The sequence below is a fragment of the Loxodonta africana genome, chromosome 4, assembly GCF_030014295.1.
Source record: "Loxodonta africana isolate mLoxAfr1 chromosome 4, mLoxAfr1.hap2, whole genome shotgun sequence".
Lineage (NCBI taxonomy): Eukaryota > Metazoa > Chordata > Mammalia > Proboscidea > Elephantidae > Loxodonta > Loxodonta africana.
The window spans coordinates 183,578,090-183,722,268 of NC_087345.1; the positions used below are offsets into that span (position 1 = coordinate 183,578,090).

At 39.3% G+C, this 144,179-nt stretch overlaps 2 long non-coding RNA genes across 2 annotated transcripts; one reads left to right on the forward strand and one right to left on the reverse strand.

Moving 5' to 3' along the window:
• The first annotated feature begins 55,148 nt into the window (after positions 1-55,148).
• LOC135231281 (uncharacterized) lies at positions 55,149-76,771 on the forward strand. The gene is made up of 3 exons (XR_010321973.1): positions 55,149-63,633; positions 70,910-72,063; positions 74,033-76,771. It is a non-coding gene; the product is annotated as an uncharacterized LOC135231281 (long non-coding RNA).
• On the reverse strand, positions 72,033-120,817 carry LOC135231282 (uncharacterized). The gene is made up of 3 exons (XR_010321974.1): positions 120,693-120,817; positions 98,736-98,802; positions 72,033-72,308 (listed from the first exon to the last, which is right to left on the reverse strand). It is a non-coding gene; the product is annotated as an uncharacterized LOC135231282 (long non-coding RNA).
• Between the last annotated feature and the right edge of the window lie 23,362 nt (positions 120,818-144,179).

Sequence of the window (144,179 nt, forward strand, 5' to 3'; positions counted from 1 at the left end):
TGAGCAGATTCAACCGAACGATTGGCAAATCAGCTTTCCTGCTTTAGCCACACAGAGTTAAATGAAGTAAGAAGCTTCCAGCCCCAACTATTGCTAGTTTTTTTCAGGGCCACCCTTCTGCGGTGAAGGGAGTGAATCTCAAGCCAGGATCTCATGTTCAGATTCCTGCTTCACCAGTTTTTACATCATCTTTTTGTGCTGCAGTTTCCTTATCCAGGGTATGAAATCTATCTCATAGAATTACTGAATATATTAACATGAGTTAATATATTTATGGTAGTGTCTGGCATATAGTAATTGCTGTATTTGTGTTGGCTGTCCATCCTCCAAGTAATGAAAAAACTCATCATATCAAAATTATTCATGTTGTTTTAAAAATTAAATTTAAGTCACATAAATTTGTATAACACATATGCTTTATTTTTAATGGTAAAACATTTTGAGACTAAGGGTATTTTCCTTGTAATATGTGAGTGGTTTCAATCTTCCTTATTAGCTTAATAGTGCTCTTTAGTGGTTTCTTAAATATTTCTTCCACACCAGTTCTTTTGGGAATTTTCTTTAGACCCCTAGCTCAAAGGAGAGAGAGCCACACCCATAATTTTAGAACCCCAAAGTTATCCATTCTCTTGGTTTAAGCTGGGCAAATGCCAACTCTGTGATGACATTCTTTTCTAGAATGACGGCTTTTATCCACTCAAATCAGAGTCATTCCTGCATTTTACCCTATATGCTTTAAAAATGATTTCTTCCATACATACTCATCACCGGTCCTCTACTCTGATTACTAGGTTGCTCAGAGAAGAGAGAGGCCAGATAATGTCCATTAGATGGAGGGTAATGATGGCATTACTCTAATAAGAACACACTGGGCTTCCAGTGTATTTAAATTGCTTAAAGTGCATTACTACAGTGTTGTCAGCATTTACCCTAATGGACTGAGAGAGGTAAAGTAGTGCAAATACGGACATTTTTCTAACTATACTTTGCCGTTTAACATATCCATTCATTCTACATGGATGTGGATCCTTAAAATGGCCTGACCATTTGAAATACAAACAAAATAAGATCAGTCTAGGAGAGAGAAAATGTAAACAATAACTGGTGACAGGATATGATAAGGGCTATAATAGAAGTGGAGGGCACGGCAGAATTCTTGCCTTTATGAAGGAAACCAGAATCTGATTCCTGGCTGATGCATGACACGTGTAGCCACCATTTTCTGTCAGCGGAGGATTTTGTGTTTTATTATGATGCTTAACAGATTGTAGGAGAGCTTACAGACTAAGACGTACCAAGAAAGGCCTGGAGATCTACTTCTGAAAAATCAGCCAGAGAAAACTCTATGGATCACAACTGTCCGATTCCCTTGTGCATGGGGTTGCCATGAGTTGGGTGACTTCATGGCAGCTAACAATAACACAATAGACATACTTACTGGTGCTATAGATTGGCAGAGCTGAAAGTAACTACCTCTGCTTGAAGCGAAGGCATCCTTAAGGAGCTTGAAGGAAGAGACTGAGGCTGGGGGGTGGGAAGGATGGTAGATGAAGCAGTCCAGGTTGAGAGCTGATCAGGATAGAGGGTTGGAGGTCTGAAAGAACCATGTTATTAGGAACACGCTGTTTTATTGATAGGGCTGAAACCTGAGTGCAGACATACAGAAGACTGCTGGAAGACAAGGCTACAAAGGTAGGCTGAGGTGGTCATTGAGAGCCATTGAAAAATGCCTGGCTTTTTCTTGAAAATGATGAGGAACCTTTGCAGGGTAAAAAACAAAGAAATACATAACCAGATTTATATTTTAGAAGAAAATCATGCCAGCAACAATAGCAGTCTAGTGAGTGTTAAAGAGACTCCAATAGCTCATTGCTAAACTGAGACGAGAAATAATGGGTCTGGGAACCTAGGCAGTGACATAATAATAGCTATACATTTTGAGCATTTATAAGAGGCCATACACCACGCTAAGTGCTTTACGTAAATTGCTTCATTTTAATCTTCATAATAACCTTATGAATAAAAGCTATTACGTAACTCCTATTTTACAGATGAAGAAACTGACAGCCAGCAAGGCTAGGTAATTTGGACAAGGTCACTCCTACAGCAAATAGAATCTTTTTTTTTTTTTCATCTTCCCCCACTCCTCCCTAATTAGTCTGACAACAAAGCCAAAGCTTCTGAATAAACCTCTGCAGTGTTAGCCTTCGAAGATGAGGAGGAAAAGGGATGGGAGGGGGAGAAGAGACGACTCAGGTTGTTTCAGGAAAGCCTGGATATTTGACAATGTCAAATGTATTAGGCTTGCCAAGAAAGTTAAGGAAAAAGATCACGTTTATTCAAACAAAAACACTAATTTCAGTCTGCCAAATGTACACAATATGATTACGTTCAGTTAATTATGATGGACCATAAATTTGATTCTTAACTTCTTTTGACTAGAGCAAAGAGGAAATAAGTTTAGTTACAAGAGTTTACAAGGTTAAAAAACAAACCATTCGTTCAGTAGAATCACTAACTTTTCCCGGTATTAAGATCTATGAGGAATGGCTCCAATAAGCTTCCGAAAAGCATATACAAAAGATGTTTAGTGTACCCTAAAAAACCCTTATGGTGGATACAAGAGGAATTTCATGAAGCCACGTCAGTTTTTCGTTTTTTCTTTTATATCATGTTGTTGCTAGGTGCCCTTGAATTGGTTCCGACTCATAGCGATCCCATGTACAATAGAATGAAGCACTGCGTGGCGCTGTGCCATCCTTGCAATATTTGAACCCACTGTTGCAGCCATTTGCCAATCCATCTTGTCAAGGGTCTTCCTGTTTTTCTCTGACTCCCTACCAAGCACAATGTCCTTCTCCAGGGAATGGTCTCTCCTGTTAACATGTCCTAAGTATGCTAGATGAAGCTTCACCGTCCTCGCTCCCAAGGAGCACTCTGGCTGCAGTTCTTCCAAGACAAATTTGTTCATTCTTCTGGCAGTCCATGGTGTATTCAATATTCTTTGCCAACACTGTAATTCAAAGGCATCAAATTTTCTTCAGTCTTCCGTATTCATCAGTCCAGCTTTCCCATGCATATGAGGCGATTGAAAACACCATGGCTTGGGTCAGATACACCTTAGTCCTCAAAGTGACATCTTTGTTTTTTAACACTTCAAAGAGTCTTTTGCAGCAGATTTGCCCAACACAATGCATCGTTTGATTTCTTGGCTGCTGCTTCCATGGGTATTGATTGTGGATCCAAGTAAAATGAATCTTTGGCAATTTCAATATTTTCTGTTTATCTTGATGTTGCTTATTGGTTCAGTTGTGAGGGTTATTGTTTCTTTATGTTTTCTATACTAAAGGCAGTGTAATCTTTGATCTTTACCAGTAAGTGCTTCACACCCCCTTTGCTTTCAGCAAGTGAGGTTGTGTCACCTGTATATCACAGGTTGTTAACGAGTCTTCCACCAATCTTGATGCCACATTCTTCTTATATAGTCCAGCTTCTCGGATTATTTGCTCAGCATACAGATTGAATAAATATGGTGAAAGGACACGATGGTGACGCACACCTTCCTTATTTCAAAACACGCAGCATCACTATATTCTGTACGAATGGTTGCCTCTTGGTCTATGTATAGGTTCCGCAAAAGCAAAATTAAGAGTTCTGGAATTCCCATTCTTTGTAATGTTACCCATAATTTGTTATGATCCACACAGTCAAATGCCTTTGCATAGTCACTAAAACATAGGTAAACCTCTTCCTGGTATTCTCTGCTTTCAGACAAGATCCATATGACACTGGCAATGATATCTCTCCATATCCTGTTCCGAAGCCACCTTGAATTTTTGGTAGCTCCTGGTCAATGTACTGCTCCAGCCATTTTTGAATGATCTTCAGCAAAATCTTACTTATGTCTGACACATTCTGCTGGATCACCTTTCTTTGGAATGGGCATAAACATAGATCTCTTGCCAGTTGGTTGGCCAAGAAGATGTCTTCCAATTTTCTTGGCATCCATTTGTTCAGATATCTCAATTGGTACCCTGTCAATTCCTGGAGCCTTGTTTTTTGCCAATGCCTTCAGTGCAGTTTGGACTTATTCCTTCAGCACCATCAGTTCTTGATCGTATGCTACTTCCTAAAATGGTTGAGATTTGACCAATTCTTTTTGGTACAGTGACTCTGTATTTCTTCCTTTCTTTTGATGCTTCCTGGGCCATTCAAAATTTTCCCCACAGAAACCTTCAAAATTGCAACTCAAGGAGGCAGGGCCAAGACTGTGAAGTAGTCAGATGCTTCCAGTGGTCCCTCTTACAACAAATACCTGAAAAAACAAGTGAATTGATTATATACGTGACAAGCTACGAACTCTGAACAACAAAGGCAAAGTGAAGAAATGGGACTGAGTGGCAGGGGGAGGGAAGGAAGGTTCAGAAGCAGCAAGGATTTGTTGGACCTGACTTGGTGGGAACTGGCGCCCTGCAGCTCCTATCCCTTGGTGTGACCACTGCGGGGCTGGCGGTAGCATTCGGGACATGTTTTCCACAGCAAAAGTCTACTCATGCCTCTGGAATCGGCAAAGAACAGCAGTCTTGGCAAAAGATAAGTACATGTGTCTAATTTACTGCATGGATCAAAAAGCATCCCTTTCAAAAGAACTCATTCCCATTTATCTGATCCCTCCTCCCTCTGCCCCAGCCCCTGATCCAGCTTCAGTGGCAGATGATTTCCCTGGGCCTGAGATCAGTCCTGCTGCATGTCCTGAGCCATTCTCCAGGCCTTGAAGAAGGAACAAATTAATAAATGGGGAAAAAATAATCTGCCAGCTCCCATAAGCTGGAAACTCAGGGCAGAAGCAGCTCCTGTCTAGGCACAAACAGTCTACAGACTTTGAATGCCTTTCACCCCTGCATGGACCTGTGTGGGCCCATTTCAGAATCTTAAGCCCTTGTTGGCAGAGTACAATGGTGTATGTGCCTGCAGACTGACTTCAGCTGTTTCAGCTGTGTGGTAGAGAGGTGGGTTTTTGATGCTTGACCCTGCCGTGCCTATTAAGCAGGGTCATCACCTACCGACATTGGGGCCTGAAGACTGGTGGCTCCACCCATGCCACCTAGCCACCCATGACAGGGGTCCAAGGATAAGTGGTGCCTCTCAGTCCTAAGAACCAAAAGCACTGGGTAACCACAGGACACCTGCAGAGCCCACCTAACTGTGTGCTCTAGGGAATAGGGACACTCCTTCTTCACAGACACTCAGGGATGGTTGTGAACCCCCTGCCTTGCTCAGAGTGTGATCTGCTGCAGCCAGAGGCCTATGCCTACACCAATCACCTCTGCTCCTTTCAGACTGTAGGTGAGAGCCTGTACCACTCACTTGGTGACCAACTGCCTGGACATCTAAGCTGAATTTATACAAGAAAAGTGAATGTTCCCCTAGGCTCCTATACCTGGTAACAGCTCTAGCCTTCTGGTGGCAGGATGTTAGAGCTTCAAAGGCACCAATAATCAAGCTAGCTCACTCAAGCAGCCTATTTCAGCATATTGAAATAAAACAAAGCAAAAAGCTAGAACATGGTAAGCAAACATAAATTAATACAATAACTTACGGATGGCTCGGAGACAGCAGTCAGTACCAAATCACATAAAGAAGCAGGCCGTGGTTGGTTCAACAAGCTACCAAAACAAAGAATCAAGGAATCTTCTGAACAAAGAGATATTCCTGGAATTACCAGAGGTAGAATATGAAAGATTAATATACAGAACTCTTCAAGAGATCAGGAAGGCGATCAGGCAAAATGCAGAACAAGCCAAGGAGCACACAGATAAAGCAGTCGAGGGAATTAAAAAGGTTATTCAAGACCACAATGACAAATTTAGTAGGCTGCAAGAATCCACAGAGAGACAGCAATCAAAAGTTCAGAAGATTAACAGTAAAATCTCAGAATTAGACAACTCAATAGAAAGTCAGAGGAGCAGAATTGAGGAAATGAAAGTCAGAATTAGGGAGATTGAAGATAAAACACTTGGCACAAATATATTCAAAGAAAAGTCAGATAAGATAATTTTTAAAAAGGGAGAAACCATAAGAATCATGTGGGACACTATCAAGAGAAATAACCTACGAGTGATTGGACTACCAGAACAGGTAGTCAGAACAGAAAACAGAGAGAATTGTTGAAGATTTGTTGGCAGAAAACTTCCCTGATATCATGAAAGACGAGACGATATCGGTCCAAGATGCTCATTGAACCCCACAAGGTATACCCCAAGAGAAAGTCACCAAGACAAATTATAACCAAACTTACCAAAACTAACAGTAAAGAGAGAATGTTAAGAGCAGGTAGAGATAAACAAAAAGTCACCTACAAAGTAGAGTCAATAAGAATAAGCTCAGACTACTCAGCCGAAACAATGCAAGCAAGAAGGCAATGGGATGACATATAAAAAGCCTCAAAGGAAAAAAATTTTCAACCAAGAATCATATGTGCAAGAAAACTGTCTCTCAAATATGAAGGTGAAATTAGGACATTTCCAAATAAACAGAAGTTTAGGGAATTTGCAAGAACCAAACAAAAACTACAAAAAATACTAAACGGAATCCTTTGGTTAGAAAATCAAAAACATCAGATAACAACCCAGACTAGAACACACCACAGAGCAACCACATATCAAACCAAATGGGGAAATCACAAAAATAAATCCAGATAAAAAAATGCTCAAAACAAGGGAACAGCAATGTCCTTACGTAAAAGATGAGAACATTGAATCAAAAAAGAAGGACTAAAAAATGTATTCACAGGTCTTTTATATGGAGAGGAAGTCAAAGTGATATAAAGAGATAAAAGTTTGGTTAAATCTTAGAAAAATAGGGGTAAATATTAAGGTAACCACAAAGGAGACTAACAATCCTACACATCAAAATAAAATGGAAGAAAAACATAAAGACTCAGGAAAAACAAAATCAACAACAATGAAAAAGAGGTAAAGGCAATATATAGAGAAAAACTACTCAGCACAAAAAACTAAGTGGAAAAAAGAAACTGTCAACAGAACACACAAAAAGACAGCAAAACGACAGCACTAAACTCGTAACTATCCATAATTACAGTGAATGTAAATGGACTAAATGCACCAATAAAGAGTAAAAGAATGGATTAAAAAAAAAAAAAAAACACGATGCTTCTATATGCTGCCTACAAGAGACACACCTTAGATGTAACGACACAAACAAACTAAAACTCAAAGAATGGAAAAGAATATATCAGGCAAACAACAATAATAAAAAAAGCAGGAGTGACAATACTAATTCCTGACAAAATAGACTTTAAATTTAAATCCACCACAAAGGATAAGGAAGAACACTATATAATGATTAAAAGGACAAGGTACGAAGAGGACATAACTATATTAAATATTTATGCACCCAGTGACAAGGCTTTAAGACACATAAAACAAACTCTAATAGCATTGAAAAGTGAGACAGACAGGTCCACAGTAATAGTAGGAGACTCCACTTTTGGCGAAGGACAGAACATCCAGAAAAAAGCTCAATAAAGACACAGAAGATCTAAATGCCAAAAACAACCAACTTGACCTCGTAGACATGTATAGAACACTCTACCCACAGCAGCCAAGTATTCTTTCTTTTCCAATGCACATGGAACATTCTCTAGAATAGACCACATATTGGGTCATAAAGCAAGACAACAAAATCCAACACATTGAAATATTACAAAGCATCTTCTCTGACCATCAGACCATAAAAGTAGAAATCAATAACAGAAAAAGCAGGGAAAAGAAATCAAACATACGGAAATTGAACAACACCTTGCTTAAAAATTACTGGGTTATAGAAGACATTAAGGACAGACTAAAGAAATTTATAGAATCCAATGTGGTTAAAAACACTTCCAATCAGAAACTTTGGTACACAGCTAAAGCAGTGCTCAGCAGTCAGTTTTAAAAAATAAAGGCACACATCCAAAAAGAAGAAAGGGCCAAAATTGAAGAATTATCCCTACAACTTGAACAAGCAGAAACAGAGCAGCAAAAGAAGCCCTTGGGGACCAGAAGAAAGCAAATAATAAAAATTAGAGCAGAATTAAATGAAACAGAAAACAGAAAAACAATTGAAAGAGTTAAGAAGACCAAAATCTGGTTCTTTGAAAAGATCAAAAAAAATCAATAAACCATTGGCCAAAGCGAGAAAAGAAAAACAGGAGGGGAAGAAAATAACTCACATAAGAAATGAGATGGGCGATATCACAACAGACCCAAGTGAAATTAAAAGAATCGTGTCAGATTACTATGAAAAATTGCATTCTAACGAATTTGAAAACCTAGAAGAAATGGACAAATTTCTAAAAACACACTACCTACCTAAACTAACACAGAGGCAGAATAAATAAATAAACCCATAACAAAAGAAGAGATTGAAAAGGTAATTAAAAAACTCCCAACAAAAAAAAAAAAAGCCCTGCCCCTGACAGCTTTGCTAGAGAATTCTACCAGACTTTCAGAGAAGAGTTAACACCACTACTACTAACGGGATTTCAGAGCATAGAAAAGGATGAAATACTCCCAAAGTCATTCTATGAAGCTAGCATATCCCTGATACCAAAACCAGGTAAAGACACCACAAAAAAAGAAATTACAGACCTATATCCCTCATGAACTTAGATACAAAAATCCTCAAAAAATTGCAGCCAATAGAATTCAACAACACATCAAAAAAACAATTCACCATGACCAACTGGGATTCATACCAGGTATGCAGGGATGGTTCAACATTAGAAAAACAATCAATGTAATCCATTACATAAATAAAACAAAAGACAAGGACCACATGATCTTATCAAGTGATGCAGAAAAGACATTTGACAAAGCCCAACACCCATTCATGATAAAAACTATCAACCAACTAGGAATAGAAGGGAAATTCCTCAACATAATAAAGGGCATTTATACAAATCCAACAGCCAACATCATCCTAAATGGAGACAGTCTGAAAGCATTCCCCTTGAGAACAGGAACCAAATTATCACCCCTCTTATTCAACATTGTGCTGAAGGTCCTAGCCAGAGTAGTTAGAAAAAGAAATAAAAGGTTTCCAAATTGGTAAGGAAGAAGTAAAAGTATCTTTATTTGCAGATGACTTGATCTTATACACAGAAAACCCTAAAGAATCCTCAAGAAAACTACTGAAACTAACAGTTTAGCATAGCATCAGGATACAAGATAAACATACAAAAATCAGTTGGATTCCTCTACACCAACAAAGAGAACGTCAAAGAGGAAATTACCAAATCAATACCCTTACAACAGCTCCCAAGAAGATAAATACCTAGGAATAAATCTAACCAGAGACATAAAAGACCTATACAAATAAAACTACAAGACACTACTCCAAGAAACCAAAAAAGGCTTAAATAAGTGGAAAAACATACCTTGCTCATGGATAGGAAGACTCAATATTGTAAAAATGTATATCCTACCCAAAGCTATCTATAGATACAATGCAATCCCGATTCAAAATCCAATGACATTTTTTAAGGAGATGGAGAAAAAAATCTCCAACTTCATATGGAAGGGAAAGAGGCCCTGGACAAATAAAACATTACTGAAAAAGAACAAAGTGGGAGGCCTCACCATACCTGATTTTAGAACTTATTATACTGCCACAGTAGTCAAAACAGGCTGGTACTGGTGCAGGAACAGATACATAGACCAGTGGAACAGAACTGAGAATCTAGACATAAATACATCTACATATGAGCAGCTGATATTTGACAAAGACCCAAAGCCTGTTAAATGGGGAAAAGACAGTCTCTTTAACAAATGGTGTTGGCATAATTGGATGTCTACCTGCAAAAAAAAGGAACAGAAACAAGACCTATACCTCACACCATGCACAAAAACAAACTCAAAATGGATCAAAGTCCTAAGTATAAAATCTAAAATGATAAAGATCATGGAAGAAAAAATAGGGACAACTCCAGGAGCCCTAATACATGGCATAAACAGTATACAAAACATTAATGACAACACATAAATACCAGAAGAGAAGCTAGATAACTGGGAGTTCCTAAAAATCAAACACACTTCACCAAAAGAGTAAAAAGATTACCTACAGACTCGGAAAAAGTTTTTGGCTAAGACAAATCTGATCAGCATCTGATCTCTAAAATCTACGTAATACCGCAAAAACTCAGAAACAAAAAAAGACAACCCAATTAAAAAAAGGGCAAAGGATATGAATAGGCAGTTCACCAAAGAAGACATTCAGGCAGCTAACAGATACATGAAGAAATGCTCACGGTCATTAGCCATTAGAGAAATGCAAATTAAAACTACAACAAGATACCATCTCACCCCAACAAGGCTGCGTTAACCAAAAAGACACAAAATAATAAATGTTGGAGAGGTTGTGGTGGAAAAGTAAAATGGTACAACCACTTTGGAAACTGATTTGGCACTTTCTTAAAAAGCTAGAAATAGGACTACCATAAAAAAAAAAAAATTTTTTTTTGTTGTTTAACCATACCATCCAGCAATCCCACTCCTTGGAATATATCCTAGAGAAAGAAGAGCCTTTACAGGAACAGATATATGCACCTTCATATTCATTGCAGCACTATTTACAATAGCAAAAAGATGGAAGCAACCAAGGTGCCCATTAATGGATGGATAAATAAATTACGGTATGTTTACATTATGAAATACCATGTAATGATTAAGAACAGCAATGAATCTGTGAAACATCTCATAATATGGAGGAACCTGGAAGGCATGCTGAAACTAGTCAGTTTCAAGAGAACAAATATTGTTTGAGACCACTGTTATAAGAACTCAAGAAATAGTTTAAACTCAGAAGAAAATATTCTTTAATGGTTACAAGAGGGGAAGGGAGTGAGGGAGAAGGGTATTCACTAATTAGATAGTAGACAAGAACTATTTTAGGTGATAGAAAAGACAGCACGTAATACAGGCGGGGTCAGCACAGCTGGACTAAATGAAAAGATAAGAAATTTCCTCAATACAACAGAATGCTTTGGCAGCCAGAGTAGCAGGGAGGGGGGTCTGGGGACCACGGCTTCAGGGGACATCTAGGTCAATTGGCATAACAAAATGTGTTAAGAAAACGTTCTGCAACCCACTTTGGGGGTGGCGTCGGGTCTTAAAAGTTAGCAAGCAGCCACCTAAGATGCATCAATTGGTCTCAACCCACCTGGAGCAAAGGAGAATGAAGAACACCAAAGACACAAGGCAAATATGAGTCCAAGAGACAGAAAGGCCACATAAACCAGAGACTACTACATCAGCTTGAGACCAGAGTGAGTTGACAGTGACTGACTACAATCCATGACTGCCCTGACCGGGAACACAACAGAGAATTCCTGGTGGAGCAGAACAGTGGGATGCAGACCTCAAATTCTCTAGAAAAGCCAGACTTAATGGTCTGACTGAGACTAGAGGGACCCCGGAGGTCATGGTCCCTGGACCTTCTGTTAGCCCAAGACTGGAAACATTCCCAAAGTCAACTCTTTAGACAGGGATTGGACTGGACTATAAGACAGAAAATGATACTGGTGAGGAGTGAGCTTCTTGACTCAAGTAGACACATGAGACTATGTGAGCAGCTCCTGTCTAGAGGTGAAATGAGAAGCTAGGGAAGTACACGAGCTGGTTGAATGGACACAGGAAATACAGTGTGGAGAGGAAGAGTGTCCTGTCTCATTAGGGTGAGACTAGCTAGGCAGTCCTACTCTGTCCTATAGGGTCGCTATGAGTCGGAATCAACATGACGGCACTGGGTTTTTTTTTAGCTAAGAGTACATTTGCAAGGTGTGTGTAGGTTTTTGTATGAGAGGCTGACTTGATTTGTAAACTTACTTAAAGCACAATAAATAAAAAATTAAAAAAAAAATTGCAACTCAAGTTTTGATTTTTTCCTTCAGTTCTTTCAGCCTGAAAAATGCCAAGTATGCCCTTCTCTGTTCGTTTTCTAACTCCAGGTCTTTGCACATTTCATTATAATGCTTGTCCTTTGGAGCCGCCCTTTCAAATTGTCTGCTCAGCCCTTTTACTTCATAATTTCTTCTGTTCACTTTAGCTACTCTATGTTCAAGAGCAAGTTCCAGAGTCTCTTCAGACAGCTGCAAACATCCATTAATAATCTGAATGTGTAATGTACAAAGTGTAAATCTAGGAAAATTGGACATCGTCAAAAATGAAATGGAAGGCAAAAGATGAATATCCTAAGCATTCCTATAAGATAGAATAGAATTGCCCTACAGGGTTTTCAAGGATTCGAACTGCCAACCTTTTGGTTAGCAGCCAAGCTCTTAACCACTCTGCCACCAGGGCTCCATCCTAAGCATTAGTGAGCTGAAATGGACTGGTATTGGCCATTTTGAATCAGACAAACATATGGTCTACTATGGCTGGAATGGCAAATTGAAGACTAGCATCACATTCCTCATCAAAAAGAACATTTCAAGATCTATCCTGAAGTACGGTGTTGTCAGTGATAGGATGATATCTATACACCTACAAGGAAGACCATTTAATATGACTATTATTCATGTTTACACACCAACCACTAAAGCCAAAGAGAAAGAAATTGAAGACTTTTGCCAACTTCTGCAGTCTGAAATTGATCAAACATGCAATCAAGATGCATTGATAATCCCTGGTTATTTGAATGTGAAAATTTGAAACGAAGGATTAGTAGTTGGGAAATATGGTATTGGTGATAGAAATGACAAAGGAGATCGCGTGATAGAATTTTGGAAGATCAACAACTTATTCATTGCAAATACATTTTTTCAACAGCACGAATTGTGACTATACACGTGGACCTCACTGGATGGAAAACACAGGAATCCATTCGAATACGTCTGTGGGAAGAGATGATGGAAAACTCAGTATCATCAGTCAGAACAAGGCCGGGGCCAACTGCAGAACAGACCGTCCATTGCTCATATGCGAGTTTAAGCTGGAGCTGATGAAAATTGAAACAACTCCATGAAAACCAAAATACGACCTTGAGTATATACAATCTGAATTTGTAGAACATGTCAACAATAGATTTGATACACTGAACACTAATTGTCAAAGACCAGTTGTGGGATGACGTTAAGGACATCTTGTCTTGTTAAAAAGACAAGAAAGAAAGAAAAGAACAAAACGGATGTCAGAATATATTAAATAGATAAAAAAAATTTGTTTTATATATGATACGTGAAAGGCATAAAGATACTAATGAAGTATCTCACTACTCATCATAAAAATTAGAACATAATAACTTTGAGGCTTCCTGTTTGTCTTGTCTAGATAGTATGCCCCTTTATACTTGACAAAAATTTGTGCTTATTGTTCACTTGCTTGTCTTTATTTCCATCTTACCTGAATCCCTAAACAATATACAATAAAACTTTCAAAAGCCGGAAACTGTGTAAGGCAGAAATCTGTCCGAGAAGGAAAACTGAAGTATTTTCCACTAATGGAAAGTGATAGAAAATTGGTACTCTGCCTTCTGTCGAAGACAGAAAACTTGAGAGACCCAGAAAAACAAGGCATTCTGACTGAGTTCAGCTCTCACAGGTTTCATTGTATTACTTACTTTGCACGCTTTGGAACTTCATATAAATGAAATTATTCTCTTTGTATTCTTCTGTAAATTGCTTTATTTGTCCAATATTATGTTGTCCATCTTCACCCATGCTACTGTGTATCACAGTTCATGCATTTTCACAGTTGTATACTATTTTGATGTATTAATATACTGTGTTTTATTTACTCATTTTCCTGCTACTGAACAATAGACTATTTATTACACTACAAATCAATGTATAAAAAGGCATAAAAAGCATAATCTAGTAACAATTCAAAATACTATTGCCAGAGTATATAGCTTTCTGATAGTTTTTATCAAGAATATAATTTAGAATATCTAAAGAAACCAAATGATTTCATATTCTTCTGGAATGGACACAATAACCATAGTAATGGGCTCAAACATACTGAAGGTCATGAAGATGGCGCGAGTCCAGGAAATGTTTCATTCTGTCTACGTAAGGTCTCCATGAGTCAAAGCTGAGTCTACGGCAACTAACAGCAACAACATGCCTTTTAATAACAATCAGCAAAGAATTGGCAATTATATTCTCTGGCAATAATCAGTATGCACAAGTTTCCTTGTCCTCAAAAAAACTCATATACTTTTATTTTAAGCAAAATGAAGGGCAAGATTGATATTTTCATATAAAAAGTTAAGAAACAGATGAACACATACACCTAAAGAAAACGTCATTTTTAAATGGGGAAGAAAGAAAAAGTAATTGCAGACCAGGCCACTTCTGGGCTCATTCCAGAGAGGGGGAACAGAACAAAACAAAACAGGGTGGTTGTGGCCCAAACAGTCACCCTACCTGCAATATTTTTCTTGTAGAAAATATTCAAAGTAAGTATTTCTAAATGCTTCCTACTTTTGTAAAAAAAGACAAGATCCTCTTAAGGCATCTAGAAAATGTTTAACTGTAAGCAATACGTCTCCCTTGTTGGGCCCTCCAAGATGAACCAGATGCAACATGCTTATTTTGCAAGCTAAATGTGGTGACCTGTTAAAAAACATTGTTAAAGAAAAGTATTGGAGGTTATTTGCCAAAAATGGTTTTGGTAAGTAAATCATATTAAGACATTCTTTTCATTATCCCTAGACAACAAAGTTTGACTTTCTATTGAGGCCATTCCTAATTTGAGACTAACTCACAAGGAAATGGAGAACGGCTGAGAAAATAAATGCTAAAAAACCAAAGTAAGTAAGAGAAACCCTTGTTGTGAATTGTAATAACCAGACTAATGTTGTGGAGGGTGCAGCGTAGGAAATGGGTTAGAAGAGAAAAAAAAGGAGGGTAGGGTGGAGGAACTGTCTATGAGAAAAAATGGCAGAGAAAAGTGCTTAGTTTTAGAAGAGAGGATGACATATAGAAGAAATAGTTAATTAAAAAAAAACAAAAACAAAAACGCTTGACTAGGAGAAACAGCTAAACATTGGTAACGTAGATAGATAAGTTATAGTAGAAAGGTCCTCGAAAGTGATAGAGAAAACTGAACTTAACGAACAGCATGAAGCCCATGGAAATGTTTGAGAGGAGGAGTGGCATAAGGAGATGGAGTTTTAGAAAAATCTAATTCAAGATTTACAGGGCGAATCTAAATGGAGAGACAGGGAAATATGTCTAAATATGAGATGGGGAAATAAGCTAAAAATCAATAGCAATAATTCATGCACAGGGGCAAAACAGGGAAAAAATAGTTCGTTATAAAGTTTCAAAGGTATTTCTTAAACTCAAGCAAAAATTCTCTTACTAAACATATTGATAAAATAAGGAACACTTAGCTTTTAATTTTAATGAAGGTGTTACTAATTTATCCAGTGACTTCTTGGATTTGTGTGGTAGTTTCAGAACAAAATTATGTTTATTTTATTATACTCTTTACAACAAAGTTTGGAATGGCCAAGAATTAATCATAAACTTTACCAAGATTAGGCTTTGAAAATTCTCAACAGGTTATCTAGTTCATGTCTCATGTGTCCAACTCTTCTATGTTTTCAACGAACTTTCCTTTTTATCACCCTCTCTGAAAAATATTTCATGATATAATTATTTCCACATCCAGATACTTTTTGTTATAAACCTTTTTTAAAATATTTCTTATTCCCTTTTTATGGCCATATTGTCACATTAATTATTTTACCTAGCTAACTTCAGTTAGTTTCAAATCCACCAGGCGCTACTTGGAAACTCTATGGGGCAGTTCTACTCTGTCCTATACGATCACTATGAGTTGGAATTCGACTGCACTGGGCGCTGGTAACTTCAGTTATGTTTTCTTATTCCCATCATCAGCATTAGAATCACGGTCATCATTGCCATCGCCATCACCACCATTTATCAAAGGCCTTCTGTGGTCTAGTGTCGTGGATTGAATTGTGTCCCAAGAAAATATGCGTATCAATTTGGCTAGGCCATGGTTCCCTTTATTGAGTGATTGTCCACCATTTTGTCATCTGATGTGATTTTCCTGTGTGTTGTAAACCCTACCTCTATGATGCTAATGAGATGAGATTAGTGGCAGTTATGTTAACGAGGCAGGACTCAATCTACAAGATTAGATTGTGCCTTCAACCAATCTCTTTTGAGATATAAAAGAGAGAAGCCAGCAGAGAGACATGGGGACCTCATACCACCGAGAAAGCAGTACCAGGAACATTCCAATAAAACTTTATTTATGGATGCTGAAATTTGAATTTTATACAACTTTCATGTGTCATATCATTTTATTCTTATTTTGATTTTATTATAACCATTTAAAAATGTAAAAACCATTTTTAGATTACAGGTCACTTGGACCCAGGGGTCTTGCACAGAGAAGCTCCTAGACCAAGGGAAGATTGATGACAAGGAACTTCCTCCAGAGCCGACAGCTGTTTCCCTGAATTCAGACTTCTGGCCTATTAGTCTGTGAGAGAAGAAACTTTAGTTTGTTGAAGCCATCCACTAGTGGTATTTCTGTTATAGCAGCACTAGATAACTAAGACAACTAGGTACCTTACTAAAAGATTTACGTAAGTTATTACTGATCGAGATAATAATTTTGAAAGTTGAAAAATTTTACCCCATCTTACCGGTAAGAAAATAGAGGACCAAAGAGTTGAAGTAACTTCTTCAAAGTCACACAGATGCTAAATAACAGCATGAGATCCCACCCGAGGTCTAACTAACTCTATAATTCTGGACCCTTTCTACTGTAATACTCGGCTTAGAAATCAGCATCACAAAGTTTATTTCATCCTATAGTCATTAAAGAAGCCCTGGTTGCTCAACTGTTAAGCACTCGGCTATTCACCAAATGTTGGCGGTTAGAACCCACTAGCGGCTCTTTGGGAGGAAAACCTGGGGATCTGCTCCCATCAAGATTACAGCCAAGAAAATCCTATGGGGCAGTCCTACTCTGTCACATGGTGTCATTATGAGTCAGAATCTGCTCAATGACACCTACCATCAACAACGTAGTCATTAACTCTTCTCAGTAAATGTTCTATATTATCTTATTATTTAATACCTATATTGTTAGGAATCATTGTTTATAACAGTGTGGGACCATGACAATATTTAATTTTAATGTATCTATTTGTTGATTCAGATCACCAATTTTCTGGTCAATTCCCAAACCATTGGTTAACATATTGAACCCTATCTGGTGATCTCCATTACTGTCTAGAAAAGTTGTATCTATAATCAATGAAGTGGTCTGAGCAATGGACCTTGACTTTTGAGGGTAAGTTAAAATAATCAGTTTTCACTGAGTAAAGTCATGGTATTTTCTGAAACCCTGGTGGCTTAGTGGTTAAGAGCTACAGCTGCTAACCAAAAGGCTGGCAGCTCAAATCTACCAGGTGCTCTTTGGAAACCCTATGGGGCAGTTCTACTCTGTCCTGTAGGGTTGCTATGAGTCAGAATTGACTCAATGGCAGTGTTTTTTTTTTTTTTTTGTCCTTAATCTTTTAGCACAGTGAGGCTGAATTTGAGTCTTGTAGGACGTGAACTGACTGTTTTGCTGCTCTACCATAAATGTGAGAAAATGCCAAACGGTACTATTGTTATTCATGTGTCTCTCTCACCAACTATACCAGATGTCAGCCAACTTTATCTGTAAATTGCCAGATTGTAAATATTTTGGCTTTGCAGGCCAAACTGTCCATCTTACAACTATTCAACTGTGCCATTATAGCATGAAAGTTGCCATAGATAATATGTAAATGAATGGGAGTGGCTACTTTGCAATAAAATTTTATTTATGGACACTGAAATTTGAATTTCATGAAATTTCATGTGTCATAATATTATTCTTATTTTGATTCTATTATAACTATTTAAAAATATAAAAACCATTCTTGGATAACAGGTCATATCAAAATAGGCCTTGGGCAGAAATTGGTGCATGGGCTGTAGCTTAGTGACACTGGAATTCCCTGAAGACAAGGACTGGGTTTTGGTGATGATTTTGTCCATGATGCTTAGTGTATCTGGAACATAATAGTAATAAATAACTGCTAATTGAAAGTGCCAATAAGTTGCATAGCTGTTGTGGAAAATACTATTGATTTTTGAAAAAAAAATATATACGAGCACACTATTTTTCTATAAAATATGTTCTATTGGTACCTGAATTTAGGCTTGAACTCTTTAATCATGGTTCTCAAATTCATAATTGATCCTCTGTTAACTGATTCTTCAGTTTAAAATTACCCTCTGCTCCCAATAACTATTGCCACAATCTGAAACTCTGGTCTCTGCAGCAGCTGAATTGACCAAGAGGAGATTTGGAATTTTGAGTCATTGTTACAGCCAATGAGACACTAATTCATGAGATGGATTCTGGGACAATCTGATTTAATGGAAAAACAAGTGAAAATATGAGATCAATTGTGCTGTTATCGCACTTAAAACCAAGGTGCACTAATATGCAAAGGAGAACCACAATTAAGAACTTTTCTCAACCACTTGACCCATTTAATGGAGATTATGGTGGGATTACTGACAAAAAGCTATAGTCCATGGGTGATATCTGGAAAGAATTCATTCTGGGCCAGGATTGCACTGGATATTGATATTGCGCTACTGATATTCTAGTGCAACTTTAATTTTACTCTTACGATAGTTAAAATATACCCAACTACTATATATAAATTATTGTTGTTGTTGTTAGGTGCCATTTAGTTGGTCCTGACTCATAGAGACCCTGTGTACAATATAGAGACCCTGTGTACAATACGAAGAAACACTGCCCAGTCCTTTGCATCCTCAAAATCATTGCTATGTTGAAGCCCATTGTTGAAGCCACTATGTCAACCTATCTTGGTGAAAGTCTTCTTTTTCATTGACTCTCTACTTTACAAGCATGATATCGTTCTTCAGGGACTGGTCCCTCCTGATAACTTGTCCAAAGGAAATGAGACGAAGCCTCACCATCCTCATTTCTAAGAAGCATTCTGGCTATACTTCTTCCAAGACAGATTTGTTCATTCTTCCGGCAGTCCATGCTATATTCAATATTCTTCACAAATACCATAATTCAAATGCATCAATGCTTCTTCGGTCTTCCTTATTCATTGTCCAACTTTCACATGCATATGAGGCAATTGAAAATACCATGGCTTGGATCAGACACACTTTAGTCCTCAAAGTGATATCTTTGCTTTTTAACACTTTGAAGAGGTCTTTTGCAGCAAATTTGCTCAATGCAATACATCGTTTGATTTCTTGACTGCTGCTTCCATGGGCATTGATTGTGGACCCGAGTAAAATGAAATCCTTGACAACTTCAAATTTTCTCTGTTTATCGTGATGTTGTTTATTTGTCCATTTTCAAGGATTTTTGTTGTCTTTATAATTGAAGTGTAACCCTTACTGAAGGCTGTGTAGTCTTTGATCTTCATCAGTGTTTCAAGTCCTCTTCACTTTCAGCAAGCAAGGTTGCATCATCTGCTCATTGCAGGTTGTTAATGAGTCTTCCTACAAACCTGTTGCCACATTCGTCTTCATATAGTCCAGCTTCTCAGATTATTTGCTCAACATAAAGGCTGAATAAGTGTGGTGAAAAGATACAACCCTAACACACATCTTTCCTGATTTTCAACCATGTGATATCTCCTCATTCAGTTCCAGTGACTACCTCTTGGTCTATGTACAGGTTCCTCATGAACACGGTTGTTTTGGAATTTTCATTCTTCACAATGTTATCCGTAATTTGTTATGATCCACACAATCAAATGCCTTTGCATAGTCAATAAAGCACAGGTAAACATCTTCCTGGTATTCTCTGTTTTCAGCCAAGATCCATCTGACATTAGCAATGATATTCCTCGTTCCACATCCTCTTCTGAATTTGGCCTGAATTTTTTGCAGTTTTCTGTCAGTGTGCTCCTCCAATCATTTTTGAATTATCGTCAGCAAAATTTTACTAGCATGTGATATTAATGATATGGCTTGATAATTTCTACATTCTTTTCGATCACCTTTCTTTGGAATGGGCACAAATATGGATCTCTTCTAGTCAGTTGGCCAAGTAGCTGTCTTCCAAATTTCTTGGCATATGTCTTAGTCATCTAGTGCTGCTGTAGCAGAAATACCACAAGCGGATGGCTTTGACAAAGAGAAATTTTATTTTGTCACGGTCTAGTAGGCTAGAAGTCCAAATTCAGGGCACCAGCTCCAGGGGAAGTCTTTCTGTCTCTGTCATCTCTGGAGGTCCTTGTCATCAATCTTCCCCAGGATTAGGAGCTCCTCCATGAAGGAATCCCAGGTCCAAAGGACACATTTTGCTCCCAGTGCTGCTTTCTTGGTGGTGTGAGGTCTCCAACTCTCTGCTTGCTTCCTTTTCCTTTTATCTCTTGTAAAATAAAAGATGCTACAGGCCACACCCCAGCAAAACTTCATTTATGTTGGATCAGGGATGTGACCTTAGTAAGGGTGTTACAATCCTACCCTAATCCTCTTTAACATAAAATTACAATCGCAAAATGGAGGACAACCACACAATACTGGGAATCATGGCCCAGTCAAACTGATACACATATTTTGGGGGAGACATAATTCAATCCATGACAGCATAGATGAGTGAGAACTTCCGGCCTGCATCCACTTGTCTGTCACTTTATCATACTGGGGTGGCTTTCATGTTGCTGTGATGCTGGAAGCTATGCCACAGGTATTTCAAATACCAACAGGCTCACCTATGGCGAACAGATTTCAGCAGAGCTTCTAGACTAAGACCGGCTAGGAAGAAGGACCTACTTCCAAAAAAATTGGCCAGTGAAAACCTTATGAATAACCGTGGAACGTTGTTTGATGTAGTTCTGGAAGATGAGCTACTCAGGTTGAAAGGCATTCAAATTTCAACTGGGGAAGAGCTCCCTCCTCAAAATAGAGTCGACCTTAGTTATATAGATGGAGTAAAGCTATAGGGATCTTCGTTTTTCTCATGTGGCACAACTCCAAATGAGAAGAAACAGTGGCAAACGTGTAAATTATTACCCCAAAATACTTATTGATGAAGGCCACGTGTAAAGCATTTTAGTATGTGTTGAGAATAGGGAGATGAATAGGCCAGAAATGAATGATACCAGCTTCCTATAAAAAAACCCTTGCCATAGCGTCGATTCCAACTCATAGCAACTCTATAAGACAGAGTAGAGCTGCCCTATAGGGTTTCCAAGGAGCAGCTGGTAGATTCGAACTGCCAGTCTTTTGATTTGCAGCCAAATGCTTAACCACCGTGCCACCAGGGCCCCTACTTGCTTCCAGAAAGTTTATAATCTAAAAACTGCACATATATATACACACACACCTACAAGTGTTATCTATATATACAAGTATAATCATATGTATATACAATTATATACATCTATAATTGTAATCATAAAATACTAAATTATTTTAAAGTTTTGAAAGATCATTTAAGATTGAGATTATTTATTCCTTGGTATGTGTGTGTATTATTTTAGGTAATAAGTACACAAACATACACTTACTGTCTTGTGTGTATATATATGTATATTTATGATTATGCATATAAATTTTGAGCTTTTTTTTTTTATAGTTCTTAAAGCTGTACAGCTAATTGGCCAGAAACTATACTTCGGTGGTTCTCAAACTTCAGTGTGCATAAAAATTTTCTGGAAGGTTTGTTAAAGTGCACACAGAGATATCCTTGACTGAGCCTTGGGAAGGGGCCCAGAAATTTGTTTTTTTAACAAGCTCCTCAGAAGATTTTGTTGAAGAAGCTATACAACTGGGCATTTCATTTTAACTTTTGTTTGCAAATGCTGTTTCATTAGATGACTTTGGATACAGAACTGTCTGTGGATATTTTCAGCCAAAATTGTCACTGGATGGAACCTGTAAAACGTCCAATGACAAAGGAAAATATTTTTCATGACATTCTAAATATTTCTGTTTTCTTATTGTTTTTTGGATTGTGTTTTTTATTTTTATGATTTTCTTAATTGGAATGATTCAGTACATTAGGCAGATATATTGTTTGCAATAGTATAATAACAGTTTTGCTCAGAATTTTAACATAATTCATTGTATAATCAGTCCCTTGGGGCTTACATAGCTTTAGACATTTTTTCTTCTTTATCTTTCCTTTCTTAAGACATATCTGGGTTAATGAAACACTCATTAGGATAATCAACGCTCTAATTTTTCCATTTGTTCAATTATTGAGCTAGTCATGGATATTGACTCATTGGGATATTCTAGATTTATTTTAGATATGCCAAATACCCAAATACTGTGCTTTCTGGTTTACAAAATGTTAGATTATCAGATTTTATTGCATGTGGAAATTAGCAGAAACTTCTGAAATAAAAATATATTTGAGATGATGTCTCGAACACTGTGTGTGATCCTTAAGCATGTTTTACTGTCTCTCAACCTGCCCTTGCAAATATTTTAGTAGAGATCTGGGTTAGCCTTATAAACAGAGATGAATTACCCAATAAGCAAAGCACGCACCGGCTTTCTTGTGTTAAGTAAACACAAGTAAGCCCATGCATGCATTGCTTACTGGTTAATCTGCCCCTGCTTATAAATATTAGTAATCTGAAAATTTTTAAGTAAATTTTTACCATTTTTGAAATTTTTCTTACCTACAAGCTGCCTAATTTATTTATTTTTGGTTGTTGGTTTGGTGCTATAGACCTCAGCTAATTTGAATGGCTTTTGAATAACACTACAGCCAGTATTCATCTTTTTTAGTTCATTTTCACATAAAATAATGTTTATGGGATAAATTTCTTTCTCTACCCATCTACATTTTCATATCATAGGAAGATTTTTAACTTGTCTTGGTTGAAATAAATATGGTCAAATCTTGAAAGAATTGGGTATATTATTTTTGTAAACCTACGTAGATATCTATATGATGTCTAAAATACTGATTTTCCATGGGATTTGAATGCATTCTTAAGCATGTGAAATCAGAGGCTTCAATTAGTTATTTTATCAGAGTATAACTTGAGTATTAAGGGTATATATGTATATGTAGGGAAATCAGAACTTCCATCTACTTTATAACAGTATGTAATTATGTTCCACATTTTGCAATAATTTTCATTTTTTCCTTTAATGTTTTACCAATGTAGTTGGCATTTTGTATTTCTGCAAAGTCCTTTTATCTTTCGGTGTCCTCTGCTTTATATTTATCATCCTCCCATAGATTTACGTCTTAGATTAAATGTGCTGTGCAAAAAGACTACAACTTTCTTTTTTCTTTTAAGGGCTAGTTCCTCATATAACTGAGAGTCTTCAGTAAGAGACATATTGCAATTATGGAATATTATATTGCTTTAAGACACGAGATGCTATTAAAATTCTTCAGCATGTGATGATATCCTAACCAGATTTAGTCATTGTATATGACCAAATGCCAAATTACCAAATACGTTTTTTTTTTTTTAATTTAGGAATGGGGCACAGTAAGTGTATTATTTCCAAAATATGCTAATAATTTTAAGAGGCAGTCATATGCCTGTTCATATAAATGTTGTGTCTGTTTTGTAGATGTCATGAGACTTTGACCAATACACCTCATGTTCTGTGTTTATTAATATCAATATTTTAAATCCTGCTGGAGAACTATGATTTCATAAACAGTGAGACAAAGAGAAGTATACTTTCTGTGATTTAGCTCTTTGTAACTCCTGAGCGAGCCATAACTTCTGATCATCTCTTCCTGGATATGAAGTTGCACACGTATATACTAGGCAAATACTAGGCAGCAGGCATTAAATGTTGAAGACATTAGGCGTTCTTTACTTTGGTTATTATTTCAGCGTAGGCTCCAGTTTACATAACACACACAGTTCTTAGTTTTAAGGGATCCTGCCTCAAAAGACAAGCACCCTACAGTCTTGTATCCATGGTAACAGCTCTGCCTCTCCTTTTTTCCCTTTTATTAGATAAATAGAAAATACCGTGAGGTCGTGTATTTTATTTTGTTCATCATTCAACCCGGAACACTAAGAATAAATTGTGGCACAGAACAGGCACACAAGAAGCAGTTATTGAGAACTACCTGAATGGGTAATTCTTCTGGAACTGTGTTCTGGGGAACACAGCTTAAATTATATCAATCGTTCCTCATGGTTAGCACAGTGCCTTACTCAAAGAAACATTTCACTATAGTTTTATTAAATGCATAAATGTAAGAACATGTATCAAAGAAAAGCAGGGCTTCACACCTGTTTGTTCTGGTTCGAGCCCCTGGTGAGAATTTGCATTTCTAACAAATTCTCTGCTGAGAACTTGCACTTCCACCTCAGGTGTACTGAATCAGAATCTACATTTTGACAAGATCCCTGGGTGATTTTTATGTATGACTTCCTGGGAACTTGTTAGAAATTCAAATTCTCAGCAAGGTTCAAACCAGAATGAACCAGTGTGAAACCCTGAAGAGAAGGCTGCTGTTGGAGTGGTCTTGGTTGCTGTTGCTAGCTGCCATTGGGTTGGCTCTGACTCATAGCAACCCCATGCACAACTGAACAAAAACACTGCCTGGCCCTGTTCCATTCCCATGACAGATTTCAGATCAGACTCTTCTGACCTATTGTGATCCATAGGGATTTGACTGGCTAATTTTTAGATGTAGATCTCCAGGCCTTTCTTCCTACTCCTTCTTAGACTGTAAGCTCCACTGAAACCTGTTGACTATGATAACAACAGGCAAACCTCCACTGACAGACTATGCTAGGGAAAGCTATGGTTTTAGTTCGGGGCAACAAAGCCAGGAAAATGATGTTGCTAATGATGGTCATCCAGCTGGCTACTAGGAGTTCTATGTTCTCCATGAGAATACTGGTTGTGAGTTTATCCCACTGGTGGAAGGGTGCATGTGATTTAAATTGTAGTTTTGTGAGACATTTCATATATATATTAAATTACTCATCTGAGAAAAATCATTTGTTGGATTGTTGATCATATTTTGATTCAAAAAATACATTTGTTAATATTCAAATGGCAGAAGAAGGTGGCTGATTTATGTTCGAATTTCTGGGGCTATGGGAGGACCCTCTTGCTTCTATTTATAGTGATCATTTATTTATTTTTCACTTGAGCCAAAGAGTTATTTCTTCTTCTATTTAAAATTGTGTTGTACTTGGGAGAGGTAACAGTAATGAATATTTTAGCTTGAATGACTTTATCAGCTGTATAGTGAAAACAGGTTTTACTACGGTGAAACATCTGGTGTGCAGAGCAGAGTTTGGTAGAATAAGTATAGCATATATTAGTGTGATGGCTTTCAGAGCTGTACTGAGAGAACTGACAACTTTGAATTGTGGTGTTGGCAAAGAATATTGGATGTACCATGGACTGCCAAAAGAATGAACAAATCTGCCTTAGAAGATGTACAACCAGGATGTTCCTTAGAAGCAAGGATGGCAAAGTCTTACATACTTTGGACATCTTGTCAGGAGGGATCAGTCCCTGGAAAAGGACATCATGCTTGGTAAAGTACAGGGTCAGCAGAAAAGAGGAAGACCCTCAATGAGATGGATTGACACACTGGCTACAGTGATGGTCTCAAGCATAACAACGATTATAAGGATGCCACAGGACCGGGCAGTGTTTCATTCTGTGGTACATAAGGTTGCTACGAGTCAGAATCGACTCAGCAGCACCTAACAACAACAACTGAGAGAGGCGGTTGGAGTATTCAAGATTAACTTGGCCTCCAGAGGAGTGAACGACCTCTAATCCTGAGGTGGATTTTTGCAGCCAGTATAAAATAATAATAAATCATTAGATTATAGGAACAATTTTATTATAATTGTCCTGAATAATAAATAAATTACTAACTAGATATAAAATGTCATTTTTACCTCTTTTAAAACCTTTTTAATCTAAGATATGAAACCTTTTTCATATCTAAGATAAATTTATATAAAAGTGCTAGTTTTTCAGTGTGATTTAAATTCTATGTCTTTATTGAAAAGCATATTTGTCTGGTCATTATTAACTATTGGAATCTGGAAGCGCACCTTTGAGAAAACAATTGGTGTATCTAATAATTACCTTTTGGTGTGTATATTGTTTATGGAGTCCATGGGTGCTGAAAGGCTGGTAGATTCAACTCACCCAGAAGCACCTCAGGAGACAGGCCCAGCAATCTGCTTCCAAAAGGTCACAGCCTTGAAAACCCAATGGAAAAGTTCTACTCACGGGGTTGCCATGAGTCAGAATTGACTGAACAGCAACAAACAACAAACAACACCAATTTAGTGGTTTTAAGAACGTCTTTGTAATTACCCTGACCTTTATTGATGCCAATCTTTGGTTGTGATGGTATATCTTTTAATAATACAATCAGCACTACTCCATGGACACGGAGAATGACAGATATGAGTTGAAGATAGTTATGTAGTCAGCTCATTAAGCAAGGGAGATGTGTCACCAGGAGAACAAAGGATATGATCCCTGACATGGAGAGTTCAGAGAAGGCCTGTGGATGGGGCATTAAAGATGACTCAAGAACTCCGTCTGATCGCAAAGAACTGATTAAGTATTCTTCTGTTCACAGGTGATATTTTAATTAAAGAATAGTTTAGTGACAAAAATACTTTATTTTGATCCTAAAACTTTTGTGGAACAAATTGCACAACAGGTATACAAACAAGTTTCTTCAAAAAACAAACTATGTTTGTTGGGAGGAAGGGGGCAGGATAAGTCATCTTATTAAGCATTTTCGACTCCCTTTTTAGAATCTGGCAAATTGATATTTTCTTAAGACCTCCTAGAAGCAAAAAGGCAATACTAAAAAACAATGATTCGCTAAATCTGAAGGAAACATAACTTCTTCCACATACTAAACCTTTCCCCAATTCCGCATTCCCTGTCCTACCCCATTCTCCAAGTTTCCAACTAAATCCATCCTGCGGGACGAGTATCATCGGTTTAATTAAAAACACTTTCTTCATCCAGGCTGGGTTTTACCAGAATCTGTTATTCAATTTCTTAGAACAAATTGTTGCTAATGGTTACACCAACTGATTAACACGGGAACTCCTTTCACACTTGCTAGTTTGTGACCAACAGTGTATCTAGGTCAACAGTGATCTCATCTTCAGTCATGCCATTTTATTGACATTATAACGAAGAGTATCATCACTAATTTAAGGTAGATTTCAATTTACTTGCTCACTTTTTTTTTTTTTTTTTTTTGCTTTTACATTTTTCATTGTATGGAACTTATGCTGAAGAAACTTGAAATTTTTTCTCATTTATTTTCTTCATTATAAAAACAATGTCCAGCACATTAAATAAATATGAAAGAATAGAAAGAAGCTAAGAGTTTACTGAAACTCCCATCACCTGTGTACAAATACTGTTTATATGTTTTATTTTGAAACAAGTTTAGGACCTTCATGAACATTATTTTCATAGGTTTCAAATAACTGCAGATGAGAGCTCTTTTCTTTTTAATCTGTTCTGAAAAATGCATTCCCAAATGGTTAAATCCCAAATATTTGAGTTGAGTTAAATTTTGACCAACTAGGGTGACTAGTTTACATGCTGCGAACCCTTGCCAAATACTTTGTATCAGCGAATACCACAAACTCTGGATCCCTTGGAGTGTATACTGTGTTTGTATTCAAACATAACCCTGAAATGTTTTCTTTTCCTAAGTGTTTCAGACACATTCTTCTTATTTGAAAGCTTTGCCTATTGCTCAACAATCCCTGTATCTAAACTATGTTAAAGATACATAGAAAAGAAATGACATCATGTAACCGATTTTCTTCTTTTAGCTTTCTGTTTAGCTAATGCTGAGCAGTGCAGTGAGTCATGCAATCCTGTGACCAGTCAGGCACCTTTCCAATTAAAGGGACTGTTAAGATCTTTGTCAACAGAACCTGTAGCTATTTGAAAAGGAGATATCAACAGTGACCAGCATGCTTGGTAATACCAGGTTTTGTGGGCAACAATATTTGTTCTTATTCCTGCTGAATGACAAAACATAAATAGTGAGATAACCCTTTGTAAAAGCTGAGTCACTTCCTCATTTACAGAGGAAAGGAGCTGTCCAAGAAATGACTACCTCACAGGTGTGTAATGCTTCCTTTAGGTAATACCTGGCTGACAAAGTAAGGTTGAGTGTAACATTGGCACGTCAGTTCCTAGGTCTAGTCAAAAGCACATATGATTAGGAAATAATATCATCTGTTCGAACACAGGGCCATTTTTGTCCTTGACTCTGGGACAGTTGCAGATTTCAGATGCTATCCAGAAGAAATAGCTAGATCATGTTGCATAATCGGTTGCAAAGATGATTGAAACCTTCCAAATGATTGACATGTGAAATGAACGCAATACTTTATGCTTTATTTTCAGTGCAAGTTTTAGTGGTGGTGCTGTAGCTGTTTTGGGGCATGTCTATAGAAGATTCTCATGGCTTATCTCCTCCTAGATCTGCAGGAAATAGGATCTGTAATGCTGCAGAAGGGCTGGATGGAGGAAGCACAGTGGGGGAGGGCCACACACCACCACATGTATCTGCGGCCACATAATTGTATGGATACGTGGGATTTTCAGTCATGTTGCATTGACCAGGTCTGACTCAGCAGGCGACCAACGTCATGGGAAAGGAACCCTTCTCTCCTTGCAGTGAGGCCTCTGCGGGAACACTGTGGGAAATCAAGCAACTTCAGCCTCCCTCGCTTGGTGTGATCTCTTGGGCTTTACCATCAGGCAGCCTTTACAAACACATTCCTCAAAGCTAGTTTGGATCATATTTATTTTTAATAATCCAAGAAGCTAAAAATAAAATATTCTTGAAAAAAATACAAGAAGCTAAATATGTTAGAAGAAAAACTTGAGTCTGGTGTGTTCCTCTCATCATCATCAAAAGACATATCTGTTTTCTCCTAGACTAGATTTTAACAGGACTTTATGAAAATGGAAGTAGGCTTCTCTAGATGGGATTGATGTATTTTCATTCATGTATAACATGTGCCTTGCCCTCTGTTGCCTCTTCCTCTGTTTGCTATGTCTGATTCTGAACTCTTGTGTAATTTTGACAGTTGTACAATTCTTTTTGTTGTTAGGAAATCACAAATTGTGAAACATGTTACTTTGAGCACATTTAAAAATAACATAGGGTTCTTCACTGTTTGGGTAAGGCCACTAGCTTGTTTTGGGTTGCTAATGAGAGTAAGTTGCCATGTGTGGCTAGCTCTAGAGCCAGCTTGTTTTCTTAGGAAAAAAAAAAAAAAAATCACTGAACAGCCACAGACTGCATTCCAGAACATTAGCCAACTACTCTGCAAATGTGTACTGCTGGGTCATAGCACAAGCCATCACCACTCCTGGAAGGGCAATTCAGAAAGCGTGCCCTGTGGACAGAGATCTTAGTTTCCTGATAAAAGGCCAATGGAATTTTTAGTGTCTGGAAATCCAAGGGACTCTGCTTCCTTCAGAAGTTTGCTTTGCCATGAATTCTTCTGTGAACGTCAATCTGTGTACTGTATTGCTGGGAGGGTGGATGATTTCAAATATTTTAGGGTCCGTGACATATTTATCCCATTTTTTTTTTTTATTCATCTCCTAGCCCAGTAACAAATCAGATACCCAGTGTCATATCATAGCCTGAGAGATGGCAGGGATACCTCAATGGCCACCCAAGAGACAAAGTTACAGCTCCAGGTAGGCCCTGCATCTCCTGGCTCGCTCACCACTCTTCTGTTGCTTTTATAAATTGCGCAACCCTACTTTGATCTGTTTTACAGAGTGGGCTTTAGTGTAAGAGTTAATATGAAAAAAAAGAGGGGATAAATAAATGTTTTTTTCAAAAATTGTTTAGAAGAAAATGTCAAAGAAAAACCTCAGAAAGAAGCTTGCATAGCCTCACCCAGCAACTCAGCAGAGAAGTCCAAGGCAGAGAACCACCACGAGTTACCGTTCTTGGTGTTTCTTTCTCTAGGTTCCCAGGATCTTGTCTTTAAAATAGCATAGATTGATTCATGTTTAAGAGCATTATCGTGGTGCCAAGTATTCCCTAGCTGAGTCTGGGCTACCTCGGTTACTTGCTATATGGTCTTAGGACGTTGGTTAAACTCTGTAAAATTCAGATTTTCTGTACAATGGTGACAGTAACTAGTCCTTTCTTCATAGTGACTTTTGAATGTAAAGGAGATAATGCTAATGAGGGTTTAACACACTGCCTGGGATGTATTATTTAAAAACAAAACAAACAAGAAAGACACTTTATATGAATAACTCCCAAATAAATAACCCTGGGAAGGATCTGTCCTAAATTTTGGACTCACATTTCCATTTGTCTGGAGGAATTTTCTACTTTGATGTCCTATTGATATCTACACTCCACATATCTGAAACCAGATTCAGTTATATTTATTGATTATCTGGTAAGACCTGTGCCCTGCGCTGCCCTAGCCAGGAGGCCGTGAATAAGGCAGAGTCTTTGCTCATAGCCTGGAGGTGTATTAAAGAGCTGCCATTTATGCTGAGCTCACAAAGTGCTAAGCACATTATATACGTCATCTCCTTTAATCCTCATAGCAGCCCTATGATTTCGATAGTCATTATTCATTAATAAATGAGAAAAATGTGACTTTGTAGAGTTAAGCAACCTGAGGAGATTCACACAGCAAGTAAACTACCAAGTCCGAACTTTTTCTTTTGGATCTTTCATTTCAAATATCACACTGTTAACCGTATAGTATAACCTCAACATAAACAACTTCGAAGTAATCTGACAAATGCCACAATGAGGCCAGCGTGGTTTCCTAAGGAGAGTGTGAAGGAGGAGAACGTAAGCCACTAACCATCGTCCAAACTAGACCTCACTCTTAGTCAATGGTAACTTCTTTCTCCCAAACTCTTAAATTTGAGATGTCAAGAGTCATTTCTCAAAAAAAAAAAAAAAGTGATTTCCCTATCACTTCACACCCATATTACAACCTATTGCTGTCAAGTCGATTCTAACTCATAGTGACCATATCAGACAGAGTAGAACTGCCCCATAGGGTTTTGAAGGTTGTAATCTTTATGGAAGCAGGCTGCCACAACTTTCTCCCTTGGGATCGAACTGGCAATCTTTTCTTCAGTTAGCAGCTGAGTGCTTAACCACTGTACCACCAGGGCTCTTTACTCCCAGGTTAGGATAATTATTATTAAAAAAATTAATAAAATAACAAGCGTTGACAAAAACGTGGAAAGATTGGACCCCATATTCATTGCTTGCGGGAACATAAAACGGTGTAACCGTCCTGGAAAACTGTGGTGGTTCCTCAAAAAGTTACACATGGAATTACCATATAATCCAGCAATTCCATTCCTGGGTATATACTCAAAAGTACCAAAAGCTGGGACTCAAACAGATACTTGTACACCGATATTCATTGCAGCATTATTCAAAATAGCTAGAAAGAAGAAACAATCCAAGTGTCCATTGACTGATGAATGGATAAACAAAAGGCACACACTGGGGCAGATTAACCAGTATGGAAGGTACGCAAGGGCTTGCAGTACATAAGGTACACTGATCTGAAAAACAGGTGAAATTGCCCACTACAGATTAGTAAGCACAAGGAAACCCGTGAATACCTTAAAATAACGCTAATAAGCTTTTAACACACTGGTTGGGATGTATTATTTAAAAAATGAAAACAAAACAAACAAAAACAATCACTTTACGTGAATAACGCCCAAATAAGTAAGCCTACGCATGGTCTCTCCTAAATTTTGGACTTACATTTCCAATTGGTTGGAGGAATTTTCTACTTTGATTAATTTTATTATTTTAATTTGATTAATATTATTCTGCCATGAAAGGAATCAAGTTCTAATACATGCTATAACATGGATGAAACTTGAAACCATATGCTGAGTGAGTTTAAACAGACACAAAAGGATAAATACTACATGATCCCGTTTATATGAACTATCTAGACTACACAAGTGCACAGAGATAGAAAGCAGATTAGTGCTGCCGTGGGTTGTGGAGAGGAGAGGAATGGAGAGCTGTTGCTTAATGAGTAGAGAATTTCTGTCTGCAGTGATAAAATAGTTCTGGAAACAAACAGTGGTGACGGTTTCACAATATTGTGAGTTTGACTAATGCTGCTAGATCATACACTTGAAAATGGTGGACGAAAATGGTTTTTTCTCTTGCCTATCCTGACCCCTACCACTTTCGCCTTCCAAAGGTTTACAAGATTTTTTCAGTTTTGTCTTCCAAATAACTTTCAGATCTGTCCACACCATTCTATTCATATAGTGTGCTACTACTGTTCATTGTGTCGAGTCAATTCCGACATGTAGTGACCCTATAGGACAGAGTAGAACTGCCCCATAAGGTTTCCAAGGAGCAGCTGGTGGATTCCAACTGCCAACCTTTGGTAAGCAGGTGAGCTCTTAACCACTGTGCCACCAGGGCCCCATATAGTGTGCTACTATTCTGTTTTGGGCCCTCACTATGTCGGGTTAGGAGCCCTGGTGGCACAATGGTTAAGTGTTCAGCTGCTAACCAAAAGGTCAAGGAGTTCGAACTCACCAGCCATTCTTTGAGAGAAAAGACTTGGTGATCTGCTTCTGTCAATATTTCAGCCTAGGAAACCCTATGGGGCAGCTGAACTCTACCCTAGAGTTTGCTATGAGTCAGAATCGACTTGATGGCACATGACAACGTATCAGGCTAGTTTCCCTCAAACCACCCTCTACCCTCTACCCACTTCAGTTGATCATGAATTCTGCACATTATGACCAGATTAATCTTAAAATGCTTCTTTGAAAATATTGCTTTCCTAATAAAAATCTTTCCCATTTCTTTCAGTCTGTTCATATTTCATTTACCCTTTCATCTATTATTGTATTTACTTATATAGCTAGTGACTCTCCTCTGCACTAGCATTTCATTGCTGAACAAGGGAGACACAGATCTGCGTGTGCGTTTCAGTGCACGTGTGTGTCTGAAGTCTGAGAGATTTTAACCTCCTCATCTTTTTTTTTTTCTCGCAATTTTTAATTTTTTGAATTAAAAGCAAAGGCCTGGAAAGTACACATTAACAAAATTGGTGGTGTAAATCTGACTCTGAGGGTATCACTACCGATGGTAAGTGGTAGCTTGTAGAGGTGCTCGACTTCATGAACCTTAAAGAGACAGGCCTGGCCTCATCCATCATGCAATCCAGGCTACCTGGACTCCTATTTGAAAGCCCAGTTCTTTCCCTGCCGCCTCCTTGCCATAAGACTTCTTTCACTCCTGAACTCCTCTTTTGAGCTCCTGTAATGCTTTTCCCGCCACTTATATGGCACTTGTCCTTTACTTGTGGTGCCATTGGCTTTCTTACCATGTGTTCAAGTCTTACCTTTTCAACCTGATTATAGCTCCTTACAATTAGGACTTGGGTTTTATAATTTGTACCTCTCTCAGGTACTAGCCAAGCATATTTCATACACTATAAAAAGGAATATTTACTGATTGATTAACTAGTCTGAGAGATAATTAATTAAGTGGTAACTGATGTGATAGAATAGTTTGTTTTTACCTTGATTTCATTCAGGATTGGGAAAGAAAAATTGAGAGAATTATGTATATGATTCTGTATTTGAGATGTGAGAGAGTTGGTTTATTTTTTCCTAGGATCATCCAGGTAATTATCTTAGTTCTGTCCTCCAACTTATGTAAATAGATAGAACACGGGACTCCACATTCTACATAAACAAAAAAAAAAAAAAACAAACTCATTGCCGTCCAGTCGATTCCGACCCATAGTGACCCTACAGAACACTGTAGAACTGCCCCATAGAGTTTCCAAGGAGCGTCTGGTGGATTCGAACTGCTAACCTTTTGGTTAACAGGTCTAGCACTTAATCACTACGCCACCAGGGTTTCCACATTCTACAAAAGGCTCTTTAATTTTCCCTGCATGGGGGTATTTATTGAGCGCATTCAAATCCCATTAAATTCTCTGATACTTGACCAGAGTGCTTCATACTATTCTCCTTTTTAATAATTTAATCTCTCCTTAGTAAAAAAGAAACTGTTGAACCAGACATGATTTTTTTTTTTTTTTTCCTACTTTAAGAGTGCTCCATTTTTCACTCTGGGTGGAATAAATTTAAAAGAGAGAAGCTGAACTCTGCTCCAGGCCACACTATTTAATATAATGACAGAATTTTCAATTAACTGCAATACCCTAGAATTGACCAGAAAATAAAGGACATGTGGACAGAAATCACAATAGATTAACACCTTTTAATTTTTCTTTTAGAAGGCATGCATATGTTGTAAGATAATTGAAGAGAATTTTCATTTACATTCCTAACCTAAAATGACCATGTGCTTAATTTACAATGCTTGATATAGGTAATTAAATCATGGCTTACCTTTCTATTAAACTGTCAAAGCATTTTTAGTTCAGACTATATTTGGGACTGTTTGTACTGATTTGATACTAAAGTTCAGAACTTTATTATCAGTGATACTGATTCTATGTAAATTTTGCATATATATATTTCATTAAGTCATGTATATTTATTATTAATAAATATATTATTAATATATATTTAATAAATATTTCCTGCAACCATTTCATTAAACTACAACATCCCAGTGAAGAAAGGTAAATTAAAACCTCATTGGTCAGTATAACTTGCATGAGCACCACTGAACTGAAGACATTGACTAGATACCTGGAAGCAAATTGGAAGAGAAAAATTGCTTAATTATCTGAAGAATTTTGGCAACTGTCTCATCCCTTAGCAAAACAAAATTGGCATTTGAAAATGATAAAAGTAATTGACATTATAAAGATTTTCCTTTGATTGCCTTATTTCATGTCATTTGAAAGCTTCTGCTATGTCAACTTTATTTAAGAATGACCATGAGTCTTAATGCAGTTAGAACTGTGTTCAGCTGCAAGTAACAGAGAGCACAACGGACACTTTTAGACCTGGTTAAGATTGTTTTTAGCTCATATAACAATAAGGGCAGTAGAAGAGCTTTCAGAATTAGTGGAGCACCTCAGTAACAGCAAAGCTCCAGTTTTCTTCTTTGATACATCATCCTTGCCTCACACCTTTAATTCTCTTAGTTTTTGCTCTAAAATGGCTGCTGCTCCCTCAGGCATTTTTTTCAAGTTAAGTTTAGGGAAAAAAAAAAAAAAAAGGTGTAAGAGCCGAAAGGTTTCTAATGAAGAAGATTTTGTTTGTTTTTTAAATCTATTTGGAAAGTAGACTGCTTCTAGGAAAATTTTCCTACCTTCCACAATCCAGAACTGTGTCCATGTCCATGCTTAGTTGCAAAAGAGGCTGCTATTTAATTTTCCAATCTCTACAGTGAATTAAGAGTGGTTTCACATAGCTAATCCGCAGCAACAAACCTGTGTCTTCTAAGTTGGACAGTAATTTCCATCTACTCCCTATCTTCCAAAAATCTCTTGTAGTTTCTTTATTCTTTTGGTTTAAAAATAAAACCACTTACTAATAGTTAATGATATTTCAGGTGGTTGGGGATAATATGTATTTTTAACCCTCTTACCACATCTTTCCTCAGAAGCCCATGACTCATTTTAAGCCATTGTGTTAAATACTTCCCCAAACTTCAGAAATTCAACTTTTCTAGGCAATGTTTCATTTTTTTACTCATGCAAACAGATCCTGCGCTTTGGGTTTTGCAAAATACCTGTCATGTTCCATGTTCTGGCGGATGTTTTCCCTAGGGAGGAATGAATAACTATGGATTCCAGTGAGGAGGCATACCTCAAGTAATGAAGGATTAAAACCAATTAGAAATGATATCTGAAGGGTAGGAGACCTAGGGGAAAGCCAAACTACAAAAATCTCTATAGGATGCATGGGAAAGTGTCATGAGAGTCATTAACAACTGAAGGAGGTGAAAATAATTAGAATAAGAGGTAAGGAGTCAGGAATCCATGATCTAGAAGACTATCAAGAAGGACCCTAGACAGTACAAGCAGAGCGTAGAGAGGAGTAGTGCTTGAGTAGGACTGCAGAAACAAACGGGCTAGAGTGAGGGAGAACTCGTTTGTGCTATTCACCAGATATTTCTGGTTCTCTTCTTTTATAAACGTAGAAGAGCTGTATATATCCACTTCCTGAATTCAGTAGTAGTCAATTTACTCTGTCAATGAAATAAGAAACATATCACTTCTAGTAGAAGTTTAAGAGGTTTCCCTTATAATACCCTCCCTCTGTGTCTGTGGAAGTGACTACAAAGTCCATATGTTGGACATATAGAGAGAGTGAAAACTAACATTTTGTTGTGCATGTTCACAAAGTTACAGTTCATTGTTACTGAAACATAACCTAGACCATGCTGACTGATGCAAATGACTGGTCAGAAAATATGAAATTCCCAACTCTGTTGTGTTGCAGTTCATTATGAAAAGTTCCCTTCAATAACATTTTGTAATTTATCTCTTTTTTTCAGCAACTGTTAAGGTCAGGCATTTCACATTCATTATCTAATTTAATTCTCACACTAACATAGACATTATTATTCTCATTTTAATTTAATTTCATTATTCTGTTTAATTCCGTTACCGAATTTAATCCAATCCTCACACTAAGATAAACCGAAAAAACCAAACCCATTGCCATCGACTCAATTCCAACTCATAGCGGCTCTGCAGGACAGAGTAGAACTCCACCACAGGGTTTCCAGGGAGCGGCTGGTGGATTGAACCACTAACATTTTGGCTAGCAACCCAAGCTCTTACCCACTATGCTACCAGGGCTCCCATACTAAAGTCAGTGTTGTTATTTTCATTTTACTGACAAATAAACTGAAGCTCAGAGAGATTAAGAGACCTATTGAATACTGTACTGAAAGTATCAGAATCTGAATTTGAGCCTGGCTCTAACTCCAAGGCATCTGGCAAATAAAGTTGCAGAGATCAAGATAGCCTTTAACGTTACTTCCAGTTTTCTCATATGTTTTGAAAAGTTTCACAACATAAGGTAGTTCAGATAGCAGGAACAAAATTCTCTCCAATTTTGCTAAGAATTTATAGCAGAAATAAAGTTAATTTAATAATTTAAACACACGTAATTGAGTATTTTTTTAAGCATCAAAAGCTTATACATTTGTATATGGCCTTTCTACAAGCCACTTAAGATGGATACCTGATCTTATGTTAAAAAGAGAAATATACGAAGTGCATGTATGTATGTATTTATATATAGGTATACATACATGCAGTGGTTAAGAGCTACAATGAGCTATGGCTGCTAACCAAAAGGTCAGCAGTTGCAGTCCACCAGCTACTCCGTGGAAGCCCTATGGGGCAGTTCTACCCTGTCCTATAGGGTTGCTAAGAGTAGGAACTGACTCACAGCAATGGGTTTGGTGTTTTTTTTTTTTTTTTTATATATATATATGTATATATAGTTGTAATATATACATATTATACAATATATTATAATAACTATATAAGCATAATAATATATATGTATACGTAATATAAGGAGACTGGTGGTGCAGTTGTTTAGTGTTCGGCTGCTAACCAAAAAATCAGTGGTTCCAACCCAACAGCTGGTCTGTGAGAGAAAGATGTGGCAGTCTGCTTCCAGAAAGACTACAGCCTTGGGGACTCTATGGAGCAGTTCTACTCTGTCCTATAAGGTCACTATGAGTTGGAATCGACTCCACGGCCCACAAGAACAGCAACATACATGTTATACATATATATGTGTATGGAGATTTCTGGTTCTCTTGATATTAAGTTTAAAAAAAAATTTTCAGATGATCCTTAAACCAAAAACCAAACCAAACTCATTGCTGTTGAGTTGATTCCAACTCATAGTGACCCTATAGGAGAGGCAGAACTGCCCTACAGGGTTTCCAAGATGCAGCTGGTGAGTTTAAACTGCTGACCTTTTGGTTAGCAGCTAAGCTATTGACCGCTTCGCCACCAGAGCTCTAAGTGATCCTTAAAAACCCCGTTACTGTCAAGTCAATTCTGACTCATAGAGACTTTAAGTATGATTTTTTTCCTTCTTGGGGTTTGAATACAGAAAAGAGAAAAGATAATTAAGCATATAAATAAACAAACCACTATATTTCTCATGGAGCCCTGGTGGCACAGTGTTTAAGAGCTCAGGCTGCTAACCAAAATGTTGGCAGTTTGAATCCACCATCTGCTCCTTGGAAACACCATGAGGAAGTTCCACTCTGTCCTGTAGGGCCTCTATGAGTTGAAACCAACACAATGGCACACAGTAACAACAATATACTTCTCATGTTGGGCACAAATAAGGGCACAACTTTACAAATTTATTCAAGTGGATATTTGCCACAATTTTTCCACTATCACAAACTGTGAAAAAGCAAACAATTCAGGTTAAAATTATGTTTTAATGTAAATTATCTGAATAATTGTCTTAGGACTTCATTTCTCCTGAGCATTTAGAAGTCACAGAGTAATTTTGACTTTTATTTGAAGAATCAAAACAATCATCCAAAACAATCAGTACAACCATGCGTCACTTAAAGTCCACGATACAGTCTGTGTAAAAGGACGTTATGTGATTTGGACATTGTGTCAAAACCATATTACATACTTAGCAAAGCTATATGGGATATCCTTTGTTTCACTTCCAGCTCCATACTTCTCCTTTGCTTCTTGCTGCTGCTACCACTAGCACTGGTTTTGCTACATTTGGGAGCCATGATGCATTTCAGGTTAATATTTTTGAAAGAAAATTAAACAGAAGGATAATTCTACCACACTCCAGAGACGCATGATACACGAGATGGGCTGCTGCTGCCTACGAGTCAAAGCATACACTGTTAATACAGTACACGTTTAATTTGTAAGTAGGGAAAGTTCACTTTAAAGTAACGACAGAGGGGAAGTCAGCACAACTGGACCAAAACAAAAGCAGAGAAGTCTCCTAGACACATTCAAAGACTTAGAGCGACCAAGTAGCTGGGGCTGAGGCCTAGGGACCAGAGTCACAGGGAACATCTAGGTCAATTGGCATAACAAAGTTTATAAAGAAAATGTTCTACATCCCACTTTGGTGAGTAGTGTGTGGAGTCTTAAAAGCCTGCAAGTGGCCGTCTAAGATACATCTATTAGAACAAAGGAGAATGAAGAAAATCAAAGACACAATGAAAATACTAGCCCAAAAGACTAAAGGACCACATGAGCCAGAGACTCCACCAGCCTGAGACCGAAAGAACTAGGTGGTGTCCAGCTACCACCAATGATAACCCTGACACTTAGAGGGACCAAGTAGTTGGGGCTGAGGCCTATGGACAATAGTCTCAAGGAACATGTAGGTCAATTGGCAAAACAAAGTTTATAAAGAAAATGTTCTACATTACCAGAGAGTCCTGGACAGACAGAAAAATAAAGAAGAGAATTCAAATTCACGTAAAAAAAAAAAAAACAGACTTAATGGTCTGATAGAGATTGGAGGAACTCCCAAAACTATGGCCCCGGGACTCTCTGCTAACCTAGAACTGAAACCATTCCTGAAGTCTGTTTTTCAGACAAAGATTAGACAGGAGTATAAAACAAAAAATAACACACATGAGGAACATGCTTTGTAGTTCAATCCAAAAGTAGGAGAAGAGGTGAGAAGGCCCAGGAACTGGAGGAATGGACACAGGGAATCCAGTGTGGAAAGGGGATCATGCTATCACATTGTAGGAACTGCAACCAATGTTAAAAAACAACATGTGCATACATTTTTGGAAATGAAATTAACTTGAGCTATAAACTTTTACCTAAAGCACACACACACACACACACACACACACACAAAATGACAGAAAGGACAGTATAGCACATACATTAGCCAGTAGCATAAGTGTTTATTATGACTATGAAGACATAAGTGTTATAGGTTATGTATGTACTGTACATTGTAAGCCTGGCAGCACAATTGCTTTGTATACAAGAGGCATGAGATACACGTGTTGCCTGCAGGAAGTGGTGTTCACAGTGTCCGGTTGCATCCCATTTTTCATTTCTAAACTCTGTTATAGCCGTATGGAACCACAGACATACAGGCAGTGGCAGTGAAAATGGAGAAAGGGCAAGGAAGAATTGGGAAATCCTGTACTGCGAAAATGTATTAATAGTGAAAACGGAATAAATGCAGGGAAACTTCCTCAAGGAGAGCTAAGCCCAGCACTCATGGGGATGAAGGCGCCTGCATTTCCTTCGTTCCTGGGTGTATGGCAGCAATTATGCTCAAGCCTCAATGTTGACAGCTAGTTCTATCTACTGGGTAATAAAATAACAGTTACAATTATTGATTGAATAAATGACATTGTTAGTCAAAGGCTAAATGTATACATCTTATGACAGATTTTCCCTGAATCATGAACCTGTTAAGAAAATTCCAGAACATTTAAATCCTAGGCCAGTGATGTCTCCTTGCTCAAAACAGGTTGGAATTCTCCTTTTCGGTGGCCTTCAAGGTCTTTCCAACTTCAGGGTCTTTGAATTAATTATCTCTGAGACACAGTCTTTGGACTCTTCTTAGTTTTAGCTGGTGATTAATCTGGGTAATATTGACTCTATGAAAAAAAGAAAAAAATCCAAAGTTTAAGTCTAAAGTCCTGAGCCTGACCATCTTGTTAATGAATTCAGTCTGAAAACATTTTCAAAAGAGGAATTCCTTAAGTGATTGGGGGACTTTGAGAGAGGAGACTTCTCATTAAATCTCTTGAGTTTTAAACCATGTGACTGCCTTACCTACTCAATTAAAAAAGTAAAGTAAAAACCGAGTAAGTGCATTGCAGCCCTTTATGCGTGCAGATAGACTCTAGGGCACCTGCGCACGCCCAGGACTTGGTTATTATTGCAGGGGAAACCCTGCTGAATGCAAGAATTCTCATATGCCTATTTTTATTTATTTATTTGTAACAGTAGTCTTGATACTGTCTTCTCAAAGCACTTGTTCTGTATAGCATGTGCCCACATCTGCTATGAGGCATTAAATTTCACTTAATGGAGATGGAATTCATTCACCACACCGCCACAAGCACTTTGGGCCGCAGTGTGAGTCACAGATCACGTTATCTTCGGTTCAATTGTATGCTAGTCATTTGAGCTCACTGAGTCCACTGCTAGTGTCACAGGACTTACAGTAAATCCAGAGATTTCTCCACTCCTGCTTAAGCGTCTCATGCTCAGCTGTCAACGTTGAGGCTTGAGCATAACTGCTGCCATGCACCCAGGAGCGAAGGAACTGCACTCTTCACGCCCCCTGAGTGCTGGGCTTAGCTCTCGTTGAGAACGGTTCCCTGCATTGATTCCGTTTTCACTATTAGTACAGTTCCGCAGTACAGGATTTCCCAATTCTTCCTTGCCCTTTCTCTGTTTTTTCACTGCCATTGCTGCCAAGAGGAGCCCATAGGTTTTTTTTTTTTTTTTTTTCTTGCTGATGAAAGTGCACTTGCTCTGCATTTAATGGCACTGCAGGGAAGTCTTCCGTGATGATTCGGCACTTTCTCACTTGTGAGAAACGTCAGCAAGTGGCAGTCAGCTGACCCTTCACTTGCAAGGGCTAGTGTCCCCTTCAGCCTGATAATTTATGGTAACTTGTGCAGGTGCTGTGTGCTCCAATGCTCCGTATTAGCAGCACTGGGTATTGGTCATTTCCATCTCCAGTTCTTTAGTTTTGGACATACAATATTAATACAATTTGTCCCTATCCCCTAAGGAGCACTTATTATGCTGGGATTTTAGTATATTTTACAAATTTATTTTTGAGAATGGCTTGCAAGTGCCTTATTTTTCAGATCTTTTGAGATGATGACTATAAACAGAGTTTATTTTCGTAATAGACTGGCTCTATAATGTACTTCTAAAAAGCCAGTGGAACTTAAAACTTCGTTTTGCATATTGAGATTTTTAGTTTGGGTATTAATAATGCAACATTATAATAAAAATAATAATAGTAAGGATTTAAAAATCCATTACAAATCTCCTTAAACCCAGGTGAACTCATTAACTCTTAGATAAAAGAAAGAATTTAAAAAAAAAAAAAAAGGACTTTATTTAATTCTACTTAACGTGTTGACTCTGAGGAAGAATGGGAAATAGAAACCGTCCTTCTCACTTCAAACCTAGACTTCAACTTGCTAGCCTGGCCAGAAAATAGGCTTTTAGATTTAAATATGAAAGCAAAGAAAGAAACACCCTCATCACTCTATTGACTCAAGGAGATGAAAATGATGGTAAAAGGCCATGATTTCAGCTGTTGTCATCCTGGGAAAAGTGGATGAGCGGAAACACAGGAAACACAAGAAAGAGGAATTGTGCAGCCCCAAAGGGTACAAACAAAAACAAGCTGCGATTTTCAAAGAGTGAGCCTTGTCAGGACATGTTTCCTAGCCCATTTTACTATCTAAAATATGTACTGATCCATAAAGACTATAAGAGCATAGATTCACTCAGCAGGCCTTGGGAGGAGTCTTCTAGACTCATAGGCTTTACTAGGCTCGGAGGGACTCACAAGGCTGGTCTTAGCAAGTTTCACGTGGTATTTAGTGAGCTATCCACACAAACTCTTACTAATAACCCTTGAGGCAAATCATTCATTGACTGAAAGTACAAAGAACACTTTAAACAATAAATGCTATTAGAATTCAGACAACAGCAGAGAAATGAGGAGGGTGGCAGCCCAGAAGAGTCCCATGGGTGGAAGCGTGAAAGAAATATCTGAGGGCTGTGTACAGGCCAAGAGGAGGAACACCAAGCACAGGAAAGTGAGGGACAAGAGCTTAGGCGAAACCTCTGAGCTGGCAAGGGGCCGACCTCATGGATTCTGATCTGTGCTGGGGAAGAGACCTGGGCTGGGCAGAAGCGTAAGTCGAGGAGGAGTTCCAGGAGATGGGACTGGGAAGGGAACATGCTTCATTTTGTGGAAGACGATAAGGTCATTTATGGTGCTTAACATTTCCAGCAGGACGGACATTTACTCTCTTTTTATGCCAATTTAAACAATAACATTAGAAAAGTAAAAACATAAAATTTATTTTGTTACTTCCATAATCACTCTAAAATTGGTGTAAAAATGTAAAAGTAACATGCGAGAAATAACACAAACATACTTATTGCTTTATGCCCACGGTAAAAACGTTGTTTAAAATCATTGAAGAAAATTGGATTTGTTTATAAAGATGAAAACATTTCCACTTGTACAGCTTATTAAAACTCATAGTATTTTCTTTTATTACATTTTCTACTATTCAATCCCAAGTAATGTGAAAAAGTTTTATTTAATAATTGACTTGGATTTTCTTTAAATATAATTTTGACCTGTTTTTGAGAGTTTTTTTTAAGTTTTCTGTCAGAGGGCATAATCGCTTGCTCCTGTTTGCAATGACACAGAGTAGTCTATATTATCCTTTCAACAGCTCATTCAACTCTAATTTTACTGTATAGGAAACATCATCAGAGTTTTCATTTTCATCTGAGGAAATCCCAAAACATAAGTCAAAATGCCAAGGACAGTGAGGCAAGGGAACGGCGTAAAACCAGGATGGAAATTTAATTCACACTCTGAAACTTTAAAAGTTGCAGTGTGCCACTAAAAATAATTAGTGGTCTCTAAGGCTTTGCAAGATTTCTTCTTGGATGTTCTGTAATTGTGAAATATGCTGCAAAGAATTCCCTGTTACTTAAACTCCCTGATTTGCTACGGCCAATTGAGACTTGTGATGGCAATCTGTGGCTGGCATGCAGCAATATGTATTTTTGATAAAATTGTACATATTTCTTTCAGCAGCAATAACAACGGAGGAGCTTTATCTAGGCCAGTGTGCTCATCAAGGATAGCAGTTTTATAACTTAATTTATTGCATTAAAAATGGCCCGTGAGTAGTTTCTGCCTTCCTTGCTAGAGATCCGAGTTTGGTCCCTGGCCAATGCCCCTCATGTGCAGTCACCACCCATAAGCCAGTGTATGTTATTACGATGTTGAACAGGTCTCAGTGGAGCTTCCAGACTAAGACTAGGAAGAAAAGCCTGGTGATCTGTGTCTGAAAATCAGCCAAAGAAAATCCTATGGAACTAAAGGAACTCATCTGCAACCAATCATGGGGATGGCATAGGACCAAGTGGTGTTTTCTTTAGTTGTGTATGGGGTCACCATGAATCAGGGACCATGTCAATGGCAGCTAACAATAACAACAATTCTAATGTGTTATTGCGGTAATTAAAATATAGATAGAAAGGTTGATATTATACTTAAAAATGGACATTGGAAGGATTGGACAGAGATTTGATAAAATGACAACTTGTTTAATTTGCTTCTAGATCTTCAGGTAAATAAAAGCCAACATATTAACATTTTGTTTGAGATATCCTATACTATTTTGCTTGCTGAAAGTGAAGAGGACTTGAAGCACTTACTAATGAAGATCAAAGACCACAGCCTTCAGTATGGATTGCACCTCAACATAAAGAAAACAAAAATCCTCACAAATGGACCAATGAGCAACATCATGATAAATGGAGAAAAGATTGAAGTTGTCAAGGATTTCATTTTACTTGGATCCACAATCAACAGCCATGGAAGCAGCAGTCAAGAAATCAAAAGAGGCATTGCATTGGGCAAATCTGCTGCAAAGGACCTCTTCAAAGTGTTGAAGAGCAAAGATGTCACCCTGAAGACTAAGGTGCGCCTGACGCAAGCCATGGAATTTTCAATCACATCATATGCATGTGAAAGCTGGACAATGAATAAGGAAGACTGAGGAAGAGTTGACGCCTTTGAATTGTGGTGTTGGCGAAGAATATTGAATATACCATGGACTGCCAAAGAATGAACAAATCTGTCTTGGAAGAAGTGCAACCAGAATGCTCCTTAGAGGCAAGGATGGTGAGACTGCGTCTTACATACTTTGGACATGTTATGAGGAGGGATCAGTCCCTGGAGAAGGACATCATGCTTGGCAGAGTACAGGGTCAGCAGAAAAGAGGAAGACCCTCAACGAGGTGGATTGACACAGTGGCTGCAGCAATGAGCTCAAGTATAATAACGATTGTAAGGACGGCGCAGGACCGGGCAGGGTTTCATTCTGTTGTGCATAGGGTCGCTATGAGTCGGAACAGACTCGATGCACCTCACAACAACAACAACAACATACTACTTTGAAGACGAACAGCAAGTTATCATTTATTCAAAATTATTTTTTCCTAAAACCTCGTTCAACGTTTTGATAATATGGGCTCTATCTGTTAATACCTGTCTGTAGTTCAGTGGAAATAAGTGTCTTCATATAAATTAACCAATGATACTGTTTCTCATGGTGTTTACTGTGCTGTTGCTCATAATTTATCTCAGAGATAAGTGACATGTTTTAAAGGCTAAGTGTACTCACCACTACCCGTCTGTCAGTTTTATACTTCTGCGGTGGCTTGCATGTTGCTATGATGCTGGAAGCTATGCCACTGGTATTTCAAATACCAACAGGGTCACCCAGAGCCAACAAGTTTCAGTAACATTTCCTAAGACAGACAAGGAAGAAACGCCTAGTGATCTACTTAAAAGGTTGGGAGGCACACAAAATACACAGTGGATGCAACAAGGGGCTCTAGCATATCAAGAATAGTGAAGATGACACAGGATAGGGCAACATTTCCTCCTGTGATACACGGGTCACCATAAGTAGGAGCTGACTCGACGGCAACCAACAACGAAGAGAAGCATAAGCAGTCTTGGCTCCTGCTGCAGTGCTCCGCCAGAAAGTGCAGAGACGACTTTCCAACGAACGGCAAAGATTGGAACTATTCTAAACCACAGAGCAAGTAATGTTCTGAACGTTAGTCTTTGGTTTGGGGACAGCTTTCTCTTGGCTATTGCTCCCTGTGACTTCATATCTCATGACTGACCATTTACATAGAAATATCTTATCTGAAAGGAAGCAAGCAGGGTTGGCTCACCTAGAATTTTGAAATAGTCCTTAAATGCAGCCACTTTCTTAATCTGTGTTTTTGTGAAATAAGCTTGTTTTACGTTGGGTGATAACTCGTCTCAATTCACATAAATGCTGAAGGTCAGTTGCAACTGAGTTTAACGATGATCTAAACTAAAGGTCTCCAAATATTTTGGGGGACACGTGCCATCAGCAAAACCTTTTTGAGCATAAACAGCCAAAGACATCTGTATTTATTGATCTGTACATTATAGATACGCAACGTTGTGAACATTCTAAAAGGTATGCAATTAAAAAAATGAATCAGATAAAAATGAATGTAAGTGAAGTTCTAATGTTTCCTTCTTGTATTCGAATGGACTGTTTCTGTGCAGCCTTTGGGGTGCGTGCACGAAACTTTTGAGAGCCCAGAGATAATGGGAGGCCTGAGTTGCACAGGGTTGCTATGAGTCAGAATCAACTCAACGGCACTGGGTTTGGTTTTTTTTGGGTTGAGTTGTTTAGTGGTGCTCAGAATGGAAATAAAGTGCCCTTCCCCTCTTTGAGCATGTTTCCTCTATTACCAAAGTAAAGCCACTTTATCTAGTCACTCTGAATTAACAATAATGTCTAAATATTCATTAATATGATTCATTTTAATATTTATTCTTTGTAATCAGGAAGGATAAATTATTTTCTTCTAGGTAGAGTGCAGCTACATTTTTTTTTTTTTTTTTACAATAATCACAAGAGGGGAAGCAGCAAACGATTTTATATTAAGGCACAGAAAGCCAAGATCATGGATACATGATCGTGAATAAATCTCCTATGTTGGAAGAAGATGGGAGCTGAGATTTACTGGTTACGTACCATGTGCCAGGCACAATTCCAAGTGGCTTAAATATGTTAAGATAGATTATGGCTGTGAAGCCCTTTACACAATGCTTGGTACATAGCAAATGCTATTATTGTGTGTCTCGTTAAATTGTTAAAATGACTCAGAGAACTAGATGTTATTATCATCATTGATCCTGGGTGGTACAAACGGTTAACATTCGCACTCTTATTTTTAGATGGAAAGGTTGGAGGTTCTAACCCACCCAGACGTGCCTTAGAGGAAAGGCCTGGTGATCTACTTTTGAAAAATCAGTCATCAAAAACTCTATGGAGCGCAGTTCTACTCTGACACACTTGGGGTCGCCATGAGTTGGAGGTGACGCGAAGGCAGCTTTTTTTTTTTTTAATATATTTTTTACTGATAAGTCAGCTAAGAATCAGAGAGGTCCAACCACTTGGCCATGGTCACATGCTAGTAAAAGTAAGAATCAGAATTTAAACTCAGGACTTTCTGATTCTATGGCTAAATTTTCGGATTTTGTTTATTTGCTCTCATCACCGTCTAATTGCTCATGTAAGAACCCCGAGCTACGGGCTGCCCCTGCTTGTTTTGCCACATCGTACTGGCAACACTGGCAGATAGTGGTTATTTGAACAAATCCACAGAATGGTTCATTGTGTCCTTTGCTGTTTTTCCCTCTGGCTCTGGTGGCATGTCCATAAAGGAGGCATTGTGATTGTATACTAAATGCCTAAGATCGTGCTTAAAAATAAATTACGTTTATGTTTCTAATTGTGTTACGTGGGTAATTATGGGTTTATGATGATTATATTTCAACAGTCCTCTAGGAAAATGGGTTTATTGCAGCATTATGTTTTTCAAAATTTGCATTAATAATCTACTGCTGTCTACAATTACCTCAAAACTTAGTAACTTACAATAACCTTAAACATTTGTTATCTTACAGTTTTTTTGGCTAGGGAATTTGGTAATGGCTTAAGTGTGGGGTTCTGGCTTAGTCTCTTACTAGGTGGCAGTCCAGACGTCTGCTGAGGCTGCAGACAACTGAAAGCTTCCCTGGCACTGGAGAATTCTCTTAGAAGATGGCTCCCTCGTGGTTGAGTGTCCTTACAACATGGCAGCCGACTTGCCTCAGAGAGAGGGATTTAAGAGTGAGAAAGGATGATGCACTAAGGTCTTTTATTATTTAGTCTTGGAAGTCATGCACCATCCCTTCTGCCATTTTCTATTCATTAGAAGCGAGTCACCTTTTGAGGGGAATGTGCAGATGTATTGCAACACGACCACACAATGTATTTGACAAGCTTATGATCATAGAATTTCAAAACTGTGAAAGGGCTGAGATTTTATCCCATTTGTAAACTTACCAGTTAGCATGCCACGCTTTCATGGATGCTGGCAAAAGACATGAGCCCTCTAGGTCAGAGACAAAAAAAGGCTTTATTACTGAAGTCATAGAAATGGCCAGGTAATCAATAATTTTACTTCTTCTCCCCCAAAATTCCACATGGGTGACTCAAGGAGGGCCAGGTGACATTTGCACATGAAGGGGATTACGTTTCAGGAGAGGAAGCTGAGAAGAGAGAGGGAGAGGCTGCCTTTTATAGCACATAGTAAGCATGCCTGCCCTTTGCTCCAGAGGACACAATGCCTCTCTCTTCCAAGGCAGTTCCCTAAAACATCCCAGGAAAAATGGTCCAGAACCAAGGCAGGGAGTGCCTCTACTCCAAAGACAGGTGAGCAATGTCAGAGGCTTATGGAGAATTTACCTTCCAACAGAAAGTACTTTCGCCTTGTTGGAAAAATGGTCTAGGATAAAAATGCTGCATTCTTCAATTGCAGGAGCTGAAAAACAAACAACAGAACAGTATTTCTTTTGCTTGCCGACCTTGTATTAAATGAGCAGCCATTTTGAAATCATTCTCCTTAAAAACAAACAGTTGCCATCCAGCTGATTCCAACTCATAGCGACCCTATACGACAGAGTAGAACTGCCCCATACAGTTTCCAAGGAGCACCTGATGGATTTGAACTGCCAACCTTTGGGTTAGCAGCCATAGCACTTAACCACTACGCCACCAGGGTTTCCTCATTCTCCTTAGGTAAGCTGTATTTCGAAATTGGATTTGGATGAAGTCTTCTTCTGTCTCTTCATTTATACATATATCCATTCATTCAGCATACTTACTGTGTGCTCAGTAAGTAACAAGGCATTAGGCTGAGGGGCATAAAGGTGAAGCCTAGCTGCTCCTCTATCATTAGATATCTTCGAAACATATTTCCAAATTGAAGGGGATGATTTGATTTTTTTTTTATATTCTCATTGTAATATTTCAGATTCATATTTGGTAATTTTAAAGCACATACTAACATTGTTTTCCCGAGACAAATAGGCTCAAAGCTTTATAAAATTAGAGAGTTGGATGAGACCTTAGATATCTTGTGGTTCATCAATGTAATGTTACAGCTTTTTAAAATCATGTAAATAGTTATTTGCAGGTCTGGAACTGCCAGCTGGGACTTCTGACCCCCAGCTTGGCACTGTGCCCTGCCCAGGAGAGCTCTGAACCATGGTTCACGGAACCCTGAATTTATCAGCGGTGTCTCAAGAGGCCTTTAAGAGAATGGGAATGGAGTATGAACTCTAACTTAGCTTCTACCTGAGATCAAAAAAATCCAAACCCATTGCCTCCAAGCCGATTTCAACTCATGGCGACCCTATAGGACAGGGTAGAACTACGTCATATGGTTTCCGAGGACCGGCTGGTGGATGCAAACTGCTAACCTTTCAGTTAGCAGCCAAACTCTTAACCACTACACCATCTGGGCAAAGAGGTAGCATATATTGTATTGTATTGTACTACAATATCTGTAGTGTATATTGAAATACCATGAAAAATTTCATTTGAAAAAAAGATTTTGCTAAAACAAGCTTGAAAATGGCCCTCTTTCTTTTTTTATTCGCTTTAAGTGAGTTTACAGTTCAAGTGAGTTTCTCATACAAAAATTTATACATCATTATGTGACCCTAGTTGCTCTCCCTATAATGTGACAGCACACTCCTCCTTTCCACTCTGCATTTCTTGTGTCCATTTAACTGGCTTCTGTCCATTTTCATCTCGCCTCCAGACAGAAGCTGCCCATTTAGTCTCATGTATCTACTTGAGCTAAGAAGCACACTCTTCACTGGTATCATTTTATGTCTTATAGTCCAGTCTAATCTTTGTCAGAAGAGTTGGCTTTGGGAATGGTTTTAGTTTTGGGCTAACATGTCTTCCATGGTCCCGCGGTCTTAGTCAGACCATTAAGTCTGGTCTTTTTACTAGATTTTGAGTTCTGCACCCTACTTCTCTCCTGCTCCATCAGGGACTCTCTGTTGTGTTCCCTGTCAGGGCAGCCATTGTCAATAGCTGGGCACAATCTAGTTCTTCTGGTCTCAGGCTGATGGAATCTGATTTGTATGGCCCTTTCTGTCTTTTGGGCTTGTATTTTCCTTGTATCTTTGGTGTTCTTCATCCACCTTTGCCCTAGGCGGGTTGGGACCAATTGATGCATCTTAAATGGCCACTTGATAGCTTTTAGACCCCAGACACCACTCACCAAAGTGGGATGCAGAACATTTTCTTAATGCACTCTGTTATGCCAATTGACCTAGATGTCCCCGGAAACCATGGTCCCCAGACCATCTTCTCCCTTGCTACTCTGTCCCTCGAAGTATTTAGTCATATTCAGGAAACTTCTTAGCCTTTGGTTTAGTCCAATTGTGCTGACTTCCCTTGTATTGTGTGTCATCCTTCCCTTCACCCAAGATAGTTCTTGTCTACTGTCTAGTTAGTGAATTCCCCTCTCCCTCCCTCCTCACCTTCGTAACCATCAAACAGTGTTTCCTTCTATGTTCAAACCTTTTCTTGCATTCTTATAATAGTGGTCTCATACAATATTTGTCCTTTTTGTGACGGAATAATTTCACTCAACATAATGCCCTCCTGATTTATGCATGTTGTGAGATGTTTCACGGATTCATCGCTGTTCTTTATCGTTGCTTAGTATTCCATTGTGTGAATATACCATAATTTATTTATCCATTCATTGGTTATAGAGCACATAGGTTGTTTCCATCTTTTTGCTATTGTGAACAGTATTGCAGTGAACATAGGTGTGTGTGTATCTCTTTGTGTAATGGCTCTTATTTCTCCAGGATATATTCCAAGGAGTGGGATTGCTGGATGGTACGATACTTCTATTTCCAGCTTTTTAAGGAAGGGCCAAATCAATTTCCAAAATAGTTGTACCATTTTACATTCCCACCAGCTGTTTATAAGTGTTCCAATCTCTCCACAACCTCTCCAACATTTATTATTTTGTGTTTTTTGGATTAATGCCAGACTCGTTGGGGTGAGATGGTATCTCATTGTAGTTTTGATTTGCATTTTTCTAGTGGCTAATGATCGTGAACATTTCCTCATGTATCTGTTAGCCACCTGTAGTATCTTCTTTGCTGAAGTGCTTGTTCATATCCTTTGTCCATTTCTGAATTGGGTTATTTGTCTTTTTGTTGTTGAGATTTTGCAGTATCTTATAGATTTTACAGATAAGGCCCTGATCAGATTTGTTGTAGCCAAAAACTATTTTCCAGTCTGTAGGTTGTCTTTTTACTCTTTCGGTGAAGTCTTTGGATGAGCATAAGTGTTTGATTTTTAGGAGCTCCCAGTTATCTAGTTTCTCTTCTGGTGTTTGTGCATTGTTAGTTATGGCTTTTATTCTGTTTCTGCCATGTATTAGGGCTCCTAACGTTGTCCCTATTTTTTCTTCTATGATCTGTATCATTTTAGGTTTTATATTTAGGTCTTTTATCCATTTTGAGTTAGTTTTTGTGCATGGCGTGAGGTATGGGTCTTGTTTCTTTTTTTTGCAAATATGTCCACCTTGTATTCTCATGTTTTGGTGAACTCTTCTATTAGTTCCAGTAATTTTCTTGTGGATTCTTTAGGGTTTTCTGTGTATAAGATTGTATCATCTGCAAATAGAGATACTTTTACTTCTTTCTTACCAATTTGAATGGCCTTTATGTCTTTTTCTAGCCTAATTGCTCTGGCTAGGACCCCTAGCAAAATGTTGAATGAGAAAACCAAAAAACCAAACTCAGTGCCATCGAGTCGATTCCAACTCATAGCAACCCTGTAGGATGGAGTAGAACACCCCATAGAGTTTCCGAGTAGTGCCTGGTGGATTCAAACTGCTGACCCTTTGGTTAGCAGCCATAGCACTTAACCACTATGTCACCAGGGTTTCCTGCTGAATAAGAGGAATGATAAAGGGCATCCTTGTTTGGTTCCTGTTCTCAAGGGGAATGCTTTCAGGCTCTCTGTTCAGGATGATGTTAGCTGTTGGCTTTGTATAAACGCCCTTTATTATGTTGAGGAATTCCCCTTCTATTCCTATTTTGGTGAAAGTTTTATCACGAATGGGTGTTGGACTTTGTCAAATGCCTTTTCTGCATCAATTGATGAGATCATGTGGTTCTTGTCTTTTGTTTTATATAATGGATTAGATTGTTTTTCTAGTGTTGAACCATCCCTGCATACCTGCTATGAATCCCACTCGGTCATGGTGAATTATTTTTTTGATGTGTCATTGAATTCTATTGGCTAGAATTTTGTTCAGAATTTTTGTGCCTAAGTTCATGAGGGATATTGGTCTGTAATTATCTTTTTTTGTGTGGTATCTTTACCTGGTTTTGGTATCAGGGTTCTGCTGGCTTTGTAGAGTGAGTTTGGGAGTATTCCATCCTTTTCTGTGCTCTCTTATTTTATCTGTAATAGGTGTTCTTTTGCTACTGACCTATTTCAGTATGTGTAGTAATAATTCAGTTTCATATTTATTTTATTTAAAAAATTACAATAAATTTAATAAGATAATTAAAGTTGCCTTTTTAATAAAAAGGCAATAAATATTCATGAAGGAATTTTGGAAAATACAGAGTAGCAGAAAGAAAAAAAAAAATCAAATGTACCTATTACCTAAAGACTGCCTCTGTCGGTGTTTTTGTGTATGGCCTTTCAGTCTTTTTCCTAGGCGTAGATCTCTTTCCTTACGCGGTGAGCACACTGTGTACATATACACCATTACATGTGACTTTCATAACTTATGTATCTAAGCTATTTTCCATGTTATGAAAAAAAACCCAAAACCCACTCCCGTCGAGTCGATTCCGACTTATATCGACCCTATAGGACAGAGTAGAACTGCTCTGTAGAGTTTCCAAGGAGCACCTAACGGATTTGAACTGCCGACCTTTTGGTTAGCAGCCATAGCACTTAACCATTATGCCACCAGGATTTCCAAACCCATTCCTCCAGAATGTTATGAAAGAGCCTTGGGAACATAATATTGAATGACAATGTAATTTTCCATTAGGTGCTTATAGCAATAATTAATAATTTGTTTTTGTTTCCAATTTTTTTTTAACCATGAAAAACAAAGCTGGGATAATATCTTTGTGGATAAAATTTGCCCCATCATTCCCCCATCCCTTGTATCTTGCTTACCCACGTACTTGCTCTGTTGTCCCATTCAAACCTAACTTAAAAACACAAGCCTGAAGACAAAATAATTAAGAATTTCAAGATGGCCACAGCAGATCATTAAACCAAGCAGGGGGCCCTCCTGAGTGTGGTGCCCACAAAGTTGGCCCTGACTCTAGGCATCTCCCCTGTGTTGTTCATATATTGGCATGAACATTTTGGCATTATTCCCCATTATTTGTCCCAGCCCAGAACAGCTCTTGGAACATGACAAAAATAGTCAATAAACATTCCGTGTTGTTGAATATGTTGTGATATGTAACTGACTCATTGTTGCTGGGTACTGTGGAGGTGATTACAACTCACAGTGACCCCATATGACAGAACAGAACTGCCCCATAGAGTTTTCTTGGCTGTAGCCTTTACAGAAGCAGATTGCCAGGTCTTTCTCCTATAGAGTTGCTAGGTGTGTTCAGACCACCAATATTCTGGTTGGCAGCTGAGCGTTTAACCATTGTACCACTAGGGCCATCATTTATTCCATAATGTCTATTACCCAGGTGTGTGGCGCGTTAGTCATATCAGGGAATTGCAAAGGGGAATAAGACACGGACATTGCTTCCAGTAGAATGAAAGGTCGCCAGGAAATCAAAGTCACAGATTAGCAAAAAAAGGATTTGTATTCAGTTATGATTTCAAACGCTCATAGCATTAAAAAAAAAAAAAAAGATTTTTCTTTTAATAGCCCAATTTAAAATAGTATTTGGTAATTATAAGCAGGGCTTTAAAAAGCATTCTTCTATCTCAAAATGTATTAAGTGAAACATGCTTTCTGCAATTTCTCCCCATTTTAACTCTTTTAGGAAAAGTTATTTGGCCTGTAAAATACTATCAATGTGCAGCTGAGTCAAAACCAGTTTTCAATGACTTTTCTTGTTAAGTGTAAATAGGTTATGATTTGGTCAGTTAAGGAGAAGAGAGAAACTAAAAGAAGGTTGTAGAAGACACAATGAAGATTTTGAAAACAACTTAGAAATCATATCATGAGTCAAAAGATACATAACAATGCTTCTCTTACAAGAAAATAGATTTCTTCCTCCCTCCATCTCCCTGTCTCTATTCTTTTTCTTAGAATTCATAGGTTAGGTTTACATGGTTCCCCTTTTCAGTATCATTATTTACAACACTGTTACTGTTTCCATAGATATGCAGAAGGTCTGTTTCCATAGCAACATACTTAGTTTCCTAAACAAACAGTATCACAGTGTTAATCTTGTTTCAGTGTTATCGTACTATATTATTAGATACAAAATTCAAAAAATAATTTAAGCAGGGTTTGAAACTAGGTGGGTTGGTTTTATTGCTTGGTGCTTTAGGTATTAAATTTCAATTCCACATTAAAGTATATATCCATTTGAAAAATAGCAGGGATTTTGCATAGTAAACATGATATCAATTTTAGTCACTAGTTATAAAACACTATAATTTCACGAGAGGATGTTCCAATACATGAGCAATATAACATGGAAAGGCTTACAGTCTTTGGATTAAAATGACTATTTTTCAGTTGGCCTCAGTAATTTACCCTCCTCAGATCTCTAAGGTCATTTATAACCTACCCACAGCAGCATTTCCCTTTGCCATTTTTATATTTTAAGTAATTTCTACCAATTTAGCTTCTTATTTTACAGCCTCCAAGAAACAGCTATGAAATAGACTTGAAGGGATCTTTGCTACTTCCTTTTTCTCCTACAGATACAAAAGGAAAAAAAAATTAGGTTTTTTTTTTTTTTTTTAAGTTCCTTATTATTCCCTTAATTCCTTCTGTCAGGAGCAAAATTTGTGAACTCTTGAAAAGACAGGACTGTGTCTTACTTAGACTTAGCTCTCAGCACACATCTGACATAATACGTTTTTGTTTAATTGAACTAACAATATTTAATTCCAAAAGGTGGACATTAACACATGTATGGTGAGAGAATTGTCAATGCACAGGGTGGTGAGAGGATTGTCAATGCACAGGGTGAAAGGAAATGAAGATATTATTTTTATTTAAAAGAAGTAATAGTTGCTCTGTGAAGAATCCCTTAGCGATACCATGCTCTGTAAGATGGTTGGAAAAGCCCTGCTTAGCTGGGCACATCTAGTCATTGTACTCTGACCCATTTAACAAGCCATGTCAGAAACTTGTTTTTCACTTTCCTTTTGAATGTCTTCATCTACGAAAATGTGTAAGTGGGTTTCCCCTCCCTGGGTTAGCACTAAATGGGATTGGTATGGGGCTATAATATAACAATTTGCAAATGTAGAATAGATTCCGCTGCTTTAGGAACTTAAGTTAATGTCAAAATGTCAGATGGGCACCAGTCATGATCAGCAGACTTGTACTATCACAGAAAGTCCCAGGGAAAAAGAAGGCCTTTGCTTACCTCAATCTCCTCGGTATAATTTAAACCAGTGTTTTTCAACCTAACCTCAAATGAGCGTAGTAATCATCTGAGGATCTTGTTGAAAGGCAGGTTGTGATTCAGTTGGTCTCAGTAGTAGTTCAGCATTTCTGATACTAAAGTTGCTGGCCCGGAGAACTCACCTTGAATAGGAATGAGCTAAACTCCCCAAATCACAGTTTCTCAAATTTGCTAAGACTCTATTTAGGGGCCGTTGCTCATAACAGTGGATCATCAAGCTACTTTGACCTAGGTGTACTTAGAATTTCTGTTCTAGTACAAGGTTCATGCCTTTGTTACACTGAACCTTAGTTCCTTGTAAAAGGAAGAGTTTGGGTTGAACGGAATCGCTGGGGTACTTTTTAGTGATCAGATGTGTCACAATTTCTTTTTTTATTCAGGACAAATAAGGGGAGGTGCAAAGTTTCACCATTTCAGATTGGCATTATCCTAATTCTCTTCAGCTGGTTTGAGTCTTCTGCGTGGGTTCGGATCAATTCGATTCGGTTGTATTGGGAAAGAAGGATAATAGAATTGAATGATCAGAAACAGGTTAAAATACTTACATATGAATGAATATAGAAGCTGACTGTACTGTGTAATCATCAAAACTTACAATGTAATTAATGTTTCATGAATTTTAAAGAAAATGTGGTCTCATTGCCTTTTATGTCCACAGTACAACAAAACCAGGTTAAGTATTTTTAGGCAAAATTGTGTTCACCTCTGTGTTAGAATCCTGTTGGTGTTATGTTATGTTGTAATAACAATGTTTCTTTGAATGGGAACCTTTTAATGGCACTTTACTCTTTCCTGAGATTGTACTTAAAAGGAAAATGTATTTGAAAGGTCAAAAAAAAAAAAAAAAAAGAACCTTGGGCTTTCTAGGGGATTTTGACCCCTGGGTTTTTTTGTTTTGTTTTGTTTTTTTGCTCATGATTTCATTCTCCAGGATTTTAAATCATTCTAAGAATCAAAGAAATTGTGGGTCTTAATAAATACATGTAAACAAAGAATTATTTACGTTTTTATTCATATGCTGAATACTTTCACTCAGCTGGCACTGACTTCAAAACAAATGATGGCAAACCCTCCTCAAAAATAACAATAACGTTGTAACACAGGAAACTTCACTGGACAAAGGAGGAAGCCACTTCCCTGACAGTGGCTCTATTGAGTGAAAGATACCTCAACGGTCAATGAAAACCGTATAAACAAAGCAAAAACGCGAATGAAAATAATATCATCTTTACATAGTGAGGAGTATAAGAGCTAACGAAGCAAAACAAAACAAGGCACTTTGACCCGTACTTGGCACATACAAAGTGCTTAATAAGTATTTTCTATTGTGATTATTTCTGATACTGTCATCTTGATGTTGATAACAAGCAAGCCACAGTAGCATTGAGCTCTCTAACTCTATGGATGTGGGGGTTATTATTACTATTTCTTTTGAGTGGAACTTTTCACAAATGATGATATTAGTTGGTTATGGAAAATCTGGCACAGTATAAAACCATGCCAGCCGTCTTCTAGTCAATCCCGACTCCTGGTGGCCTCACGGGTGTCAGAGCAAATCCGTGCTGCACAGGGTTTCAGTGACTGGTTCTCAGAAGTATGTCACCAGGCCTTTCTTCTGAGGCAGTTCAGGGTGGACTGGAACCACAGACTTTTTGGTTAGCACTCGAGTGCTTAGCTGTTTAAGTCAGGAACTCCGACACACTACATAAGAGCAAATAACGCCAATATTCACTGGAAGTAGAATGTCCAACTCACAGACCATAATACTCAATTTTCTGTGTTCATAGACTGTCATGTAGAGGATCACAATTTGTAAAGAAATTGTCTTCTAAATAGAAGAGCAGTGTACCTCAATGGAGGAAAAAAAAAATGGTCTACAACACATACAAGCACATGAATGTATAGATTTCCATAAGAAATGCATATATATTTTTCTTCTAGTCATATTGAAAAATTAACATCACCCAGTAGTATCACTGGTAGTGTTATAGCGCTAATGCTAAAGTTGGGTTTTCACAAAACAAAAAGATAAACTTAGCAAATAGTTGGGGTTGTGAAGTTAACCTACCATTCCAAGTCACCTAAGCCAAACATTCTTTAGGATGGATAGTTTTCACTTATTAAGACTATTAAGTCACTCTTTTATGTTTGCTCTGTTTAAACAGGAAGAGGGATGCAAAAGGAAATTCTCCATGGTTCTGTAGGTGCTTCCCCCCAGCTTTGGAGCCCTGGTGGCACAGTGGTTCAGCGTTTGGCTGCTAACCAAAAGGTCGTGGTTCTAATCCACCAACTGCTCCTTGGAAACCCTATGGGGCAGCTCTTCTCTTCCCTATAGGGTCACTATGAGTTGGAATCGACTTGAGGGCAAGCTATTAGTTTTTTTTTTTTTTTTGGTTTTCCCCCATAGTTTATTTATGCAAAGTGAAGTTCATGGTATTTTCCCTGTATAAAAATACATCATGCTAGAGTTCAGGTTTGCTGAAGATGCACAACAGCAGAGGAATGACTTAGAAGAACTCTTTGAATAAAACAGTAAATCAGATTAAATAATTAGTAAATAATTAATCAATATCCCAAGATAATGATTAAATTTGCCAAGTCACCTATCGGACCTCCTAAGTGCAATTCCAGGCTCAGCCATTTATTAACTGTTTGATTTTAAGAGTTTCCTAACTTCTCTGTGCCTCAGGTTATCTACTCCTCTATGTAATAGGGTTACTAATAGTATCTCTTTCATAATGTGATTGTAAGAATAAACATAATCATTTATATGAAGTGGTTAAAGTAGTACCTTATATACAGTAATCAATAAACCTCAGTGATTATTAGAGAATGAATAGCATTTCCTGTAACTGTCATTAAGATCATTACTCATATGTTGTAGTTTTATGAGTTGCTTACCATTTTGTCAAAGCTGATTATATACTTACTATAGCTCGATTACATAATCTTGGTAAACACTTAGCAAGCGTAAGGCTTCTAGGTCAAGTTTAAGTCTCAAATTCTACAGAGAGCTTGGTAATCGGAATCAAATTCTGTCAGTTCAAAAGGGTCTGTGAAGATCAGGAATTTTAAGATAACGTCCAGACGACTTGGATAGTAAATAATTCTTAAACTTTCAGCTTAACAGAATTCAGATAGTAAGCACATAACCAGCCCTCAGGTTTATGTCTTTTGCATACATTCTGTACATCTGGGATGACGCTCACAGACTCTCCCCAATGTCCCTTACCAAGTCTCACTCTGCCCAGCCGTGTCTCCGTGGGTAGTCTGTCCTAGTCTGCGCTCATGCTTCATGGTGGGTACAGCTTGCGGACGTACTCTCAGTGACTCAGAGGGAAGAATGGGTCTATTCTTTTGTCTGATAACTTGTAGTGTCAAATGTCTATATATGATTTAATTTTTTTTTCTTGTAGTCTTTCGGGTCATTTGCTATTAAGCCACATTTTGCTTTTGTGAAGTCCCTGCAATGATTGACAGTGGTGAGTTGCACTACCTTAGTTTTGTTTTTTGCTTTCTTTCTTTGGATGATCTCACTCATTCTTTTTCTGTTGGAGAGGAAGCAACATAAATGTTTACTGTTCATATTTGTCTAGCAAGTATTACATGCTTCTCATGTGGTCTCTGTAAGGTTGCTTGACACTGACAATCGCTAAATTTTGGGAATACAGTTTGGGCGCCATAAGTGGTGTTACTTGGGAAACCGACTGTGAGAGAGAGATTTGTAAAAACATGAGCAAGAGCTACTGAGGGGGGCGGGAGTGAAGTAGAGGGGCAGAGGGAAAAGCTGAGCTGTGACGCAGCGGCAACCAGGACCTCAGCCCATCTCACAGGGAGCTCTGAATCAGAGATGGGGCTTCAGCTATGTTCCCAGATGAACCAAGGATGCCAGAATTTTGTATCTCTGCACGGGCCAGTCACTGGATCTTGGCTGCCCCCAGGGACTGGGTCTGAACTTGAGCCCATCAGCTTCCATCAGCTGAGGTCAATCCTGTAGGAACTCAAGGGTAAGCTATCAGCAGGCAACACTCCCTGGAACTAGGGAATAAAGGCCTTTGTCCAGAAGGGGAATCTGGGTAGCACACCACAGTATCCACTACAGGAGGTAAAAATTGGATGACTCTGCATTTGAATTAGATATGGCAGTTATGAAAATTCTTCTCTGGATTTTACTGGTCAGTTAATCAATCTCTATTTGGCAAGCTACTTTGTTAAGCTGTTGCCTAAGCCCAAGTATGAGAGAAAATCTTACTCATGAAGGCTGAGATACCCACTTCACAAATGATGCCTTCTGATTGGTATTAATAGTTTCTAAGATAAGTTAAATGATCCAGTCAGGACACAGAGACCACACCAGTGATTTGAACAGAGGCCATTTCATATGCACAGCTGTTAACTACACATAAAGCTGTTAACTGGATAACAAAAATAAAAAGAGAACTCTATGGAAACTCTGGTGGCGTAGTGAGTGGTTAAGAGCTACAGCTGCTAACCAAAAGGTCGGGAGTTCGAACCCACTAGGTGCTCCTTGGAAATCCTAGAGGGCGGTTCTATTCTGTCCTATAGGGTTGCTATGAGTTGGAATCCCTCGAGGACAGTGGGTTTCAACGGGTTAAGGTACCCTGAGAGTAGCTATTGCAACAAGCATCTTCCATCACCAGGCCAGAGGAACAAAGGGAGGAATTTGAAATGATTAACACTTAGGACTGCTGCGAGGGGCCTTGCAGAGCTGAAATGCAGGTCTCTGTGGAGGTGCTGCTGCCTAGCTTTTGTTGGTATCTCTCAGCTCAGTAAGGACCCTGTGGAGCCAGGACACAGGTTTCCCAGAATTGGGCCCTGTGGGAATGTGCCGGTGTCTTGGGGACAGGGGTGCAATGAAGACGGTTGTGAATGTGTGGGAAATGCTCCCAACTGGCATCAGCTGCTGCTAGAGGAAAGAACCGCTGCTGAGTAAAGAGGCACTGCTGGGAAGATGGTCAGAGTCAGGTAACAGGAAGAAAACAGGAGGGTGCTTGTCTCTTCCTCCTCCAGCTTGCAGGCCCCATCTAGCGCCCCCTACTGGCAAAACCAACTGTCAGCGGAAACATGGCTTGCAGGGTCCCAACTCCAACACAGCAAAGCAGAGGATAGAAGTGTGGGTGTGGAGCTGAGAGAAAATAAGTTAATAACAAGTACAATAAATAACATTTTACCAAGAAGAAAAACCACCAAACAGTGAAATGTTTTCCTTTAATAAAATCATAAGGTTGATACATAGACACCTGTAACAATTTATTGACAAAAGTATCAATGATGTTAGACTAGACCTCCCTGATGTGAAATAAAGAGAATACTTTCTTATGTTAACTGCAGTTTATTAACAGTGTTTTAACTAGCAAGTATACCATCGGCTGATGGATTAGAGAGAATGAAGAGGAATTTAGCACTGAGAATAAAAGAATTGATTTTAAATAGAAATATTTTCTTTCATTCACAGTAATTATGTGATTTTATAAGATGCTTGTCTTGCAAAATAAATCTCCAACGTTACTTAATAAAAATTGCTAAAATTTTGAAATGTAGTTCTAATATGCATGCAAATCAGGCAAAGAAAGCCACAGACTCCGATACTGTGGGGAAATCCCATGTAAGTGAGGGTCAGGACAGATTGGAGGACGAACAAATGGAGGGGAGTGTAGAAGCACCACACGTACAGCTAGAGTGTTCCAAACCAGAAGTTAAAACAGCGTGATATCGTATTGCTGAAGAAGTCGAATGCTGCAAAGCAAGTGTTCGGGGGCAAGTGGCTAAGAAATCACTGATGAACAGTTGTTTCAGGTGGCCGGTTGGGGCAGAAACTACAGCAGCAGAGTCTCCTGGTTTAAAGGGAACAAGTAATAGAGAAATGGCAAAGGCAAGTTGTCCAACACTCATTTAGACAGGAGAAAATTCGCCCAGCAATGGGAGTATAAGGAGCCCTGGGGGCACAATGGTTAATGGCTATTAACCAGAAGGTGAGCAGTTCAGACCCCCCAGCTGCTGCATAGGAAAAAAGACCTCTTGATCTGCTCCCATAAAATTTAGGCCAAGAAAACCCTACAGGGGAGTTCTATTCTGCTGTATAGGGTTGCTATGAGTTGGAATTGACTCAACAGCACACAACAACAATGGGAGTACAAAGCTGGTTCTATGACATCTTCCCTCGTTGAAGATAAAATCGGTCCTAATTTAGAGGAAGCAAAGAAGAAGGCAAAGCAGACCAACCAGTTTCTGTTCAGTCAGTCCTGACTGATGGCGACCTCAGGTGTGTCAGAACAGTCACAGGGTTTTTTCCATTCCCCAAGCCCACTCTTCAGATAAAGATTAGACAGGACTATAAAACAAAAAATCATACATGTGACGAGTGTGCCTCTTAGTTCAATCAGATGCATGAGACCAAATGGGCGGTTCCTGTCCGGAGGCAGGATGAGAAGGCAGGAAGGGACCGGAACTGGTTGAATGGACACAGGGAACCTGGGGTGGAACGGGGGAGTGTGTTGTCATATTGCTGGGATTGCAACCAATGTCACAAAACAGTATGTGTATAAATTTTCGTATGAGAAATTAACTTGGGCTATAAACTTTCACCTCAAGCAAAAAAAAAACAAACAAACAAAATCAATGGCTGATTTTTTGGAAGTAGATCACCAGGATTTTCTTTAAAGACACCTCTCTGAGTAGACTCAAACCTCCAACTTTTGGATTATCAGCTGAGTGTGTTAATCGTTTGCACCACCCAGGGACTCCTAAAGTAGAAAAGAAGAGGATAAAATGATGGGATGGTGGTGAAAAATGAAGGAAAAAAAAAAAGTCTCCGAGTAGGAAAGCAGGGAATTACGAGTAGGGTAGCAGAGGTGGAGGAATTGGGTTTAAAGATGTGTAAATACAGACAGACAAAGTTAAATAACAGGTGAAGGAAAAGAGCATCAACGTGGAAACCCAACTCCGTTTCACAGCCACCACAATGTGTAATCTATAGCATGTATACTAGGTTTTCATAGCAAGTATCTTGAGACTCCTAAACTTAGAATAATGATATTGATAATTTCATACTGAGGACCAAATCTAATTTGGGTGGCATTTGAGAAGAAAGATTTCTGTAAAGTTAATATGGCCTAACCTTATTACATTGTCTTTATGGAAATAATATTTGCATTCAACCTTTCTGAATTATACAAGTCGTTTAGCTTCTTTACGGTTAGGTTATTAACACATCCCCCTATCCCCCACCACTGACACAAAGTGACACTGACTTTTGTGGTTCTGTAAAAAGGAAAGCGCCCACACATCTGCCCGCCTGGTCTTAGCGCCATCGATACCATTGCCGTTTGATTCTCTGGGAGCTCTTTGAACTGAACCAACTTGGCTAATGACTTTCAGTCAGAAATAACTAACTTTCATCAGAGTCAAATACACCTTAAGTACTTACTCTAAATTTTCTCCCTCTCTATTTGCATAGAAGCCTGGTGGCTGTAGTGGTCAAGAGCTTGGCTACTAACCCAAAGGTTGGAAGTTCAAATTCACTAGCCACTCCTAGGGCAGCTCTACTCTGTAACACATGGGATCACCATGAGTCAGAACTGACTCCAGGGCAACAAGTTTGTTTTTCTGTTTGCTTGTGTTTTACTTGCATGTGTCCTATACCAACGAGTGAGAAACACGATTATAAAATGAGATAGTCTAACCTCTGTAATGACCACTCCCTTTTCTTTACTCCTTTGTTTCAAGCAGCTCCCTATCTGGTAACTGGTTGGAGCCAGCATTTACCAATGGTAAGATATTCAAACAATTTTATCTGCATTTTTCTGTCTTTAGCAGCTCTGGAGCCAGCCTGACTCAGGACCACCGACAGGTATTTGATGCTTTTTCAGGTAGCAATATACTCAAGGTCTGAGGGGTAGCTTGTGATTCTTCACCCCCAGTTTACCAACGATAGAGCTTTTTCAGGTAGCAATATACTCAAGGTCTGAGGGGTAGCTTGTGATTCTTCACCCCCAGTTTACCAACGATAGAGCCTAGTTTCTTTTCCCCTTGGCTGGCTTACTCGAAGCCTTAACTGTTTCGCATTATTGTTTCTTTGTAAAGGAGGAAGTGTGAGCTCAGTTTTCCTTGTGCTAAAAGAAGAAGGAAGAGACAGGACAGGAGCAATACCTGCTGCGCAGGAGGGAAGAAAAACCCCCTGCCCCTCGCCCCCCGCCCCCTGTACTGGCCCCTGCTTCTCAGTGACCTCTGAGCCCCGCCCACCCATCTGAGCCCCGCCCACCCATCTGAGCCCCGCCCAACCAGCGCTGACAATCTTCCTTTGTTTCTGAGCTGCTTGCGAAGCTCACGCTGGGACAGAAATGAAATCGTTTTCATTATCCTTTAAACACCAAGGCTTTCAGGGAAAGGCTTTTTGGGGTGTGTGTGTGTGTGTGTGTGAGCATGAGAAATACTGATTTTTTTTCCTGTCATATTTATCTCCATTTTTTTTTTTTAACTCAGTACTGATATTTTTCTAAAATTATAGTGCCCTTCATTTTTCAGAAATTTCAAGGAACTTCTCTTATTCCCTACTTTTATTGATCAGCACAGTATCCACGCTGAGCTGACTGCCTTCAGGTGAGGAGAGAGGTCACATTTGCAACTGCTTTGAAATCCAGACACTTCCAGCAACTCAGAAAAAGGGTTTGATCTCGGGGTCTGAACAGCTAATGGGAGTTGTTTGCTGATGAGGTAATCTGTGGCTGACTCAGGCTGAGCCTGCTTTCCTAAGGTGACTTGCTGAGGAGGGTTTTGGCGAAGGTCTGTGTTAGCTCAGAGAACATTTGCATTACAGGTTACATTACAGTCTTATCCGAGGTGGAAAAAAAGGCATTAGAAACTCGCCTGTGGACTGTTCCTTAGAATTCTGCATGTATACTCAGGTCTCCCAGGGGAGCTCTCTCTTTGGATATTTCCTATTCCTAATTATGTGCTAAACAAGGTAATGATTTCTGATTGCCTTTTCTTTTCAACCTCTGCTTTTGGATCAGCAGCCTGGGGACCTAGATAAGTAGGTCAGTTATTGCTGACGTCAGAGGGAACTCCAGGCCTTAGGTTAACCACGCAAGATACAGAGTTGGAAGCAAGACATGGAATGGTATGATTAAAAATGTAAGTAGGGCTAGTTCATTTTTAATGATGACAAATTCTAGCAGCGGAGGAAGAATAAGAATAAATCATGAAAGTTCCTCCTTGAGCCATATAATCAGGGAATAAAATGACTCATTTTTATTAGCTAATTTTAAGGTGTAATCACATGTGTGGGGGTGGGGAGATCTGTCAATTCCTGCCCTGATTCTAGCATATTCCTTTCCTCATTGTGGGTGTGTTCTCTTCCTCAAACCTGACTGGTCAAACCAGACAAACGGTCAAATACCTCAGATTACTTAGGGAGTAACCATTGTTTCCACGGTACTTTATTATCATAGTCTCAGGGGATTTGCTGTGTTTCACATTTTATTTATCTGTACTTTCAAAGTTCCAGACTTTTCCTGAGACTCCTGCATTCAAGGCAGTAGTGGAAGGAATAAGTTAGAACAGACTAATCCTTCTCACTTAGGAGAATGTCCCAGCAAATTTGAACTTCGAATGTCATGTCTAAAACAAAAACAAAAACAGAAAAATCCATTGCCATGGAGTTGATTCTGACTCACAGCGACCCTGTAGGACAGAGGAGAGCTACCCATAGGGTTTCCAAGGAACAGATGGTAGATTTGGAGTGCCGACCTTTTGGTTAGCTGCTGAGCTTTTCATCACTGCGCCACCAGGGCTCCATGTGGTGTCTAAAAAAAAACCAGAGGTTGGTTATTATTACTGCAGTTCTAGGATTTATGAACCACCAAGGCTTAAAGTTGCCCCAGATACAAAATAGTCTTCCCAAACTCTTCAAAGTATCCCCAGCCCTCTCGCATTCTGTTCCCCATGTTGTTAATTCGTTTATTCTTCGAATAGACGTTATGTACACTATGCTAGCCACTGAGGATAGAGCTGTGGCAGTGGTGGCTCAGAGGTAGAATGCTCACATTCCATGCGGGAGGCCTGGGTTTGATTCCAGGCCAGTGCACCTCATGGGCAACTACAACCTGCCTGTCCATAGAAGCTTGTGTGTTGCCATGATGCTGAGCAGATTTCAGCAGCACTTCCAGACTCAGATGAACTAGGAAGAAAGACCTGGCAATCTACTTCCAAAAATCAGCCATTAAAAACCCTATGGATCACAACCATCATGAGGATGGCACAGGACCAGGGAACCTTTTTTTCCCTTGAGCATGGGGTCATGTACCCACCTGATGACAGCTAACAACAACAACAAGGATTAAAAAAAAAAGTTGCCATCAAGTTAATTCTGGCTCATAGTGACCCTATAGGACAGAATAGAACTGCCCCCCACAGTTTCCAAGGAGCAACTGGTAGGTTCAAACTGCCGACCTGTTTGTTAGCAGCTGTAGCTCTTAACCACTGTGCCACCAGGGCTTCAAACCATGAGGATAGAGCCATAAAAAAGCGTATTCCTTAACCTCAAGGGGTTAACAAAATAAATAAATGCTTACATGCAGTGTGATAGTGGTAACACAGGATGCATCCGGGGGAGACCTCCCTGCGGGCAAAGTCACAGTGGGTCTGTTTTGCAGGCTCTGTGCGTATCATTGTGCCTGGCACATAAGACCTCTCTATAAATACATGTGACTTAAATAAGTGAATGAATTGGAGCAAAAAGATAGGCAGCTCTTTTCCAGGGCACTTATAGCATAGTTACCCTGCCATGAGACCAAGATATACTTGATGCCCACGATCAAGCAACACAGTAGTACAGTAGTTTCTGGATGGACGATGACATGGAATTCGTTAGGAAAATGTAAGATATACATACCCAAGGAGCCCTGGTGGCACAATGGTTAAGTGCTCAGCTGCTAACTGAAGGGTTGGCAGTTCAAACTCACCAGTGTCTCCTCAGGAGAAAGCCCGGCTGATCTGCTTCCATGAAGATTGCAGCCTAGAAAACCCTATGGGCCAGTTCTGCTCCATCCTAAAGGGTCACTATGAGTCGGAATCATCTCGACAGCACACAACAGCAACAAGGACAACATATATATATATTCCTTAAATTTCTATTTTTTATATTCTTTTTGAAGTTGTAAATTTTAATATTTGCAATCTGAAATACTGAGTTTCTTTTAACATCAGCAGTAAATATCCAAATTTCCTTTTTATTTCTGCATACTTAGCTGGTCTTGCTGAAGCTACATTAAAAAAACAAACAAACCAAACCAAACAAACAAAAAACACACTACTTTATTAGTGGTCTAGTTTGAACCAGTCATTTTGAACTGGTGGAAACATGTAATATTTTTTCATTATACAGAAATATACCAATAATTTTGTATCTGAATGGAAAGTTGAGAATAATCGCTCCTAATGGATTGTGAACACGGCCTTCACACACACCCCAACATACACACACACACACAAAACCCTTGTTGTTGAGTCAATTCTGACTCATTAGCAATCTTATAGGACACAGTAGAATTGCCCCACAGGGTTTCCAAGGAGAGGCCTGTGGATTCCAACCTTCCGGTTAGCAGCCAAGCTCTTAACCACTGAGCCACCAGGACTCCCCCACACACCCCAGTCCTATGTAAAAGTTACACTGAAACAGATTTGATACATTCAGTTTTCTGTAATTTTATTCAGTCCTAAATACCTGGATTGTTTGGGAGCTACTGGCATAAAGAATTAAGATTCTTATCACATGAATAAATTAATGGGAATTTCTTTCCAAGATCAAAACCAATCTTTATTTCTATGAAGTTCCTTTTTTTTTCCCCCAGTGGTGGTGTTTATTTTTTGTATACATTGTTCTTTTCATTTGTTATCTAAAATATAAAAATATTACTGTAAAATAGCAGAATCCAGTTGCGCTCTTTGGTGTCACATTTCTCTGGAAGTCTGTGTTCACAATGGTCCCTGTGCAATTTCCCGGGTTCACCTGATCTAGCTTTTGCCACCAACCTACCTTTTCCCTGGGACCATCCATCATGCCCACTCCCTTTGTTATCAATGGCTCTTTATCTTTAGCCAGAAGGAAGATATTTCAGCTTCATTGTGTTGTGTGTTGGACCTCAAGAATGTTTAGCACGAGGAAAAAAAAAAAAGATTAGTTTCACGTGAGACCAGATGACCTCAGAAGTCCTTTCCCACAAATGACATGGCTATGGTTTCAGCTTTCTTATGACTGCCTTCTGTGATAGCATCAGAACATCTACATTCCACGTTCGTGAATTAACCAACCTAGTAAATTTTAACATCAATAAGATACATACCGAGCCTCTAACCCCCTCTCCTTTCTGCCCCAGTCTCCTCGCTTCAGTAGATGCAAACCAGCAAGCAGATTCAGCTGTTCATATGCTTTCCTGGCCCACTATATTGATCCACATGGTGTTTTAGGGGAAAAAAAAAAATATGAACCGACATTTTAAAACGGGAAGATTTCATAGACACATTTCAGTGTCCACTATCCCTTGAAAAAAGTTGGAAATTTAATAAGACTAGATTTGCACTTCCCTGATGCAACAACTGGCCAGAGCTGAATACCCGCTGGCCTCTTTAGGAGATAGACTCAGTCTCCACTTTTCCACAGTCTTCAGCACTCCCTATAGTTGCCTACTGCTGAGTTTGAGAACTTGCCAAACATTACGATACATATTTATTTTTCTTTTTCCCAGCCTGCGCTTCACATTACATGACCTTCTGGGTCCATGTAGACATTTGAGTTTGTAACTCCTACTCCATATCCTATTTTATTCATAAAATACTACCTTTGGGGGTTATTATAGAGATAATCCAATGAAACTGCTAATACCAAGCCAAACCAGTTGCTGCCAAGTGGATTACAACTCGTATTGGCCCCATGTATTGCAGAGTAGAATTGTGCTCCACAGGGTTTGCAAATCTGGGAACTTTTGGAAGCAGATCACCAGGTCTTTCTTCCAAGGTACCTTGGATGGGTTTGAATTGTCAGCTCTTGGGGGAGTAGTCAAGTGCTTAGCCTTATGGGTCACCCAGGGACTCTTAAACCACTGATAGTACTTTGTTAATGGCATTGACTTCCCCTACCCTTGTGTCACAGTTATTATAATTCCTTTCACCCTCTTTTATTAGGAGCAAGTTAGTAGCATTGGCATCACTTTTTAACACCTACATAGTCCCCTGCTTATCGATGTCATTCTGTCTGTATTTGGTAGATAACACTCACGTGGTGTTTCAAAGTGCTTTTCAAATGTCTGAGCTTACTTAAATCTCGGGACAATTCCACTGGAGAGGCTTGACCATCTCTAGTTTGTAGGTGGGAAACCGAGGTTTAGAGGGGCGGCTTAGTAACGTGCCCAAGGTCACACAGTAAGTGATAGAGCTCAAACCCAGTCCAAGACTTCCTGACACCAAATCTCACAGTCTTTCCACTGTGAATGTTGCCTCCTTGATAAGCTCTGGGCTTTACAGTTTAAAATTTCTTTATGTTATTGTCAACTATGAGTCGGAATCGACTCGACGGCAGTGGGAAGTGGGTTTTAAAACAAATGGACATCTGAGCTGCCTGCTAGAACTGTCCAACTAGTTGTTTTGAAGATAAGAGTTCAAGTATTTAATAATAAGGCAAAGAGGAAATTTACTGCAAGGAGTGATTTCTGGGTTCAGAGACTCTAGAATGATTTTTTCAAAGAACTGGATACATTATGAACAATAAACTTCTTTATTAATATAATAAATACATTAGTGCCATCATCTCCAGTGTGTTCATGAGGGCATTGATGATGGTTCAGTGGTAGAATTCTCACCTTCCATGTGGGAGACCCCGGTTTGATTCCCGGCCAGTGCACCTCATGCCCAGCCAGTACCCCTCTGTCAGTGGACGCTTATGTGTTGCTGTGATGCTGAACAGGCTTCAGTGGAGCTTCCAGACTAAGGCGAACTAAAAAGAAAGGGCTGGTGATCTACTTGTGAAAACTGCCAGTGGAACCCTATGGATCACAACGAAATGTTTTCCGACCTGCAACTGATCATGGGGATAGCACCGTACCGGGCAGCTTTTTATTGTCTTGTGCATGGGATCACCATGAGTTGGGCTGACTTGAGGGCATTTAACGACAACAAGTGTGTTACTGCGTGTGTGTTGACTGGCAAATAATTGGTGGCGTGAGCTAAAGGACATGCTGATTTTTCGATTTTCAGGTTTGGTGTGGGTAATATAAATTGTTGTTTACATGTTTTTTTTTTTTTTTTTTTTTCTGAATAGCTCTGTACTTGAGTTACGATCTGCTGGTGAAAATAAACTGAGTCTGATGTTATAGACTTGACTTTAACCGGTTTAGAGTAACAATAACGAGCTGGCTAACGGAGTGCTTAACACATTTATGTATTCATCTGAGAACTATGTGGTTGTCCGTATCCTTTTTTCTGTGTAAAAGTTTAAAGTTTCAAAAGAGTGGGCAGCTCTTGCTAATTTGCTCTAAACTGCCTGTTTCCTGCTGTGCCCAAAAGCTCGGTGATGATCCTGATGACAATTGCCAAGCTGCCTGTGCAGAGCTGCGTGCTCTTTGTGCGGTCAGTCAGCACCCTCTCCCTGGGCGCGCCCCCCACCCGGAGCAATTAGCGTACACTGAAAGAATCCAGCAGTGTGGATGTACTCAAGGCTCAGGACAGCCCCAGAGGCTACTGTGTGGACCACTTCCTAGCAAACTGTGTTTAGCAAGACCCTCTGCTCTATTATTTCTCAATTATATGTGCCTAAGACGTTTTCTCTTCATTTTGACATTTCAGAAATGCCATTTGCTATGTTAACGGTCATTGCCATTTTTGCTCAAACACTTTTTGAAAAGGTGTGTTTCTTTTCAATTACTGACTTCTCCAGGGATTGTCACTTACACTTTGGAGGACTTTTTCCTCTCATATTAAGGCTACTGTCTGTAACACATCCACAAAAAATAATGGCAATGCTCTCAAGGTTTATAACCCTTTCATGTGTTCCAGCTACATTTTCCGCCCCTGGAGGGTTACTGGCAGGCATCTGAGCCACTTTAGTACATACTAGCATAGTGGCGGATACTGACACAACTGCCTAAAAACTAAGGAAGTTGATCTGAGCCACACCGGAGTGTTGAGAGCCATCCGTATGAGGGGATGCTTCCCAGAGGGGTGATTGTGTGAAACTTTTCTGTCTTTTAGGCTTGTAAGTATGTTTACTATTTCCTTTGTGTTATTGGGAAGACAGTCACTGGGATTCAGAAATAGTCAAGTAAATGAGTTATTTTTGGGATGAAAGCAGTTTGTGATGCACTTTCTTGGCCATGGTACCAATATGTACAGCATGTGTGATATGCTTCATGGAACATGGGACTGATGGCCTACTTGCATTAGTCACCTCCCTGATGGGACACTTTATAAAGTGCTCGCTGGAAAGTCAAGTAAGGTATTTTATGGCTCAAGTGTAACCAGGAGGTGTGATGCCTTTGTCTGTGATGTACTTCCTGGAACATTGTACCGATATGGACCACTAGCAATTGGCACCCTATTTTTTCAAATAACAAAAAACTACCAACAAACAATGATTCAGCAGCCATTCCATTAGTGAGTAAACACAGCACTACCAAAAAAATTACAAAAAAAAAAAAAAAAAATTCACCCATGATAGCATTTTAAAAGGATTTCTCTGAAATAGAATATCTAAATACATTGATGAGTTTCAATAAAATCCATTTATACTGAAGGTAAAAATGATTTCTGTGGCCCCTCTAACTTGTCACCTCATTCATTTTTGGACAGTGACTTTGAACAGAGTCACAAGAAAGGAGTTGTTGCTGGCTGTCACTGAGTCAGTGCTGGACTCACTGCCTCCTCAAGAACAATGGAACCAAATGCTGCCTGCTTTTGGATCAGACCGTTACGATCCACAGGGTTTTCACTGACCAACTTTCAGAGTTGAGCACCGTGTCTTTCTTCCTAGTTCCTCTTAGTCTGGAAACTCTGCCGAAGCCTGTTCAGCGTCATAGCAACATGCAATGTCTCCACTGACGGATAGGTAGTGGCTACACCTGAGATGCACTGGCTTGTTGGGAATGGAATCCGGGTCTTCCACAAGGAAGGCAAGAGTCCTATCACTGTACCACCACTGCCTCGAGAAAGCGGTAACTCATATCAATGCTTGCATATTTCCTTTTGAAAATTTAATTTATACCAACGAGTTAACTTTCAGAGAAGTTTCTTGGCTTAAAAACAATTGGATAAACACAATCTGATCACGCACCCAAACTATCAAAAGTGTTTCTACATCAGGAATTAACTTACTGTATTTGCTTGCCTCTCTTGTTTTCTGGGCCACGCACGCATCTCCAGGCCCATCCACTGGCTTTCTGCTGGGACTTCACGTTCCCTAAAAAATTTTTTTTTTTTTTTGGTAAGGAATTACAGTAAGAAAATTTGTCAAAGTAGGAAAGAGTTAGTTGTCATATTTACTCATATTTAGCTCTGGACTGAATATTGACTGGGATTCACAGAGTGGAACTTTTTACAGTTGCAGTGAATTAGAAAAAAAAAAAAAAATCTTAGTTTGAAAAAAAGAAAACCACAACAGACTGTTGAACTTTGTTCACCATTGAAACTACGTTTAGCATCATCAACTAGAACAGAAAATTCTAAAGGGGGAACTACAGATGACATAATTTGTTGTTACCTTTCTGACATTCTAAAGACATATGGAAATGAAATGACATTGCCTGAAGATAGTGTCTATATTTAAGGTTTGCTTTTGAGCTATTGTTGTTTCCACTTCTAGGCATATATAACTTTATTAGAGTAGTCGGTACATCAGTACGGTAGGAGGGTTGAGGAAATTGTCAGGGCTGAGACCCAGAAGGGGGTGACTGGGTCTGGTGGATGAGGACTCCGAATCTGCCTCTCCCTGCTTGTTCCCTCAAGTCTTTAGGAGAAAAGCACATGATTTTTCATTATGAATCTAAATAGAGGTTTTCAGATGAGATGTGTTCATTCAATTAAAAAGAAAACCAAAGCTATTGTCATTGAGTCGGCTCCGACTCATGGCGACCCCAAGTGCATCAGAGTAGAACTGTGCTCAATAGGATTTTCATTGGCTTGTAGTCTCCTGGAAGTAGATCACCAGATCTTTGTTTTGAGGTGCCTATAGGTGCATTCAAACTGCCAACCTTTTGGTTAGTAGGCAAATGCTTAAACGTTTGCTCCACCCAGCAACTCCAATTCTGTCAATAACATCTTCTAAAAAGTCTGCCACCTGCTAGCAAGTGTATTAGCCATGCTGAGGAGAAAATTGCAGGGGAAAAAAAAAATATAGATATGGCCTGATTTCTGCTGGTATACCTGGTCAGCCCCCAGTTCTTCTTCCAGCTGTTCTAACAAAATCTCCCATCTGACTGCAACCACATGACAGACACCAAGTTAGAAATCCTCAATCAAGCCCTTCTCCAATCCCCCCAAAACAAAAACCTATTGCCATCGAATCGATTCCAAGTCATAGCTACCCTACCCTATAGGACAGAGTAGAACTGTCTCACAGGGTTTCCAAGGAGTGGCTGGTGGATTTGAACTGCCAACATTTTGGTTAGAAGCCAAGCTCTTAACCACTGTGCTTCCTGGGCTCCCTCCAATCCTTGATCCCCCAAAGTTGTAAGCAAAATCAAATAGCTATTTTATACCAGAAATTTTGGGGTAATTTATTACATGGCAATAAATAACCAGAAAAATGAGTTTAATATATTGACTAAGAATGGAGACTTGGGAATCTGGGCATAGTTTTCCTGCTACGACCTAGTCACAGGTACGTTTTACCCATGTGTTTTATTTATTATTTCTAAGCCGATCACAAAATTCATTGCTGTATCTTTTAGCAGAATTGATATGATTTATTTCAAATAGGATAATATACCTCTGAAAAAAATAAAAACTTTAAGGTGAATGCAATAGTATTTTTAAAGTTTTGCAGAAGAGGTGATAAAGTGAAATTAAGGTATTTAAGTAGATGATTCTAGAAAAAAAACTGAAAATATGTTATGCTTTTGTGGTGTGTGTATAGGAAGGAATATTCTATTCTAACTCTGTTTACATTGATCCTTTTTACTACAGCTGTATATTATCATTGTTGCTGTTATTATTATCATTATTTTGAGAAGTAGTTAAATGGCTCTCCAGTCAACCTGTCTGGATTTGATCCCAGTTGCATCATTTACTGTTCAAGTCATGGTGGAATCCCTGGATGCCACAAACAGTTAAGGCATTCAGAAGCAAATGGGAAGGTTGGAAGTTCGAGCCTACCTGGAGGTGCCTTGGAAGAAAGTCCTGGAGATCTACTTTAGAAAAATCAGCCATTGAAAACCCTCTGGTGCACAGTTCTATTCTGACGCACATGAGGTCGCCATGAGTTGGAGTTCAACTCAGTGGCAATTGCTTTTGGATGTTGGACAAATTACCTAATAAATCTGTTATTTGATAACTGCTAACTCAACACGGTTGTCCCTCCTGTAAGCTTTTCAGCTTCTACTATCCCTTTCCTACTTGCACACATCATTCTTTGACTACACAATCCCTATTTGTCTTAGTCTTCAGCTCCGACTTATCTTTAGACCATCTCAGGGTGAAAGACCCTCCCAGCAGAGTCACAACTTCTATGGGGCCCACACTGTGCTTACTTCTTTGCTAGCACGTATAACAATGAGTTGTTATCCACTGTTGACTTTTCTGTTATCCTGAGTAGAGTGTGACCCTCAGGGAAGAGACCATGCCCTATATTTTTTTCTATCTGCTGGTATCTAGTGTCTTACACAGAGTACAGCACAGAGAAGCTGAATTTAAATGAATGAACGAAAGTGAATGGATGAATTATACATTTTTCTTTAAACACAAATAATGCAATTTCAAAAGTGTCTGAGGCAAAATACTTCTAAAACTGCACATATGCCATGTGTTAAGTATCTTATCCTGATAAGTACAGGCAATCCCTGGGTTACAAAAGTCTGATTTATGTGCCATCATACAAACACTAGTTACAGACCAACCCTCGTAAAGCTTATTATATTAAAACAGTATTATTACAGTTATTACAGTACTATCACATTAAAGACATTTTTGTGGGCCTGGAGGTGTTTCTTTAACGTTTTTTATACATACGAAAGTACACTATATGCTGAGACAAACATTTGACTAATGTTAGATATGAACCTTATTTAACTGTTCTGATTTATGTACAAATTCGACTTAAAGACAGATTTAGGAATGGAACGCCTTCATAATCCAGGGTCTGTCTGTAATGTGGTAATTTATTGAATTTGCCATAGCTTTAAAAAAGAAGTTGTAAGGGTTTGGAATTCCGATTGAAGAATTTGTGACATTTTTCTAGCCTTTTTCATTCATAAGGAACCCTGATGGCACAGTGGTTAAAGTGCTTGGCTACTAACCAAAAGGTCGACAGTTCAAACCCAGCTGCTCCGAGGGGAAAGATGTGACTCTTCCTACAGGGTCGCTATGACTTGGTGGCAGTGGGTTTCTTATCCATAGGCAGTGTCATCAGATAATTATAATTAACATTTTCCCGTGAATGGCAACCTGTGCATTTAATTAGAGGCAGATATTTTATGAAGTTAAAGAAGATTCTGGGCCCCTGGGAGGGCCCTAGCAATGAGTTTACGTGGTCATATGTTTGAGCATATTTTTTCAAAAGGGACATGAGTGCATGGGTTAAGGCCTCTGCCTTCTTTCCTTCTACATCTTTACATTATGCCCCTGCTGTCAGGTGGTGTTGGAAGGCTGTAGGAACTTTTGAGATCTGGCGAAGGGTAAGTTCAGTAGGAAATATGCCATTTTGACAGCAATTTGGAAAGCCAGTTTGGACTATTTCAATAAAGTCAGAAATTCCAGGCTTCTCGTTCTGTGAACAAAAAGAAAGGGCACCCTTTCTAGTCATCTTTAAATCTATTTACTAGAGAACTAAGGGAAAAGTTGAGATAAAAATTAGTGGAATATAAAACAAAACCAACAAATATGAGCAATGACATCAATAAAAATTATTCTCATATTGAGATGCAAGTTGTACAAAAATTTCAGTTCATACTGAAAGCAGCATTTTCTAAAAGGAAGAGATAAATTCTAATAAGAGGAATGAATAATAATATATAATTAGTAATTTGCAATAAAACATAAAATACTCTGATGTCTTTACAGCTTATGTGTGAAAGAAGTTGATAGACTATCCCAAATTTGATAAGGAGCCTAGAAGTCCACACGTTTTTATCAGCAAGGAGTTGTGAAGTTGAAACAAGCTTTTCTAAGCAATGACCAGGAAAAAAACAAGTTTTGATCATATATGTGAGAGGGAAGACTGAATTTTCTATTATCTCTATAGAAAATTATGTTAAAAAATCATTGACATAAAGGGACAAAGACTACGTAACTTAAACATGTAGGAAAGTAGTGTTAGATAGGTCAGCCAGTTAATTAATCAAATATTCTGTGATTCCTTTGGAAATTCAATGTTTGTGGTATTTGTTAAGTTTATAGCACTTATTGTTTGTTTTGATTTCTCTGCTATTTCCTCATAAACATTGATTTGTGTGTTTATATGTTCCTTGTTCATAAAGTGGGACCCATAAACTTCATACCTGTTGCCATCAAGTCAATTCAGACTCACGGTGGCCGTATTGGACAGAGAAGAACTGCCCCCTCAGGTTTCCAAGGAGCAGATGGTGGATTTGAACTGCTGACCGTTTGGTTAGCAACCAAACATTTAACCACTCTGCTACTACCAAAGCTCCACCTAACCTGCATGGGCATTAAAAAAATAATATAAAAACCCATTGGCATCAACTCATAGCAACCCTATGGGACACAGTAGAACATCCCCATAGGGTTTCCAAGAAGCAACTGATGAACTCAAACTGCTGACCTTTCGGACAGCAGTCAAGCTCTTAGGCACTGCACCTCCAGGGCTCCGCAGAAGCGTTGGACCCCGCAGATCCTAGCTCTACCCCTCGTATGATTATTTTAATTGTACGCCCTATTTCTGATGTCTATACTTTCAGTGCGTTGTCTAATACCCCTGAACCTGAGAGGCTTCACATCACCACACAGTTTCTAGTTAATTAATGGTTAATTTTCATTTAAGCCTGTGTGAAATAAATCTTTCACCTCTCTTCTAAAAGATATTTACCTTTTTATTAGTGTTGGCTAAACTTCTTTTAGAAGACAACATTGATCAAGGAAGAAAGAAGTAAATGTAACATATGGAAATTGGGTTGGCATGTATTTAAAATGATACGTATATCTGGGGACTCAAATATTGATTCAGCTGAGTGACCAACAGCGCTAACAAAGCATTAAGGTCATAGCATATGATATTCACTCAATGCAGCCACTAGTTCTGTACACTTAGAGCAATGAGTTCTGGATTTGGGGGACCTAAAAGATTTTTTAAAAGATTTTTGTAAATAGCAATTTGCATCAGCAAGGGACTTAAGTGTTGGCAGGAAAGAAGTTACCAGCTTTAAAATCAGCTTGTGGGCAACTATGCCTCATGGTAGGGTTAGGGTACAAACTGCTAAAGAATATGTTGGCTATTGTTAAGCAAACTCAGTTTTCATTTCAAAGAAACTAGCTGACATGTCCCCTTTATGACAAACAATTTTTTAACAGTAAAACTAGTTTGTCTTGAAACGTTTTCAGCCTTTATCTCATGTACATTGTGAAAATAAAATAAATTAAAAATGGCTTAGCCCTGACTAGGAAATACAGATATTTCTATTCAGGAGGACCACTTAAACTAGATTATTGCCCACAATTTTTTTTTCTTTTTTCCCTTGAACCCACAATTATTCTTAACCTATCTATGACACTGACATTGGTTTTCTTTCCCTCCTCTTTGAAATGCTTCCTTCAGTTGTCTTCCAGGAGAGCTCTCTCCTCTAGTTTTCCTTCCACAGTACCGTTCCTCATTTTCCCAACATCTAACATTAGCGTGCCCCAGGACACTTTACTTCTCATGGTTCTAAATACCATATAATGCTGATAACCTGTCAATTTTTATTTCTATCCAAGTCTTCCCCCTCAAGTTCCAGATTTGTTTATCCAACTACCTACTCAATATTTCTACCATTAAGAATACATAAATTTAGCTTGTAAAAAGTCAGCTCCTGGTTTTATCTTATCCAACCCATTCCTCTCAAAGATGTACCTATCTTAGTTACCTCCATTATCTCTGTGGCTTAAGTAAAAATCTTAAATCCGGTCTCTATTCTTCACTGTCTTTCCATCTAATATCTAGTTCATTAGCAAATCTAGTTGATTTTACACTCACAACATAGCCAGGATCGCATCACTTCTCCTGCTACCACGCTGGTCTAAGCCTTTATCATTTCTTGTCTGCATTTACTGCAGTGGTCCCCTCCCCTTCAGCCTTCAGCCCATGTGTCCTGTATTAGCTATCTACTGCTGTGTAACAAACTGCCCCCAAACTTTCAGCATTTATTATCTCACCGTTTCTGTGGGCCGGGAATCTAAATTCATATTAGCTGGGTGCCCCTGGCTCAGGGTCTCTCATGAAGTTAAAGTCAGGAGTGTCAGCCAGGGCTACAGTCTCATCTGAAGGCTGAATTGGGAGAGTTTGCTTCCCGGTTCATTCACAAGTGGTTGGCAGGCCTTAGTTCGTCACGGGTTGTTGAACTGAGGGTATCAATCTCCTGCTGGCTGTTGGCCAAAAACCGTGGGTCCATGCCATGTGAACCTTTCTATGGGGGTTGTCAGGGCAAGTGAGAGCGAGGCAGAGCCCCCGAGATGGAAGCCATACTCTTTATGTAACTTAGTCTCAGACATAATTTTCCATTGCTTCTGCAGTACTCTGTTTATTGAAAGAAAGTCAATAAATCCAACCCACACTCAAGGAGAAAGTTTTAAACATAGGCATGAAGACCAAGAGATGGAAAGATTGGAGGTCATCTGAGAGGCTGCCTACCACATCCACTTGCGATTTGTTCTCAGCCGAGCAGCCATTGCTTTATACTAACATGTGGATCAGATTCTGAACCTTTTAAGGGTTTCCATTTCATGCAGAGCTATAATACCTGAAAGCCTCTCACAGTGTGGGTCTACCTGATCTGCCTGCCATTGCTTTTTGGATCTAACCTCCTAAAACACTCTCCTCTTTAAATGTTCCTGCCTCAAGGCCATTGCCTCCATCTGAAATGCTTTCTACTAGCATGCCATTTTCTCAGAGGTATTCTATTTAAAATTGCACCCCTCCCCATATCCTGACACCACTTGTCCCTCTCTATGCTTTGTTTTTCTCCACAGCACCTAAAACTGTATGACCAACTAAACGTGCTACTTATTATTTAGGATGTGCCCCCATGAAGGCAGGGATAGGGCTGTGTTGCTTACTGCTTCCATGGGTGCTGGCACAGAACTCAATCATTCTTTTGCTGTTTTTGAATTTTTTCGTCACCAGGAACATTCAGTCTTGGCTTCTTGCACAGCTCTTGAATTATGTTAAATTTGTTAAATATATAAATCTATAATTTATAGATTGATTTTATATATGGTAATTTTATTTTATCATCTACTTAACCCTGGGAAATAAGCTCTTTATTATTCCCTTTTACGTACAAAGAAGCTAAGGCTCAGATAGTTTGAGTGAAGGTTACGTAATTAGGATTCAGTAAAGTCAAAATTTCAGCTTGAAGCACATACTAATGAAGATCAAAGACCACAGACCTCAGTGTGGATTGCACCTCAACATAAAGAAAACAAAAGTCCTTACAACTGGACCAATGAGCAACATCATGATAAACGGAGAAAAGATTGAAGTTGTCAAGGATTTCATTTTACTTGGATCCACAATCAACAGCCATGGAAGCAGCAGTCAAGAAATCAAAAGATGCATTGCATTGGGTAAATCTGCTGCAAAGGACCTCTTTAAAGTGTTGAAAAGCAAAGATGTCACCTTGAAGACTAAGGTGCGCCTGACCCAACCCATAGTATTTTCAATCGCATCATATGCATGTGAAAGCTGGATCATGAATAAGGAAGACCGAAGAAGAATTGACGCCTTTGAATTGTGGTGTTGGTGAAGAATATTGAATATACCACGGACTGCCAAAAGAATGAACAAATCTGTCTTAGAAGAAGCACAACCAGAATGCTCCTTAGAAGCAAGAATGGTGAGACTGCATCTTACATCCTTTGGACATGCTGTCAGGAGGGATCAGTCCCTGGAGAAGGACATCATGGTTGGCAGAGTACAGGGTCAGCGGAAAAGAGGAAGACCCTCAAGGAGGTGGATTGACACAGTGGCTGCAACAATGAGCTCAAGCATAAGAACGATTGTAAGGATGGCGCAGGACCAGGCAGTGTTTTGTTCTTTTGTGCACAGGGTAGCTGTGAGTCGGAACCGACTCGATGGCACCTAACGACAACAACAAAGTCAAAATGGAAGCTTGTATCTTAGATTCTAATTGTGTTCCTTCTGTCTTTTCATGCTGCTTTCTAGGAAGAAAAGGTGAGAAGATGGTGGTGCTCAGAGACACAGTATTATTGAAGAAACTTCTCTAGAAGACCAGAAAGAAACTTGGCAAACTTAAAACAATTATAAAATCAAATCAGACTTAGCTTATGAAGAATTGAAAGTACTTAACTGAGACATAGTGTAACAGTCACTGAACTAAAAGTCAGGGTACATGATTTTAAGAGCATTCTTAAAACCTTGGACACATTCACATTTTTTAAGCTTCGAGCACCTCATCTGTAAAATGGGGTTAACAATAAAACCAGTGCTTTGGAGTCAATTTCGACTCATGATGACCCCTTGTGTGTCCGAGTGTTCCACAGGGTTTTCAATGGTTGATTTTCTGGAAGTAGATTGCCAGGGCTTTCTCCCAAGGTGTCTCTAGTTGGACTGGAAACTCCAATCTTCTGATTAGCATCCAAACGCTTAATTGTTTACACCACCCAGGGAGTGCTGATGATTATATGAGACGATAGAATATGAAAAAACCTTTATAAATTCCTATATGAATATAACGTATTAGTGTTATAACTATGGAAAGTACTGTGGCACTGAATGTAAAAAAAAATCTACACATTTAAATGAGTACATTTCAAATACATCTATTTGAAATTTATAGAATTTGGAAAAGTTATTTAATGATCAAGGTATATAGACCCTGTTATTAGCGTCTCAACAAATACACATTGAGTTTTCATTATATAAAATGAAATAAGGCCCCTCCCCTTAGGATGAGAACAGTAATTGTGTTTATCAGTAGAAAATAATGAAAAATTACCTGAGAAAGTGCAAATTACTCTCGAGTTATTTATCGAGACAAAATTTCATACATGCCTGTTATAGTCAATTTAGGTTTCTACAATGGGATAGTCAGTGTTCAGGTTTAGATTTGCAAGCTCAGCACAATAGAGGCAGTTTAAGGCTCTGTGAGAACACAGAATTCAGTTAATCTGCCACCAAGTGGTACCTTAATTTGAACTTCATACTTTCTCTTACAGGAGAGAGTAAATGTAGTCTATTCTAACTAAATATATTTCCTTTCAATTAGCTTATTTTTTACACCCACGTTAGATACCAATAGTATACAATTTAGATGACTTCTAAAGTTATGTAAAATAGTTCATACTTAGCCTAAACTAGGAGCCCTGGTGGTGCAGTGGTTAAGAACTTGGCTGCTAACCAAAAGGTTGGCAGTTCAAATCTATCAGCCACTTCTTGGAAACCCTATGGAAACTCTCTGTCCTGTAGGGTTGCTATGAGTCGAAGTCAATTCTTAGGCAACCGGTTTGGTATTTTGGTTTGGAGCCTAAACTAAGAGTTAAGGAATCATTTTATTAGGGTGACACTCAGGATGTTTGAGAAACTCTGGACAAGAAAATTGTGACTAAAATCGTCTTACAGAATTTATACTCTTTTGGAGTTAATTTATAGAAATATATAGAGGTTTTATTTTTGTTGTTTTATTGTGTTATTGATTCTGGGCTTGTTTTTAATTTGAGAATTTGTTACGATGTCCAACAGATATGTTGAGAATAATTGAACCTTTTTTTGGGCTTGGAAGCCTGTATATTGAGAGATCATGATAAGCATGAATGTATTAAAAAAACAAAAACAAAAAACCAGGAGTACGTGCAGTGAGGTTTTCCATAAAATTTCCAGTCAGTGCTGGCTAAGGGGCCAGGCTCTTCTGGGGCATCAGCCAATGGAAGGCAGGGCCCCCTGAGGCATCTCTAAGCCCTCTGTAGCTGGAAAGTCCCTCCCTGTTGATTTCCCCATGCCTTTTTGCCCTCCTTTGTTCATATGAAAACAGAAACAGAAAGGCCTACATAAATAATGGCATTATCATGCTACTTCCTAGACCTTTTATAAGGGTAGCTCCCTAATCACTTGTTAACTTCTCAGTTTGTAAAAGGCAGAACATGATTTCCTGCTGTTTAAAATAATTAATCACACTTCACAATAAATACCTTTCTTCTGGCTCTCTTAGCATTAGATCGTGGGTTCCAGACCCTGATCCAGCTGGCTTTTACTGACAATTCCAGCTTAGTAGACAATAAAGTTTAAAGAATATTAAATCAAACAACACATGATTTATAAGCAGAAATAAAGGGATTTTAATAAAAGGAGTAGTAGCAGTTCAGGGAAGGATGACATCACGGTAACATGGTGTTATCAGGGAGAGGTTTTTCTGTGGAATTGGAATCTGAGTTGTGTCTGGGAGGATGGGAGAGAGACATTGGGTTTCTAGAGCGAAGGGAAAACCATATCAGGCAAAGAAAAGACATCTGGAAAGTCAGGGAGGCAGGAGCCAGCTGTGGGTATTTACCGGAAACATAGTAAGATGTGTCAGGCATTGTGTTGGTGTTGAGAGTGGGTGGTGGAGGTTGGTGGTTGATAAAGATGAACCCAGTCTAGTGGGAATTAAATCCAGTTATTAATTCAATAAATATTTATTAAGTGCTTACTATGTGACACTGAGATGGAGTGTTGAACAAGTCACATAAAATGTCTACCCTCATCTATAATACCAAAAAACCAAAAACCCAATGCCGTTGAGTTGATTCTGACTCATAGCGACCCTATAGGACAGAGTAGAACTGCCCCATAGAGTTTCCAAGGAGCACCTGGTGGATTCAAACTGCCAACCCTTTGGTTACCAGCCGTAGCACTTAACCATTACGCCACTAGGGTTTCCATCTATAATAATATCAGGCAACAATAAAAGCTACTGAAAACAAACAGAAAACCAAAACTAAGTAATAAAATGCAGAGATGATGGAGGAGCGAGCATAGTTCATACAGTAAAGTGCAGAAAGGCCTCTCTGAGGAGGTGACCTTGTCTGTTTCCATTCCGAAGGGCTGACTGGCTGCTGAATGGTGAACGTGTTGTCGGGTTTTGAGCAGAAGAAGAATACCAGTTAGGAGTCACTATTGCAGAGACCTGGATAAGAGATGGTGGAGGCTTGTACTGGGAGGGTGGCAGCAGGAAGTGAGAAGTGGTTGGATTAGGGATATATTTTGAAGATAATGCTGATAGGTCTTGCTAATAATTGGTTGTGAAGTGTGAGGTATGGAGAATGATGACGGAGGACTGGTATTTTCTCACCTTGGCAAATGGGTGAATGGTTGTGGTATTTTCTGAGATAGGGAAGATTGAAGAAGTAGTTTTTTGTTTTCTTTTATTTGTAGATATCAAGAATTCAGTTATAGATATATGATATTTTAATGGCCTATTGGATATTCAAAGAGCCCCTCAGCTACTCACTAAAAGGTGGCAGCTTGAATTCACCCAGAGGTGCTTCAGAAGAAAGGCCGGTGATCTGCCTCTGAAGGATCACAGCCGTGGAAAACTCTGCGGAGCTCAGTTCTACTCTAAAACACATGGGCTCGCCATAAATCAGAACTGACCTGGCAACTCGTTTGGTTTTTTAATTAGATGTTCAAGCAAAGATGACATCTATGCATTTGGATAGAAATAAATAAGGCATGTTGAGTGCTGGGTAAAAATAAGACAGACATGTTAAAATGGACCAGAACTCAAACCAAAAATTGAGGTTAGAAGTGATGGATTCAGTCTCACATTACAGTATGGTCAACAGATGTTCATTTGGTCCTGGCATAAAATCCAAAGCATTGTCTTCGGTACCATGGGGATAAATTAGGCAGCCCTCACAAATCAGTCTGGAGAGACACATATGAAAAGCACTCTGATACAAAGTATATTACAATCCATTTTATAACAAAAAACAAGTTACTGTGGAGTAGATACCAACTCATGGGGGTGCATGTATGTTACAGTAGAACTATTATCCATAGGGTTTTCAATGTCTGGTGTTTTTGGAAGTAGATTGCCAGGCATTTCTTCTGAGGCACCCCCAGTTGGACTCGAACTTTCAACCTTTTGTTAGCAGCTGAGCATGTTAACTGTTTGCACCATCCAGGGACTTCATAACAATAAAGCAAGTCCAGTACAGGAAACAGAGAGAGAGAGATTCTGATAGGAAATAATCACCTGAGGTAAGATTTAGGACAAGCCTCAAAAAAATGGGTAGATCTGTTACAAATGCTTAAGGGTAAGCCTTTTTCAAATGCACAACTCATCTTAACAATAGTGCAGCTTGGGAGCATGTGTGAGGAATGGTGGTAGACTGGTCAGACTAGAACATAGGGTGATGGAGTTTTGCAGTGGTAGAAAGGCAGGAAAGGGAGATTGAGGAAAATTTTTTGAGTGCTTTGATGTCAGCCTGGGGACTTTGGATTTAATTCTGAATGTAATGAGGAACCAGAAAAGCTTTATGACTGGGGAGAGTCCCATGATCACATTGCTGTTTTAGGAGACTGAAGAGAAAAGAAGAGTCATCGTGTGGAATACTGGAAACAATGGCCACTTTTTCTACCTGGGTAATTGTTAACAATTAACATGGTTAGAGCTGAGAGATTCCATGTCTTTTCGTGGTTCTTGGTGGCTCAGAAAGAGGAGAGTTCCTGGTTGAGAGTTTCAACAAAGCTTAGAAGAGTGAGGGACTTCAAGGAGATCAAGAAGTAACTAACCCGCCGTATGGGATGGGAGAGGTGGGGAAGAAATTCAGTGATTCCTGTCCTCTGAGTTAGGAGAGTTAAAGTGAGGATGTTTTAGCATCTATGTGAATATAAATCCAATATGTTTTCAACCATCTCTCCTCTGATGGATCCTCATAGCATTCTTGTTTTTAGCTGCCCTAGAGTCAACCCATGATCCATGGTTACCCCATGCACAAACCAAAACACTGCTTGGTCCTGTGTCATCCCTATGATGAGTTGCAGATTGAACCATTGTGATCTATAGGGTTTTCATTGGTTGATTATCAAAAGTAGATGTTCAGGTCTTTCTTCCTAGTCCGTCTTTTTCACTCCACTGAAACCTGTTCAGCGTCTTTGTGACATGTGAGCTTCCATTGACAGAAGGGTGATGACTGTACATGAGAGGCATTGGGTGGGAATCTGGGACTCAAACCTGGGTCTCCCTCACGGAAGGTGAGAATTCTACCACTGAATCACCACTGCCCCCATGCTCACACCATTTGTTGATGTTGTTGTTAGGTGCTGTTGAGTCGGTTCCGACTCATAGCAACCCTATGCACAACAGAACGAAACACTGCCCGGTCCTGAGCCATCTTTACAATCGTTGTTATGCTTGAGCTCATTGTTGCCACCACTGTGTCAATCCACCTCCTTGAGGGTCTTCCTCTTCTCCGCTGACCCTGTACTTTGCCAAGCATGATATCCTTCTCCAGGGACTGATACCTCCTGACTACATGTCCAAAGTAGGTAAGATGCAGTCTCGCCATTCTTACTTCTAAGGAGCATTCTGGCTGTACTTCTTCTAAGACAGATTTGTTCATTCTTTTGGCAGTCCATGGTATATTCAATATTCTTCGCCAACACCACAATTCAAAGGCATCAATTCTTCTTCAGTCTTCCTTATTCATTGTCCAGCTTTCACGTGCGAATGATGCAATTGAAAATACCATGGCTTGAGTCAGGTGCACCTTAGTTTTCAAGGTGACATCTTTGCTCTTCAACACTTTGAAGAGGTCCTTTGCAGCAGATTTACCCAAAGCAATGCATCTTTTGATTTCCTGACTGCTGCTTCCCTGTCTGTTGATTGTGGATCCAAATAAAATGAAATCCTTAACAACTTCAATCTTTTCTCCGTTTATCATGATGTTGCTCATTGGTCCAGTTGTGAGGATTTTTGTTTTCTTTATGTTGAGGTGCAATCCATACTGAAGGCTGTGGTCTTTGATATTTGTTAATAAGTGCTTCAAGTCCTTTTCGCTTTCAGCAAGCAAGGTTGTGTCATCTGCAAAATGCAGGTTGTTAATGAGTCTTCCTCCAATCCTGAAGCCCCGTTTTTCTTCATATAGTCCAGCTTCTCGTATTATTTGCTCAGCATACAGATTGAATAGGTATGGTGAAAGAATACAGCCCTGACTTACACCTTTCCTGACTTTAAACCAATCTGTCAGGTTGTCGTACTGTGGGGCTTATGTGTTGCTGTGATGCTGGAAGCTATGTCACCAGTGTTCAGATACCAGCATAGTCACCCATGGAGGACAGGTTTCAGCTGAGCTTCCAGACTAAGACTGGCTAGGAAGAAGGACCCAGCAGACTACGTCTGAAAAGCATTAGCCAGTGAAAACCTTATGAATAGCAGCAGAACACTGTCTGGTATAGTGCTGGAAGATGAGCCCCCGAGGTTGGAAGGCACTCAAAAGATGACTGTGGAACAGCTGCCTCCTCAAAGTAGAAAACCCAGTTCCGTCAAGTCAATCCGACTCATAGTGACCCTATAGGACAGAGTAGAACTGCTTCATAGAGTTTCCAAGGAGTGCCTGGTGGATTCGAACTGCCAACCCTTTGGTTAGCAGTCGTAGCACTTAACCACTACACCACCAGGGTTTCAAGGTAGAGTTGGCCTTAATGATGTGGATAGAGTCAAGCTTTCGGGACCGTCATTTGCTGATGTGGCAGGACTCAAAATGAGAAGAAACAGCTGTAAACATCTGTTAATAATTGGAACCTGGAATGTACAAAGTATGAATCTAGGAAAATTGGAAACTGTCAAAGATGAAATGGAAGGCATAAACATCGACATCCTAGGCATTAGTGAGCTGAAATGGACTGGCATTGGCCATTTTGAATTGGACAATCATATAGTCTACTATGCTGGGAATGACAACTCGAAGAGGAATGATGTTGCATTCATTGTCAAAAAGAACATTTCAAGATGTATCCTGAAGTACAATGCTGTCAGTGACAGGATAATATCCGTAAGTCTACAAGGAAGACCAGTTAATACGACTATTATTCATATTTATACACCAACCACTAAGGCCAAAATGAAGAAATAGAAGAAAATAGACCTCACACCCTTAGATGAAGAAAATTGTATCACCATATAATTTAGGCCGGAGAGTAACTAAAGTAACCCTTCCCTGGAGAACCTTAAAGAAAGGGAAACATTTTTCACACTTTTTTTCAGGCTTGTTTTCAGAACTTTATCAGCCACGATACTCACACGCCTTTGGAACTGCTCTTATTTCTTTATTTTCATTTTTGAGCTTATGTATTGGACACACACTTATTTTTAAGCACAAAGGGGTTCAGTTTTGTACTGAAAGCTATGCTTTCAAATTGGCGCAATTTTTTTTTTTTCTTTTTCTCTTCAGCTTCTTTATCTGTAATATTGGCAAAGTGACGATAATCTTACGTGGCCCCTGTGGGAATTTAAGGGGTTAGGCAACTACATACCTTGAAAATAGAAATTGCAATGGAGAATTTTACTGCCTTTCAGATTTGGCCAAAATGGCCACAAAAGGGTAACTTCCTTTTTAATATTCTTAAATAAGCTTAGTTCTCTTAGCAGGAATAAGAAGGAAAGAGAGAGAAAAGCAAGAGTAGGCAACAGACCACTGTGATTTTGTTTTTTTCCTAGTTTAGTATTTGTCATGAATTGAATTGTGTTCCCCCAAATATATGTGTTGACTTGGTTAGGCCATGATTCCCAGTATTGTGTGGTTGTCCTCCATTTTGTGATTGTAATTTTATGTTAAAAGGATTAGGGTGGGATTGTAACACCATCCTTACTCAGGCCACCTCCCTGATCCAGTGTAAAGGGAGTTTCCTGGGGTGTGGTCTGCACCACCTTTTATCTCTCAAGAGATAAAAAGAAAGGGAAGGAAACAGAGAGTTGGGGACCTCATGACACCAAGAAAGCAGCACTGGGAGCAGAGTGCTTTGGACCTGGGGCCCCTGTGCCTGAGGAACTCCTTGACCGGGGGAAGATTGAGGACAAAGACCTTCCTCCAGAGCCAACAGACAGAGAACGACTTCCTCTGCAACTGATGCCCTGAATTTGGACTTGTAACCTACTAGACTATGAGAGAATAAATTTCTATTTGTTAAAGCCATCCAGTTGTGGCATTTCTGTTATAGCAGCACTAGATGACTAAGACTGTATTTGAAAATATCCCCATGAAATAGGGAACTGAGGCTTATAGAAGCCATGTGTGTGCAAGTTCACATGGCTAATTAGTGATGGGGAAGTAAGTCTGTAAGTCTGAAATCATTTCAAATAACAGTTAAAAAAAAAAAAGTAATCCCACATAGATTTTCTATGACTAAGATAGGGCTAAACGACCTATTGCATTGGGAAAAAATGCTGCAAAAGACCTCTTTATAAAGTATTAAAAAGCGAAGAAGTCACTTTGAGGACTAAGGTGTGCCAGACCCAAACCATTGGTATTTTCAATCTCCTCATGTGCACGTGAAAGCTGGACAGTGAATAAAAAAAAACAAAGAAGAATTTCTACCTTTGAATTATGGCCTTGGAGAAGAATATTGAATATACCATGAACTGCCAGAAGAACGAAAAAGTCTGTCTTGAAAGAAGTACAACCAGAGTGCTTCTTAGATATGAGGATGGCTAGACTTGGTCTCATATCCTTTGGACATATTATCAGGAGGGACCATTCCTTGGACAAGTACCTCATGCTTGGTAAAGTAGACTGTCAGCAAAGAAGAGGAAGACCCTCAATGAGATGGATTGACTCAGTGGCTGCAACAATGGGCTCAGACATAACGATGATTGTCAGGATGGCGCAGGACCAGGCAGTATTTCACTCTGTTGCACATAGGATTGCTAAGAGTTGGAACTGACTCAACAGCACCTAACAACAACAATGTCAGCCTGCAGAAAAAAAGACTTAGCAATCTGCACCTATAAAGATTACAGCCTGGGAAACCCTATGGGGCAGTTCTACTCTGTCATATAGAGTCGCTACAAGTTGAAGTCTACTGGATGGCACACAACAACAACAATGTCACCTACTCACTTTGTTCATTTTGTGGAATGCAGTATTAGTCTAAGAGTCTCTTCCGTATCTGAAGAATAGTATTATTTACTGTAATATTCAAACGTCTAACAGTGGATTGGAACAGGATGTCACCCACTGAGATTTCCGCAATGGCTTATGACAACAGAGCAAAGTTAAATTATTCAGCCTGGTCAAGGCTGCCTTTCTCTCCATTTGTCTTGAAATCCACATCATTATAAAAAACAATTCCCAAAGGAATTTATGAATCACAACCTGTGATAGTGTTCAAACTTAATCAAAGAGAAGGAATGGAAAAATCTGGTCCTGTACACAGGGGATGGAATTCTAGGTACTAGAAGAGTTACATCTTGGGAAAAGGGCTAGTTTTTATGTAAGAAACCATTCCCATCATAGCCAAGGGAGTGAAAATCAGCAAACAAACCAACCACACATAACTCTTAGAGATGTCCACTTTCTGAGAGAAAGCTAGGATTATTTTTTTCCTTACAATTTTTGGTAACCAAAATGTGGATTCAGTGTTCACCATTTTAATTTGGGAACGAATGAACAACAACAAAAGCAACATTACAGGGGAAATATTTGTAAGTTTACTGATTCTCTCAGACATGTTTATCATCCAGTGTGGTGAATGTGACATAAACACTCTGTTCCCTGCACATTAATCCTGTCCAAGCAAGGCGTAGGCATTCTTTCACAGCCATTGTAGCGGGAGGCAAATCTCACTAGGAGTCTTAGATCTTCTTGGTATTTTCCAAATCATGAGGCAGTTTCTTTTTTTATTATTATTTTTTACACAGATGTGTTCAAACTCTATATGTTTGCATCAATCAGAGTCTTTGAAGGAAACAAAATTCTCATTAGATGTTTCAAATGAAGAGCTGTTAATGAGGGGACAATCACAGAAGTGTGGGCAGGGTTGATGCTAAGCATACAAGAAAAATAGTTATCACTGTTTACTACCTAGGTCCAATGGATTTTTTCAATTTGTTTACTTTAAGTATTTTAACTCTAAATATGATTTTATTGATAATTATTTTTATATTTAATTTATATTACAAATTAATAATAAACATTAATTTTAAAATTACAGTGAAACCTGCAAAAGCCAGAATCTGTGTAAGGAGGAAGCCTGTCAGAGACAGAAAACTCAAATATTTTCCATTAAAACAAGCAATAGAAAAGTGATAACACAAGATCCTGTCAAAGGTAGAAGATTTGTGAGACCCAGAAAAATAAGGCAGTCTCGTTGAGTTCCATCTCTCACAGCTTTTGCCGTAAATATTCTAAATTTTTTACAGGTAATTTAAAGAAGTAAGAATAGAAGCTTAGTAGAAACCAATTTCATTATAAATTTTTAGAAGAATTTTAATATGGAAAACCTCTTTGTATCAAGGAAATTCTGGAGCACAAACGTCACAAAAGATGAAGGAATACTCTAATAAATCACTGTAGTAAAATTGGATGCAGGAAAATTAGCATCCTTCCCTTTTGTCCATAGAAGTATATTTATGGTTCCACTCATTAGAATATGTCTTAGAGAAATGAGTCATCACATGAATAGACATATGCACACCCATGTTCATTGCAGCATCTTTCACAATAGCAAAAAGACGGAAACAACCTAAGTGCCCATCAACAGATGAATGGATAAACAAACTATGGTACATAGACACAATGGAGTACTATGCAACGATGACTCCTTGAAGCATCTCACAACGTGGATGAATCTGGATGCCATTATGCTGAGTGAAATAAGTCAATCACAAAGGAACAAATATTATATGAAACCACTCAGGAAATGGTTTACACACAAAAGTAAACAATCTTTGACGGTTACGAGGGAGGGGAAGGGTAGGGATAGAAAACCACTAAATAGACAATAAATAAGCGGTAATTTTGGTAAAGGGTGACACAGTACAGAATACTGGGGAAGCCAGTACAATTTGTTCACAGCAAGGTCTTAGAAGCTCCATGGACACATCTAAACTCCCTGAGGGACTGAATTACTGGGCAGAGGCTGTGCGGACCACGGTCTCAGGCAACACCCCATTGGCATAACAGTTTATAAATGTTCTACATTCTACTTTGGTGAATAGCGTCTAGGGTCTTAAAATCTTGTGAGCGGCCATCTAAGATACTCCATGGTCTCACCCTGTCTGGAGCAAGGGAGAATGAAGAAAACCAAAGACACAGGGAAGGATTAGTCCAAATGACTGATGGACCACAAGTACCATAGCCTCTACCAGACTGAGTCCAGCACAAGTACATGGTGCCTGGCTACCACCACCAACTTCTCTGACAGGTATCATGATAGAGGGTCCCGGACTGAGCCGGAGAAAAATGTAGAACAAAATCCTAACTCACAAAAAAAAAAAAAAACCAGCCTTACTTGTACTAGCTTGACAGAGACTGAAGAAACCCCGAGAGTATGACTCCTGGGCACTCTTTTGGCTCAATAATGAAGTCACTCGTGAAGTTCAACCTTTAACCAAAAATTAGAGAGACCCATAAAATAAAACGAGACTAAAGGGACACACCAGCTCAGGGGCAAGGATGAGCAGTCAGGAGGGGACAGGAAAGCTAGTAATAGGTAACCCAAGTTCAAGAAGAGAGTTTTGAGGTATAGTGTGGTTGGCAACCGATGTCACAAAACAATATGTGTACTAATTGTTTAATGAGAAGCTAGTTTGTTCTGTAAATCTTCATCTAAAGTACGATAATAAAAAAATAATTAATTAAAAAAAAATATATTTGTGGTAGGCAGACTTCTAAACAGCCGCCATATAACTACTGCCTCCTGGTATTCTCGATTCCGACTCATAGCAACCCTGTAGGACAGCATAGAGCTCCCTCATAAGGTTTCCAAGCAGCAGCTGGTAGATTCAAACTGCTGACTTTTGGTTAGCAGCCAGAATGCTTAACCATTGCACCACCAGGGCTCCCCTGGTATTCATGCCCTGGTGGTCTCCCTTCCTCTTCAGAGTGGACTGGATTTAGTGCCTTTCTTCTTACCAATAGAATATAGAAAAGCTGATGGGTTTCATTTTGATTATCAGCTATAAAATGTAATGATATCTGCATTGCTGGCAGACTCTACTGCCTTCTTGGCTTACAAGCTGCCATACTAAAAAAAAAAATTTGGCAAGGAACAAAGGGTGGTCTCCAGGCAACAGCTCCCAAGGAACCAAGTCCTGCCAACAGCCATGGGAGCTTGGAAGTGGATCCTTCCCCAGTTGAGCATTGTGATGGTTCCAGGTCAGCCAACACCTTGACTGCAGCCAGTGGAGACTCTGTTATAGAGGATCAAGCTAAGCTGTGCCTAGATTCTCGACCTAAAGAAGTTGGGAGATAATAAATGCATGCTGTTTTTAGCCACTAAGCCTCGGGTTAATGTATTATGCAGCAATAGATAATTAATACAATGCTGCTTATTATAATGTTATCTGTTCTCCGCTCCCCCCCCAGTCTTCTTGAGGCATACTTCTCATATAGTGAAGTTCACCAGTTTTATGTGCACGATTTTTTCAAATATATACATAGTATAAACACATTCACAATCAGCTTATAGAACACTTGCCTCACCCCTCCCCCAGTCTTTTCCTTTTCCTCAACCCCTACTACCACTTTTTGATTCTTGAGTTTAAGAAAATTCACCCAAAATATTATCATCTGAAGACTTATGTCGTGGATTGAATGGCGTCCCCCAAAAGTATCTGTCAACTTGGCTAGGTCATGATTCCCTTGTATGATTGTCTACCATTTTATCTTCTGATGTGATTTCCCTAAATGTTGTAAATCCTATGACTATGATGTAATAAGATGGATTAGCAGTAGTTATATTGATGAGGTCTACAAGATTACGTAGTGTCTTAAGCCAATCTCTTTTGAAATATAAAAGAGAGAAGCGAGCAGAAATAAGGGAAGCTCATACCACCAAGAGAGAAGCACCAGGAGCAGAGTGTGTCCTTTGGACCTGAGGTTCCTGTGCTGGGATGCTCCCAGACCAAGGGAAGACTGATGCATCACAAGGACGTTTCTCCAGAGCCAACAGAGAGAAAGGCTTCCCGTGGAGCCGGTGCCCTGAATTTGGACTTTTGGCCTACTGGACTGTGAGAGAATAAACTCCTCTTCATTAAAGCCATTGACTTGTGGTATTTCTGTTAGAGCAGCACTAGATGACTAAGACAATTTATAAAATTTCACTTATTCATCAATTTTAGCATCATTGTTTGACTCTAGTGCTGATCTCCGTATTCAACTGATTTATCTAATAATTGTGAAAGTTTTTTCTCTGTCAGTTTTCTTCTTTGCCATTATGGACAGAAAACAAGTTCTGAACTCTCAACTGTGATCAAAAAAAAAAAAAAAAATGAAAGCTAAAAGCAAATCCACAAAGATGCTGTCTTCAGTCTTCGTTTAAACCTTCTTGAAAGATTATGCAATCATTTAGGCACTGCAATAAGAAAACTGAAGGATGATGACCTGTTTCACAATTGCATCATCCTTCTAGGGGCTTTCTTCATTCTTCCATTTCTCATGATTATTATTTTCAGCATTGTTGAGACTCATTGATGAGTAATGATGAGTGATGGTAAAGTAACTCCCACAATTACAAAATAGCAAAAACGTTTCAAGATATAAGATGAATAATATCAAGATCTCATAATGTACGTTCGATTTATAAAAGAGCAATTATGGCTGCTAACCAAAAGGTCAGCAGTTTGAATCCACCAACGACTTCTTGGAAACCCTGTGGGGCAGCTCTACTCTGTCCTATAGAGTTTGTGATGAGTCGGAATAGTCTGGACAGCAATGTTTTTTCTTTTTCTTTTTTTAATTACCATATAGACCCATATGGTAATTACAAGGTTAGGTAAGTTTTATTCTAATTTTCTTTAGAGTAAGTTTTCTCTCTCTCTCTCTTATTTTTTTGGAAGACTTCTAAAAAAGAGTAAAATCATGAGCTATCATTTCTTTCAAATATTTTAACTACTTTTAAAACACTCAAAACTAAAACTGGGTTCAATGGATCCTGATGTTGTGTCAAGAGTAGAGAAAACAAGGGATGGCGAGACTCCAGAAACAGCAGGCTGCCATCACCACCCCCAGGACAGAAGAGACAAAGTGAAGAATTGGGTTTAGTGAAGGAGCCCAACAAGAGTTAGAGCCATGAATACAAGACCACCGAAATAAGTTGTCATTTTGGAGGAATGCAGCTATTGCCGCGGGTGTGGGCCAAAGCAAGGAGGGAGTAGGGAAGAAATAACTGATGCTCTCTCTCCTTCCTTCCATCCATGTCTTGCTTGTTCCCTCCTGTTATGGATTAAATTGTGTCCCCTCTCCAAAACATGTAATGAATTACTAGCCCTTATTTTTTCTGTTTTTATACCATTGGATATGATCCTGCTTGAAAATAGGGTTTTCCTTTTGTTATGTTAACATGAACATACCAGTGTAAGGTGTATCTTAAACCTAATCACTATTGAGTTATAAAAAACCAGAATAGACAGACACACAAAGGGGGAAGACAGACACCAGGTGAGGCCCAGTCTGCAAATAAATGGCTGCCAAGGAGTGCTGGCAGCTACTAGAAGCTGAAATGGACAAGGGAGGACCATCCCCTAGAGCCATGCCCTGAATTCAAACTTCTAGCCTCCTAAATTGGGAGAAAATAAATTTCTATTTTTTAAAGGCACACACCTGTGTTATGGCAGCATTTCTCTTGGCCAAATTTAATTGGCTGGCACATCCAGGGCAGAGCGTGGCAGAGAAGGGCTGAGAATGGGTGTGAACAGCGATATAGTAAAGAATAGCCTGCACGTGCTTTTACCGATTTCTTTTAAACTTGATGTATCTTGAGCAGTTTTTTTATATTAGCTTATATGGATACATCTCACTCTTTTAAACTGCTTTAAAACAATCCATTGTAAGGATGAATAATATTTTATTTAAATTTTCCATTGCAAGGATGTACATTAACTCCCCATTGATTGACTCTTAGAATGCTTCTATTTTTGTTCTTATAAACAACTCTGTAACGAACACTGTAGTATGCATATCTTGTCTGTTTTCACAAACTATAGGATAAGCTCCTAGTGGACAATAGTTTGAACAAAAATCATATAACTATTTAAAAAATATTGCCATAGCTACTTCCCCAAAGTTAATCCAGGTGTAACAGATCTTCTCCCCTTTTCCTGTCTCTTACTCTATCCACCACCAAACCCATCTCGCAGCTGTCGAGTTGATTCTAACTCGTAGCAAACCTGTAGGACCGAGAGAACTGCCCCCTAGGCTGTAATCTTTATGTGAGCAGATCACCAGGTCTTTTCCCCAACAAAGCTGCTGATGGGTTCTAACAGCTGACCAGGGCTCCTGGGCTGCAACATTAACCCAACCCATTGCCTTTGAGTCGATTCCGACTCATAGCAACCCTACAGGACAGAGTGGGCTGCAAGATTAGACCTCCTAATAAGGTAGCAGTACTCAGTCTCGTCCAGGTCTGCTTTCTGGGGAGCCCACGTTAGGAGACATAGCGTTAAAGGAAATGCAAACATCCTTTTCAGGTGCACATTAACCAATAGGCATGGTAAGCACGGTGCTTACCTTCTTTACCAGACCATCTGTAGTGAACAATTTCACACGGGTTTCGCCACATCAAAGATTCTGCTTCTAGGTATGGCTGACATCTCTCTCCCAACCCCATGGCACCATCCTACAGAATCAAAGCCTCTTTTCAAATTTACAATCCTTGATGGGGGGATGACCCATTAAGCAAGGTAAGCATGGGCTGACTTGTGCTTACTTACTAATTTGTAGTAAACAACTTTGCTTGGGTTTCACCACATCTTTGATGTGAAATCATTCACATCAAAGAACATTTAAGGGAACAGCTTATGAAAAGGATAAAGATGAAAGAGCATGGGAGGCTAGGGTTCAGTAAAATGTATGAAGGATCTTCCATGCCATACTACAGAATTTTGGTTTGACTGAAAGATGACGAAGAGAGTTATTGAAGGTTTTAAACACTTCACATGCATTCCTCAGAACTGCAACATCTCATTAGCCATCACCCCTAATAACAGACCTGGTGGTTTCTGATTATCTAAGATGTAATTCCCAGACCTTGCTGTGCACTAGAATCACCCTCCCAAAGATGCTGATTCAATAGGTCTCTAGAAAGATCTTAGAAACTTCATTTTTAAGCAGAAACTCAGGTCACTCTTTTCCAGCCAGTTCCACACCCAGTCTTCAACTCATGTTTGGTAAAGACATGCCAAGGTGCTCTCATGTACCACCCAGGTGCCCCTGCAGGACCCCAGCTTCTGGAAGTGTGGCCAGCAGAGCACACTCCACTGCCAGCCCTCCTCGAGAATGGCCTCAGCTAAATAGAGCTGTCTTGGCCCTGGTCAGCCGGAATTCACTTACTGGTCACTTTGGGGTAGGAAGACCCAGCCCTTTCATCAAACCCTGGGTAACTCTGAGGATTCATCCCAGACAGCATCTCTCTGGGTCTGCTGAGGCCTTCATGAGCCTGCATTCTAGAAGAAGATCCTTTATTGTCTCTTTCAGCTTCTGGTAGCCCCAGGCAATCCTTGGCTTGTGGCAGGATCACTCCAGTCTCTGCCTCCGTGATCACATGGCCATCCTACCCTCATGTCTCTGTCTCTGTGTCTCTTTTCTTCTTTAAAAGGGCATCACTCAGATTGAATTGGGACCACCCCTACTCCAGTATGACTTCATGTTAACTGATAACATCTTCAAAACCCCTATTACTAAACAACATCACATTCACAGGTACAGAGACCAAGTACTTCAACATATGTGTTTGGCGGACACAATTCAACTCTTAACACCTAACCTGTGGCACAACAGCTTTCAGGGACTTCTTGGCTGCTGTGCTGCTGGATAAACAAGCTAACTAGTTCTAAACTTTCACAGTTTTGTGAACTGCCTTAGTTCTATTGATCAGGTACATGAAGATGGGCACTTCGTAATCCCCAAAGGCCCGATGATTGTATTTCTCCGTTCTCTCTGAGTCTTTGGATCCCTCCCATCTTCTCCATATCACAGGAGTACAGTCATCACTCTGGTTTTTGTTTATAGCTTCTGGAAGAGTTACCTATCTCATCTTTATAGACTTACCTGGACAGGGCTAGATCTGGGACAAGTGCTAGGTTATTCTCTAAGGTTTAAACAAAGCAAAGCAAAACAGCCTATAATGATTTATTTCCTTTATTGTTATGGATTGACTTGCATCCCCCAAAAAGATTTTGAAGTCCTAACCCTTAGTCCATCGCCTCCAAGCCAATTCCACCTCATAGTGACTGTGTAGGAGTCCTGGTGGTACAGTGGTTAAGAGTTATGGATGCTAACCAAAGGTCAGCAGTTTAAAGCCACAACTGCTCCGTGGGGACCCTCTAGGGCAGTTCTACTCTGTCCTATAGGGTCGCTATGAGTTGGCATTGACTCTACGGCAACGGGTTTTTGTTTTTCTAACCCTTAGTAACTTTGAACATGACCTTGCTTAGGAACATGGTCTTTGTAGAGGTTATTAGTTAAATCAACACAGGTCAGATAGGCCAGTGGGTGTAGTGACATTATTGTAGAAGCTGTGTGGCCCATGACTCTAACAAAGGGCACAGGTGCCTGAGCCCTCTCTTAATGCCAGGACTTCGAGTTTCGTCCTCCATTTCACAAAGTATCTGGTTGGAAACTCTCTTTCTTTAGCTACAGGCTTTGTGTTAGCGCATGTTATGAAAAACAGAACACCGAATGTGCCTATGACCCTGAACAAAAACTATAATGGTGAATTAACATTTAATAGGAGCTCTGGTGGCACAGCATTAAGAGCTCAGGCTGCTAACCAAAAGGTCAGCAATTCAAATCTAGCAGCTGCTCCTTGGAAACCCTATGGGGCAGCTCTACTCTGTCCTATAGGGTCACTGTGAGTTGGAACTGACTCCACGGCAATGGGTTTTTAATGTTGAATATATTTCCAGGATCTTGCCGCTAAAACACTTGGTTGTACAGAGGCGAGGTGCCTGAGAGGAGCTCAGCTCTCTGGTGTCATGTATAGACTTTTACAGACAATTGTCTGCCTCCTGAGAAAAAAGACTAAAGAAATGCTATCGGACTCCAACCTCAGGAGATTTCTTAATTTCCCGTAGAGGAAACAAGGCACTCCTGTTATTCTGTCAGCATGCAGATTATTTTTACCAAAAGAGGAATTTTTGTCACTTAAGAGAATTATTAGGCCAGAAAATGTGAATGATTATTTTAGCTATGTGAGGCCCTGCGTAACGGAGAAGTACGTTCCATGAACGTTTCCCAAGCAACTCTTGTTAGTGCGATGGTTAAGAGCCTTGACACCATGCTCAGAATGCCTGCGTTTAAATCTTACCTCTGCTACGTACCACTCTGTGACTTCAAACCAGTTACTTAACCAGCCTCTTCTTCAGCTTCCTCATCTGCAAAATGGGGTAATATTAGTATCCTTCTTACATGGTAGTTATTAAGATTAACTCATTGCCTGATATGCATGCCAAAGCTGGGCGATGAATACAGAAGACAGAAGCAGGATTAACAGCTTTGAATTGTGGTACTGAAGAAGAATATTGAATATACCATGGACTGCCGAAAGAACAAAGAAATCTCTTCTGGAAAAAATACAACCAGAATGCTCCTTAGAAACAAAGATGGTGAGACTACATCTCACATACCTTGGACATATTATCAGGAAGGATCAGTCCCTGGAGACGGACATCATACTTGGTAAAGTAGACCAAAAACCGAAAACCCATCGCTGTTGAGTCAATTCCGACTCATAGTGACCCTACAGCACAGGGTAGAACTGCCCCACGGGGTTTCCAAGGAGCACCTGATGAATGTGAACTGCCAACCTTTTGGTTAGCAGTCATAGCTTTTAACCACCATACCGCAAGGGTTTCTTGGTAAAGTAGAGGGTCACCAAAAAAGAGGAAGACCCTCAATGAGGTGAATTGGCCCAGTGGTTGCAACAATGGGCTCAAGCATAACAGCAATTGTGAGGATGGCAAAGGACCAGGCAGTGTTTTGCCCTATTGTACATCCAATTCACTATGAGTCAGCACTAACTGGACGGTACCTAACAACAACATTAAGATTACATTTGTTAGTATGTGTAAAGCACTTAGAACAGGGCCTGACAAATAAGGGGACTACAGTAGAATTTACCTGTTTTAATTATTATTTTATTTGATTTAACAGATATTAAAGATGCTAAGTGCAATCTTTTTCTGCACTCTAGATCTTTTTCTGCACTCTAGAATGAGCTATAAAAAAAAAAATAATAGACACTAATCTAGAGAAATAGGTCTCAAGGACTTGTGAAGTACAAAATACTGAAGAGGGCCTCAGAAGAGAAATGATATACTAGGGTAACCATGGAAGAGCTCCTAAAGGAGGTGGCCTTCCCCCCGGCCTTGACAGATTGGAGCACATGCTGTTTAGCACGAAGCAGAAATAGCATTCCAAGACTTAGCAAACTGAGTAAAAGCATGGGGGCGAGAGAAGTTGGGCTATGTTTGAGTTTTACTGAGTGCAGGAGATAAGGTTGCAAACGTGAAGTAGGCCCAGGTTACAGAAGGTTTGGCACACCTCTTGCAAAGTTTTATTTTTATCAGTCTCATTTGGTAAGTCTCATCGATCAAAGAACCTCCCATAGTGACAAACACAAAATACTGAATAAATGCTTTTTAAAATAAAGTTAAACTTGTGGGGGAAGAGAATTAATGAATTAAATCATTAAATTAATGAATTGATACACAATTTGCTATTGTGTATCAATAGCAAATCAAATTGGAGATCTGAGGCGATCATCTCTATGATTTCAAGATAACTAACCAGATATTTAGGTAGTACTTTTAGGTCTAATTTATTGATGTTGAGTAGACTTAATTAATTAATTGCTTAAGTCCATTCTGCCTCCTTAAACAAACATTAAACACATACTATGCCATGAGTCGGAATCGACTTGATGGCAACAGGTTTTGGTTTATGCCATGTGGCACATCTTACCCTTTTGTTCAAAAACTGTAATTAGTTTGTCTTTGAAAGATCAGCTTGACCAAAATTGTAGCTTAATGTATCTTTATATACCCTATAGAAGTATTAATATCAATGTTATTTTCACATCCATAGAAATTATTTCAACAGCATTGATTACAATTGTTTGTAACTATACATTCCTTTAGTTAATTTTCCTTTGGTTTCTCCTATCTTTTACTTCATGCATAAGTTTTACCTTAAAAAAGAGCAGGATTGTTTGGGAAAATTGAATTTGGGGTAGAAGGGGGAGCTTCCACTATTGGAAGAATTTCTCCTGCCTGTCAGCTATGTATAAGACTGTAGAATAAAAAGTATTTTTCAATATACGGCTTTCATTATGTATTAAATGCCTCCAATACCCCTCACTCAGTACCATGATGCTGCATAGGCAGCTTGTCACCTGGTATATGCAAACATAGAATCAGTTGGACATTATTGCATAGTGATATCAAAGTGCCCAGCAGACAAAAAAAAAAAAAAAAAATGATATCCAATAAACCCTGTGGTTAGACAAGACGTTTTTGTTTGATGTGAAGGCATTAATATTTTGATCACAGAAGATGTTTTTCACTATTGCTCATAGATTGCTAGCAAAAGATAATTCTTCCCACGTGGACATGCTTCATATCACATATCCTCCAAATACTGATGAAATCTCTTCCGGCTGATGGCGATCAGGTGGTTTATCTGTGGATGGAGAGACATGCTTAAGTGATAATGAGCCTTATGTGCCTCTCTGGATATAAAAGAAGCCATTTCACATCTCAGGGTATTAGAATGAATATTGACCAGCATTGAAGACTCTGGAAATGACCACCACATATATCTGAACAATATTTTCTCCTAAATTTTTTTTTTTTTAATAAATGACTCCTTTTTTAAATCGTGGTAAATATATACATAAAACAAAACATTTGCCATGTCAGCATTTTTTGTATGTACACTTCAGTGACTTTATGTTTATCATGCTGTACAACCATCACTACCATCAGCTTCCGAATATAAATTACTCTTACTGGGCTGAGGGCTGGGGACCATAGTCTCAAGGAACATCTAGCTCAATAGGCATAACATAGTTTATAAAGAAAATATTCTGCATTCTACTTTGGTGAGTGGTGTCTGGGGTCTTAAAAGCCTGTGAGCAACTGTCTAAGATACTCCACTGGTCTCACCCTGTCTGGAGCAAGGAAGAATGAAGAAAACCAGAGACACAAGGGAAAGATTAGTCCAAAGGACTAACGAACCACAACTCCACCAGTCTGAGTCCAGTACAACTAGATAGTGCCTGGCTACCACCACTGACAGCTCTGACAGGGATAACAAAAGCTGGTCCTGGACAGAGCTGGAGAAAAATGCAGACCAAAATTCTAACTCACACACACACAAAAAAAAGGACCAGACTTACTGGCCTGACAGAGACTGGAGAAACCCCGAGAGTATGGCCCCCAGACACCCTTTTAGCTCAGTAATGAAGTCACTCCTGAGGTTTACTCTTCAGCCAAAGTTTAGGCAGGCCCATAAGGCAAACTGAGACTAAAGAGGCACACCAGCCCAGGGGCAAGGACGAGAAGGCAGAAGGGGACAGGAAAGCTGGTAACACGAAACCGAAAGTCTAGAAGGGGAGAATGTTGACATGTCATGAGTTTGGCAATCAATATGACAAAACAATATGTGTACTAATTGTTTATTGAGAAGCTAGTTTGTTGATCTAAGGTACAATTTAAAAAAGCAGAAAAAAAAGAAACAAATTTAAATTACTTTTTATTGTGGTAAACATACATGTAACAAAACATTGGCCATTTCAACAAACTTCACATGTACAATTCAGTGACAATAATGTTCATCACGTTTCCCCCGAACAATTTTAAATTCTGCCTTGAAGAAATGTTGTGTGGTGTGTGGGAATAACCTGTATGCCTATATTCAAAATGAATTATTGAATTTGAAAGTCTAATTCTTTGTCTATTGGGGGAATGCTAGCTTCCCATTTTACCCCCAATACTTCAGAACCATATAGTTCACCATCATTCTGCCCTCTATTTATTCTTGATGGGGCATGAGTAAAGGGGGGCATGGTGGAAACAGGGATGGATTACCCAATAATCAAGGTATGCACAGGGTTACTTGTGTTTATTTACTAATCTGTAGTACACAATTTCACACAGGTTTCACCACATCTTTGTAAGCTAGGGAATACCTTGCCTACTGGTTAACCCATCCCTGGTGGAAGGAAAGGAGGAAGGAGTTTTTACAGATTCTGTTATAGGTTGGGAAACCCTGGTGGCGTAGTGGTTAAGTGCTGCAGCTGCTAACCAAAAGGTCGGCAGTTTGAATCCACCAGGTGCTCCTTGGAAGCCCTGTGGGGCAATTTTACTCTGTCCTGTAGGGTCACTATGAGTCAGAATTGACTTGAAGGCAATGGGTTTATTATAGGTTGTTGGTCTCTTCCCTCTGTCAGGCAACTATGAGAGCTATTTGAAATTTAAGAAGATAAGACACAGCAAGTTGTTACATATTCTTGAGAATGCAAGACCTTTCCTTGAACAGGAGCATAAACATAGGTGGAGACCATTATTTAGTTTTTGAGTTTTCCTACTGACTTTTATGCCTATCATTTAGTTAGCTGAAGATGACAATCTGAAGCAGGAGTTTTGATAACACAATTACTTCATTCATAGATGTGCCAGTGAGATAGATTATGGGTGTAACTAGGGGGAGGGGGACGGGGTGAGTAGAGAGTGACCTCCTGAGCTGACGTCCCTTGACTGGGATTTTTCAGTTCTTACGTACAAATTCTTTACCCTTAATATAGAAAGGACCACAATTGCAAAACTGCTGTTGGGATTTTTCTCAAGAGGCTCTTGGCTTCAGGAAGGTAGCTGCTGTTATTTCTTCAATCACCTGTCCCCTGAAAAATAAATTTTTGTGTCCCCCCTTTTTTTCCTTTAGTAGAAAAAGGCAATCAATTCATTCTTGCTTACTGCTACTTCCAAGTTTCTTCAAGCTCTACCTTCCAGGCTCAGAGCTTTGCACAGAATTCTCACAAGAAGGAAAGAGAATGAAAAAGACTATTTCATCTATTTCATCTGCTTCCTCTTCATATCAACCCAACCCCTGTAACCCAGCGCCGTTGAGTCGATTCTGACTCATAGCAACCCTACAGGACAGGGTAGAACTGCCCCGTAGAGTTTCCAAGGAGCGCCTGGTGGAGCAGCAGTAAAATAACCCCAAGGAAAACGTCGATGGCGGGGGCCTCTTCTGATTACCCCTGCAAGGGAGCCTTGTTGCTCTCCTCCTACTCTGTACTTTCTGTAGATTCGTTTATATTTACAGGACTTACAAAGAGCCCTGGTGGTACAGTGGTTAAAGCACTTGGCCGCTAACCAAAAGGTTGGTGATTTGTAACTCGCCAGCCACTCTGCATGAAAAAGACGTGGCAGTCTGTTTCTGTACAGATTATATCTTTGAAAATCATATGGGCAGTTCTATCCTGTCCTATAGGGTCACTGTGAGTCTGACTAGACTATGCGGTAATGGGTTTTTACAGGACTTATTTCATGGTATCATAATTGTTAAAATATGTTTCCCCTGCCTAGGTTGTACAAACATGCCTGGCTGCTATCCAAAAGCTTGGAAGTTTGAGTCTACCCCAAGGCACCTAGGAAGAAAGGCTTGGAGACCTACTTCTAAAAAAATCAGCCGTTGAGAATGCCATAGAGCACAATTGTACTCTGACACACTTGGGGTCACCATGAATCAGAGTTGACTTAACTGGTTTTACCAGACAGAGCACTTCAAGCTTCAGGACTTTGTGTATTTACCTCTGTGTCTGTAGGCCCAGCACACTGCCTCTAGTTAGTTCTTAGAGGACACATGGTTCTTTTAAAAAAAAATGTGGGTAAGATGTAATTTTTACCCAGGTAATAAGCACAAGTGTACTTTGGATGAAATTGAAACAGTGCAAATTAAAGGAAAGAAAGGTCTTGTTAGATACAAAGTCAGAGAAAAGAGAGATGAAGGACCAAAAAATGAGCACACCAGGCAGGGCCAAGATGGCGGAATAGTCAGACACTTCCTGTCATCCCTCTCACAACAAAGACCTGAAAAGGTAAGTGAACCGACTAGATATGACAATCTAGGACTCCTGATCATCAAAGACAAAGCTGAAGAGTCAGACTGAGCAGCAGGGGGAAGGAGACACAATTCAAAAGCAGCAGAGAAGTGGCAGTCATGAGGTCACTGGTGCCCTGCTGGTGGGGTCAGCTGGAGCACATGGGCTGAGGTGGGCAGTAGCATTTGGGACTCATAACACCACATTGGGTGGGGCCTGGGGGCGGAACAAATGTCTGGAGTCAGAGGGAAGCGGCAAGGGACCTGTGAAAGTTAAGTGCAAGCATCTAACCTACCTTATGGCGGCAAAGTAACTCCTGCCCCGCAGAGTTTCACAGAGGAGAAATGATTCCTTCCCCTCACCCACCCCCACGTGTTCCACTCTGACACCAGGCCTGCAGTATTCAACAACTGCCAAGCCCCCTAAGCCAGGAATTCAGGGCAGGTTGGGAGGCTCTGCCCTTTCATCCAGGGATAAGGGATCCACAGATTTGTAGCACCCTTCACGCATAAGGGATCCACAGATTTGTAGCACCCTTCACGCCTGCCTAGCCCTGTGTGGGCTGATTCAACATTTAACATCTCCCTGCCCCTTAAGCAGGGGCCTCACCCACCCACACCAGGGTCCTGAGAGCTGGTGGTACCACCCACTCCATCTAGCCACCCACAACAGGGGTCTGAGAATAAGTGGTGCATCCCAGTTCTTCCTGCCAACAGCTCCAGGTGCCCAAGGACTGGCTGCAATACCCCCTCACTACATGCTTTAGGGGACAGGGACAGGCTGTCCACCCAGGTACCCAGGCACAGCTGTCAACCCCTGGCCTTGCTCCACATATAACCCCCTACTGCAGCCAGGCACCTGTTCTGGCTCAGAACACCCTCACATTGTCCTGCCTGCCTAGTACTGTAGGTGAGAGTCTGAAGCATACACTTAGTGACTGACTGACAACTCGGACAGCTGTGACAGACCTGCACGAGAAAACTGAACAGACTCCTGGGCTAATGCCACCTAGTAGCTGCTCTGGTTACCTGGAGACAGGATGTGAGATCTTCAAAGATGCCAATAACCAAAGTAGCTCACACCCCCAGCCTACTTGGGTATATCAAAACAAAATAAAATAAAACAAAAAGCTAGGACACAGTAAACAAACATAAAATAAATAAATATAATAAGTTATTGATGCCTCAGGCAAAACAGTCAATATCAAATCGCGTAAAGAAGCAGGTCAGGTGGCTCCAGCAAGAAACCAAAATAAAGAACAAGAAAACCTTTCAGAGGAAGATAAGGTAATAGAACTACCTGGGGTAGAATTCAAAAGACTAATATACAGAGCGCTCCAGAAGGAGATCAGGCAAAACTCAGACCAAGCCAAGGAACACACAGACAAAGCGACAGAGGAATTCAGGAAAACAATACAAAACAAAACAAAAACGATGAAATTAACAGGCTAATAGAACCCACACAGAGACAACAGCAGCTAGAAATTCAACAGATTAAAAATAAAATTTCAGAATTAAACAACTCAGTAGGTGATACGAGCAGAATTGAAGCAATGGAAGTTAAAATCAGTGAGACTGAAGATAAAGCAGTTGGCGCCAACATATTTGAGGGCACCTTGGTTGCTTCCACCTTTTTGCTATTGTAAACAGTGATGCAATGAACATGGGTGTGCATGTATCTGTTCACGTGAGGGCTCTTATTTGTATGGGATATATTCCAAGGAGTGGGATTGCTGGATTGTATGGTAGCTCTATTTCTAGCTTTTTAAGGAAGCACCAAATCGATTTCCAAAGTGGTTGTACCATTTTACATTCCCACCAGAAGGGTGTAAGTGTTCCAGTTTCTCCACAACCTCTCCAACGTTTATTATTTTGTGTTTTTTGGATGAATGCTAGCCTGTTGTGGTGAGATGGTATCTCCTTGTAGTTTTGATTTGCATTTCTCTGATGACTAATGATTGTGAGCATTTCCTAATGTATCTGTTAGCCCCCTGGATGTCTTTGATGAAGTACCTGTTCATACCCTTTGCCCATTTTTTAACTGAGTTATTTGTCTTTTTGTTGTTGAGGTTTTGCATTATCTTGTAGATTTTAGAGATTATATGCTGATCAGATTTGTCATAGCCAAATTTTTTTTCACAGTCTAGGTTGTCTTTTTACTCTTTTGGCAAAGTCTTTTGGTGAGCATAATAAGTGTTTGATTTTTAGAAGCTCCCAATTACCTAGTTTCTCTTCTGGTGTTTGTGCATTATTAGTAATGTGTTGTATACTCTCTATGCCATGTATTAGGGCACCTGGTGTAGTTCTTATTTTTTCTTCCATGATCTTTATCATTTTATATTTATATTTTGAGTTAGTTTTTGTGCATGGTATGAGGTAAGGGTCTTGTTTCATTTTTTTGCAGATGAATATCCAGTTATGCCAGCACCATTTTTTAAAGAGACTGTATTTTCCCCAAATAACTGACTTTGGGACTTTGTCAAATATCCGCTAATCATAGGTGGATGACTTTATGTCTGGATTCTCAGTTTTGTTCCATTGGTCTATATATCTGTTGTACAAGTACCAGGCTATTTTGACTACTGTGGTGACATAATAGGTTCTAAAATCAAGTAGAGCAAGGCCTCCCACTTTATTCTCCTTTTTTAGTAATGCTTTATTTATCCCTTCTAAATGAAGTTGGTGATTTGTTTCTCCATCTCATTAAAAAATATCATTGGAATTTGCTTCAGAATTGTGTTGTATCTACATATTGCTTTTAGTAGAACAGTTTTACAACGTTGAGTTCCTATCCATGAGCAAGGTATGTTTTTCTACTTATGTAGGTCTCTTTTGGTTTCTTGCATTACTGTGTTGTAGTTTTCTTTGTATAGGTCTTTTATGTCCCTGGTTAGATTTATTTCTAAGTATTTTATCTTCTTGGGGGCTATTATAAATGGTACTGATTTGGTGATTTCCTCTACAATGTTCTCTTTGTTGGTGTAGTGGAATCCAAATGATTTTTGTATGTTTATCTTGTACCCTGATACTTTGCTGGTGTCTTCTATTAGTCCCTATAGTTTTCTTGTTGATTCTTTAAGGTTTTCTGTGTATAAGGTCACGTCATCTGAAAATAGGGATACTTTTACTTCTTACTTACCAGTTCGTATGCACTTTATTCCTTTTTCTAGCCTGATTGTCCTGGCTAGGACTTTTAGCACAATATTGAGTAAGAGTGGTGATAAAGGGCATCCTTGTCTGGTTGCCATTCTCAAGGGGAATGCTTTCTGACTCTCTCCATTTAGGATGATGTTGGTTGTTGGCTTTGTATAAATATCTTTTATTATGTCCAGGAATTTCCCTTCTGTTCCTGTTTTGCTGAGAGTTTTTATCATGAATGGGTGCTGGACTTTGTCAAATGCCTTTTCTGCATCAATTGATAAGATCATGTGGTTCTTGTCTTTGTTTTATTTATGTGTTGGATTACATTGATTGATTTTCTGATGTTAAACGTTCCCTGCATACCTGGTATGAATCCCACTTGGTCATGGTGAATTTTGTTTTTTTTTTTTTTTTTTTTGGTGTGTTTTTGAATTCTGTTGGCTAGAATTTTGTTGAGGATTTTAGCATCTAGGTTCATGGGGGGATATTGGTCAGTGATTTTCTTTTTTTGTGGTATCTTTACCTGGTTTTGGTATCAGGGTTATGCTGGCTTCATACAATGAGTCTGGAAGTATTCCATCCTTTTCTAAGCTCTGAAATACCTTTAGGAGTAATGGTGCTAACTCTTCTCTGAACGTTTGGTAGAATTCTCCAGTGAAGGTATTACGGCCAAGGCTTTTTTTGTTGTTGTTGCTGTCGGAAGTTTTTAAATTACCTTTTGAATCTCTCCTTCTGTTATAGGTTTATTTTACCTCTGTTTGTGTTAGTTTAGGTAGGTAGTATGTTTCCAGAAATTTGTCCATTTCCTGTGGGCTTTCAAATCTATTCGAGTTCAATTTTTCATGGTATTCTGTTATGATTCTTTTAATTTCAGTTGGGTTTGTTGTGATATTGCCTATCTTATTTCTTATTTGGGTAATTTGCTTCCTCTCCTGTTTTTCTTTTGTCAGTTTGGCCAATGGTTTATCAATTTTATTGATCTTTTCAAAGAACCAGCTTTTGGTCTTGTTAACTTTCAATTGTTTTTCTGTTCTCTATTTCATTTAATTCCACTCTAATTTTTATTATTTTCTTTCTTCTGGCCCCTGAGGGCTTCTTTTGCTGCTCTCTTTCTATTTTTTCAAGTTGTAGGGATAATTCTTTGATTTTGGCCCTTTCTTCTTTTTGGACGTGTGCATCTATTGGTATAAATTAACCTCTGAGCACTGCTTTTGCTGTGTCCCAAAGGTTCTGATACAAAGTGTTTTCATTCTCATTTGATTCTATGAATTTTTTTATTCCATCCTTAATGTCTTCTGGAAATCAGTAGTTTTTGAGCAAGGTGTTGTTCAGTTTCCGTACGTTTGATTTTTTTTTCCCTTGCTTTTTCTATTATTGATTATTTTTACAGCTTTATGGTCAGAAAAGATGCTTTGTAATATTTTGTTGTTTTGGAATCTGGTAAGGCTTCCTTTATGACTTGATATGTGCTCTATTCTAGAGAATATTCCATGTGCATCGGAAAAGAAAGTATACTTGGCTGCCATTGGGTGAAGTGCTCTGTATATGTCTATGAAGTCAAGTTGGCTGATTGTGGCATTTAGATCTTCCGTGTCTTTATTGAGCTTCTTTCTGGATGTTCTGTCCTTCCCTGAAAGTGGTGTGCTGAAGCCCCCTACTATTATTGCGGGGCTGCTATCTGTGTTTTCAATGCTGTTAGTGTTTATTTTATGTATTTTGGAGCCCTGTTGTCAGGTGTGTAAATATTTATTATGGGTATGCCCTCCTGGTGTACTGACCCTTTAGTCATTATATAATGTCCTTCCTTATCCTTTGTGGTGGATTTTGCTTTAAAGTCAATTTTATCAGAAATTAATATTGCCACTTCTGCTGTTTTTTGTTGTTTGCTTGATGTATTTTTTCCATCTTTTGAGTTTTAGCCCAGGAGTCTGTTTACTTTTTCTTGCATGGATTCAGCTCAGGTGTCCAGGTAGTCAGTCACTGAGTGTGTGGTGGAGGTTATCACCTATAGCTTTAGATGAGCTGGGGTGATTGGTGTAGGTACAGCATCTGGCTGCAGTAAGGGGTCACGCACTGACCAAGGCAGAGGACTGACAACCACCCCTGAGTGTCTGTGAGGAAAGCATGTCTCTGTTCCCTAGAGTGTGTAGGTGGGTGGGTTTTTTCAGCTGGACTGTGGGCATCCAGTGCTGTTGGCTGTAAGGACTGGGAGGCACCACTTACCCTTGGACCCCTGCAGAAGGTAGCTAGGTGGCATGGCTGAAACCACAATTCCTCAGGTCACTGATATGGTTAGGTGAAGACCTTACTTTATAGGCAGAGCAGTATCAAATCTCACAAACATGCCTACCCACCATATAGCTGAAACTGTTGAAGTTAGACTTCAGGTATATACCCTGTTGTACTGTGCTAATGAAGGCCTGTGCTGTTGAAATCGGCCCATGAAAGGGAGAAAGGTTTTCAAAGTCTGTGGACCGCTTATGCTTGTGCCTATGCAAAGGAGCTCTTTTTGCTCTGATTTCCCAGCTTAGGGGTGATGGCAGATTATTTTCCCCCGTTAGTTAATTTGTTCCTTCTCCAAGGCTAGGAGGATGGCTCAGGATGCATGACAGGTGTTACTTCCAGCCCAGGGAAAGTGACTATCACTGAAGCCAGCTTGGGATCCAGTGCAGAGAAGGAGGGGTCAATTAAGTGGGAGAGTGTTTTTTTCCAAACAGGTGCTTTTGTTCTGCCTGGTAGATTACACGCAAGTACTTACGCTGAGAGCACTGCTCTTCACTGACTCTGAAGGCATGAGTGAACTCTCCAACGCTCAGTCTCTCCTGATGTGGAAAATGTGTGCTGAATGCCACTACTTGTCTCACTGCACTTGTGCCGTGCCAGTGGATCCAGCCTGCAGGGTGCCTTTTCTCACTGGGACAGGTCCAGAAACTTCTTGCTGTTTCTGAACTGTCTCTCCCTCCCCCTGCCACTCAGTCTGATTCCTCAACTTTGCCTTTGATATTCAGGGGTCCTAGATTGTCATATATAATTGATTAGCCTGTTTTTTCTGGTCTTTGTAGTAAGAAGGACCACTGGAAGAGTCTGATTACTCCACCATCTTGGCCCTGACCCTCTTCATGGTATATTTAATATTCTTCACCAACACCATAATTCAAAGACGTCATTTCCTCTTCAGTCTCCCTTATTCATCTCCTAGCTCTCACATGTGTATGAGGTGAATGAAAACACCACAGTTTGGGTCAGGCTGATATCTTTTCTTTTCAACACTTTAAAGAGGTCTTTTGCAGTAGATTTGCCCAATGCAATGCATCTTTTTATTTCTTGACTGCTGCTTCCATTGATCTTGATTGTGGATACAAGTACAATGTAATCCTTGATAACTTCAGCCTTTTCTCCATTTATCATGATGTTGCTTATTGGTTTAGTTGTGAGAATTTTTTGTTTTCTTTATGTTGAGGTGTAATCCACATTAAAAGCTGTGCTCTTGGATCTTCCTCAGTAAGTACTTCAAGTCCTCTTCACTTTCAGTAAGCAAGGTTGTGTCATACGCATAACATAGGTTGTTAATGAGACTTCCTTCAATCCTGATGCCCCGTTCTTCATATAGTCCAGATTCTTGGTTTATTTGTTCAGCATACACATTGAATAGGTATGGTGAAAGGATACAACCCTGCCACACACGTTTCCTGACTTTAACCCACACAGCATCCCCTTGCTGTGCTTGAACAACTGCCTCTTGGTCTATGTACAGATTCCTCATGAGCACAATTAAGTGTTCTGGAATTCCCATTCTTTGTATACAGGGTAGATCCTTAAAGAAAGTCTCCAAGACATATAATCCAACTTGCCAAAACCAAAGACAAAGAATCTTGAGAGCAGCTGGGGATAAACAAAAATCACCTAAAAAGGAGAACAAATAAGACTAAGCTCTGACTACTCAGCAGAAACCATGAAGGCTAGAAAGCAATGGGATAAAGTACGTAAAGCTTTGGTGGAAAAAAACGAATTGCCAGCCAAGAATTCTACATCCAGCAGAAACTTCTTCTCAAATATGATGGCAAAATTAGGTAATTTCCAGATATACAGAAGTTAAGCGAATTTGTAAAAATCAAACCAAAATTACAACAAATGTTAAATGTAGTCCTCTAGTTAGAGAATCAACGATATCAGTCAACAATTGAAGACTAAAACACAAGAGAGATCAACCAGTTATCAAGCCAGATAGGGAAGTTTCAAAAACAAGTCATAGCTACAAGACTGAAAATAGAGAACTGGAGAAGTCAATACGTAAATGATGACAAAGTCAAAACAAAAAAATAATGTAGTCATAGAACTTCCATATGGAGAGGAAGTTAAAGTGATATCAGTAAATAAAACATTGGTTTAAACTTATAAAAATAAAGGTAAATTTTAAGGTAACCACAAAGGAAGCTAACAAGCCTATTGATCAAGATGAAAAAGAAGACTAACATAAAGACTCAGCAAATACAAAATCAGTAATAATGAAAAAGATGAAAAGAAAATACATAAATAAAAATGACTCAGCACAGAAAATTAAGGAAGAAACTGTCAACACCACAAAAAAATACTTCAAAATGACAGCTGTAAAGTCATACCCATCGATAATTACACTGAATGTAAATGGATTAAATGCACCAATAAAGAGAAAGAGACTGGCATAATGGGTAAAAAACACAATCTGTCTCTATGCTGCCTACAAGAGACACACCTTAGACTCAAAGGCACAAACAAACTAAAATTCAAAGAATGGGAAACAATACATCAAGCAAACAACAACTAAAAAAGAGCAGAAGTGGCAATATTAACCTCTGACAAAACAGACTTAAAGCAAAATCCACCACAAAGGATAAGGAAGGTAGCTATATCATGATTAAAGGGTCAATGCACCAGAGAACATAACCATAATAAATATATATGCACTCAATGACAGGAGTTATAAAACACATTAAAAAAAAAAAAAACCTAACAGCATTGAAAATAGAAACAAACAGATCCACAATAATAGTACGAGACTTCAACATACCACTTTCAGTGAAGGACAGAACACCTAGAAACTCAATAAAGATACAGCAGATTAAAATGCCACAACCAATCAACCTGACCTCATAGATATAGAGCGCTCCACCCAACAGTAGCAAAATATACATTCCTTTCCAACGCACATGGAACATTCTCCAGAATAGACCACATTTTAGGCCACAAAGCAAGCCTTAACAGAATACAAAACATCAAAATATTACAAAGCATCTTTTCTTGTCATAAGGACATAAAAGTAGAAATCAATAACAGAAACAGCAAGGAAAAAAATCAAATACATGAAAACTGAACAACACCTTGCTTAAAGACCACCTGGTTATAGAAGAAATCAAGGACTGAGTAAAGAAATTGATAAAATGAAATGAGAATGAAAACACATCTTACTAGAACCTTTGAGACACAGCAAAAGCAGTATTTAGAGGTCAGTTCCACACATCTGAATGCATACACCCAAAGAAGAAGAAAGAGCCAAAATCAAAACATTAACCTTACAACTGGAACAAATAGAAAGACACCAGCAAAAGAAGCTCTCAGTCACCAGAAGAAAGGAAGTAATAGAATAGAGCAGAAATAAGTGAAATAGAGAATAGAAAACAATTAAGTCAACAAGACCAAAAGTTTGTTCTTTGAAAAGATCAACAAAACTACTGGCCAAACTGACAAAAGAAAAACAGGATAGGACACAAATAACCCAAATAAGAAATGAGATGGGCGATACCACAACAGACCCAGCTGAAAAAAAAAAAAGATCATAACAGAATGCTATGAAAAACTGTACTCCGACAAATTTGAAGACCTAGAGGAAATAGGCAAATTTCTAGAAACATACCACCTACCTAACCTAACACAAACTGAGGTAGAACAACTAAATAAACCCATAACAAAAGAAGAGATTGAAGAGGTGATAAAAAAAACTTCCAACAACAAAAAAAAGCCCTGGTGCAGACAGCTTCATTAGAGAATTGTACCAAACTTTCAGAGAAGAGTTAACACCACTACCACTAAAGGTATTTCAGAGCATAGAAAAAGAAGGAATACTCCCAAACTCATTCTATGAAGCCTGCATATCCCTGATACCAAAACCAGCTAAGTAAAAGCCAGGTAAAGACAGCACGAAAAAAGAAAATTACAGACCAATATCCCTCGTGAACATAGACACAAAAATCCTCAACAAAACTCTACCCAATAGAATTCAGCAGCATATCAAATATATAATTCATTACGACCAAGTGGGATTCATGACAGGTATAAATTATATATATATATATTTTTTTATGCAGGGATGGTTCAACATTAGAAAAACAATTAATGTAACCCATCATATAAATAAAAGACAAGAATCACATGATTCTATCAACTGATCCAGAAAAGGCATTTGAAAAGGCTCAACACCCATTCATGATAAAACTCTCAGCAAAATAGGAATAGAAGGAAAATTCCTCAACATAATAAAGAGCATTTATACAAAGCCAATGGCCAACATCATCCTAAATGGAGAGACCCTGAAAGCATTCTTCTTGAGATTGGGAACCAGGCAAGGATGCCCTTTATCACCACTCTTAGTCAACATTGTGTTGGAGGTCCTAGCCAGAGCAATTAAGCTAGATAAAGAAATAAAGGGCATCCAGATTGGTAAAGAAGAAGTAAAAGTATCTCTATTTGCAGGTGACATGATCTTATATACAGAAGACCCTAAGGAATCCTCAAGAAAACTACTGAAAGTGATAGAAGAGTTCAGCAGAGTATTAGGATACAAGATAAACATACAGAAATCAGTTGGATTCCTCTACACCAACAAAAAGAACATTGAAGAGGAAATCGCCTAATCAATACCATTTACAGTAGCCCCCCAAAAGATAAAACACTTAGGAATAAATCTTACCAGAGATGTAAAAGACTTATACAAAGAAAACTACAGTATACTTCTGCAAGAAACCAAAAGAGACCTACATAAGTGGAAAAACATACCTTGCTCATGGATAGGAAGACTTAACGTTATAAAAATGTCTATTCTACCAAAAGAGATCTACAGATTTAATGCAATTCCAATCCAAATTCCAATGACTTTTTTTAAAGAGATGGAGAAACAAATCACCAACTTCATATGGAAGGGAAAGAGGACCCGGATAAGTGGAGCATTACTGAAGAAGAATAAATACTACTTCACTTTAGAACCTATTATACTGCCATGGTAGTCAAAACAGCCTGATGCTTGTACAACAGACGCATAGACCAATGGAACAGAATAAAGAACTCAGATATAAATCCATTCACGTATGAGCACCTGATATTTGACAAATGCCCAAAGTCTGTTCAATGAGAAAAAGACAGCCTTTTTAACAACTGGTGCTGGCATAACTGGATATCCATCTGTTAAAAAAAAATGAAATGGGACCCATACCTCATGCCATACACAAAAACTAACTTAAAATGGATCAAAGACCTAATCTAAAATGATAAAGATCATGGAAAAAAAAATAGGGACAATGCTAAAAAAATATGGCATAGAGAGTATACAAAACATTACTAACAGTGCAGAAACAACAGAAGAGAAACTAGATAACTGGGAGCTCCTAAAAAATCAAACACTTATGCTCATCAAAAGACTTCACCAAAAGAGAAAAAAGAGAACCTACAGATTGGGAAAAAAAAATTTGCCTATGACATATCAGATAAGGGTCTAATCTGTAAAATCTACACGATACTGCAATACCTTAACAACAAAAACACAATTAGTCCAAATAAAATGGACAAAATATATGAACAGACACTTCACCGAAGAAGACATTTAGGCAGCTAACAAACGCATGAGAAAATGTTCATCATCATTAGCCATTAGAGAAATGCAAATCAAAACTATAGTGCAATACCATCTCACCTCAATAAGGCTGGCAGTAATCCACAAAACACAAAATAACAAATATTGGAGAGGTTGCTGGGAGATTGAAACTCTTATGCACAGCTGGTGGGAATGTAAAATGGTACACCTACTTTGAAAAACAATTTGCTGCTTTCTTAAAAAGCTAGTAATAGAAATAACGTATGATTCGGCAATCCCGCTAGTAGAAATATGCTCTAGAGAAAAAAAAGCCATCAAGTGAATAGACATATGCACTCTCATGGTCACTGTAGCACTATTCACAATAGCAAAAAGGTGGAAACAACTCAGGTGCCCAACAACAGACAAGTGGATAAGCAAATTGTGGTACATACACACAGTGGAATTCTATGCAGTGATGAAGAGCAATGATGAACCTATGAACCATCTCATGAGATAGATGAATTTGGAAGGCATTATGCTGAGCGAAATTGGTCACCCAAGGACAAATTTTATGAGACCATGATTATAAGAACTCAACTAAAGTTTTAAACAGAGAAAAACTCAGTCTCTGATGGTTATAGAGTGGGGAGGGAGGTCGAGAGGAAATCACTAGCTAGATAGTAGATGAGGAACAACTTTGGTGAAGGAAGGACAACACACAATACAGGGAAAGTCAACACAACTGGACCAAAGCAAAAGCTAAGAAATTTCTTGGACACATCCAAACACATTGAGGGACAGAGTATCTGGGGCTGGGGCCTGAGGACTGTACCTTCCGGGGACATCTAGGCCAACTGGCATAAAAAGGTTATCAAGAAAATGTTCTATATTCCACTTTGGTGAGTAGCATCTGGTGTCTTAAAAGCTTTTGAGCATCCATCTAAGATACATCAATTGACCCCATCTCACTTGGAGCACAGGAGAATGAAGAAAACCAGACAAAAGAAAAATATTAGCCCGAAGGGCTAAAGGACCACATGAAACAGAGACTCCATCAGCCTGAGACCAGAAGAACTAGATGGTGCCCGGCTACCACCAATGATCGCCCTGACGGGGAACAAAACAGAGTGTCCTGGACAGAGCAGGAGAAAAATATAGAACAAAACTCAAATTCATGTGAAAAAACCAGACTTAATTGTCTGACAGAGACAAGAGGAACCCCCGAACGTATGGCTCCCGGGCACACTGTTAACCCAGAACTGAAACCATTCCCAAAGGCCATTCTTCAAACAAAGATTAGACAAGACTATAAAACAAAAATAACATACATGAGGAATGTGCTTCTTAGTTTAATCAGATATATGAAACCGAATTGGCAGCTCCTGTCCAAAAGCAGGATGAAAAGGCAAGAAGGGATGGGAACTGATTGAATAGACACAGGAAACCTGGGTGGAAAGGGGGAGCGTGCTATAACACGCTGTAAGGATTGCAGCTGATGTCACAAAACAATATGTTTATAAATTTTTATATGAGAAATTAACTTGAGCTGTAAACTTTCACCTAAAGCACAATAGCAACAACAATATTAAAAAACAAACACACAAAATATGAGCACAAGCCAGATAAGCTAGTAACACAGTGCCTTTGTGGGGGAAGAAAACCAGTTAACGGCAGGACACATGAGAAGATCTCCAGCCCTGAATAGACCAGGATGGGGTCGGATCATTCTTTACAGACCACCTCCATCATGAGAGTAGTGTTGTGCTTAGTTCTGTTCACCATATTTGAAAAATGATGTACAGGAACTCTAATTTTTTCCAGAGAAAGTGGCAAAAATAATTAAAGGCATGGCCAACAGGCCCTGGGAGAAAGGGCCAACATGGTGAAGGCTGTGTAGCTGGAGAATAAAAACAGCCTGCCCTTAAGCATATGAAAGATTGTTTTGGTCATCTATTTTCCCCATGGGTAGTTCATATCCACCAGCCACTCCTTGGAAACCTGATGGACAGTTATACTCTGTCCTATAGGGTCACTATGAGTTGGAAATGACTTGATGGCAACAAGCTTTTTATTTTTTTAATGGAGAATGCAGCAGGAGGCTCTTGTTAACAGGCTGTGAAGATTGGTGGATACCAAGATTGGCAGGCAAGATGGCAGGTAAGATGCTAGCTCAAGTCCCAAGAAATGGAGGGCAGATGAACAGGAGCCAGCAGTAGGATCTAGAAATAGCAAAAGCCCCTGAGTCTTGCCAGAACATCCTCTTACATTTGGACACAGGCCACAAGCCCAAGGAAACTCCCTTTCAGCTTATTGGCTACTCACAGCAGATCCCATAATGGTGGTAATCACATATCGAATCTCGACAAGGAAGTGATCACAACATTATACTGTTGCCAAAACATTGAGAATCATGGCCCAGCCAAATAGACACATATTTTGGGGGTACACGATTCAATCCATAACATTCCACCATTAGCCCTACACATGTAAAACACAGCAACCCCATCATATTATAGGAAAAGTCTCAATTCAACTACGAGTCTAAACTTCAAAAATTCTTCTGCATCTGTGAAATCTAGAATACAAGTTATGTGCTTCCAAAGTACAATTGTGGGACAGGCAGGCACAAGCTAGACATTTCCATTAAAAATGGGAGAAATTGGAGGGAAAGAAAGGATAACAGGCACTAAGCAAGTCAGCAGAACACATTACATTAACCCTCACAGCTTTGAAAATAATCCTCTGTTCTCTGAGAGACCATTTGACAATGGCCCTGCCCTCGAGACTATGAGTGGAGGCCACTGAACCCTAGGCTTCAACTCTGCTTTCCAGGCCCACTGAATTGGCAACTCTGCTCCCTTAAATCTGGGTGGCTCCATTCTCCCAAAGACATGGAAACTGAGTAACAACTTTGCCTTGGTACTATAACAGAAATACCACAAGTGGATGATGTCAACAAGCAGAAATTTATTCTCTCACAATCTAGGAGGCTAGAAGTGCAAATTCAGTTCATCAGCTCCAGGGGAAGGCTTTGTCTCTGCCAGCTCTGGAGGAAGGTCTTTTTCATCTATCTTCCCCTGGTCGAGGAGATTCTCAGCATGAGGACACCGGGTCCAAAGGATGTACTATTCTCCCAGTGCTTCTTCCTTGGTGGTGTTGAGGTCCCTGTGCCTCTCTGCTCACTTCTCTATTTTATATCTCAAAAGAGATTGGCTTAAGACACTATCTAATCTTGTAGATCTCATCAACATAACTGCCACTAATCCATCTTACTAACATGACAGTGATAGGATTTACAACACATAGGAAAATCACATCAGATGAAAAAATGGTGGACAATCACCCAATACTGGGAATCATGGCCTAGCCAAGTTGATACACATGTTTTTGAGGGACAAAATTCAGTCCATAACAACCTTACTTAAAAACAACTAAATAATAGAAACAATTAAAGAGGGAATAAAAAAATTCTTAGAATCAAATGAGAATGAAAACACACCATACTAAACCTTTGTGACACAGCAAAGGCAGTGCTCAGAGGTCAATTTATAGCAATAAACACACTCATCAAAGAAGAACAGGCCAAAATCAAAACATTAGCCCTGCAACTAGAACAAAGAGAAACGCAAAAGAATTCCACAGGCACCAGAAGAAAGGAAAAAATAAAGATTACCGAAAACAAGCAACCCATTGCCAACAAGTTGATGCTGACTCAAAGATTAGAGCAGAAATAAATGAAAAAGAGAACAGAAAAACAACAGAATCAACAAGACCAAAAGTTGCTTCTTTGAAAAAATCAACAGAACGACAAACCGTTGGCCAAACTGACCAAAGAAAAATAGGAGTGGAAGCAAATAACCCAAATAAGAAATGAGATGGAGGACATTACAACAGACCCAACTGAAATAAAAAGGATCAAACAGAATACTATGAAAACTTGTACTCTAACAAATTTGAGATTATAGAAGAAACAGACAAATCTCTAGAAACACAGTATCTACCTAAAGTATCACAAACTGAGATAAAAAATCTGAACAGACCTAAAACAAGAGAAGAGTCTGAAGAGGTAGTAAACAAAAATCTGAACAAAAAAATTCCTGGCCCAGATGACCTCACTGTGAAATTCTACCAAACATTTAGAGAGCTCATACCAGTACTACTCAAACTATCTCAGAGGATGGAAAAGGAAGGAATATTCCCACATTCATTCTATGAATCTGGCACCCTGAAACCAAAGCAAGGTGAATACACCCCCAAAAAAGAAAATTACAGACCAATATCTCTCATGGATGTAGATGTAAAAATTCTCAGCAAAATTCTACCTAATAGAATTCAGCCTCATATATATATAAGTAAAGAATAATACAACATGAACATGTGGAATTCATGGCATGTATGCAAGGATGGTACAACATAAGAAAATCAATCAGTGAGTCATGGATTGAATTGTGTCAACTTGGCTAGGTCATGATTCCCAGTATTGTGTAATTGTCTACCATTTTGTCATCTGATGTGATTTTTCTATGTGTTGTAAATCCTACCTCTACGATGTTAATGAGGTAGGATAGAAGGCAGTTATATTAATGAGGCAGGACTCAATCTACAAGATTGGATTTTGTCTTAAGCCAATCTCTTTTGAGATATAAAAGAGAGAAGTGAACAGGGAGACTGGGGACCTTATACCACCAAGAAAGCTGTGCCAGGAGAAAAGCGTGTCCTTTGGACCTGAGGTTCCTGTGCAGAAAAAAAAACCTTCCCCTGGAACTGACACCCTGAATTCAGACTTTTAGTCTACCAGACTTGAGACAATAAACTTCCATTTGTTAAAGCCAGCCACTTGTGGTATTTTTGTTAGAGTGGCACTGGATAACTAAGACAGAATTTGGTACCTGAAGTAGGGTGCTGCTCTAACAGATACCTAAAATGTGGAAGTGGTTGTCTTGAAGAAACTGTTGGTGGAATTATGAACATCAAAGACAATTCTGCTGAGGACACAGAAGGAAGTGAGGAGAGCTGTTAAACTAGAGATGGTGCAGATAGTGAGAAGCAGCAGCAGAGGACCAGCTGCAGCAGAACCAGGAGACCAGTGCAACATGTTGCTGCAGCCGACCCACAGACCGAGAGAGCTGAGTGCCTTTGCACAGAAGGCTCCTGGTAGAGTGAGGTGTCTCTGGGCACTTATTGGTGGAGTAAACTTACCTACTCATTGAGCAAGAAAGCTGAGTGCCTTCTGGCCAATGTTTCCTGGTGGAGTGGGATGCCTCCAGACACTTATCTCTGGAGCTGCAGGGCTTTGGAACACTTGCCCTAGCAGGGTAGATGCGGGCGTGAGGCCTGAGGGCCAAGAGGCCAAGGAACCAGGAAGCAGAAGCTGAAGAGAAAAGGAACACAGGGAGCAGAGCTGCGTCATTCTCAAAGGGTGTGGCCATGACCTCTGGGGTCTCAAAGAGTGGAGCCATGGCCTCTGGTGTTTCTAAGGGTGGAGTTATCACTTAGCTGGACTAGGAGAGAATGGTGTGCTTAAAGTTGAGGGAACAGAGTTGCTGTTTCAGTGGGCCTGGAAGATGGCGCTGGAGCTCGGGGCCAAGGGGCCTCCACTTAGAATCCAGACAGCGTAGCCAAGACCTAGAGTCTGGAAGGCAGGGCCATTGTTTAAATAGTCTCTGAGAACAAAGGATTATTTTCAAAGCCTTAAGAGCTAATGTAATGTGTTCTGCTGCCTTGCTTGGTGCCTGTCATGCCTTCTTTCCCTCCAATTTCTCCCATTCGTAGTGGAAATGTCTAGCTTGTGCCTGCCTGTTCCACCATTGCACTTTGAATCTAGAACTCGTATTCTAGATTTTGGAGATAAAGAGAAATTTTTGAATATTGGGCTTGGAGTTGATTTAAGACTTTTGCTATGATATGCTGGGGTAAATATGTTTTATGTGTGGCAATGACATGAATTTTGGGGGATCAAAGGGTAGAATGTCATGGATTGAAATGTTTCCCTTGAAAATATATGTCATCTTTGTTAGGCCATGGTTCTCAGTATTGTGTGGTTGTCCTCCATTTTGTAATTGATGTAATTTCCCTTTGTTTTGTAAACCCTAATCTCTGCCTGTGGTTAATGAGGCAAAACTGGGTTATGTTAAAGAGGATTAGGGTACTCAGGTCACATCCTCATCCAATATAAAGACATTTTCCCTGGGGTGTGGCCTGCATCACCTTTTGTCTTACAAGAGATAAAAGAAAAGAGAAGCAAGCAGAGAGGGGGGAACCTCATACCACCAAGAAAGAGCACCAGGAGCACAGCACATCCTTTGGACCCGAGGTTCCTGCACTGAGAAGCTCCTAGAGCAGGGAAGGATTGACGACAAAGACCTTTCTCCAGAACTGATAGAAGGAGAAAGCCTTCCCCTGGAACCGATGCCCTGAATTTGGACTTGTAGCCTACTGAACAGTTAGAGAATAAAAATTTCTCTTTGTTAAAGCCATCTACTTGTGGTATTTCTGCTATAGCAGTGCTAGATGACTAAGACACAATGTAATCCACCACATAAATAGAACAAAATAATCACATGGTTATCTCAACGGACACAGAAAAGGCATGGGATAACATCCAATACTCATTCTTGAAAAACACTCTCAATAAAATAGGAATATAAGGGAAATTCCTCAACATAATAAAATGCATCTATACAAAAGAAACAGCCAACATCATTTTCAACAGAGAGGAGGCAGAAAGCATTCCCCCTTGAAAGCAGGAACAAGACAAGGAGGTACTTTATCACTACTTCTATTTCATACTGTGCTGGACGTCCAACCTAAAGCAATAAGAAGAAAAAAAAAAAGCATCCAAATTGGAAAGGAAGAAGTAAAACTATCCCTATTTGCAGAGGATATGATCCTATACACAGAGAAGGCTAAAGATTCCACACACACACACACACAAAAAAAAACTGGAAATAATAGAAAGATTCAGCATAGAGCAGGATACGAGATCAACATACAAGAATTGGTTGGATTCCTATAAACTGACAGAGAGAAAATCAGGAAAACAAGACCATTTATCATAGTCCCTAAAAAAATAAATACTGAGGAATAAATCTAACCAGGGACATAAAAGTCCTATACAAAGAAAACTACAAAACACTATTGCAAGAAAACAAAATGAAATTACATAAGTAGAAAAACGTACCGCACTTATGGATAGGAAGATTCAACATCGTTAAAATGTCAATCCTACCTAAAGTGATCTACAGATATAATGCAATCCCAATCCAAATACCAACAGCATTCTTTAAGGAGATGGAAAACTAATCACCAAATTTACATGGAAAGGAGATCAACTTCGGATAAGGAAAGCATTATTAAAGAAAAGGAAGAAAGTAGAGGCCTCACACTACCTAATCTCAGAATTTACTGTATAGCTGCCTTAGTCAAAACAGCCTGGTACTGGAACAATGACAGACACATAGATCAATGGAATAAAATTGAGAACCTAGACAAAGGACCAAAGTCCTTTAAATAGAGGCAAAGACAACCTTTTTAACAAATGGGGCTGGCAAAACTAGATGTCCGTCTATAAACAATGAAGCAGGACCCATACCTCACACCATACACAAAAACCAGCACAAAGACCTAAGTATAAAACCTAAAACAATAAAGACCATGAAAGAAAAATAGGGATAACACTATGGGCCCTAATACATGACATAAATAAAATATAAACCGTAGCAAACAATGCACAAACATGAGAAAATAAATTACAGGACTTGGAGCTCCTAAAAATTAAACACTTAAGCTTATCAAAAGACTTCATCAAAAGAGTAAAAAGAGAACCTATGGACTGGCAAAACATTTTTTTGGCTATGACATATCCAAAAAGGGTATAATCTCTAAAATCTATCAAATAATTCAATACCCCAACAACAAAAAGATAAATAACTCATTTAAAAAATGGGCCAATGATATGAACAGACACTTCACCAAAGAAGATATTCAGGCAGCTAACAGACACATGAGAAGATGCTCACACTCACAATCATTAGATATTAGAGAAATGAAAATCAAAACTACAGTGAGATACCATCTCACCCTGATGTTACTGGCATCAACCAAAAAAACAGAAAGTAACTGTGATTGTTAAAGTTGCGTGTCAACTTGGCTGTGCCCTGATTCTCAGCAGTTTGGCAGTTATGATGTAGTTTGGCAGCCTTATAATAACGGCAAATCACGTTATATCAGATGTCACCTCCATGATACAATGTGATCACTTCCATGATGGGCTCTGCTGTGAGTAGCCAAGCAAGTGAAAGGGAGTTTCCCTGGAGGTGTGGCCTACATCCAATATAAGTGGACATTCTGGCAAGACTCCTGGGCCTTTGCTTGCTCTGAATCCTGCAGATGGCTCCTGCTCATTTTACTTCTGGCTCTTGGAACTTGAGGTAGAGCTTGCCTGCCAATCTTGGGTTTGCCAGTCCCTGCAGCTGTGTGAGTTGGGAGAATCCTCCAGCCTGACCCAGGGACTTGGAACTTTCCAGCCTCTACAACTGCATCAGCCCTTTCCTTGATATAAAGGTCTCTCTCTCTCTCTCTCTGTGTATATATATATATAGACATTTCACCAGTTTTGCTTCTCTAGAAACTGCAGTGTAACACAGTAACAAACATGGAGAAGTTACAGGGAGATTGGAACTCTCAAGCACTGCTGGTTGGAATGTAAAATGGCACAACTGCTATGAAAAATGGTATGGTGCCTCCTTAAAAAGCTAGATATAGAAATCCACCTCCTAAGAGTATATCCTAGAGAAATAAGAGCCATCCACATTCATTGCAGCATTTTTCACATTAGCAAAAAGATGGAAACAGCCTAAGTGTCCACCAGCAGATGAATGGATAAACAAATTATGATACATACATACAATGGAATACTATGCAATGATAAAGAACAATGATAAATCTGTGAAACATCTCACAACATGGATGAATCTGAAGGGCATTATGCTAAGTGAAATAAGTCAATCACAAAAGGACATTTTATGAAATCATTATTATAAAAACTCAAGAAAACATACACAGAAAGAAACAATCTTTGATGATTATGAGGTGGGGGGTGGAGAGGGGAAATAACTAACTGGATGGTAGACAAGTGTTAACTTTGGTGATGGGAAAGACAACACACAATACAGTGGAGGTCAGCACAACTTGACCAAAGCAAAGTCTTAGAAGCTTCCTAGACACATCCAAACACCTCGAGGGACCAAGTTACTGTGGCAGAGGGCTGGGGACCATGGTTTCAGGGGACATCTAGGACAATTGGCACAATAGAGTTCATAAAGAAAATGATCTACATCATGCTTTGTTGGGTAGCGTCTGGGATGTTAAGAGCTTGCGAGTGGCTATCTAAAATTCATCTGTTGGTCTCATTATGTTTGGAGCAAAGGACAATGAAGAAAATCAAAGACACAAGGAAAATATTGGTCCAAAGGACTAATGAACCACAACCTCCATCAGCCTGAGCCCCCAAGAACTAGATGGTGCCTAGTTACTATCACTGACCGCTCTGACAGAGATCACAGTAGAGGGTTCTGGACAATTCAGGAGAAAAAAGTAGAACAAAATTAAAATTCTCAAAAGAAGTTCATACTTACCTGTCTGACACAGACTGGAGGAACCCCTAAGACTCTGGCTCCTGGACACCCTGCTAACTCAGAACCGAAGCCACTCCAGAAGTCCATCTTTCAGTCAAAGTTTAGACAGGCCTACAAAACAAAGAATAACAGAGGTGAGGAGCGTGCTTCTCAATAAATCAAGTATATGAGACTTACTGGGCAACATCTGCCCAAAAGTAAAGACAAAAAGGCAGGAAGGGACAAGAAAACTGGACAAATGGACACAGGCAACCCAGGGTGGAAAGGGAAAGTGGGAAAGTGCTGACAAATTGAGGGAATTGTTACCAATGTAAAAAAACAATTTGCGTGTAAATTTTTGAGTGAGAAACTAATTTTCTGTTTCACCTAAAACACAATAAAATAAATTAAAAAAAAGTAAAAAGTTCTTCAAAGGAAAAAAAAAGATAAATTTTGTAAACTACATTTTTTCACCTCTTTATTTCGTATCAGTAAACACAGATGAGGCTTAGCTGCTTTCCATGAAAATCCAAGGCCCACTTCAGAGACTAACGTCACCATTCAAAAGAATTTGGTTTTATTTGAAAGCTCTGTTGGAAATACTCAGATGTTATGAGTTTGTCACTTAAATCCAGACAAAGATTCTTAGTAGAATTAGTTTTGAGGGCAAAGAAATATCCCTCACATCCATTTCAGTGGCTAGGATCAATATGTGCTGTAGCTATGTGATCGTTTACACAACTCAAAATGCGAGGTAGTGTTATTATCTCCACTCTAGCAATGAGAAAGCAAAGGCTCAGCGAGGTTAAATAACTGGCTCAAGCTTCAGAGCCCATTTTAGCCAACTCTTAAGACCCCTACTTCTTCTACAATGCCACTCTGATAAATGCTGACTAGGCGATTAACAGATCGTTATCATCGTTAGGTGCGGATGAGTCAGTTCTGACTAATAGCGACCCTGTGTACGACAGAAGGAAACGCCGCCAGGTCCTGCATCACCCTCACAATCAATATAACAGATGAAAGGGTCTGTATGTACGTTAGATCTATTTTTATTGTTGTAGTTGTGTTGTTAAGTCCATTCTGACTCATGGTTACCCCATGTGCACAGTGTAAAACTGCTCTATAGGTTTTTCAAGGCCGTGACTTTTTTGGAAACAGGTCACTAGGCCTGTCTCCTGAGGTGCCTTTGGGTGGGTTTGAACCACCAACCTTTTGGCTAGTAGTGGAGTGCTTAACTCTTTGTGCCACCTAGGGTCTCCAGATCTATCTTAAAAGTCCCATTAAAAAATTCCAGGAACTTAAACATTATTTAGTAGTGCATTCATGAGAAGACATACTGCTTTCTTTATTTAACAAGTTTAAACATCAAACATAAATTAAAACTGCAAAAAATGTCTTCGAAGAATTTGAGGAAAATCTATTCTACTTTCATAAACTAGGGCTAATTTGATGTCTAGCTTGTAGTCCTATGGAAACAAGCAGGGTGCTTTGTTAATTATAAAACCACTTAGGTGCATTTGGATTAGAATGTGGGCCTATCTCTCTAATAGTTTTTGTAGCTGACAGATGCGTAAACTCAGGGATAATGATGTTTGCTGCCTCTTTGGAATATCATCATTTCCTCTGACCTCTTTACATTTGCTTTCATCTTCAATAAGAGAAAATCCTGTCTATCCCAACATTGTTTGCTTTCTTTTCTCACTAACCTATGTGGGCTTTTCAGAAATCCTTTTGCCTCATTATAAACAGGAAGTTTCAGCAGGCAGTTATACAAATGGCATTGTATTATGTGGGCTGTCACCTATTGTTACTGGAACAAAGATATCCTGAAATTAGGACAAAGGTTTCAAAGCCACCAGGGTCCCAGACCCCTTCAATAGCCTCCTATTGTATCTGGAAAGTGATTGAGTGAATTGGGTCACTCTAAGAATATACCTAAGCTTCTGAAATCTGTCCTTATAGGGCTGCCAGGGGTAGAGCCACACACAGCACGTGAGAATAGCATTCTCCTCTCTGCTCTGAGCAAATGCAAAGCAGGGATTTTCTAAGCAAATGTGGTTACCAACATCTGTATGGATAAATGGGAGAAATGCCTGAGGAATGATCCATCACTCAGCTTTTCTACTAAAGTGTTAGGGAAAAAGAAAATATTAATCAAAAGTACTATTGATGCTTTCTTTTTGAACTGTTGCAAATAAATTATGTAATTTTCTTAAGCTTTTAAATCCTATATCTGCAAGGACATATATATATATATATAAAAAAATACACACATATATAATATTGTGTTGTTATAGATTATGAAGAATTGGAGGTTCAGTGGCAGATTCCCTCCTGCCATTCGGGGCACCCGGGTTTCATTCTAGCCAATACACCTCATAAGCAGCCACCACCCGTCTGTCAGTGGAGGCTTGTGCGTTGCTATGACGCTGAACAGGTTTCAGTGTAGCTTCGAGACTGAGATGAACTAGGAAGAAAGGTCTGGCAATCTATTTCCCAAAGAATCAGCAAGTGAGAACCCTATGGATCTCAACAGTCCTATCCACAACTGATCTCGGAGATGACACAGGACTGGGCAGCACTTTGCTGTGTTGTGTAGGGGTTCACCATCGGGACAGCAGCGAACTACAACTGGCATTACCAGAATTTAGGAAGTGGGCTGATGGTTCCCATTTGCTGCACCAGCGGCTTCTCAACTCAAAGAATTTCTGAGGTGTGGACTACTGCGTAAGGAACTGCATTTACACAGTGAGGCTGAGACACAGTGAAATGAGATTGCATTTAGTCAATGGTTTACTTTATCCTAATAACAAAATTATCAAAACATTTAAAAAAATATTACTTGAGACTCTCAGCACAACAACTTAACGAGGTAATTATATATTCTTTTCCTCTCTTTTCTCTGTGTTGAACTGTTCACTGCATACATCAGCTCTATTTTCCATTTAAACGTATCCTTCTCCATCAACCCGCTTTTTTCCACATGGAGTTTGTGTCATATCTGTAGTAACATGTGTGAAATTATTTGTGGGGTGGTAGTGGCAAGAGGAACAAAGTGATTCAAATAAGTTCGCAGGGGAGATCTCCTTCTCACCCTTTATTTTTAACTAGTGACACCAATTTCTTTATCTCTCTTTCTTTCCTACATATCTAGGTGAGATTGTCCTTTTTTCTACTGATAAAATTTTTTTTTTTTTTTTTTTTTTTTTTTTTTTTTAAATTTTTATTAAGCTTCAAGTGAACATTTACCATTCCAATCAGTCTGTCACATGTAGGTTTACATACATCTTACTCCCTTCTCCCACTTGCTCTCCCCCTATTGAGTCAGCCCTTACAGTCTCTCGTTTCGTGCCAATTTTACCTTCTTCCATCTCTCTCTATCTTCCCATCCCCCCTCCAGTCAAGAGTTGCCAACACACTCTCCCGTGTCCACCTGATTTAATTAGCTCGCTCTTCATCAGTATCTCTCTCCCCCCCACTGACCAGTCCTTTTCATGCCTGATGATTTGTCTTCGGGGTTGGTTCCTGTCCTGTGCCATCAGAAGTTCTGGGGAGCATTGTCTCTGGGATTCCTCTAGTCGCAATCATACCATTAGGTGTGGTCTTTTAATGAGAATTTGGGGTCTGTATCCCATTGGTCTCCTGCTCCCTCAGGAGTTGTCTCTTGTGCTCCCTGACAGGGCAGACATCGATTGTGGCCGGGCACCAACTTGTTCTTCTGGTCTCAGGATATTGTAGGTCTCTGGTTCAAGTGGCCCTTTCTGTCTCTTGGGTTCTTAGTTGTCGTGTGACCTTGGTGTTCTTCCTTTGCCTTTGCTCCCGGTGGGTTGAGACCAATTAATGTATTTTAGATGGCTGCTTGTTGGCATTTAGGACCCCAGGTGCCACAATTCAAAGTGGGATGCAGAGTGTTTTCATAATAGAATTATTTTGCCCATTGATTTAGAAGTCCTCTCAAACCAAGTTCCCCAGACCCCAGCCCCTGCTTCGCTATCCTTTGAAGCTTTCATTTTATCTCGGAAACCTCTTTACTTTTAATCCTGTCCAATTAGGCTGACCTTCCTTGTTTTGAGTGTTGTCTTTCCCTTCACCCAAAGCAGTTCCCATCTACAGATTGATCAATAAAAAGCCCTCTCCCTCCCTCCCTCCCTCCCTCCCCCCTTTGTAACCACAAAAGTATGTGTTCTTTTCCATTTTTTCTATTCCTCAAGATCTTATAATAGTGGTCTTATACAATATTTGTCCTTTTGCAACTGACTCATTTCGCTCAGCATAATGCCTTCCAGATTCCTCCATGTTATGAAATGTTTCAGAGATTCGTCACTGTTCTTTATCGATGCGTAGTATTCCATTGTGTGAATATACCACAATTTATTTACCCATTCGTCCGTTGATGGACATCTTGGTTGCTTCCAGCTTTTTGCTATTGTAAACAGAGCTGCAATAAACATGGGTGTGCATATATCTGTTTGTGTGAAGGGTCTTGTATTTTTAGGGTATATTCCGAGGAGTGGGATTTCTGGTTTGTATGGTAGTTCTATTTCTAACTGTTTAAGATAACGCCAGATGGATTTCCATAGTGGTTGTACCATTTTACAATCCCACCAGCAGTGTATGAGAGTTCCAGTCTCTCCGCAGCCTCTCCAACATTTATTATTTTGTGATTTTTGAATTAATGCCAGTCTAGTTGGTGTCAGATGGAATCTCATCGTAGTTTTAATTTGCATTTCTCTAATGACTAATGATCGAGAGCATTTTCTCATGTATCTGTTGGCTGCCTGAATATCTTCTTTAGTGAAATGTGTGTTCATATCCTTTGCCCACTTCTTGATTGGGTTGTTTGTCTTTTTGTGGTTGAGTTTTGACAGAATCATGTAGATTTTAGAGATCAGGCGCTGGTCTGAGATGTCATAGCTGAATATTCTTTCCCAGTCTGTAGGTGGTCTTTTTACTCTTTTGGTGAAGTCTTTAGATGAGCATAGGTGTTTGATTTTTAGGAGCTCCCAGTTATCGGGTTTCTCTTCATCATTTTTGGTAATGTTTTGTATTCTGTTTATGCCCTGTATTAGGGCTCCTAGGGTAGATCCTATTTTTTCTTCCAAGATTTTTATCGTTTTAGTCTTTATGTTTAGGTCTTTGATCCACTTGGAGTTAGTTTTTGTGCATGGTGTGAGGTATGGGTCCTGTTTCATTCTTTTGCAAATGGATATCCAGGTATGCCAGCACCATTTGTTAAAAAGACTATTATTTCCCCAATTGACTGACACTGGTCCTTTGTCAAATATCAGCTGCTCATACGTGGATGGATTTATATCTGGATTCTCAATTCTGTTCCATTGGTCTATGTGCCTGTTGTTGTACCAGTACCAGGCTGTTTTGACTACTGTAGCTATATAATAGGTTCTGAAATCAGGTAGGGTGAGGCCTCCCACTTTCTTCTTCTTTTTCAGTAATGTTTTGCTTATCCGGGGATTCTTTCCTTTCCATATGAAATTAGTGATTTGTTTCTCTATTCCCTTAAAGTATGACATTGGTATTTGGATTGGAAGTGCGTTGTATGTATAAATGGCTTTTGGTAGAACAGACATTTTTACTATGTTGAGTCTTCCTATCCATGAGCAGGGTATGTTTTTCCATTTAAGCGTGTCCTTTTGAATTTCTTGTAGCAGAGTTTTATAGTTTTCTTTGTATAGGTCTTTTACTTCCTTGGTAAGATTTATTCCTAAGTATTTTATCTTCTTGGGGGCTACTGTGAATGGTATTGATTTGGTTATTTCCTCTTCGGTGTTCTTTTTGTTGATGTAGAGGAATCCAAGTGATTTTTGTATGTTTATTTTATATCCTGAGACTCTTCCAAACTCTTCTATTAGTTTCAGTAGTTTTCTGGAGGATTTCTTAGGGTTTTCCATGTATACGATCATGTCATCTGCAAATAGTGATAGCTTTACTTCCTCCTTACCAATCTGAATACCCTTTATTTCTTTGTCTAGCCTAATTGCCCTGGCTAGGACTTCAAGTACGATGTTGAATAAGAGCGGTGATAAAGGGCATCCTTGTCTGGTTCCCGTTCTCAAGGGAAATGCTTTCAGGTTCTCTCCATTTAGAGTGATATTGGCCGTTGGCTTTGCATATATGCCCTTTATTATGTTGAGGAATTTTCCTTCAATTCCTATTTTGGTGAGAGTTTTTATCATAAATGGGTGTTGGACTTTGTCAAATGCCTTTTCTGCATCAATTGATAAGATCATGTGGTTTTTGTCTTTTGTTTTATTTATGTGATGGATTACATTAATGGTTTTTCTGATATTAAACCAGCCTTGCATACCTGGTATAAATCCCACTTGATCAGGGTGAATTATTTTTTTGATGTGTTGTTGGATTCTATTGGCTAGAATTTTATTAAGGATTTTTGCATCTATGTTCATGAGGGATATAGGTCTAAAATTTTCTTTTTTTGTAATGTCTTTACCTGGTTTTGGTATCAGGGAGATGGTGGCTTCATAGAATGAGTTGGGTAGTATTCCGTCTTTTTCTATACTTTGAAATACCTTCAATAGTAATGGTGTTAAGTCTTCTCTGAAGGTTTGGTAGAACTCTGCAGTGAAGCCATCTGGGCCAGGACTTTTTTTTGTTGGGAGTTTTTTGATTACCATTTCAATCTCTTTTTTTGTAATGGGTCTATTTAGTTGTTCTACTTCTGTATGTGTTAGTTTAGGTAAGTAGTGTTGTTCCAAGAATTTATCCATTTCTTCTAGGTTTTCAAATTTGTTAGAGTACAATTTTATGTAGTAATCTGATATGATTCTTTTGATTTCATTTGGTTCTGTTGTGATGTGGTCCTTCTCGTTTCTTATTCGGGTTATTTGTTTCCTTTCCTGTTTTTCTTTAGTCAGTCTAGCCAATGGTTTATCAATTTTGTTAATTTTTTCAAAGAACCAGCTTTTGGCTTTGTTAATTCTTTCAATTGTTTTTCTGTTCTCTAATTCATTTAGTTCAGCTCTAATTTTTATTATTTGTTTTCTTCGGGTGCCTGATGGATTCTTTTGTTGCTCACTTTCTATTTGCTCAAGTTGTCGGGACAGTTCTCTGATTTTGGCTCTTTCTTCTTTTTGTATGTGTGCATTTATCGATATAAATTGGCCTCTGAGCACTGCTTTTGCTGTGTCCCAGAGGTTTTGATAGGAAGTATTTTCATTCTCGTTGCTTTCTAAGAATTTCCTTATTCCCTCCTTGATGTCTTCTATAACCCAGTCTTTTTTCAGGAGGGTATTGTTCATTTTCCAAGTATTTGATTTCTTTTCCCTAGTTTTTCTGTTATTGATTTCTAGCTTCATTGCCTTGTGGTCTGAGAAGATGCTTTGTAATATTTCGATGTTTTGGATTCTGCAAAGATTTGTTTTATGCCCTAATATGTGGTCTATTCTAGAGAATGTTCCATGTGCGCTAGAAAAAAAAGTATATTTTGCAGCAGTTGGGTGGAGAGTTCTGTATAAGTCAATGAGGTCAAGTTGGTTGATTGTTGTAAGTAGGTCTTCCGTGTCTCTATTGAGCTTCTTACTGGATGTCCTGTCCTTCTCCGAAAGTGGTGTGTTGAAGTCTCCTACTATATATGTGGAGGTGTCTATCTCACTTTTCAATTCTGTTAAAATTTGATTTATGTATCTTGCAGCCCTGTCATTAGGTGCGTAAATATTTAGTATGGTTATGTCTTCCTGATCAATTGTCCCTTTTATCATTATATAGTGTCCTTCTTTATCCTTTGTGGCGGATTTAAGTCTAAAGTCTATTTTGTCAGAAATTAATATTGCTACTCCTCTTCTTTTTTGCTTATTGTTTGCTTGATATACTTTTTTCCATCCTTTGAGTTTTAGTTTGTTTGTGTCTCTAAGTCTAAGGTGTGTCTCTTGTAGGCAGCATATAGATGGATCGTGTTTTTTTATCCAGTCCGTGACTCTCTGTCTCTTTATTGGTGCATTTAGTCCATTTACATTCAGCGTAATTATAGATAAGTAAGTTTTTAGTGCTGTCATTTTGATGCCTTTTTATGTGTGTTGTTGGCCATTTCATTTTTCCACATGCTTTTTTGTGCTGAGACGTTTTTCTTAGTAGCTTGTGAGATCCTCATTTTCATAATGTTTAACTTTGTGTTTATTGAGTCGTTACGTTTTTCTTGGCTTTTTTCTTGAGTTATGGAATTGATATTCCTTTTTGTGGTTACCTTTTTATTTACCCCTATTTTTCTAAGTAAAACCCTAACTTGTATCCTTCTATTTCGCCTTGTATCACTCTCCATCTGGCAGTTCAATGCCTCCTATATTTAGTCCCTCTTTTTGATTATTTTGATCGTTTAGCTATTGATTTCCATGATTTCCTGTTGTATGTATTATTTTGTTTATTTATTTATTTTTTAGAATTAGTCTTAATTTGTTTGTTTTTGTGCTTTCCCTGTTTGAGTTGCGTTGATATCAGGACGTTCTGTTTTGTGTCCTTGTATTGTGCTGGTACCTGATATTATTGGTCATCAGGCCAAACAATCTCCTTTAGCATTTCTTGCAGTCTTGGTTTAGTTTTTGCAAATTCTCTAAACTTGTGTTTATCTGTAAATATCTTAATTTCTCCTTCATATTTCAGAGAGAGTTTTGCTGGATATATGATCCTTGGTTGGCAGTTTTTCTCGTTTAGTGCTCTGTATATGTCGTCCCATTCCCTTCTTGCCTGCATGGTTTCTGCTGAGTAGTCTGAACTTATTCTTATTGATTCTCCCTTGAAGGAAACCTTTCTTTTCTCCCTGGCTGCTTTTAAAATTTTCTGTTTGTCTTTGGTTTTGGCAAGTTTGATGATGATATGTCTTGGTGTTTTTCTTTTTGGATCAATCTTAAATGGGGTTCGATGAGCATCTTGGATAGATATCCTTTCTTCTTTCATGATGTCAGGGAAGTTTTGTGTCAGGAGTTCTTCAACTATTTTCTCTGTGTTTTCTGTCCCCCCTCCCTGTTCTGGGACTCCAATCACTCGCAAGTTATCCTTCTTGATAGAGTCCCACATGATTCTTAGGGTTTCTTCATTTTTTTTAATTCTTTTATCTGATTTTTTTCCAGCTATGTTGGTGTTGTTTCCCTGGTCCTCCAGAAGTCCCAGTCTACATTCTAATTGCTCGAGTCTGCTCCTCTGACTTTCTATTGCGTTGTCAAATTCTGTAATTTTATTGTTAATCTTTTGGATTTCTACATGCTGTCTCTCTATGGATTCTTGCAACTTGTTAATTTTTCCACTATGTTCTTGAATAATCTTTTTGAGTTCTTCAACAGTTTTATCAGTGTGTTCCTTGGCTTTTTCTGCAGTTATCCTAATTTCATTCGTGATATCTTTAAGCATTTTGTAAATTAGTTTTTTATATTCTGTATCTGATAATTCCAGGATTGTATCTTCATTTGGGAAAGATTTTGATTCTTTTGTTTGGGGGGTTGGAGAAGCTGTCATGGTCTGTTTCTTTATGTGGTTTGATATGGACTGCTGTCTCCGAGCCATCACTGGGAAACTAGATTTTCCCAGTAGTCAGCTAAAAAAAAATGCAGTCAGATCCCTATCTGAATTCTCTCTCTGGCTCCGGGTATTCGGATGTTAATGGGGTCGCCTGGGGAGGGTGGGGGAGGGATCTGAGAGCTAGGAGTGTAGCACCACAGAATATAGAGCTGAACACCACGTTCACGCTCCGCCCCCGTTTGCCAAAATCCGGGCTGGACGGGTCCCTGGCTAGGACACTGCTTTCCTTGCTCGGAAACCAGTCCCTTCCTCCTGGGGACTTCCTCCGGTGCGCGGCACCGCTCGTGGGCACTGGGTGGGCGTTTCCCACACGAACGGGTGGGCCCGCCCCCAGGGTCTATTCAGGCGATTATAATTAGATCCCGCGGTCACGCCCCGCCTGTGCGCGCGCCCAAATCCCAGCGGGATGACTTCCGGGTTGAGACGCTGCTTTCCCTGTTCGGGAACCAGTCACTTCCTCCCCGGGACTTCTCCTTCCGGAGCGCCACACCTCTCGCGCGAACTGGGTTGCGTCACCTGCACGGCCAGGTGGGCCCGCCCCCTGGGTCAATTCAGGGCAATAAAAATGGACTCCGTGCTCACGCCCCGCTCGTGCGCGCGCCCAAGCCCCAGCAGGACGGAACCCCGTCTGGGACGCTAGTTTCTGCGCTTCGGGACCAATCAGTTCCTCCGCACGGCCAGGTGGGCCCGCCCCCTGGGTCAATTCAGGGCAATAAAAATGGACTCCGCGCTCACGGCCCGCTCGTGCGCGCGCCCAAGCCCCAGCAGGGCGGCACTTTGTCTGGGATGCTAGTTTCTGCGCTTTGGGACCAATCAGTTCCTCCCGGGGACTTCTCCTTCCAGTGTGCCGCACCTCTCGCGCAAACTGGGAGGGCGTCACTCGCACGACCAGGTGTTCCCGCCCTCTGGGTCAATTCAGGGTAATAAAAATGGACCCCGCGCTCATGCCCCGCCCGCGCGCGCGCGCGCGTGCCCAGATCGCAGCGGAATGGCTCCCCGTCTGGGATGCTGCTTTCCCTGTTTTGAGACCAGACACCTCCGGGGATTTCTCCCTCTGGTGTGCCGTGCCACACGCGCGGACTGGGTGCGCGTCCTCCCGCACGAACGCGTGGGCCCCGCCCTGGGGTCACTCCAGGGAAACACAGCTGACCCCCCCCCCGCGCGCGCCCCGTCGGCTTCTCGCCTAACTCCCGGCGGACAGCAGGGCACCCCAGCTGGGACGCTGTTCTCCCCCCTCTCAGATCAGTCACTGCCTCCCGGGTGTTTCTCCCTCCGGCTGCGCCCCTACGCCGCCCGCGCCAACCTGCTAGGCTTCCTCCCGGGATGGGTTCGGGGGGGAAGGGGTGGGCCCCCTTTCTGTGCCGTCTGCCCCCCTGGGCTCTGCCCCAGATCGAGCTCCGAAGGTCACCTGCCTGGTGCGCTGGCTCCTAGTTCTGAAAACAGTCGCTGTCTGCCCGTATTTGTTCGTCCTCCGTCTCTAAGTCTGTGCTTGTTGTTCAGAGTTCATAGATTGTTATGTATGTGATCGATTCCCTTGTTTTTCCGAGTCTTTGTTGCAAGAGGGATCCGCGGGAGCGTCCACCTAGTCCGCCATCTTGGCCCCCTCCCTTCCTGATAAAATTTTTTTATGCTCACAACTTCCTGTTTCATCTGCTGCCATACAAGAGCTCTTCTATCTTTATGCCCAAATTCATTCCCAACAGAAAGATTTTCCAATGGCCTCCAATTGAGGTGATCTTCTGGGGTTGCTCTGGGGCTAGGGTGGGATAGTTCCTTCCTCTGTTGGGGCTACTCCTCCATCTCAGCAAGTGGATGAAGAACCACTTGAAATCGGCAGGTGATATTCTAGAAGTTGTGGGGCCTAAGAGAATAGGTACCGCCTCTGACGGATAGTCAATACGGTAGCATTAACCTATAAATGCAGGGACCTTGCCTGTTATTTTTGCTTTTAAAAGCAAACTGCCCAGAGTATCAGTCTGATTAAAGAAATTAATGCTATAAAATTCATGTTGATTTCTTGACAAATCAATGCGTTTCTGGTGTTTCAATTAAATGTAATAATGATTTAAGTAGAAGACCTTTACAAGGACTCAAAGGTATTCCGAAAATAGAACTATACGTTTATATTATGAATTTAAGAAATGATAGATGGATAGTCAGTGGATTGCATGATTGATATTGACCTTTTGTAAAAACGCTGAACAGTTTTTCTACAAAATACTGTTTGAAAAAAATCCTGGGGCACTAGTCAGGAAGCCCTAGCATTACAAGTGACAGGAATGCAGCTCAGTTTAAACAGAAGGGACATACATGAGTTCATGTAACATGGAAGTTCAAGGAGTGGTCTGTGTTTAGATATGGCTGGATCCAGAAGCTTAACACACCTACGCCTCACTTCTCGACTATCTTCTTATCCATATTTCCCATTTACAACAATAGTAAAAAAGTCTATTATCCAACTATTTTGAGCATTAATGACATACGTCTGGCAATAACAAACACCAAAGCAAGAGTAATGCTGGCTGTAATGGTTAAGGCTATGGGTCAACTTGATTGGGCCATGATTTTCAGCACTTGACAGTTATGTAATGATGTAATTTGACAGTTGTGTAATGATGTAGTCGTCCTCCATTTTGTGATCTGATGTAGTTATCCTCTCTTTTTGAATAACACAGATTTTCGAATAAAAATCTTGTCTTTGGAATCTAACCATGTCAATAAGGGAGGAGTGGGTATAATATTATTAGAATATGTTTCTCCTTTTGTTTCTTGTAGTTCTTCCTTACATAATGTTAGTTTCACTTTCGGAAATGTTTTCTCCATCTGATGGAAAAAATGACCTTCTTAGAGTTTTTTGATTTTGGGAAAAGTTGCGCCAGCCTCCTTACCAATCTCTGCATGTTTTACAACTTATATTATCCCCAGTGTGTGTCATGCAATGATTTCTGGATATATAACTGTGTCCAGGAAGATGGGCTATTTCTGACTGGTCATTTTGGATCACAGATTTATCCTTATTGTTGAAGGAAGCTATTGCTGTTGTTACTAGCTGCCCTCTAGTTGGCCCCTGGCTCATGGCAATCCCATGCACACAACAGGATTAGACCATTTAATTCATTTAATCTTCATTGGCTGATTTTTAGCCTTTCTTCCCAGTCTTGTGTTAGTCTGGAAGCTCTACTGAAATCTGCTCATCATCATAGCAACACTCAAACCTCCACTGACGGGTGGTGGCAGCATATGAGGTGTACTGGCTGGGAATCAAACTCTGATCTCCTGCAAGGAAGGCTGGAATTCTACCACTGAACCACCAATGCCTTTAAATTATAGGAAATGACGGAGAAGACAAGACACACAGGCATATAGTTGCTTTTCAAGATGAATGAATTTAGGCCTGAAAAGCTATCTGACTTCCCTAATGGCATTCACATATAGTTACTAGTAGAGCTGGACTATTTCTCTTGCACCACACTTTTCTGGCACTTTGGAGATCATGAGGAATTTAGTTTTAATCTTAGTTCTGCTGCTTTTTTATGGGACTGTCTTGGAATTGTTATTATAAAACATGTCATAGCACAGATTCACTATTCACAGACCGTGACAGTGACATTGCAGCGTTCTACATGTTTGTTACAAAGAGTGTTGCCACAGTAGGATATTTCAGTCTATGTGGCTAAAGTAAAAAAAGAGAAGCTGAGAGAATTGGCCAGGACCCAGAACACCCACCTTCTTGATCAGCTGATTTAGGTAACTAAGGACTATATGGAAGGAGGATAAACCAAGCCAAACCAAACCAAACCGAAACAAACAAGCCTATTGCTGTCAAGTCAATTCTAACTCCAGGAAAATGCTTTCTCGTATATCGCTGGTTGAAGTTTTGGCTCCAACTCAATGTACCCCTTTTTTACCTCCTTAGCACCTTCCCCTACTCTCATGTTCTATTATTGGACTTGGGGGCATTACCATATTTTTACACAAATAAAGCACACTTTATACTTTTTTTTTTTTTTTTTTGCCAACCTTGCCCTTTCCCTTCAGGCATTTTTGTAAGCACACTGTGCTAATTTTTTACATGTTCCTATAAAGAATGATCAATTGGTAATGGCCAATTGTTGATAAGAATATGTCAACAAAGAGGAAGAAAGCACATTTGTCCAATATGTTGTTGTTAGGTGACTCTGAGTTGGCTATGGCTCATACTCACCCTATGTACAACAGAACAAAAAGTTGCCTGGTCCTGCGCCACACTCACAATCATTTTACTATGCTTGAGTCCATTGTAGCAAAAATTGTATCAGTCCTTCTTGTTGAGAGTCTTCCTTTCTTTCACTGACCCTTTACCGTGCATGATATCCTTCTTCAGGGATTGGTCCCTCTTGATAACATGTCCAAAGTAAGCAAGACAAAGTCTCGCCTTTCTTACTTTTAAGGAACATTTTGGCTGCACTTCTTCCAAAACAGATTTGTTTGTTCTTCTAGAAGTCCATGGCATATTCAATATTTTTTGTCAACACCATAATTCAAAGACATCAATTCTTCTTCAGTCTTCCTTTTTCATTGACCAGCATATAAGACAATTGAAAATACTGTGGTTTGGGTCAGGTGCAACTTAATCCTCAAAGTGACATCTTTTTTTTTTAATACTTTAAAGAGGTCTTTTGCAGCTGATTTGCCCAAAGCAATACGGCTGCTTCCATGGGCATTGATTATTGATCCAAGTAAAATGAAATCCTTCACAACTTTAATCTTTTCTCCATTTCTCATGATGTTGCTTATTGGTACCGTTGTGAGATTTTTTTTTTTTTTCCATGTTGGGGCATAATTCATTTTGAAGGCTATAGTCTCTGATCTTCATCAGTAAATTCTTCAAGTCCTCTTCAATTTCAGCAAGCGAGCTTGTGTCATCTGCATAACACAGGTTGTCAAGGAGTCTCCCTCCAATCCTAATGCCTCATTCTTCTTCATATAGTCTGATTTCTCAGATTATTTGTTCAGTATGCAGACTAAGTATTTTGAAAGGATATGGTCTTGATGCAAGCATTTTCTGATTTTAAACCACACAGTATCCTCTTGTTCTGTTCAAACAACTGCATCTTGATCTATGTACAGGTTCCACATGAGCGCAATTAAGTGTTCTGGAATTCCCATTCTTCACAAAGTTACCCACAATTTATTATAATCCACACAGTCAAATACCTTGGCGTAGTCAATAAAACACAGGTGAACATCTTTCTGTTGTTCTCTGCTTTCAGTCAAGATCCAACTGACAATCAGCAGTGATATCCCTCACTCTATATCCTCTTCTGAATCTGAATTTTTGGCAGTTCCCTGTAGAGGCATAGCTATAGCTGTTTTTGAATATCTTCTGCAAAATTTTGCTTGCATGTGATATTAATATTGTTCAGTAATTTCTGCACTGCATTGGAGTACCTTTCTTTGGAATGGGCATAAATATGGATCTCTTCCAGTTGGTTGGCCAGGTAGCTGTCTTCCAAATTCCTTGGCACAGATAAGTGAGCACTTCCAGCTTTGCATCTGTTTGTTGCAGTATCTCAACTGGTGCTCTGTCAAGAAACAGAATCAAGCCTCAGTTGCAATACTGAAGGATTCTATGGACAAAAAATTGAATGACTCAGGAAGCAAGAACAACAAAAAAGTAGGAATACACAGAATCGCTGTCCTAAAAAGAATTGGTCGATGTTCAACAATATTGCCCAACATAGGCTTTTTATTCTCCTTTGGCCAAAGCATCATTCTCTAGCCTACTTCATGAAGTAGACTAGTAGAGCAGAGTGGCTGAGTTCCTTTTAGAGGTTACACTGAGCCTCTAATAAAACATAATTCAAGCATGGCAATGAATAAAATGATTAAGTTACAAAGTGCTGAGTGCAGAAAAAGCTCTGGAAGTACATAGGGAAACAAGTTAGAGATTTTTTCTTTCTGGAAAAGCAATGGCTCCTTTAGCCTGATCAGTCTAAGCTTTCTAGTGGCTTACCTTTGGGAGGTAAAAATGTCTCTTCTGACTCGTGGGTCAGAATAAAAAGTATCTTGTAGAGTCCTACTAATGTATAAACTTATTTTGCATTAAAAGTTAATTTGTAAGTAACTTTATATTTCTATGGGAAATATGCTCCCCAAATTCCGGTTATAAGTGGTATGTAAGTTCCTAGGCCATGGTTTACAACAGGTTTATAATAGTCTATATTCACAGTGTTGACTATCAGATAAAGATATTGTTGTAAATATACACTATTCCTTCAGGGGTTTGAATTGAATAATAGAAGCATGTTATGTGTTTCATTTCGTGTCAAATTAGATAGAGAAAAATCCCATCTCTTTGGCTTCCTGCTGTGTTGAATTATCCTTAATACTATGCACTTGAATGATGGTTTTCATTGATATAATCATCACAAGGTCTGCTTTGTGCTGTGTATGCTACTGGACTAGGGCCTCAATGTCTGGTAGAAAAGTCTGTCTAACACCTTCAAGAGATTCAAAATAAATAGAGGTCTCAAAGAACAGTACAGAAAAGGGAATTATAAGTATCTGAGTGTGGAGAAATATCTAGCCAGAAAAAGATAAAAAAGCCTTCTTTTTCTATAGTATGTATATTTTAGATGAGTTACATTTTTGAAGAGCCAAAAAATACAAAAGCCACATCTGGGAAGAGAACTGAAGGTATTTAGGACCCAACAGGTTGTGTGGAACTGCCTAGGGTGCAGGGATATAGGAGCTAGGGACATAAAAACAGACAAATGCAATGCAAAAAAAATGGCAAGCGCAGAAAGAGATTTTTGGAGAAGCTAAGCACAAAAGAATTCTGAATTTGTTCATGTGGATCCATAGACTTTCCATACCAGCAATGAAGATACCAGTAAAAACTGCACCCTAATTTTCACTGGTATTCATTTTAGGTAATGGGTACATTTTTATAGGGTCTCTATGAGTTGGAGTTGACTCAACAGCAATGGGTTTGCTTTTGTTTTTTTTAAAATTACTTACATATTTTATTATTTTTTAAATATATTCTCCAGGTTCTAGTTCTCCTCATACTGCTGCGTTCTAGAGGGTTTTCTGATGAAAATAACTAGAAGTGTTTAAACACAAAGGGAATTTTTTCTCACATTTGATATTTAGAATTGCTCCTGATTCTCTCCACAACTGTCTCTTCTTCGAAACTCTTTCAAATCTGAGATTACTCCTTTAAGAGGCTCTATTGTTGTTGATTTTAGTAGTAACTAAGCTTCTACTCTTTATTGAGCACCTGCTGTTCTGTGTACTTTACATGAGTTCTTGACTTTAATTCCCACAACATCCCTAGGAGGTGGGTATGGTCATTACTGTTCAGAGAGGAGAAGACTGAGGTTGTATAATATCACACTTTTTATCTCAGAATTTCACATTTTTTGCAATGAGATTAGGCCACTTCCTTTTAACAAAAAAAAGAACGCTTCAGGTTTAAGGTATACAAAACACCGTTAACAAACAAATTGAGGAAGATAAAAATATTAATACATTTCCATAATCACTTTGAACATCATTTTTTTTCAAAGAAAGATCATATTATCAGAACAGCTAACCTCTCAACCCTCTTTCCCTCCTCCCATTGCACCATCCTAAATCATTCCCACATGCCAGCCTTTACTTTTAAGAAAGAATATAATGGGATGTGCTACATTCTCGGTGTTGGAACCAGAGGAAAATCCTCAGACTTTTTACTAGCAGGAGCATAGATCAGGTGCTTATGAGACAGGTGTTTGACAAGAAGATCAGCTCCTCATCAAACCCTGAAAGCACGTCAACGTCCTCATGTCCACTTTTTCTCTATTTGAGCATTTCTGAGTCTTCTGTTTTTAAAATTCCTGTGGGTTAGAAGGAAGGTTAACTGCAAAAAGCTGAAGAGCCTTTCCGATGGTGGTTGGTAGAGAGGTTCCCTGACCTGGTTACGGTGTGTTTGGTCTTTGTATTTTCCTTCATATACACTTGTAGAATTGTAGGTGTGAGGAATAACTATAAAGATGATTATAAGCCTTGGTGCATTTAGCACACAAGCTATAAAATTGCTGGGTAATTAGAATGCTAGAAACCTATAAAAGTGATTTTGGCTTCTATGTGATTCATATAAGCAGTGAAACGGGTTCAATGAAAACTAAAGTTTAGAAGAATCAGAGACATCTACCACTGACATAAAACAGCCAAAGGGGGCCATCCAAAAATAAAGTCTGTTCCTCACAGAACAGAATAGTTTGCAAGTTAGTGGAAATAATAGCAATGTCAATCCAGAAAGTACACATGGTGTTAAAATACTGATTTAAACTTTCAAAAATATAAAAAATGTGCAAGATCAAAGGAAATTCACTGTGTGATATGTTTATCTACTCATCAGAAAATAATGTTAGTTATTTTAAAATAGTTTGTAATTTTTTAACATATAGAAACTCATAAAGGAAAACATGGTTACTATCACCAAGATGACATATGTTGCTATTTTTTAACAATTAAAAATAAATTAACTCATCTAGAACATTTAAGCAGAATAGAAAGCTATAAAATAAAATATTTTCTTTATTCAACTTTCTTACCTCTAGGAAAATAATAACTGTAAACAGTAAAGACTGTCTCTCGTTAATCTTTACAGAAAAATAAATATTTCAGTACATGTGCGTGCACACACACACACACAGACACATACACACTCAGTGTATTTTTTTTTTTTAATTTTTATTAAGCTTCAAGTGAACATTTACCATTCCAATCAGTCTGTCACATGTAGGTTTACATACATCTTACTCCCTTCTCCCACTTGCTCTCCCCCTATTGAGTCAGCCCTTCCAGTCTCTCGTTTCATGCCAATTTTGCCATCTTCCCTCTCTCTCTATCTTCCCATCCCCCCTCCAGTCAAGAGTTGCCTACACTCTCTCCCGTGCCCACCTGATTTAATTAGCTCACTCTTCATCAGCATCTCTCTCTCCCCGCCACTGACCAGTCCTTTTCATGCCTGATGATTTGTCTTCGGGGATGGTTCCTGTCCTGTGCCATCAGAAGTTCTGGGAAGCATTGTCTCTGGGAATCCTCTAGTCGCAATCATACCATTAGGTGTGGTCTTTTAGTGAGAATTTGGGGTCTGTATCCCATTGGTCTCCTGCTCCCTCAGGGGTTGTCTGTTGTGCTCCCTGACAGGACAGACATCGATTGTGGCCGGGCACCAACTAGTTCTTCTGGTCTCAGGATAATGTAGGTCTCTGGTTCATGTGGCCCTTTCTGTCTCGTGGGTTCTTAGTTGTCGTGTGACCTTGGTGTTCTTCCTTTGCCTTTGCTCCAGGTGGGTTGAGACCAATTAATGTATTTTAGATGGCCGCTTGTTGGCATTTAGGACCCCAGGCACCACAATTCAAAGTGGGATGCAGAATGTTTTCATAATAGAATTGTTTTGCCCATTGACTTAGAAGTCCCCTCAAACCAAGTTCCCCAGACCCCAGCCCCTGCTTCGCTGACCTTTGAAGCTTTCATTTTGTCCCGGAAACCT